This window comes from Pecten maximus, chromosome 12 (assembly GCF_902652985.1).
Source record: "Pecten maximus chromosome 12, xPecMax1.1, whole genome shotgun sequence".
NCBI classification, from domain to species: domain Eukaryota; kingdom Metazoa; phylum Mollusca; class Bivalvia; order Pectinida; family Pectinidae; genus Pecten; species Pecten maximus.
In genome coordinates this window covers 35219261-35352752 of record NC_047026.1, presented here as the reverse complement: position 1 = coordinate 35352752, position 133492 = coordinate 35219261, and the positions used below count along the sequence as shown (strand labels likewise).

At 37.6% G+C, this 133492-nt stretch overlaps 4 protein-coding genes across 4 annotated transcripts; 1 reads left to right on the top strand and 3 right to left on the bottom strand.

Annotated features, from left to right (window-relative positions):
* Window positions 1–17184: 17184 nt before the first annotated feature.
* LOC117339358 (ribonuclease H2 subunit A-like) lies at window positions 17185–28100 on the bottom strand. Its single transcript, XM_033900900.1, has 8 exons — window positions 27906–28100; window positions 26882–26953; window positions 24194–24323; window positions 22628–22715; window positions 21071–21208; window positions 20529–20619; window positions 19980–20103; window positions 17185–17356 (listed from the first exon to the last, which is right to left on the bottom strand). Exons 1-8 carry the CDS (start codon window positions 28030–28032, stop codon window positions 17212–17214), a joined length of 915 nt encoding a protein of 304 aa, XP_033756791.1. The 5' UTR covers window positions 28033–28100; the 3' UTR covers window positions 17185–17211.
* A 248-nt stretch (window positions 28101–28348) lies between these two features.
* LOC117339018 lies at window positions 28349–58521 on the top strand. The gene is made up of 10 exons (XM_033900383.1): window positions 28349–28487; window positions 31338–31531; window positions 32372–32461; window positions 39412–39454; window positions 43442–43464; window positions 44812–45268; window positions 50402–51109; window positions 52129–53219; window positions 53388–53605; window positions 54309–58521. Exons 3-10 carry the CDS (start codon window positions 32420–32422, stop codon window positions 54379–54381), a joined length of 2655 nt encoding a protein of 884 aa, XP_033756274.1. The 5' UTR covers window positions 28349–28487; window positions 31338–31531; window positions 32372–32419; the 3' UTR covers window positions 54382–58521.
* A 6598-nt stretch (window positions 58522–65119) lies between these two features.
* Window positions 65120–83483, bottom strand: LOC117339313 (nuclear receptor ROR-alpha-like). The gene is made up of 7 exons (XM_033900840.1): window positions 83279–83483; window positions 82442–82555; window positions 71640–71784; window positions 69382–69551; window positions 68861–69076; window positions 66986–67184; window positions 65120–65578 (listed from the first exon to the last, which is right to left on the bottom strand). Exons 1-7 carry the CDS (start codon window positions 83408–83410, stop codon window positions 65331–65333), a joined length of 1224 nt encoding a protein of 407 aa, XP_033756731.1. The 5' UTR covers window positions 83411–83483; the 3' UTR covers window positions 65120–65330.
* Window positions 83484–114340: 30857 nt separating this feature from the next.
* LOC117339017 lies at window positions 114341–114799 on the bottom strand. Its single transcript, XM_033900382.1, has one exon. It carries the CDS (start codon window positions 114797–114799, stop codon window positions 114341–114343), a length of 459 nt encoding a protein of 152 aa, XP_033756273.1.
* Window positions 114800–133492: the final 18693 nt, after the last annotated feature.

Below are 133492 nucleotides of genomic sequence, written 5' to 3'. Positions count from 1 at the left end.
AAACGTCACACTGGTACCAGTGGTGGAGGTGTTAGATATAGACACGTCACACTGGTACCAGTGGTGGAGGTGTTAGATATACAAACGTCACACTGGTACCAGTGGTGGAGGTGTTAGATATACAAACGTCACACTGGTACCAGTGGTGGAATTGTTAGATATACAAACGTAACACTGGTACCAGTGGTGGAGGTGTTAGATATAGAAACGTCACACTGGTACCAGTGGTGGAATTGTTAGATATACAAACGTAACACTGGTACCAGTGGTGGAGGTGTTAGATATACAAACGTAACACTGGTACCAGTGGTGGAATTGTTAGATATACAAACGTAACACTGGTACCAGTGGTGGAGGTGTTAGATATACAAACGTCGCACTGGTACCAGTGGTGGAGGTGTTAGATATACAAACGTCACACTGGTACCAGTGGTGGAGGTGTTAGATATACAAACGTAACACTGGTACCAGTGGTGGAATTGTTAGATATAGAAACGTCACACTGGTACCAGTGGTGGAGGTGTTAGATATACAAACGTAACACTGGTACCAGTGGTGGAGGTGTTAGATATACAAACGTAACACTGGTACCAGTGGTGGAGGTGTTAGATATACAAACGTAACACTGGTACCAGTGGTGGAGGTGTTAGATATACAAACGTCACACTGGTACCAGTGGTGGAATTGCTAGATATACAAACGTAACACTGGTACCAGTGGTGGAGGTGTTAGATATACAAACATAACACTGGTACCAGTGGTGGAATTGTTAGATATAGAAACGTCACACTGGTACCAGTGGTGGAATTGTTAGATATAGAAACTGTGAGATATAGAAACGTCACACTGGTACCAGTGGTGGAATTGCTAGATATACAAACGTAACACTGGTACCAGTGGTGGAGGTGTTAGATATACAAACGTAACACTGGTACCAGTGGTGGAATTGTTAGATATACAAACGTAACACTGGTACCAGTGGTGGAATTGTTAGATATACAAACGTCACACTGGTACCAGTGGTGGAGGTGTTAGATATACAAACGTCACACTGGTACCAGTGGTGGAGGTGTTAGATATACAAACGTCACACTGGTACCAGTGGTGGAATTGTTAGATATAGAAACGTCACACTGGTACCAGTGGTGGAGGTGTTAGATATACAAACTGTGAGATATAGAAACGTCACACTGGTACCAGTGGTGGAGGTGTTAGATATAGAAACGTCACACTGGTACCAGTGGTGGAATTGTTAGATATACAAACGTAACACTGGTACCAGTGGTGGAGGTGTTAGATATACAAACGTAACACTGGTACCAGTGGTGGAATTGTTAGATATACAAACGTAACACTGGTACCAGTGGTGGAGGTGTTAGATATACAAACGTCGCACTGGTACCAGTGGTGGAGGTGTTAGATATACAAACGTCACACTGGTACCAGTGGTGGAGGTGTTAGATATACAAACGTAACACTGGTACCAGTGGTGGAATTGTTAGATATAGAAACGTCACACTGGTACCAGTGGTGGAGGTGTTAGATATACAAACGTCGCACTGGTACCAGTGGTGGAGGTGTTAGATATACAAACGTAACACTGGTACCAGTGGTGGAGGTGTTAGATATACAAACGTAACACTGGTACCAGTGGTGGAGGTGTTAGATATACAAACGTCACACTGGTACCAGTGGTGGAATTGCTAGATATACAAACGTAACACTGGTACCAGTGGTGGAGGTGTTAGATATACAAACATAACACTGGTACCAGTGGTGGAATTGTTAGATATAGAAACGTCACACTGGTACCAGTGGTGGAATTGTTAGATATAGAAACTGTGAGATATAGAAACGTCACACTGGTACCAGTGGTGGAATTGCTAGATATACAAACGTAACACTGGTACCAGTGGTGGAGGTGTTAGATATACAAACGTAACACTGGTACCAGTGGTGGAATTGTTAGATATACAAACGTCACACTGGTACCAGTGGTGGAGGTGTTAGATATACAAACGTCACACTGGTACCAGTGGTGGAGGTGTTAGATATACAAACGTCACACTGGTACCAGTGGTGGAATTGTTAGATATAGAAACGTCACACTGGTACCAGTGGTGGAGGTGTTAGATATACAAACTGTGAGATATAGAAACGTCACACTGGTACCAGTGGTGGAATTGTTAGATATAGAAACGTCACACTGGTACCAGTGGTGGAGGTGTTAGATATACAAACGTCACACTGGTACCAGTGGTGGAATTGTTAGATATACAAACTGTGAGATATAGAAACGTAACACTGGTACCAGTGGTTGGATTTAGATTTTACAAAAAATGTAACATGCGTTTTACATGATTAGAGAGAAGACCAGTTTCAGTCGAATGCTCTTTTACTGTTCGTAATACTGACAAATTAAAGGAGGCGAATTCAAAACAGATTTGAAAATGGTCTGTAGAGACACCAGTAGATCTGTAAACATGGTCTGTGGAGACACCAGTAGATCTGTGGAGACACCAGTAGATCTGTAAACATGGTCTGTGGAGACACCAGTAGATCTGTAAACATGGTCTGTAGAGACACCAGTAGATCTGTGGAGACACCAGTAGATCTGTAAACATGGTCTGTAGAGACACCAGTAGATCTGTAAACATGGTCTGTAGAGACACCAGTAGATCTGTAAACATGGTCTGTGGAGACACCAGTAGATCTGTGGATACACCAGTAGATCTGTAAACATGGTCTGTAGAGACACCAGTAGATCTGTAAACATGGTCTGTAGAGACACCAGTAGATCTGTAAACATGGTCTGTGGAGACACCAGTAGATCTGTAAACATGGTCTGTAGAGACACCAGTAGATCTGTGGAGACACCAGTAGATCTGTAAACATGGTCTGTAGAGACACCAGTAGATCTGTAAACATGGTCTGTAGAGACACCAGTAGATCTGTAAACATGGTCTGTAGAGACACCAGTAGATCTGTAAACATGGTCTGTAGAGACACCAGTAGATCTGTAAACATGGTCTGTGGAGACACCAGTACATCTGTAAACATGGTCTGTGGAGACACCAGTAGATCTGTAAACATGGTCTGTAGAGACACCAGTAGATCTGTAAACATGGTCTGTGGAGACACCAGTACATCTGTGGAGACACCAGTAGATCTGTAAACATGGTCTGTAGAGACACCAGTACATCTGTAAACATGGTCTGTGGAGACACCAGTACATCTGTAAACATGGTCTGTAGAGACACCAGTAGATCTGTAAACATGGTCTGTGGAGACACCAGTAGATCTGTAAACATGGTCTGTAGAGACACCAGTAGATCTGTAAACATGGTCTGTGGAGACACCAGTACATCTGTGGAGACACCAGTAGATCTGTAAACATGGTCTGTAGAGACACCAGTAGATCTGTAAACATGGTCTGTAGAGACACCAGTAGATCTGTAAACATGGTCTGTGGAGACACCAGTAGATCTGTAAACATGGTCTGTAGAGACGCCAGTAGATCTGTAAACATGGTCTGTAGAGACACCAGTAGATCTGTAAACATGGTCTGTGGAGACACCAGTAGATCTGTAAACATGGTCTGTGGAGACACCAGTAGATCTGTGGAGACACCAGTGGATATATAAGCATGGTCTGTAGAGACACCAGTAGATCTGTAAACATGGTCTGTAGAGACACCAGTAGATCTGTAAACATGGTCTGTGGATACAACAGTACATCTGTAAACATGGTCTGTAGAGACACCAGTAGATCTGTAAACATGGTCTGTGGAGACACCAGTAGATCTGTGGAGACACCAGTAGATCTGTGGAGACACCAGTAGATCTGTGGAGACACCAATACATCTGTAAACATGGTCTGTGGAGACACCAGTAGATCTGTGGAGACACCAATACATCTGTAAACATGGTCTGTGGAGACACCAGTAGATCTGTGGAGACACCAGTAGATCTGTGGAGACACCAGTAGATCTGTAGAGACACCAGTACATCTGTAAACATGGTCTGTGGAGACACCAGTAGATCTGTAAACATGGTCTGTGGAGACACCAGTAGATCTGTAAACATGGTCTGTAGAGACACCAGTACATCTGTAAACATGGTCTGTAGAGACACCAGTAGATCTGTAAACATGGTCTGTGGAGACACCAGTAGATCTGTAAACATGGTCTGTGGAGACACCAGTAGATCTGTAAACATGGTCTGTAGAGACACCAGTAGATCTGTAAACATGGTCTGTGGAGACACCAGTAGATCTGTAAACATGGTCTGTGGAGACACCAGTAGATCTGTAAACATGGTCTGTGGAGACACCAGTAGATCTGTGGAGACACCAGTAGATCTGTGGAGACACCAGTAGATCTGTAAACATGGTCTGTAGAAACACCAGTAGATCTGTAAACATGGTCTGTAGAGACACCAGTAGATCTGTAAACATGGTCTGTAGAGACACCAGTAGATCTGTGGAGACACCAGTAGATCTGTAAACATGGTCTGTGGAGACACCAGTAGATCTGTAAACATGGTCTGTGGAGACACCAGTAGATCTGTAAACATGGTCTGTGGATACACCAGTAGATCTGTAAACATGGTCTGTGGAGACACCAGTAGATCTGTAAACATGGTCTGTGGAGACACCAATACATCTGTAAACATGGTCTGTAGAGACACCAGTACATCTGTAAACATGGTCTGTGGAGACACCAGTAGATCTGTAAACATGGTCTGTGGAGACACCAGTAGATCTGTGGAGACACCAGTAGATCTGTAAACATGGTCTGTAGAGACACCAGTAGATCTGTAAACATGGTCTGTGGAGACACCAATACATCTGTAAACATGGTCTGTGGAGACACCAGTAGATCTGTAAACATGGTCTGTGGAGACGCCAGTAGATCTGTAAACATGGTCTGTAGAGACACCAGTAGATCTGTGGAGACACCAGTAGATCTGTAAACATGGTCTGTGGAGACACCAGTAGATCTGTGGAGACACCAGTAGATCTGTAAACATGGTCTGTGGAGACACCAATACATCTGTAAACATGGTCTGTGGAGACACCAATACATCTGTAAACATGGTCTGTGGAGACGCCAGTAGATCTGTAAACATGGTCTGTAGAGACACCAGTAGATCTGTAAACATGGTCTGTGGAGACACCAATACATCTGTAAACATGGTCTGTGGAGACAACAGTAGATCTGTAAACATGGTCTGTGGAGACAACAGTAGATCTGTGGAGACACCAATACATCTGTAAACATGGTCTGTGGAGACAACAGTAGATCTGTAAATATGGTCTGTAGAGACACCAGTACATCTGTAAACATGGTCTGTAGAGACACCAGTAGATCTGTAAACATGGTCTGTGGAGACAACAGTAGATCTGTGGAGACACCAGTAGATCTGTAAACATGGTCTGTAGAGACACCAGTACATCTGTAAACATGGTCTGTGGAGACACCAGTAGATCTGTAAACATGGTCTGTGGAGACACCAGTAGATCTGTAAACATGGTCTGTGGAGACACCAGTAGATCTGTAAACAAGGTCTGTAGAGACACCAGTAGATCTGTAAACATGATCTGTAGAGACACCAGTAGATCTGTAAACATGGTCTGTGGAGACACCAGTAGATCTGTAGAGACACCAGTAGATCTGTAAACATGGTCTGTGGAGACACCAGATCTGTGGAGACACCAGTAGATCTGTAAACATGGTCTGTGGAGACACCAGTAGATCTGTAAACATGGTCTGTGGAGACACCAATACATCTGTAAACATGGTCTGTGGAGACAACAGTAGATCTGTAAACATGGTCTGTGGAGACAACAGTAGATCTGTGGAGACACCAATACATCTGTAAACATGGTCTGTGGAGACAACAGTAGATCTGTAAACATGGTCTGTGGAGACACCAGTAGATCTGTGGAGACACCAGTAGATCTGTAAACATGGTCTGTAGAGACACCAGTACATCTGTAAACATGGTCTGTGGAGACACCAGTAGATCTGTAAACATGGTCTGTAGAGACACCAGTAGATCTGTAAACATGGTCTGTGGAGACACCAGTAGATCTGTGGAGACACCAGTAGATCTGTGGAGACACCAGTAGATCTGTAAACATGGTCTGTGGAGACACCAGTAGATCTGTGGAGACAACAGTAGATCTGTGGAGACACCAGTAGATCTGTAAACATGGTCTGTGGAGACACCAGTAGATCTGTAAACATGGTCTGTAGAGACACCAGTAGATCTGTGGAAACACCAGTAGATCTGTAAACATGGTCTGTGGAGACACCAGTAGATCTGTAAACATGGTCTGTGGAGACACCAGTAGATCTGTGGAGACACCAGTAGATCTGTAAACATGGTCTGTGGAGACACCAGTAGATCTGTAAACATGGTCTGTGGAGACACCAGTAGATCTGTGGAAACACCAGTAGATCTGTAAACATGGTCTGTGGAGACACCAGTAGATCTGTGGAGACACCAGTAGATCTGTAAACATGGTCTGTAGAGACACCAGTAGATCTGTAAACATGGTCTGTGGAGACACCAGTAGATCTGTAAACATGGTCTGTGGAGACACCAGTAGATCTGTAAACATGGTCTGTGGAGACACCAGTAGATCTGTGGAAACACCAGTAGATCTGTAAACATGGTCTGTGGAGACACCAGTAGATCTGTGGAGACACCAGTAGATCTGTAAACATGGTCTGTAGAGACACCAGTAGATCTGTAAACATGGTCTGTAGAGACACCAGTGGATCTGTAAACATGGTCTGTGGAGACACCAGTAGATATGTAAACATGGTCTGTAGAGACACCAGTAGATCTGTAAACATGGTCTGTGGAGACACCAGTGGATCTGTAAACATGGTCTGTAGAGACACCAGTGGATCTGTAAACATGGTCTGTGGAGACACCAGTAGATCTGTAAACATGGTCTGTGGAGACACCAGTAGATCTGTAGAGACACCAGTAGATCTGTGGAGACACCAGTAGATCTGTAAACATGGTCTGTGGAGACACCAGTAGATCTGTGGAGACACCAGTAGATCTGTAATGTCGATGCACATGGATGCCATAATGCCGTCTCTGAGAATCGAAGTTTGCTTTGCATGTGCATGCTGGAGATGAGGAATCCAAGTAGGGAGGCATGGATCAGGAAGGTTGAAACAAATGAACACCTGCACGGCTCACTATAGAACAATGGCCATTTGTCCGTTGTCGTAATTATCCTTTCAGCTTCACCAACTTACAGTATTTATTGTATAAACTCACACAGGGACACCAAATCAATGCCAGATTTTTGTCATGTTGTAATGACTACAGTAAGTTGATTTAATTCATATTAATTTAGTTTACAAATAACGTTTAAACGGCATGATAGTTGAGGAACAAACATTGTTCATTTGAACAGACAATGAGAATCCGGAGCTTTTCGCAAAGAACTAATACGAAATTCTTTAGACTCAAGTTAAATAAAAAGTTAAAAAAAACACCCCAACAAATCAAGTTGTTTAGGAAAATAAATTTCACATGTTTGTAATGTATTTTTTCAGTATGAGATTAACTATCTTTATTTGTGTAAGATGGTTTAAATCCGTACCTCCATTTAACGTTCAAATACTCCTACAAAATATAGAGATTCCATAGCCTATCTACTGACCTCAGTTTTACCTAATCACACCCGGCCCCGGGGTTTAAGACATTAATCAATGCAAGGGCAACCCTGTCAAGGTTATACAAGAAATACACGTCACACAAGTGAAAGGTAGTAATATGTTCACTGAGGTGGCTTTAACATAATTGGTCCATTGAGGACGTCTTTGCGATACGATACGGGTATCCCTTCAGGGAACCATTCATCTCCATTCCTTATTCTTCAATTACCGAATATCTTTACTCTCGGTAAAGATTCTTCAGGTATTCAACCATATCGACAACAACGAAGATACGTCCATACCATAACAGTTGGACACATACATTGATTTTACTGCTAAGACATTTTTTGTTTGGCCGTTACAAATGTTCTTGATTGAACCAACCGACATTGATATTTCAAGGAAATCATGAAATAAACTATATATTTCTGTGTACAATTTTCATCATTTCCAAGCTACCTATTCTTGTGACTTTAGATTATCCTGTTGGGGAGCGAGGCGGTGGGTAGCATTAATATTAATTGGGTGGCGACAAGTACAATAATTATTGTGAATCGTCTTACAGCTGTGTGGTTATAGATATTTGATGTAGAACAGGGTACCGGTGATACCAGTTACCTAAGAGTCAAGTTACATTTATACTGATGTATTCCTTTTTGTACTGGGAGCATTGTAAATCATATACAGTACATGTACAGTATATTTTTTGTACATGTACGTTTTTTTACCTTCACAGGAGATCCAGACAGCCACTGGTACATCTTGTATTTAGCATACGTGCATGTTTACCCATTGAATCCTCAATACCTATTATAATATCAGAAATCACATCTGAGCAGTGTTAATTTGTTTTATCAAATACTGTAACATTTCGATCCAGATGAAGCCATTTTAAGTTACCCAGAAGAACAGGGTGACCACAGGTGTCTGTCTGCATCTGGTTAGTATTCAAAGAACAAATATTAGTCCTTACATCTATATAGGTGGAGTAGGGACTAATATTCTATTTCTATGAACCAGACGCAGACACCTTTATGGCGACCTATCATACACTTGTATATAGCCATGTGTTTATTGGTCGTGAGCCGTACGACTACGTAAATCTTTTTCTCAAGTACCAAAGGATTCAGATGAGTCTTTTCTGAAATGATCCTGAAATTAACGATGGCCACCATCTTGAAAGATTTCCAACGAGTATACATGTACTCAGTACGTAGCAGTAAATAGTGGTACTGATAACAATTGTAATTATACATGTATGTTGGTCATGGTCGCCATCTTGGACTTCTGAGCAACCTGAATAATAAAAACATGATCAAGACCATCTCTGGATCATTTTAGAAGGTTAAGGCTGAATCCCAGTGGTGGAACACTTTGTCGGTTTGATTCCCTTCAATTTCCAACTCGATAACACCAATGGAAAGGAATTTAGTATAAGAGTATAATCTTTTAGCTTGTTTTCCAATACCACATATATAACATTAATGTATTGTATTATGTTGTGTGTAAGTACTTGAATATTAATAAAATATTGTTTAAACTAACACCAGTGAGAAGAAGTTTTAAATGTGTTTTTCAAGATGGTGGCCAACTTTGATATCAAACAGACCTGTATGATAACAACACTTGGTCAGGACCATTGAAATATTATTTCAAGAATATTAAGAGCCGAATCCCACTGGTGGAACTTGTCTCAATAAGTTTGAAATTGATGCTGTCCACGAAACTATCATTGCACAATCATTTTACAAAATGGCTGCGTGGGTGTCATATCAAAATATCATTTCAAGAATATTAGAGCCAAATCCTACCAGTTGTCTCAAGAAGTTTGAAATATATGTTGTTCATAAAATCATGATTCCACAATTATGTTACAAAATGGCTGCCATGTCAAAATTTTATGGCCAACAATTCAGTACCGTTACACGGCTATCAAGTACATTCCTATGTACAATGTATACTACAATAGTACTACAGTCTTTCAAGATTGTCAAGGCCTTTGTCCTCTTCTTGGACCTCACGTTGCGTTGAAGTTGATACAGAGGAGTTGTACAGAGAACAGTGGAGTTACGTATGGAAGGACACAAGCTCATGTAAAGCCTGGCCATAGGTGACACTGGAAAAGTAAGCCGAGCTTAAAAGCTTCATATGTGGCAACTACTACATCAAGGATCTGTATTATAAGCAACTATAGCTGAAAATCACGGTTGAAAAATACCTGAATCAGTGCAAAACAATAACATTACAATACAAACGTTACCTCTCATAAACAGAACTCGGCGAACATTTTCACTAGCACCCACCAGACTCCATTCAGCTGTTTTCGTGAAGCATTGTTTTCAACACCATGAACATATACATGTACAAAACTTAAAAGAACATTGTATATCACTATATATTAAACCCATTTCACTATGTATATGAAGAAATCACCATTAAAATGTGTACGAAATCTACAGTAGTAATGGCTTTAAGAGAACAGAAAATAGGTGTGTATAAATTCTGACCCATTAACTACTAACAATGATATTTAAACCCGGTAATCCAGGGGATCTTAGACTGTTGTTTTGGCAAAAAGAGCATTTTATTGGTAGTATTCATTTGTGAGTCCATAGTATCCACAAAATGCATTTAAGTCACATTTTGTTTAAATATATACACGTAACATGATTAGGGTGTAAGTTCATGTATCACAGTGGCTATATCTGAAACCTATTTCACAATCTATAAAAAGAAATCACCATTCAATGAGTATGAAATCTACAGTTATAGTTGCTTTAATGAGTATGAAATCTACAGTTATAGTTGCTTTAATGAGTATGAAATCTATAGTTATAGTTGCTTTAATGAGTATGAAATCTACAGTTACAGTCACTTTAATGAGTATGAAGTCTACAGTTATAGTCGATTTAATGAGTATGAAGTCTACAGTTATAGCCGCTTTAATGAGTATGAAATCTAGATATAGTCGCTTTAATGAGCATGAAATCTACATTTATAGTCACATTAATGAGTATGAAATCTAGTTATAGTTGCTTTAATGAGTATGAAATCTAGTTATAGTCTCTTTAATGAGTATTAAATCTAGTTATAGTCACATTAATAAGTATGAAATCTACAGTTATCGTCACTTTAATCTACAGATATAGTCGCTTTAATGAGTACGAAATCTAGTTATAGTCGCTTTAATGAGTATGAAATCTACAGATATAGTCGCTTTAATGAGTATGAAATCTAGTTAGAGTCGCATTTATGAGTATGAAATCTACAGTTGTAGTCGCTTTAATGAGTACGAAATCTAGTTTAAGTCGCATTAATGAGTATGAAATCTACAGTTGTAGTCGCTTTAATGAGTATACAATCTACAGTTGAAGTCGCTTTAATGAGTATGAAATCTAGTTTAAGTCGCATTAATGAGTATGAAATCTACAGTTGTAGTCGCTTTAATGAGTATGAAATATAGATATAGTCACTTCAATGAGTATGAAATCTATAGTTATAGTTGCTTTAATGAGTATGAAATCTTAGTGGTGGGCCGATTATCGATTATAATCGAAAATTAATCGAAATTACCAAAATACAGCGATAATCGATTGTTAAATTCAATAATCGATTCGTGAAATTTCCATTGAAAATATCCCCGGTAAAAAATGCGGCGTTTCCGGAATAAGTGCCCTGTGTTGGTTTCTTTGTTAGTCACTGTTCCGGTCACGAAAACGCTTCACGCACTCATATACAGTTATAAAGCGTCTGTTTAACTCATACGCTTGAACAAAATGGAGGCACTCGAGACGGTGACACATGAGGCGGAATTATTCCACCACCCAGGTGCGAGTACCTTTAGTATGGAAATATTTTGGATTTGGAAAAGTAAACAAGAGATCCCAGAGGGATCTTGGCGCCCACCATTGAATGATCTTTATAGGTTCCATGTCAGATTGATCTTTTCTCTACTTTTCCCTTCTTCTAAGTCTTACTAATCTGTGTAAATTCAGAAACAGCCCTCTAGATCTAGTACTTTTCAAACAAGGGGAACCTATATATAAAATTTAAGATTTAGCGATAATGGCTGTCTGTCGGCCATGTTGTTTTCCGATTGGTCCCAAAATGCAATACCAGGGACCAAGGGGAACCTACATATGAAATTTGAGAAAGATCCTTTCAGTACCTTCTGTACAATAGCGATAACAAACTTCAATTTTCAAAATACAAGATGGCTGCCTGTCAGCAAGGTTGTTTTCTGACTGGTCTCAAAATCCAATATGTATAACTAGACACAGAGGGCAACCTACAAATGAAATTCAGAAAGATCCTTTCAGCAATTTCTGATAAATAGCGATAACAATCTTCAATTGTCAAAATCCAAGATGGCTGCCTGTCGGCCATGTTGTTTTTCGATTGGTCTCAAAATGCAATATGCATAACTACGCACTGAGGGGAACCTACATATGAAATTTCAGAAAGATCCCTTCAGTACTTTCTGAGAAATAGCGATAACAAACTTCAATTGTCAAAATCCAAGATGACTGCCTGTCGGCCATGTTGTTTTCCGAATAGTCTCAAAATGCAATATGCATAACTAGGCACAGAGGGGAACCTACATATGAAATTTCAGAAAGATCCCTTCAGTACTTTCTGTGAAATAGCGATAACAAACTTCAATTGTCAAAATCCAAGATGGCTGCCTGTCGGCCATGTTGTTTTCTGATTGGTCTCAAAATGCAATATGCATAACTAGGCACCGAGGGAAACCTACATATGAAATTTGAGAAAGATCCCTTCATAAGTATCTGAGAAATAGCGATAACAAACTTCAATTGTCAAAATCAAAGATGGCTGCCTGTCGGCCATGTTGTTTTCCAATTGGTCTCAAAACGCAATATGCATAACTAGGCACCAAGAGGAACCTTTATATGAAATTTCAGAAAGATCCCTTCATAAGTTTCTGAGAAATAGCGATAACAAACTTCAATTGTCAAAATCCAAGATGGCTGCCTGTCGGCCATGTTGTTTTCCGATTGGTCTCAAAATGCAATATGCATAACTAGGCACCAAGGGGAATCTACATATGAAATTTGAGAAAGATCCCTTCAGTACTTTCTCAGAAATAGTGATAACAAACTTCAATTGTCAAAATCCAAGATGGCTGCCTGTCGGCCATGTTGTTTTCCGATTGGTCTCAAAATGCAATATGCACAACTAGGCACCAAGGGGAACCTACATATGAAATTTGAGAAAGATCCCTTCAGTACTTTCTCAGAAATAGCAATAACAAACTTCAATTATCAAAATCCAAGATGGCTGCCTGTCGGCCATGTTGTTTTCCGAATAGTCTCAAAATGCAATATGCATAACTAGGCACCAAGGGGAGTCTACATATGAAATTTGAGAAAGATCCCTTCAGTACTTTCTCAGAAATAGCGATAACAAACTTCAATTATCACAAGAGATCCCAGAGGGATCTTGGCGCCCACCATTGAATGATCTTCATAGGTTCCATGTCAGATTGATCTTTTCTCTACTTTTCCCTTCATTTTACTAATCTGTGCAAATTGAGACATCCATCCAGTACTTTTCAAACAAGGGAATCCTAGCTATATAAGAAATCTGAGATTGAACGATAATGGCTGTTTGTTTGCCAGGTTGTTTTCAGGACAGACTGGTCCAAAAATGCAATACAAGGGACCAAGGGGAACCTACTTATGAAATTTGAGAAAGATCCATTCAGTACTTTGAGAAATAGAGATAACAAACTTCAATTGTCAAAATTCAAGATGGCGGTCTGTCGGCCATATTGTTTTCCAATTGATCTCAAAATACAATAAGCATAATGAGGCACCAAGGGGAACCTCAAAATGAAATTTGAGAAAGATCCCTTCAGCATTTTCTCAGAAATAGCGATAACAAACTTCAATTGTCAAAATCCAAGATGGCTGCCTGTCGGTCATGTTATTTTCAGATTGGTCTCAAAATGCAATATGCATAACTAGGCACCAAGGGAAACTTACATATGAAGTTTCAGAAAGATCCATTCAGTACTTTCTCAGAAATAGTGATAACAAACTTCAATTGTCAAAATCCAAGATGGCTGCCTGTCGGCCATGTTGTTTTCAGATTGGTCTCAAAACGCAATATGCATAACAAGGCACCAAGGGAAACCTACATATGAAATTTCAGAAAGATCCATTCAGTACTTTCTCAGAAATAGCGATAACAAACTTCAATTGTCAAAATCCAAGATGGCTGCCTGTCGGCCATGTTATTTTCAGATTGGTCTCAAAATGCAATATGCATAACTAGGCACCAAGGGAAACCTACATATGAAATTTCAGAAAGATCCATTCAGTACTTTCTCAGAAATAGTGATAACAAACTTCAATTGTCAAAATCCAACATGGCTGCCTGTCGGCCATGTTGTTTTCAGATTGGTCTCAAAACGCAATATGCATAACTAGGCACCAAGGGAAACCTACATATGAAATTTCAGAAAGATCCATTCAGTACTTTCTCAGAAATAGCGATAACAAACTTCAATTGTCAAAATCCAAGATGGCTGCCTGTCGGCCATGTTGTTTTCAGATTGGTCTCAAAACGCAATATGCATAACTAAGCACCAAGGGGAACCTGCATATGAAATTTGAGAAAGATCCCTTCAGTACTTTCTCAGAAATAGCGATAACAAACTTCAATTGTCACAATCCAAGATGGCTGCCTGTCGGCCATGTTGTTTTCAGATTGGTCTCAAAACGCAATATGCATAACTAGGCACCAAGGGAAACCTACATATGAAATTTCAGAAAGATCAATTCAGTACTTTCTCAGAAATAGCGATAACAAACTTCAATTGTCAAAATCCAAGATGGCTGCCTGTCGGCCATGTTGTTTTCAGATTGGTCTCAAAATGCAATATGCATAACTAGGCACCAAGGGGAACCTGCATATGAAATTTGAGAAAGATCCCTTCAGTACTTTCTCAGAAATAGCGATAACAAACTTCAATTGTCAAAATCCAAGATGGCTGCCTGTCAGCCATGTTGTTTTCAGATTGGTCTCAACATGCAATATGCATAACTATGCACCAAGGGGAACCTGCATATGAAATTTGAGAAAGATCCCTTCAGTACTTTCTCAGAAATAGCGATAACAAACTTCAATTGTCAAAATCCAAGATGGCTGCCTGTCGGCCATGTTGTTTTCAGATTGGTCTCAAAACGCAATATGCATAACTAGGCACCAAGGGGAACCTACATATGAAATTTGAGAAAGATCCCTTCAGTACTTTCTGAGAAATAGCGATAACAAGAATTGTTTACGGACGGAGGGACGGACGGACGGAGGGACGGACGGACGACGGACCACGGACGCAGGGCGATTTGAACAGCCCACCATCTGATGATGGTGGGCTAAAAATCCAAGATGGCTGCCTGTCGGCCATGTTGTTTTCTGATTGGTCTCAAAATGCAATATGCATAACTAGGCACCAAGGGGAGCCTACATATGAAATTTGAGAAAGATCCCTTCAGTACTTTCTCAGAAATAGCGATAACAAACTTCAATTGTCAAAATCCAAGATGGCTGCCTGTCGGCCATGTTGTTTTCTGATTGGTCTCAAAATGCAATATGCATAACTAGGCACCAAGGGGAACCCACATATTAAATTTGAGAAAGATCCCTTCAGTACTTTCTGAGGATTAGCGATAACAAGAATTGTTTACGGACGGACGGACGGACGGACGGACGGAGGGACGGACGACGGACCACGGACGCAGGGCGATTTGAATAGCCCACCATCTGATGATGGTGGGCTAAAAAGGGCCTCCAAATAAAGAAAACCTCGATATGAAGGCGGCAGTTTGTCGCCTTCGCTGATATGTTAATAAAGATAAGTTGACGTATTTTTTCTCTCTCGTATGATGGCTTATCAAGTGACTTGTTTCAGTTTCAATTTGAATTTCAACGTTTGCCGGTGATATTCATGCTAAAGTAAACGAAACCAAAAGTTACATACTGACTGGTCTGTTACGTTACAACTTTGAACAATGGCTTAAGTTTTGGATTACGTTGACGTTTCAAATACTGGATTTCTGTACCAATTAATATGAGTATTATACAGATTGTGGATGGGAAATAATAACAACAACATCTCGTATGACTTCTTCTATTTCTATTAATCTGGTATGTTCATTGGAAACTTGTTAATATTGTTTTAAACTTTTAATCATGAATTCACAATACATTTTTCAAATATTCATAATACATAATAAATAACTCTGATTTACATACTATCCGATTATAATCGATAATCGATCGGAAGGGGCTCTCCGATTATGCCGATTAATCGATTAGGAAATCACATCCGATTCCCAACACTATGAAATCTACAGTTATGGTCACAATAATGAGAATGAAATCTACAATTATAGCTGCTTTAATGAGTATGAAGTCTACAGTTACAGTCGATTTAATGAGTATGAAATCTACAGTTATAGCCGCTTTAATGAGTATGAAATCTACAGTTATAGTCGATTTAATGAGTATGAAATCTAGTTATAGTCACATTAATGAGTATGAAATCTAGTTATAGTTGCTTTAATGAGTATGAAATCTAGTTATAGTCTCTTTAATGAGTATTAAATCTAGTTATAGTCACATTAATAAGTATGAAATCTACAGTTATCGTCACTTTAATCTACAGATATAGTCGCTTTAATGAGTATGAAATCTAGATATAGTCGCTTTAATGAGTATGAAATCTAGTTAGAGTCGCATTTATGAGTATGAAATCTACAGTTGTAGTCGCTTTAATGAGTATGAAATCTAGTTTAAGTCGCATTAATGAGTATGAAATCTAGTTATAGTCGCATTAATGAGTATGAAATCTACAGTTGTAGTTGCTTTAATGAGTATGAAATCTACAGTTAAAGTCGCTTTAATGAGTATGAAATCTAGTTGTAGTTGCCCTAATGAGTATGAAATCTACAGATATCGTTGCTTTAATAAGTATGAAATCTAGTTATAGTTGCTTTAATAAGTATGAAATCTACAGTTATAGTCGCTTTAATGATTATGAAGTCTACAGTTATAGTCGCTTAAATGAGTATGAAATCTAGTTTTAGTCACTTTAATGAGTATGAAATCTAGTTATAATCACATTAATAAGTATGAAATCTACAGTTATAGTTGCTTTAATAAGTATGAAATCTACAGTTATAGTCACTTTAATGAATATGAAATCTACAGATATAGTCGCATTAATGGGTATGAAATCTACAGATATAGTCGCATTAATGAGTATGAAATCTACAGTTGTAGTCACTTTAATGAGTATGAAATCTAGTTATAGATGCTTTAATGAGTATGAAATCTAGTAATAGTTGCTTTAATAAGTATGAAATCTACAGTTGTAGTTGCTTTAATGAGTATCAAATCTACAGTTACGAGTATGAAATCTACAACTATAGTTCTCTTTCATGTATGAATCACAAAAACTATATGCAGATTAAGAAATCAGATAATAATTTATTTCACAGTTCACTAACAGATGACAAACATCTGTCTTTGAAATACTTGTGTCTCTGTGATTTCTTGTCTTCACCTTTCTTGCTGAAGAATGTCGTCAGTGATGGGGTGTTCCTGGAGGCTTCATCCTCATCGTCATCATCATCCTCCCTGTCAAACATAATACCAAGTGTAATACAGGACAATATCAAGAATGTGATGCCCCTTGCTATTGTGAGAAGATTTCTAACAGTAACTAAGAATTCATCAAAACAAAAAGACAACAGTAATATTTATAAACAAAAAACAGGTGCTTCAGGAACATTTTATCCCATCTAACAGTCACTAATTAAAAATGATGAAAGAAATCTTTTTTTTTAATTGTCCGAGACAAATATTCTTCTCAGAAACAAATCGTTTTATTGCGAAATCAATAACCAATAATGTATAATCTACATGTAACCAAACCATGTATAATATGGATTTTTCAGTCACTTTTATATCTTAAATTTCAAATTCTGTCTACACAATTGTATTAAGAAAGATGGTATTTTGCACAAAACAGTTAATGTTTTCATCTCTGGTTTTCAAAAACTGAAACTTGAAACTTGTTTTCAAACTACATTTATTAATCTGATGCCTGACATCACGACTGACTGTGCCACATTTCATTACTTTTACCCCATCTAAAAAAAACAACTACAAAAACGGATAATATAAATACAGTACAACTTTCTAAAACCGAACACCTCTGAATACCGAACGAATTGTCATTGTACGGAATGGGTCATTCTTTATTATAGTACTTCCAAATACCGATCCCTCTGAATTCCGAACACCGGACCGATTTTGAGCCCGGATATATGATTTAATTCTGGTGAATATATATATATATATTATGGAAAGTTAATATTTAATGATACAAAAAGTGTCCACAGTGTTTTGAGAAGTAATTTTGTCTAATCAACATATGATGTCAGTTTAAATGTTGAAATGAAATGTGCAAGCAGACAACCAGCAATTGAAAAGTAATTTGGAACTTTCCTGCACTAAAGGTGGAAGTAAAGAAGTCAAGAATTGGCTGAAAAGTTATCTCCTCCATTGAATGTGAAATGTAGTCAGGGGTTTTTACAAAACTAATAGAGCAAAAGTGTCCCCATCTCCATAGCTGATAGGGGGGAAAGAATGGGCTATATATAGCCAAAAGTTTCCCCACCTCCAAAGCTGATAGGGGGGAAAGAATGGGCTAGCCAAAAGTTTCCCCATCTCCAAAGCTGATAGGGGGGAAAGAATGGGCTAGCCAAAAGTTTCCCAATCTCCAAAGCTGATAGGGGGGAAAGAATGGGCTAGCCAAAAGTTTCCCCATCTCCAAAGCTGATAGGGGGGAAAGAATGGGCCAGCCAAAAGTTTCCCCATCTCCAAAGCTGATAGGGGGGAAAGAATGGGCTAGTCAAAAGTTTTCCCACCTCCAAAGCTGATAGGGGGGAAAGAATGGGCTAGCCAAAAGTTTCCCCATCTCCATAGCTGATAGGGGGGAAAGAATGGGCTAGCTAAAAGTTTCCCCATCTCCAAAGCTGATAGGGGGGAAAGAATGGGCTAGTCAAAAGTTTCCCCATCTCCAAAGCTGATAGGGGGGAAAGAAAGGGCTATCCAAAAGTTTCCCCATCTCCAAAGCTGATAGGGGGGAAAGAATGGGCTAGTCAAAAGTTTCCCCATCTCCAAAGCTGATAGTGGGGAAAGAAAGGGCTAGCCAAAAGTTTTCCCATCTCCAAAGCTGATAGGGGGGAAAGAATGGGCTAGCGAAAAGTTTCCCCATCTCCAAAGCTGATAGGGGGGAAAGAATGGGCTAGCGAAAAGTTTCCCCATCTCCAAAGCTGATAGGGGGGAAAGAATGGGCTAGCCAAAAGTTTCCCCATCGCCAAAGCTGATAGGGGGGAAAGAATGGGCTAGCCAAAAATTTCCCCGATAACATAGCATGAGGTGAGGCCAGTCAACTGTGAAACAACACCTGTGACGGATATTGTGTGAAGCTTAATTGTGTCTCGGGACCTACGTGCACATGTAGGTGACCATTCGTACAGGTATCCAATATATACCCCAATGGGGCATTATGACGGTACCTAGTGTATAATCAACAATACAATTATGAAACAATGCCATACTTCATTGAAGCGCAGCTGTTTGTTTGTCTTTTCAATGCAAGTAGAGCTAGAAGCTTGAGTTTCGCATTTAATTTAATTGAGGCCCAAAGGGGGTTGTTTTTGCATGGTCGTAAATGAAGCCTGTGTCCGATGTTTTTTAAGGCAATACCGATGACGGAAATACGATCAGTATCACCTGATCAATTATATTTAATATTTAAACAAAAAATCTTCACACCCTTTTATAACATTCGATGTGTAAAATATTCCGTATCGGCCTCATCCACATGACGAAGCAACAAAATGTAGGTCGATCGTGAAGTGTAGTTGTACATGTACAAATACTGTTTAAAACTACAGCTATATATATATATATAGTCATTTGCCTTTCTTATATAACTGTCAATATATACATTGATTAACTTTCATAATATTCATGTTATTCAGACAAACCAAATTGTCTACATATGTACGTACGTAATCGGGTACATTCTAACTAAACAACGTCTGACCAATTATATCCGGAATTCAACCGGTCATTTCGATCAACTTCTCCAAACTGAACCCTCTGTAAACCGAACAAATATCCATGTCATATGCATGTTTGGTTTATAGAGGTTCCATTGTACTCAATATGCCCACTGCTTACTTACCAAGCCACAGGGTATCCCTGCTTATCTATGATCTGTGAGGCTGTGGACCAGCTGAATCTGACAAATTGTGGAAATCCAAACACCTTATCCAGCTTTTCATTCATAAACTTCTTGGTGTTGGGATCTGGAGACATATTGTAAGATAATATATACACATATTATATACACATATCAATTCAACAAGTATGATATCACAACATAATTTGTTCAATGTCTACACTCGGGATCAAGTCTGTGTTGGCTTACAAGACTGGCGCACTTCTGAAGAAGCCAGTGTGAAATTCAAAAGTCTACACTTGCAATTAATTGAACATGGAATTTCTTCGACAGAACTAAAAGAAACTATCCAGAACAGAGTTTTCTAGGAATCAACTAGTATTTACCTGTGTGACCATCTTCTGGTCATAAACTTCAATAGCTACTAGTTTCTGTTCAACCTACCAACATATATAGTACATGTATAATGAGTACCTCTCAGTAACTTTAGTCAATGTAACCAATAACAACCTCTCTATGGTGATGCTGACAATACAGAATGACCACACTGACCTCCAGGGTACCCTGATCCGTACGTTGTCCCCTCTTCCATGGTGATCCCTTCACTAAATACCCAGTTCTTCACTGCTTTGTCCCGGGCTACCTGTGTACAACATATACAGCTAATCAGTTGAGATCATCTCTTTCCTATTCAGTTTGTATTGAAAGGTCGTTAAAAACAGAGTTTTTTTTATCTCTTTCCTATTCAGTTTGTATTGAAAGGTCGCTAAAACAGAGTTTTTTTTCTTCTCTTTCCTATTCCGTTTGTATTGAAAGGTCGCTAAAAACAGAGGTTTTTATCTTGTTTTATTCAGTTTGTATTGTAAGGTCGTTTTTTCGGAGACACAATTTTAACTTAGTTCTGAATGTTTGTAGAATTTTGATTTTGAGGATGTACAATGTATTCAGTTTGAATATTCTGTACCATTGAAACTCTAGATCTACCTGTTTATGTATGGGTTGGAAGATATTTAAAATTTAGATACCATCCAATCAAATAATTATCAATTTAACATTTGAATACTTTAAGGTTTTCTTGGTGTCAGAATTTGTACCTTAGCGCATATACTAGCTGCTCCGACAATGGGGTACAGGGCATCAGCCTTCTTGGCAACGGTGATGTCTATCTCTGGGAACAGCTGTTTGAGCTTCGTTTCATACTTAACTGGATCACCTACTGTGTCTACATATACCTGTTAAAATCACATAAAACAGATTTAGATAACAGGACACACTGACAACCTAGTTTCCATACAGTTTGAAGTAGTAGTGCATTTAAAATGTACAAACAGGGGTTTATATAAATGTCTTTAACCAAACATCTTTAATATTTTTTTTTTTTTTTTTTTTACTGCAACATTTCCAGTATTTTTTTTTTGCATTCAATATTTTTGGTGATTTTAAATGCAATTGAATGCAACAACATTATATATGTGTTAGATAAATAAAATAGATCTAACTGCTAAGAATTGTACATTAAAATTTCTATTAAAACAGTAAACATTCACATGCATTCCAAAATATATGCTCAATTTTCTGTAGCATTCCATTTAGAGGAGTCAAAAGGAGACACCTATTATAACACACTGTAATTGATACATTGTATAATTTGTTCCTGAGATTTTATACATCAAATAAAAAATAAGTAAGGGATTTTTTTTTTTTTTTTTTTTAAACAATTTGAGGATAATTGGTCGTTATTCTACAGAGGAATTGACCCTTAATCTTAAAATGATATGTTAAGATATATACATGTTGTCAAATATAACTTTCGACCGAGATTACTCTGTTAACAACAGCTAGGACTTGGCAGATAATTTAAGACTCTGGGAGATCTTTGTTATGTTTCCTTTATCATAAATTACACAGGATTATAAACATTATCAAGGCTTTCTTAAACAAACAAAAAATGAATTCCCTTAAATCTTCCTCTCTGATTATTCCCAAGCATAATCTTTGGTATATGTACACTGTACTGGTCATATATATTAATATTTTTTTATGCATAGAGAGGTATTCTTAAGCTTAGATCCATTATGTTATGTCAGTTTAATTGATTTATTATAAACTACAAAATATACCAAGTACATGGTCTAGATAAAAGAATAATTCTAAACTGCCAACTGAAAATTCTTTAATCTGAAACAAGTATTTATATATAATTACTAAAAGTACTTTTAAATACATTAATTTACAAGAAGATGCAGTTGTAAATACATACGTCCCACACCCATTAAATGTGGATGTGTGTATAAATTAAAAGTGCAGCATTTAGGTTTTAAACCATTTGTTTCCATGGCAACAGGAAAATTGTAAAATCTATAAACCAGATTCATACCAAAAGGTACCATTAAACCTCTAGAGTGATGCATGTTTCAGATTTTCCTGAAGCTAATGTAATCTTAAACGGTTATGAAGTTAAACTTTGGAAACAGTAATATTTAGGTTTTTAAGAATTTATTTCAATGGCAACAGGAAAATTGTGCAAAATGCAAACCGTTCCATACCAAAAGGCAACATAATACCACTTGAGCAATTTAATGTGTGCACTAGGTTCCCTGAAGTTATCTTAAACAGCTCACACTTAGCAGGGATAATTGGTTTTGATTTACCTCTGTGACTTGCACACCTTTGTCAAGTGCATTCTGTATCAGTCGGATTGCACAATCATGTGAGAGAGCATTCAAATTGTACTTTGTCCTGAAAGATAAAATGGCTCCATTTCATAATGAATTGAAAATCTAGTTTTAATATCAAATTATCTGATTTAGTCTACATACGCCACTTGAAAACCAACCAAAACCCAAATAAAGTTTTTATATCCATTTTACGATTATAACAGGTGGCCCTGGGGCCTCTTCGTCACCTGTGATGAGTTCTCACATACTGATTTGGCCAGAGTGACCTTGAAGGCAGTGCATGCGCAGGTCAATGTCATTCAATGGAAGAAACTTTTCAATTTCATGTTACCAAAGCATGCCACTCTCCTAGTATCATTACCCTGGGAGTCTTAGCTATTGAGAATAAGTTGTTTAAAGATTTCAACACTTTTTACCCCTGTGACCTTGAAAGTAGGTCAAGGTCATTCATTTAAACAAACTTTGCAGCCTTCATCCCAGCATGGTATTGGCTCAATATCATGGCTCTGGGTCTTTTGGTTTCTGATTTAAGGTTGATTAAAGATTTAAAGACATTTGACCCTTGTGACCTTGAAAGGAGATCAATTTCATTCATTTGAACACACTTTATAGCCCTTCATTCCAGCATGCTACTAGCTCAATAACATTGCTCTGGGTCTCTTAGTTACTGAGAAGAAAGTTTAAAATGTAATTTTTTAACGACACATGATGTACGATGGAATCTGATCGCCACTGGAAATAGGTCACTTGAGAATTTGTCTTGGGTAACCTAACAGAGGCCCAGAGGGTCTGCATCGCTCACCTGGATATTTCATAATCTAAGTAATATTTCAATTATTTTTTTCCTACTTTTGAACGGCCTCTCCGAACAATGGTTCAAAGTACAGATGGACCAAATCCTGTCATTCTTGAAAAAGGAAAAGGATTTTAAATAATTTTTTTTTTTTTGCCCTATAATGGGCTGCCCCCTTTTTCCCTTCCGAGGAGTGCCACATCCTTTGTTTATACAACATTAGATCTCATTCACCCAATAATGTTCCTGACCAAACTTAATCAAAAATCTATTCAGTTGTTCAGGACTATTATGGATTTAAAACATTTACTGCTATTTCCCCTATTGGGTCCTGTCCCTCTCGCCCTAGGGGAGCCACACCCTTCATGTATACATGTTAAAAACAAGGTCATCTTGGTTAACCTACATCAGATTTAAACCAACATGCTGGGATACTACAATTCACGAACTTCTTTTAGACAGCGCTTTACGAAAATACCAAGGGTCTAAGAACAGAACTGTTAAATTTAAACGATCAAGTACATCATAAGCAATCATCACCAGGTCATTATAAGATTGTTTTCAGCTTGTGCGATGTATAGCTGACCGGACCAAGGTCACTGATAGATCATATCACTCTCACTAAAACGAATACCCCGGCTTCACTACTCTCAAGCAGGGTACACGTCTGAAGTTTCTGATCCTTCTGTCAGAAATCATCCGTACGTCATCCAGAGCTATATATGTTAGCACAGCTTAACTCTTACCTGCTCAGCATACTGTTGGATATGTATGTGGGAGATAAAAGCTCTACTACCCAGCCCAGAAGAGTGTCCGTCTCTTTGTCCATCCGCTCAAATATGTTCTCCCTCTGTTCCTCAGACAATGTCTTTGAATCTGCAGATTAAAAGCATCAAAATGACATATGAACAGGTGTATTACTATGATCCACTACCTAATGTACACCTAGTCTTCTGCGAAAAGTGCCAGAACTTTAAGTAAAGAGTGCAACACTAATTGACACAGTATTTTAATACTGTCAGTAAAGTAGATAATCAGAATAATTTGGACTAGCAGGGTTCATGCTTGGATGGGAAATTCATAAATGAGCAAGAGGCCTATTTTGATAAAATTGATCCCTTCTGTATAATTTGGATTGACTTCCTGAACAAAGCTATGGGATCTGCTTCAAAACACACATTCAAATATAGATTGAACACAAGTATCATTTAATAGTTATCTAAGTTATTTTTTTTTAATTTTCCATATACATTCAATAATCACATTACATATATAACATATATATCTTATATCACGTGCACCATCATCATCATCATTTTATCTAAAGTTTATAAAGATGCTAAATGTCTCATATTGTTACCATTAATTTGAATATTGTTTAGTTCCTTGGCTTGCCCTACGCATTCGCATTGTATCAAAATGCGAATTGAAACTTGTAAATGCGAAAGCAAAATCAAGTTGAAGAGCAATATTTACGAATAAATAAAACTCCCTATTTATCGACTATACCATCCTGGCTTCACTGGTCCACGTCCAGCTTGCACTTGAATCACTTCGCTAATAAGCGTTTGGTAGATAAACCCATCAACTGTGTTTACAACATGCTTAAGCACTTCAGTAATATGGCGACTCCTGACGAGCTATCAAATTGTTTGCTATCGGAAAGCCACAGAAACCATATGGCTGTAATATAATGACCAAAGAAGATGGCAACTGCCTATTCAATTCCACTTCAATCTTGTTACAAGGTAAGCGATGTGTACTTATATTAATTGTTGTAGTTTAATGCTGTAGTTCACGATTGACTCGTGTCGGAATATTAATCATACAGTCGGCACATGACTTGTTCAGTATGACCAGTATTGTGTTCCAACGAGGAGTTAATTGTTAAAGTCATCAATCAGGAGTTAATTATAATTATAAAGGAAAAATACAGAATATTTCATTGATGAAAAGCGTCATTTCAATATTTATTTCACTTTTTCATTCATCATCCAAGAGAAACGAGATTGAAAATATTTATAAACATGTGACGTCATATTAACCTTATGTTTTGAAATCAGAACCCAATATAGTTTTAAAACCCGATACCCTGTATTTTTAGGCTTATTCTTTATATTCAATAATTAATTACCGAATGTATAGATTGATATTTATGAATTCGATTTAGTTTGATAATAATTTGAATTTTCAATTTTGATTTTAAAATATCATACAATAGGCCTAATTGCAAAAAAAAAAATATATATATTAAAGTGTCATTTCGTTAGTTTGAATAAAATGTTGGTAGTCAAAATGAAACTAATTGAAAATAGGTATATTGTCCATATTTTTCCACAAATAGTAAAAGTTATAAATAATAGTTACATTAAAGTTCTTCAAGTATTTAGTCCTGAAAATTAATAATTCAACCAGAAGTATCACTAAATAACTGCAAGCACAGACAACTAGGATTTGATAACTTCATATTTTTCTGCACTTAATTCATTTAATCATGATGTATGAATGAAGGAATTCCCCTATACATAATTGCAATACAAATGTGTAATAACAATAAAACTTAATTAGCAGTATAATGATATATAGGCCAAACCAAGAAAATTATGTATCATTACATATCTTTCCGTTTAAATATGTTATTCAATATAAAAGTAATAAATGTTTAAAATTTTGCAGGTAACGAAAGAAGTGCAGCAAAACTGAGAAAAGAATGTGGATTTGAGCTGACTGCAAAAAAATTCTGTACATATATGCACGAATGTTAATTGTGTTTAGCAAAGTTTGCTAAAGAAAATGTTTTCCATTTTAGCAATTTGTATTGCTAAAGCATTTTTTAAATGGCTAAACGAAATCAAATATCTTTGCATATTTTACTAAGGACATTTTTCTGCTACGGTTAACACAGAGTACCAGTCGCACAATGAAGTTTTTCGTGCAGTATCGTTACTGATTTGAAGGATCCAGTCACATCGTACACTGACAACAGGCGGCCAGTCGTTCCACTCCCAAAATGCTGGGTGTCAAGCAGGAGTAAAACAAGTACCATTTCATAGACTCTGGTATGTAACAGCAAGGGGACTAAACAAAGATCCTCACGGGAGCAACCACTCAACTAAAGGCTTAATGTGAGGAAGATGTTAGGAAGTAAAAGTTTGAGAAAGAAGAGAAATGTTAAGATCCCAAACTAAATTGCCTCTGACATTCATGTAATGGGGGCTGTAGATAGAATTCTTACTCTCTTCCTGCAGTGTAATGGAAGGAACGTCTCTTTTGGAAAAGATACATATATATTGACGAGGAAACTTATTGGTTGAGTAAGACTATCAAGGTTCTGGGTTCGATCCAAAGCAGAGGCGGAGAATTAGATTTAACTAATAATGCACTCTTACACACAATTATATACATGTATGTTTATGAATAATTTATGTACTTACCAGCAAACCCCATTTCTCCAAACTTTTCTTTCATAGAGATTGGACTGTAGCAAATACCATACACCATTGGGCCTGAAAATAAATAATATTCAAACAGGTGTTCAATGATAATGCTGTAGAACTGGTATCCTATAATATTACTGTGTAACAGTTTTCGTTTAGTGGATATGTTTTCTCAGGTCCTACGATTGGGTTCCGTGTGTGCTATACAACTCTATATACACCAGTATGTATCTCCAGCATGACACGGCAAAAGACAATCAACAAGCAGATAGATTAAACTTAGATATTTATTTACACGACAGGAATTTAAACAGAACACTCAGCAATACAAGGCCTATATAGCTACAAATACAAGTAACTCACATACTGCATTCTCTCATACACGGAACAAGAACCCCCCCGACTAGGGCTACAGTTTCCCTACCTACACTAAGACGACAGACAAAGGGACATAACTGGAAATAGATGACGGACACATATTATATACTATAGACGACGGTAATTTAGAATAGACATTTAATGCTGGTATCTGGTGATTCTCGGTCAGTTCCTGTCTAAACTTCAGCCAGGAATCAGCAAATACCACTGATAACCTAACACCGAAACATAAATTTAGCGACTCAGGCCAAAGGCGTCTTAAGTTCCGACAGTAAACTGAGATATAATACCATATAAAAAATAAGAGTATCTACTTTTTTATATCTCAGTTTACTGTCAGAACTTCAGACGCCTGTGGTAAAACACACCACAGTATTGGGGAGTCGGACCATACCACCCGTATAGAGTATACATGCATGTATCGAAAAAAAATTATCAATTATACATTTCAATCCACAAACTCTCCATTATATCACATTGTATCATATCACAGGAGAAACAAAGCAAACGGGCATATTTTTATATCACAGGAGAAGATGCTTCCCTTGTGTGTGAAAGCAAAAAAAAAAACTTCAGTAGGAAAATGTTGGCACAGGCGCCTGCCTCCGGTTAGGTTTTACACAAAATTCGACAAAGAATTTACCAAGGACTGGTCCTCTGCCAGCTTCGTCTATCCCAAGCCAACATGGCTCTGACTTCGCACTGGCTGGTACAGGTGAATCCAGTACACAGTTTTTACAGTTGTCCTCTTCGTATGGTGTCTCATCCATGGTGCGATCAGTAGGCCTAAAATGTTCTTTTCCCGCGGTCGCTTGTATTCGGAACTCCTTCTTCTTTTTTATTGTACGAGGTAATCCGAATGGATACACATGCATGATGTAGGCCTAAACAAATCACATCGCATATATATGTAAACAAAGTAATTTTACAATTAGGTGATTTTTTTTTAATAAACTCACACACAATAAATTGAATAGAATAAACACTAAAGGTATCAAAATGAATTTGACGGTATTGATAATAAAATCCGGAACATATTCGAATTCGATTTCCAATTAGACATACATGTAGGGAATTCCCGAAAGATTGAGTTTCGTTTTTGGATCATCAAAGGCCATTGATCCAGCAATATTAGAAATATGTAAGTCCACGAAATATTGCTTTATTTCAAACACTGCTTCAGTCGACAGATATGTTGAACAGTTAAGTGTGGGAAGGAGATAAGGTAATATAAGTTGATATTGACTACGATAAATGTTGTTTATTTCTACGCTGATGTCTACTTTCACTTTTGAAAAAAATGAAATAATAAATTCCAACAGATTCAGAATGACGTTGGTATTGGACCTAGAATTTTTTTGTGATTCGTGAATTCCAAAATTTCGTTACTTGTCAACTTTATTGTTAAATAGAATTCTGTCTTAAATTGATAATTTCTTTAAAAAATAAATTGGGATGTCATTCTGAATCTTTCAAAAGTGAAAGTACTTTACGTCATACAGCCCGAGTTTTCACTGGCCTTTACAACGTTAACATGCACGGTATTTGTGGACATGATTATGATGGTTTTAATCAAAATGATATGTTATAAACGAGCAAATTATTGTATTACGATCCACATGCTTAATTAAAAAAATAGATATCATACCTTGGCCTTATATAAATACTAAGTATTTTAAGGTATGCTATTTTTTTGTTAAAGCAACGCTGTAAACCCTGGAAACTTGATGAGTTTTTGCCAGGAGGGGGAGTATATATAAGACATTTAGGTCAGAGATCCTAGGTTTGATCTGCGACTGTGAAGTCACAAAATTGAGTAATGTACCACCAAGATGCAACAAAAAATAAAGCTACATGTAAGAAGCTTAGGAGGACATCAACAATTGTGAACTTATTAATATTGTATGTTTACACAGCTGATCAAGTATTGGTTTCTAGTATTAGGTAGTACGTTGTACATGTACAGTACATTACAAATACTTTTGGTCTTCCCATGAACATGTACCAACAGGCATAAAATATACATTGTATGTACACACTTAACGTTATGCCCCAAGTTAACTTTTAATTCTCTAGCATCTTTTTTCTCCATTGTTAATTACTAAGCGTTTGTTAGTGTATATAAAATGTACAGTCGAACCTGTCTATAAAGGACACCTAAGGGACAAGACAAAAGTGTCCTTTATAGAGAGGTGTCCTTTATATAGAGGTTCAACGAGTTATGTCCCTTATAAACGAAGAAACAAACCAAAGTCTGTTTATAATATACTATATGTCTCCTGATTTATTATATTTAAACACTTAAACAAATGAATAAAAGAAAAATAATTAAAGATAAATGCTTAATTAATTAATTTTCAATCATTCATCTGACACAAAAATTGAAGTGGATATTTTTGATAATTTATATTAAGCCTATAGTTTCAAAAAAAATCTTCACAAATCGTACTACACTGAATATCTATTCAGACAAATACTCAACATAGTCAAAAATGTAAAGGTAATTCTTATCATAGTAAAACAATTTTCATTAATCCTCAATATTTTGAAAAATAAATATGTTTGAAATATCTTTTCTATTACAATATTAACTCTTTATAAATGAAAGTGCATTTTCCTCTGATAATTATAATCCCTAAGCATTTATTTTGAGACATATTTTCTGAAATCCATGTAGGGATTTAATTTAATAAATACCGTTTTCTGGTTCAGTCAATTAGTATAGTGTATACAAAGACACTCGGAACTCTTCAGCTGTTCTTAATATGTTATGTAGTCATATTCCGAGGAGTTCCGAGTGTGAGAAAATGGCGGCTGACAACCATGTGCCTGCCCTGTCAGATTTGCATACGGTTGTTTTTGTAAGTAAAACAATTATGACAGACATAACTATTGCTTTGTTCCTCTTTTATTGGTCTTGATAATGATTTAATTACCCCCTGACCATTCTTGTTGTCTTGGCTATGGTTGAATGGCTAAGCTTAGCTGTCACCGGTGGGGTTGAGTAAACAAACACCTCTGCCGATGGCGATCGGTCACTATCTTGTAATTACTGCCCATTGTTACAGCAACTTACAGGTAACAGGACAATTAGTGACTGATGAAGTGGCTTCCCAAGTTAGCATTGCTGCCAGGGGAGTTGAGTAATTAAGGCTCTGCTTGTTATTTAGAAACGTTTTACACACAAATATCAACACAGCTATGGTTTCACGTGTCCGTTATAGGGAATTTTTAACAACTTTACGGACAAAAATAAGTGTCCGCTGTCCGCATTAGGAAGGTGTCCGCTATATACATGATATTTATATAGTGATTTTCATTGGGGATTCCTGAAAGTGTCCGTTATGGACAGGTGTCCGTTATATAAGGGTGTCCGCTATTACAAGTTTGACTGTACATTGAATTTGGACATGGTATATATATTAAAAACTGCGTTTGTATGGTTTTTACATTTGAAAGAAGGTCAATGTTATTTTAACAGGAAGTTTAAAGACATTTAAACTGTCATCCAATTGATATTAAAACCAAGCAATTTAAATTACTGTAATTTGCTGTGTATTGCCCACAAGTTATACAATTTAAAACATTAAAAAATTACTTCGGCAGGCTATTTGATGAAGCTATACAATGGTGAGCTATACAATACTTGTCAAATCCAATTTAACTTTTTGTGTTTCCCTGGTGTACTATTATCAGATACCAGCTATTTAGTGTTGAGACAATACAGGTCCACTATATATATAGAGCTTATGATAATAAACTATGATAAAATGATAATAATACTGGATGCAGGCAAATGCCTATACATATGTATATCCATATCAAATGTTCTGCATCAATGTATAAGTTCATTATTGAACTCAACGTTGTATTGAACTCTACTGCTGAAGATTTAAACTATGACAAGTTTTTTGTTCATTCTCCATTTGTTTGATTTCTCTACATTGAGTGCCAGTTTCTGGTGCTGTCCAGAGTCTCTCAGGGTACATGTCACTATTTCCTGTCCATGTTTAGGTAAGATACCAATTCCAATCATATGTTATACATTTTCAATTATCATTTTGTTCTGTTTTAGGTTTTGGAACCAGTTATATTTGAGGTGTTAAAGCTGAGACCTGGCTGGTGACTTGAACAGGTCAATGAAACCATTTTTGTCTATGTACATGACAGCAATCCTGGATATAAGTCCTAGATTTATAAGCTTTTGAAACTCCAGTGGATATATGATTGACAAATTTCAGGACATTGTCTACAGATCTGTATGGAGAGGTACAATATATTTGCTTAAAATATATTTGCATGCATGATAGCATTTACACATAAACTGGTTACCCACATGTATAAAAAAAAATATCATTTTATCTGAACTATGAGGCAAAACATTTTGTTTTTATTTATTAGTTTAATGTTTAAAGATTTAGTGTAAGTTACAATTGACCGGTTTGAAATTGATGCCAGAATTTGCCAAACTGTAAAAATTTATCAACAAGATAAAAAATGATGTAAATGTTTCTTGGTATCAAGTTTTTTTGATGATAGAAATATTGAATTAATGATCAAGCCATAATCTAAAACAAATGTATAAGCATAAAATCTCAACTTGAAGAGGAAGATGATGCAAAATATTGTACTAGAGCCTTAGACTCTTATGATACTCTTACATGTATGATACCCTTATGATACTCATACACTTTTATGATACTCTTGTGATACTTATATGATACTATTATGATACTCTTATGATAGTCATTTGATACTCTTATGATACTCTTATGATAGTCGTTTGATACTATTATGATACTCTTATGATACTCTTATTATACTCTTGTGATACTCATATGATACTCTTATGATACTTTTATGATACTCTTATGATACTCTTATGATACTATTATGATAGTCATTTGATACTCTTATGATACTCTTATGATACTCTTATGATACTCTTATGATACCCTTGTGATACTCTTATGATACTTTTATGATACTCTTGTGATACTTTTATGATACTTTTATGATCCTTTTATTATACTCTTATGATACTTTTATGATACTCATGTGATACTCTTATGATACTCTTATGATACTCTTACGATACACATGTTTCAGGTGCATACAGATACACATGTATGTCAAAACAACAGATTCAACATGTGAATGAAATCAAGAATAACCAATACTGAAAACTTAGTATCAAAGGTTTGTGTTAAGATATATATGTACATGTATCACGTTTTCTTGTGTGAATTATGCCTTTACGCCCAGAAACTTATAAATGTACTATGTATGTAGAGCTATTACAAACCATATATTTGATTAATTCATCACACAGTTCTAGTTTTTTTTTCCAATTCAACTTTAAAAAGTTAGTCATGCATTGATATGTTATTTCACTCTTTTAAGGCTATCATTTTCTTCACGTTTTATTTCACTCCTTGTATGCTATCATTTCTTCACCTTTTATTAGCCCACCATCATCAGATGGTGGGCTATTCAAATCGCCGTGGTCCGTCGTCCGTCCGTCCCTCCGTCCGTCCGTCCGTCCGTCCCTCCATCCGTCCGTCCGTCCGTCCGTCCCTCCATCCGCCCGTCCGTCCGTCCGTCCGTCCGTCCGTAAACAATTCTTGTTATCGCTATTTCTCAGAAAGTGCTGAAGGGATCTTTCTCAAATTTCATATGTAGGTTCCCCTTGGTACCTAGTTATGCATATCGCATTTTGAGACCTATCGGAAAACAACATGGCCGACAGGCAGCCATCTTGGATTTTGACAATTGAAGTTTGTTATCGCTATTTCTCAGAAAGTACTGAAGGGATCTTTCTCAAATTTCATATATAGGTTCCCCTTGGTGCCTAGTTATGCATATCGCATTTTGAGACCAATCAAAAAACAACATGGCCGACAGGCAGCCATCTTGGATTTTGACAACTGAAGTTTGTTATCGCTATTTCTCAGAATGCACTGACGAGATCTTTCTCACATTTCATATGTAGCATCCCCTTGGTGCCTAGTTATGCATATTGCATTTTGGGACCAATCGGAAAACAACATGGCCGACAGGCAGCCATCTTGTATTTTGACAATTGAAGTTTGTTATCGCTATTTTACAGAAGGTACTGAAGGGATCTTTCTCAAATTTCATATGTAGGTTCCCCTTGGTCCCTGGTGTTGCATTTTGGGACCAATCCGAAAACAACATGGCCGACAGACAGCCATTATCGCTAAATCTTAAATTTTATATATAGGTTTCCCTTGTTTGAAAAGTACTAGAGGGCTGTTTCTGAATTTACACAGATTAGTAAGACTTAGAGGAAGGGAAAAGTAGGGAAAAGATCAATCTGACATGGAACCTATAAAGATCATTCAATGGTGGGCGCCAAGATCCCTCTGGGATCTCTTGTTAGGTCACCTGAGACGAAGTCTCAGTTGACCTATTGCAATCGCCTTTTGTCCGGCGTCGTGCGTCGTGCATCGTAAACAATTTACATTTTCAACTTCTTTTTAAAAACTGCTGAACTAAACTCAATGAAATTTTACAGGAAGCTTCCATGGCTGAGGGTGAACCAAAATTGTGAATTATATGGTCCCCACCCCCCAGGGGCCTGAGGGGCGGGGCCAAAAAGGGTCAAATTGACTAAAACTTCAAAAATCTTCTTCTCTACTCTCAGATAAGGTGGAATCAAACACTCTTCATAGATGAAAGGGTCTTAAGGTGCTCTACCAAAATTGTGAATTTCATGACCCTGGGGTCTCATGTTTGCCCCTGGGGAGGGGGTAAACTTTACTATAGTTTATATAGGGAAATCACATTTTTGACTATTATTTGTTGGATTTGTATTGGAATTCATTCTAACTTGTATCAAATTATCAGCATGGGATGACAGTTTGATGGTATGTACATGTTGGCCCTAGTTGACCCCCAGGGGCTGGTGGGCGGGGCCAAAAAGGGTAAAATTGACAAAAAATTCAAAAATCTTCTTCTCTACTCTCAGATATGGTAGAATCAAATACTCTTCATAGATGGAAGGGTCTTAAGGTGCTTTACCAAAATTGTGAATTTCATGACCCTGGGGTCTCACGTTTGCCCCTGGGGAGGGAGTAAACTTTACTATAGTTTATATAGGGAAATCACATTTTTGACTATTATTTGTTGGATTTGTATTGGAATTCATTCTAACTTGTATCAAATTATCAGCATGGGATGACACTTTGATGGTATGTACATGTTGGCCCTAGTTGACCCCCAGGGGCTGATGGGCGGGGCCAAAAAGGGTCAAATAGACTAAAATTTAAAAAATCTTCTTCTCTACTCTCAGATATGGTAGAATCAAATACTCTACATAGATGGAAGGATCTTAAGGTGCTTTACCAAAATTGTGAATTTCATGACCCTAGGGTCTCATGTTTGCCCCTGGCAACATCCCTCCTTTATATAGGGAAATCACATTTTTGACTATTATTTGTTGAATTTTTATTGGAATTCATTCTAACTTCGTTAACATTATCAGCTTGGGATGACAGTTTGATGGTATGTACATGTTGGCCCTGACTGACCCCCAGGGGCTGATGGGCGGGGCCAAAAAGGGTCAAATTAACAGAAATTTTAAAAATCTTCTTCTTACAGCCCAAATAAGGTAGAATTAAATACTCTTCACAGATCGAAGGGTCTTAAGGTGCTTTACCATAATTGTGAATTTCCTAGCCCTGGGGTCTTGCGTTTGCCCCATGGGAGGGGATAAACTTTACTATAGTTATAGGGAAATCACATTTTTGACTATCATTTGTTTTATTTGTTTCTTTCATTCAAATTTACTGAAATATTTCAAAAATCAGGTGACCGTTAAGGCCCATGGGCCTCTTGTTTCACTAATTGTAAGGAATCCTTTCATTCACCTTTTATTTCTACCCTTGTAGGGAATCCATTCATTCACCTTTTATTTCACTCCTTGTAGGGAATCCATTCATTAACTTATTATTTCACTCCTTGTAAGGAATTCATTCATTCACCTTTTATTTCTACCCTGATAGGGAATCCATTCATTCACCTTTTATTTCACTCCTTGTAGGGAATCCATTCATTCACCTTTTATTTCACTCCTTGTAAGGAATCCATTCATTCACCTTTTATTTCACTCCTTGTAGGGAATCCATTCATTCACCTTTTATTTCACTCCTTGTAGGGAATCCATTCATTCACCTTTTATTTCTACCCTTGTAGGGAATCCATTCATTCACCTTTTATTTCCCTCCTTGTAGGGAATCCATTCATTCACCTTTTATTTCACTCCTTGTAGGGAATCCATTCATTCACCTTTTATTTCACTCCTTGTAGGGAATCCATTCATTCACCTTTTATTTCACTCCTTGTAGGGAATCCATTCATTCACCTTTTATTTCACTCCTTGTAGGGAATCCATTCATTAACCTTTTATTTCACTCCTTGTAGGGAATCCATTCATTCGCCTTTTATTTCACTCCTTGTAGGGAATCCATTCATTCACCTTTTGTTTCTACCCTTGTAGGGAATCCATTCATTCACCTTTTATTTCACTCCTTGTAGGGAATCCATTCATTCACCTTTTATTTCACTCCTTGTAGGGAATCCATTCATTCACCTTTTATTTCTACCCTTGTAGGGAATCCATTCATTCACCTTTTATTTCACTCCTTGTAGGGAATCCATTCATTCACCTTTTATTTCACTCCTTGTAAGGATTCCATTCATTCACCTTTTATTTCACTCCTTGTAGGGAATCCATTCATTCACCTTTTATTTCTACCCCTGTAGGGATTCCATTCATTCACCTTTTATTTCAACCCCTGTAGGGAATCCATTCATTCACCTTTTATTTCACTCCTTGTAAGGAATCCATTCATTCACCTTTTATTTCACTCCTTGTAGGGAATCCATTCATTCACCTTTTATTTCTACCCTTGTAGGGAATCCATTCATTCACCTTTTATTTCACTCCTTGTAGGGAATCCTTTCCTTCACCTTTTATTTCAACCCTTGTAAGGAATCCATTTATTCACCTTTTATTTCCCTCCTGGTAGGGAATCCATTCATTCACCTTTTATTTCAACCCCTGTAGGGAATCCATTCATTACCTTTTATTTCACTCCTTGTAAGGAATCCTTTCATTCACCTTTTATTTAGCCCCTTGTAGGGAATCCTTTCTTTCACCTTTTATTTCAACCCTTGTAGGGAATCCTTTCCTTAACCTATTTCACTCCTTTTAGGGTATAATCCTTCCTTCGTTCACCTTTCCAATAATTTGATTTCAGTCTGTTTTGAAAAACGTTTTATTGGCTCACCTGCCCGAAGGCAAGTGAGCTTATGCCGTGGTGCTGCGTCCGCCATCCTCCGTCCGTCTGTCAATTCATTCGTCCAGCGTCAACTTTTTCCTTTTAGCAACTTCTTCTCAATTAGCAATTAAGAGGCCCAGGGACTTGAAAGTAGGCCTGTAGAATGCTGGGGTGAAGTGCTAATGTTTTTGTTCAAATGAATGACTTTGACCTACATTCAAGGTCACAGAGGTTGAATAGTTTAAAATCTTCAAACAACTTCTTCTCAATAACCAAAAGGCTCAGGGAATTGATGTTTAACTGTAGCATGCTAAGATTATTCAAATGAATTACCCTGACCTTTACTCAAGATCAAGTGGGTCAAATAGGCTAATATCTTTAAAACCACTTCTTCTCAATAACAAAGAGGCCCAGGGACTTGATATTAGGCTTGTATCATGGGATGGTGAAGCGCTTCCAAGTTTGTTTAAATAAATGACCTTGACCTTCATTTAAGGTCAGATGGGTCAAATTGGCTAAAAACTTCAAACAACTTCTTAATAACCAAGATGCCCAGGTATTTGATGTTGGGCCAGTAGCATGATGGGGAAAATGGCTACCAAGTTTGTTCAAATGAATGACGTTGACCTTTATTCAAGGTCTTCTGGATCAAAAGGCTAAAATCTTTAAAATGACTTCTTTTCAATAACTAAGAGGCCCAGTGACATGACATTGGGCCTGTAACATACTGGGGTGAAGGGCTTCCAAATTTGTCAAAACGAAAGACTTTTACCTACATACAAGGTCAAATGGGTCAGATAGGCTAAAATCTACAAATGACTTCTTCTCCATAACCAAGGCGAATAGTATGCTGGAATAAAGGATTAGACAATTTATTGACATAAATATACCTAGCTTTCTCTGATATTTGAATAAAGTGGTAATCGGTATAGTATCTGCACAAATGACCGAGATTATCTTCAAAGTTGCTACAGAGCCAGGTGAGCAATACAGGCCCATTGGGCATCTTGTCTTTCTTTCTTAAATTTGCATGTTCCAATAAACTCACCAGCTTCTGACCTTATTAAGGCATACAGTGTATTTGATTGTACTCTAAGTGTATGTGATCTTTAGCCCTGACCATCATCTTCGTCCATCATTAGACATCCATCGTGCATCTTGTTATTATCTCAGAAAGTTCTTTTTACATGTAGATCTTTCTCAACTTCCACATGTAGGTTCCTTAGTTGTGCATATTACATTTTAAGAATGATATGGAAACAATATTGCCAACAGGTGGCCATTTTGAATTTTCACAATTGAAATTTTTTATTACTATTTCTCAGAAAATTATCAATGGACCTTCCTCAAATTTCATCAGTACAGTACAATGTAGGTTCCCCTTGGACTCTTGTTGCTCCATTTTAAGACTTGATGGAAAATAAGTTGGCTGACTGGCTTCCGTTTTGAATTTTGACCATTGAAGATTTTGTAGGTTTTTCTTGGTCCGTATTGTGCATGTTCCATTTTGAGACTGTTTAGAATACAAGATGGGTGACAGAGGGCTATTTTGAATTTTGACATTTGAAGTTTGTTATCTCTATTTCTCAGAGTTTGTCATGGATTTTTTTTCAAATTTCACATATAGATTTCCCTTGACATGTAGTTCTGTAGATAATATTGCCAAAGGCAGCAATGTTGAAATGTTTATACCCCGCTTTCACTTTAACAGGAGATATTAATTTGGGTCTGTCCGTCCGAACATCTGTCATGCTATAATTCCATGCAATAACTGGAACAAATGTTTACAGATTTTCTTCAAACTTGGTAGCAAGGTCTAAAGCTTTAAGGGCTCGGGGCTCTTAGTGGCAGCCGAGAAGAGAAGTCTTGCAATATAGTGTACATGTAATATGTCAAGAAGCAGGGGATATACATTTTACAAATTTGCTTGTTTTGTTAAAGCCTGTTGTTGCTATTTCTCAGAAGTCCTACATCAATATTTCTTGAAGTTCATTGAATTTCAGCTTGTATTGTAGTTTTTTAACCCTATTTCATAGAGAGATCTGGATGGTTCAGCCTTCTTTCAAATTATTAAGAGGAAGAAGAGAGAAAAGATCAGTCTTACGGAAATCCAATAAAGATCACTCTATGTTGGATGCAAAGGTGTGAATTGAATATGATTGTGTAGTTTGGGTACAAATGTTGGTACGTATATATACATTTGTATATATATATATGTATATGGGAGGCTCTTATATATCTAATTGTATTGAGCTTTTCCATAAGAGTTTGATATCCATAACAGTTCTCTGTGTGTGACTTTGAGGAGTTTCCTGTGTTTATAAGTAATGGGTTGGACTTCTTTCAATGGCAGTCAAAGTTGTGCTGTAATGCTCTGACTGTTTGTGATATTACAACCTCCAATGGCTGGCTGTTCAATATATCCATGGTTCAGTGGAGGAAGGAATTTTTCCGGATATTCAGGTGCATTCTTTGTTTTAGATATATAATTTTAGATTTTGTCCTCTGGTGATGTTGTTCTTATTAGGTGTGATAAAAAGTTGACTCTACGGGATAACATTTCTCTGTCATAATTTTGTATACAATAGGTCTATCATGTCTCTTCCGGCTCTTCAATTCTTCAATATGCCAATGTTGGAAATGTTAATCATTGAAGTCTCTCAGGGTATGATCCATGTATTAGCTTGGTAGATCTTCTAAGTTTATTTTCTATTGATTATGTATTTTGATGAAGTGTGGGTTCCAGACTCCATTGGCATGCTCTAGGTGTAGTCTCACAAGTCCTTGTATAGTGCTGTGAATGTTGTAAGATCCATGTACATCTTTCTATTTCTCTTTAAACAGGTACTGCTGAAAATGGCTTCAGGTCCAGAACCAATGGAAATAGGTATGATCATTGGTCAACTATGCATTTTAGTATGATTGGGTGATCCATATTGCGAAAATGATAAAATGGCTGATCCATATTGCGAAAATGAAAAAAAAAATACAGAATGTGGCATGCTATGGACATCTATATTTGTATGAAATCGAGAATCAGGCTATAATTATTTGCATATTATACTTTAAAAGGTCATCTGGCTTGCAGGGTCAGAATTTCCATCATATTTTGTCAATCATCCCTTAATAAATGACCATGGCTATTGATATTACAAAAAACTGAACCAAACCATCATTGTTCTCTTTTAAACTTTTCACTTAAGCTTCTGAAGTTCCACTAGTGGAATTCAGCTCAAAATGAAATGATGCAAAGATGATCCTGACCAAGACTTGATACTTTCTGGCTGGCCTGAAATCCAAGATGGCTGACATGATCGCCATATTTAGAAACATTTCAAACCTCTTATCCAGCTCCACCAATTGGATTCAGCTCAAACTTGCTACAAACCATCCAAAAATGCCCCTGAACAAGTACTGTCATTTCTCATGTCTGTCCACAATGGCCACTCTGTCGATTTTGAAAAGCACATTTCAAACTTCTCAAGTCCCTTCTGTGGTATCTATGATCCAAGATTATTTTTTAGGTTGTCTGACATCCAAGATGGTCGCCATCTTGAAAAACATCTTTTCGGACATCTTCTCAAGTTGCCTAAAAAAATTTTTTTTTCAAGTCTGTCCAAAATCTGATATGACAGCAATGGCCACATAAAAAAAAATCTTCTTGGTCCACTGGTAGGATTCGTCTTAAACTTGCCTGGAATGATCCTGAAATGGTCCTGACAAAGTATTATTATTTTTTAGGTTGTCTGACATTCATGATGGCGACCATGGCTGCCACCTTGAAATTTTATTTTTTTTAACTTTTCAAATTCTGATCATTGTATTTAGCTCAAACCTTAAATGATTCTGAGATGATCATGACCAGTTTTTAGCTCACAAAGTCCAAAGGAATGATGAGTTTATGTAATGGGGCGGCATCCGTCGTCCATCAACTTAACCTTTAAATCGTGCTACTACCCAAAGGGCAGGAGGGGAGGTGTCAAAGAAGGGAAATAGAGGCAAGTCATTTTAATCGCTACTAGTTATTAAGTACTAAAAAGGTTTGGACCAAATTTATTCAGAAGTATCCTTTGGGAAAGGGGAACAAATTTTGCATAAATGGTGACTCTAATCCCCCTGGGGCCTGAGGGGTGGGGCCCAATAGAAGTAAGTCTTATATCTTCACTACTCATACTAAATCACTATTTGTCACGATAGACATAATGTATGTGGTCCATGTTTGGTCTGAAGCATCCTCTTGTGAAATGGAACCAATTGTGTAGTCTGACCCCCAGGGGCCTGAGCTAGGGGCAAATTATTTTAAGTTTTTTTTCTATATAAGATTGAAAGTATTTGATTTATATTTGGTCTGAAGCATCCTTGGGGAAGGGCCTGGAACCAATTCTGTATGAACTCTATCCTGCCCCCAAAGGGCCCAAAAGGTTATGGCCAAAAAGGGGAAATATAGCAAATTCTTCAAAATCTGAATTCCTCTGTACTGTATGAATTAAAGGATTAAGTCTATATTTGATCAGAAGCATCCTTGGATGAAGGGCTTAAATTAAAGGATTAAGTCTATAATTGATCAGAAGCATCCTTGGATGAAGGGCGTGGAACCAATTTTGTATAAATGGTGGGTTTGCCCCCCACGGCCTGAGGAACAGCACCTCAATAAGAGAAATATAGCAAATCTTTGAAATCCTTCTTTCTCTGTAGAATTTTTTTCCCCGTGATCACTGCAGTATCCAGGCGAGCGATATAGGCCCTCTGGGCCTCTTGTTTAGCCCACCATCTGACTTTCATAATCTGCTGTCCATCAATAAACAAACCTATCGCTAGTTCTTCAGAAGTAATAACAGAAGGCCATCTCCTTTGATCCCTAGTTAGTTGTTCCCATTCAATTTCAGGTCTGATCAGGGCAATAAAATGGCCAACAGGCAGCTATCTCAGATGTTTACATTTGATATTTGCTATCCTTACTAAAAGTGCTTGCTTGGGATTGCTTTTCAGGTTCAAAGGTCAAAGGTCACGGTCACTGTTATTATTAATAGAAAATTGGTTTCCATGCAATAACTCAAGTTCCCTTCAGCCAATCAAACTCAAACTTCACACAGTGCTTCCTTACCAAAAGTGCTTGCTTGGGATTGCTTTTCAGGTTCAAAGGTCAAAGGTCCTTGCTACTATAAATAGAAAATTGGTTTGCTTGCGATAACTTGAGATCCCTTGGGCTAATCAAACTCAAACTTGATGCATTGCTTTCTTATAGGAAGTGCTTGCTCGGAATTGCTTTCATGCTCGATGCTCAAAGGTCAAAGGTCAAGGTCACTTTTACTGTTAATAGAAAATTGGTTTCCATGAGATAACTCAAGTTCCCTTCAGCCAATCAAACTCAAACTTCACACAGTGCTTCCTTACCAAAAGTGCTTGCTTGGGATTGCTTTTCAGGTTCAAAGGTCAAGGTCATTGTAAATGAATAGAAAATCTGTCCAGTTCCCTTTGGGTCAATCAACTGGTTACTGGTTTCTGTATGAAAACCACTTAAATTTTGCATGAAACTTATTTTGGTTTGTGGAGCAGATCAGTTTGATTGCTGCACAGGCGACACATCCACTTCCTTGGAATTCTTGTTGAAAAGAACTGGAGGGATATTTCTCAAACTTCACATTGGGTTTCCTTTGGTCCCTAGCTAGTTGTGCCCAATTAATTTGGATATTTATTTGCAAAACAAAGTGGTCGACAGGCACCCAATCTTGGATGTTGACAGTTAAAGTTAGATTGTTATTTCTTTAAAGGAACTAACATGATATTTCTCAAACTCAACATGTAGGTTTCCCTGGGTTTATAATATGACTGACTGACGATGCAACAATTATCCTTCAACATTGCTCCCTAGTGTTTCCAGTTTGAAGTGTGAGTGAAAGTCGAGGTGGTTTGTTCAAAGAAACATTATCTAAGTTCATGTTCAGTTCCCCCAATGTATAATGCATTAGGAGCAGCTGACCAGGTAAACAAGGATTTGGAGAATGTAGCAACTACAAAAACATTGACTTTATTATACAACCTCAAAGACATAATACACAAATTTACACAGTTTATACTGATGAAGTGTTTACAATATAGACTATAATGCTACTCTAGATGGTATTACTATTGTATGACTCGACTGAGAATGGATAGACCTCCAGGAAAAATGAAATACAGTTTAAAGTTATATGTATTGTCTAAGAAAAGAATTTGTTCATGTTACTGGAAGATGGAATGGCTAATGAAAAGACATCAGTTTGCATGGTTCTAGATAGATCTGTCAATTGGCGAATGTTGTGTTTTTTTCCAGTAAGTTCCATAATTGGGTTTGACAAGTGTTGCATGTGCTGAATGTTAATTCCTGTCAGCACGTTGCTGTGATATCTCGGTAGCACTGGTGGAAGGAAATGAGTAACAGTATAATGCCTGTATATTTTGCTTCCATGCACTTACATATAATGTATTATTGAAGTCCACATATAAAATGTCAGTCTCGGCGAATGGACAGATGGTTTGTTGACGGTGATGGGGATACAGCCATATGATAGGGCCCTTGATAACCTGTCAGTGTTATAGTTTTACAAGAAAACATGATATTACAAAAAAAGTGATATTAACTCATTAAGTTAATAGTATAACTTCCATTAGAAAGAAACCTTACATCTAATAATATACATGATATGGACTGTCTTTTTTCCCATAATTCTTTTCATTGTCAAATGAAAAAGATATTTTTCCATGATGTCATAGCGTATAGGCATGAAATAAATTGCTTAAGCATGAGCTTGAACCATTAATGCTGCTGCATATATATTTTGATACACATCTTGTGAGTCATTTTTATTGATTGACATGATATATTTTTTTTCAGATTATGACCTAAAGCATCAGAAAGTAAGTAGAATTGTGTTATAATAATGTATCATAATACATGTACATGTATATTCTATAGACACAAACATGGGCATAAAGTTTCTTAAATTTCAACGTTGTGGAATTGAATGTACATATGTATATTATTGATTATCGGTCACTTGAACAATCATAGATACTGGAAAATAATGGACTTTTTGGTGAAAGCATGATCTGTAAAGAAGAATATAAATGTGCTACTACAGTGCACTCTGTCCAAACCGGACTCTGTCCAATCCGGATGGGGCCGCGGTGGCCGAGTGGTTAACACTTTATTACTAGCCCTCCACCACTGGGTTGCGAGTTCGAAACCTACGTGGGGCAGTTGCCAGGTACTGACCGTAGGCCGGTGGTTTTTCTCCAGGTACTCCGGCTTTCCTCCACCTCCAAAACCTGGCACGTCCTTAAATGACTCTGGCTGTGTTAATAGGACGTTAAACAAAAACAAACAAACCAATCCGGATATTTGCCAAAACCGGCCAAATAATTTGGTCCCGAAAATTCCCTTCTTTATTTATAGTAAATAAACTCTGCATAATCCGGACTCTGTCTATTCTGTAATCCGGCCATATATTCCGACCCCATTCCTTCTGTATACTAGTAAATCTACTCTGTATAAACCGGCGTTGTTCCCATTGATGTTTCCCTGGTAGTGGTAGCTTCCGGGGCTCCCGACGAGTGTTTATACAGTTGTAATTGCCGCACAGGTATATTATTAATTGGCCGTAATTGGCTAATTCCTCAGATTGGGAATCTGCACTTGTAGAAAGTGTCAGATCGGTTGATTGTTCGGACTCGGTGGAAGGCCTCTTAATGTATATATTAAAACAAACAACAATCAGTGATTGTTTTCAACCGATGTAACGTACACATAATGTCATATTGCCAGTGCTGAATTAAATTGTGTTATTTAATTCAAAGTTTGTATATGCATGAATAATGCACAATGACATCTTCTTTTTAATATATCTTTTATTATTATTATTATTTTATTTTTTGCATTCAACAACGATATCAAGTAGAATCTCTACAATCCGGAACTCTCTACAAACCGGCTTTATTTTGTGGTCCCAAAGGTGTCCGGTTTAGACAGAGTGCGCTGTAGTACATAAAATTCAGATATGGAGCAATCCAAGATCTTAGGCCTTTTATTTTTGTTTGATTAACATTAATAAATAATCATTTGAAAAGTGATAAAAATCTTTCAAAATATTTTCATTAGAATCGCATATTGTGGAAAAAACATGCAATACAAATGTATCATTTTATTCTTTACAAAATGTCAAAATGAAAGAGTATCCAAAACATTCTAATTTCAAACTTGGCCAGTCAAGGATTCAGTCAAGATCACATCAAGTGGCTTCATCACAGCCTGGAGTGGGTAAAATTCCATTGTTTCTAACAAGGGAAGGGATAGAAGTTTACGTTTATAAGCATTCCATAACACATCTTCAGACAGATGCCATAGTGAATGCTGCTAATGACGATTTGAAACATATTGGAGGAGTGGCAAAGGCTATCTCTGTCAGTGCCGGAGCATTTGTGGATTATGAGTGTAGATCAATTATTCTAAAACGTGGCAAACCCATCAGTGTTACAAACAATGTTCATACCAAAGCAGGAAACTTGAAAAACAAGTACATCATCCATGCTGTTGGGCCACAATGGAGGTACTATAGAAACAAGGAAAAATGTTTAGACGACCTCTCCTGGACTGTGGAATTTGCCCTGGATAAAGCTGCAGATCTTGGTTGTGCCCACGTTGGAATGCCGGCAATAAGTGCAGGTATTTGAACTCTGTTACACATACTCTTTTACTGTTTGAGGATAGGTTTGTTTTGAAAGTTTCACAAGGAAAATACTCACTGAAACATTGTTTGATAGTTAACATGTAACAGTATAGTCTATTACAACAACCTCAATATAATTATCTGGAAATGGAAATTAATAATTTGGAAATTGAATTATTCCCACTTTTCAGACAGTTTCTTCTGTTGCTTATTGCATTAAGTAAAAAAAATTGAGATAACCGTATGATGTTGAAGACATAACTTCCATGGTCCGTCGTCTGTCCGTCCCTCTGGCCGGCCGTCCGTCCGTCCATCCGGCCATCCCTCCGTCCATGCCTGTCCGGAAACATTTCTTGTTATCGCTATTTCCCAGAAAGTACTGAAGGGATCTTTTCCAAATTTCATATGTAGGCTCTCCTTAGTCCGTAGTTATGCATATTGCATTTTGGGACCAGTCGGAAAACAACATTATAGGGTCGGATGTCTGATAACTCACAGGTGTTTATAGGGTTGGATGTAAGACAACTCACAGGCTTTTAAAGGGTTGGATGTCTGACAACTCACGGGCTTTTATACATGTACGGTCGGATGTATTGACAACTCACGGATGTTTATAGGGTTGGATGTAAGACAACTCACAGGCTTTTAAAGGGTTGGATGTCTGACAACTCACGGGCTTGTTATCGCTATTTCCCAGAAAGTACTGAAGGGATCTTTTCCAAATTTCATATGCAGGCTCTCCTTGGTCCATAGTTATGCATATTGCATTTTGGGACCAGTCAGAAAACAACATGGCCGACAGGCAGCCATCTTGGATTTTAACAATTTAAGTTTGTTACCGCTATTTCTCAGAAATCTCAGAAAGTACTGAAGTGATCTTTCTGAAATTTTATATGTAATGTATGACACCTCTCGGGCGTTTATTGGGTCAGATGTCTGACAACGCACAGGTGTTTATAGGGTCGGATGTCTGACAACGCACAGGCGTTTATAGGGTTGGATGTCTGACAACGCACAGGCGTTTATAGGGTCTGATGTCTGACAACTCGCAGGCTTTTATAGGGTTGGATGTAAGACAGTTCACAGGCTTTTATAGGGTCGAATGGCTGACAAATCACGGGCTTTTATAGGGTTGGATGGCTGACAACTCACAGGCTTTTATAGGGTCGGATGTCTGACAACTAACGGGCTTTTATACATGTAGGGTCGGATGTATTGACAACTCACGGGTGTTTATAGGGTCGGAGTCTGACAACTCACAGGCGTTTATAGGGTTGGATGTAAGACAACTCACAGGCTTTTATAGGGTTGGATGTCTGACAACTCACGGGCTTTTATACATGTAGGGTCGGATGTCTGATAACTCACGGGTGTTGATAGGGTTGGATGTAAGACAACTCACAGGCTTTTAAAGGGTTGGATGTCTGACAACTCACAGGCTTTTAAAGGGTTGGACATAAGACAACTCACAGGCTTTTATATTGTCGGATGTCTGACAACTCACTGGCTTTTATACATGTAGGGTCGGATGTATTGACAACTTACAGGCTTTTATATGGTCGGATGTCTGACAACTCACGGACGTTTTTAGGGTCGGATGTCTGACAGCTCACGGGCTTTTATAGGGTTGGATGTCTGACAACTCACAGGCATTTAGGTTCAGATATCTGACAACTCAGGGGCTTTTATAGGGTCGGATGTCTGACAACTAACGGGCTTTTATACATGTAGGGTCGGATGTATTGACAACTCACGGGTGTTTATACGGTCGGAGTCTGACAACTCACAGGCGTTTATAGGGTCTGATATCTGACCACTCAGGGGCTTTTAAAGCGTCGGATGCCTGACAACTCAAAGGCTTTTAGGGTCGGATGTCTGACAAATCATGGGCGTTTATATAGGGTCGGATGTCTGACAACTCATGGGCGTTTATATAGGGTCAGATGTCTGACAACTCACAGGGTTTTAAACATGTAGGGTCGGAAGTATTGACAACTCACAGGCTTTTATAGGGTCGGATATCTGATAACCCACAGGCTTTTATATGGTCGGATGTCTGAAAACTCACGGGTGTATATAGGGTTGGATGTAAGACAACTCACAGGCTTTTAAAGGGTTGGATGTCTGACAACTCACAGGCTTTTATATTGTCGGATGTCTGACAACTCACTGGCTTTTATACATGTAGGGTCGGATGTATTGACAACTCACAGGCTTTTATATGGTCGGATGTCTGACAACTCACGGGTGTTTATAGGGTTGGATGTAAGACAACTCACAGGCTTTTAAAGGGTTGGATGTCTGACAACTCACAGGCTTTTATATTGTCGGATGTCTGACAACTCACTGGCTTTTATACATGTAGGGTCGGATGTATTGACAACTCACAGGCTTTTATAGGGTTGGATGTCTGATAACTCACGGGTTTTTATAGGGTCGGATGTCTGACAACTCACGGGCGTTTTTAGGGTCGGATGTCTGACAGCTCACGGGCTTTTTTAGGGTCGAATGTCTGACAATAATCAAGGGCTTTTATAGGGTTGGATGTCTGACAACTTACGGGCTTTTATACGTGTAGGGTCGGATGTATGACAACTCGCAGGCGTTTTTAGGGTCGGATGTCTGACAACTCGCAGGCGTTTTTAGGGTCGGATGTCTGACAAATCATGGGCGTTCATAGGGTCGGATGTCTGACAACTCACGGGCGTTTTTAGGGTCGGATGTCTGACAACTCACGGGCGTTTTTAGGGTCGGATGTCGGACAGCTCACGGGCTTTTTTAGGGTCGAATGTCAGACAAATCACGGGCTTTTAAAGGGTCGGATGTCTGACAGCTCACGGGCTTTTTTAGGGTCGAATGTCTGACAATAACCACGGGCTTTTTTAGGGTCGAATGTCTGACAATAATCAAGGGCTTTTATAGGGTCGAATGTCAGACAAATCACGGGCTTTTATAGGGTTGGATGTCCGACAACTCACAGGCTTTTATAGGGTCGAATGTCTGACAACTCACGGGCTTTTAAAGGGTCGTATGTCAGACAAATCATGGGCTTTTATAGGGTCGGATGTCTGTGTACTCGTTTCCAAGCAGAGCAGAAACTATAATGTCGGCACTATGTAGTAACGATGTTAGGGTAGATATTGGCATCATTGGGAATATCTCATAAATGATTTTGGAAGTATGATTACTTGGGTTTAAAAAAATGAAAATTCTTAACTTATACTGTCAGATTTAAAGTTTCCACATAGTTTTGTTTAAAATGTTTATGTGTACAATTTTACCTATTAACCACATTCTCTCTAATTAGGGTTTCCATTTCGGATGGAAATCCCTTTTGTTTTCGTTATGTTTTTTCTTCTTATTATTATTAGGGATTTCCATTTCGGATGGAAATCCCTATTGTTTTCGTTATGTTTTTTCTTCTTATTATTATTATTCTTTTTCTTATTTCCACAGATTTTGTTAACACTTTCATTCAAAAACGAATAAAGATAAAACGTTCATATTATAGTACATGATAGCGCACATCGAGCTGATCATTACACTAACATTTTGGTGACCATAGGTTTAAAGGTCAAGGTCACAGATCTAAAAACAGATTTTTTAAAAGAGTTTTTTGAACGATCATAACATCATAAGGAATCGTTTTATTTCATTCACGATCAATGTGTCATGTAGATCATGGTCGGGGCTAACTTTTATCTATGCCATGTTATCAGAAAATATGTCAAGGTCACGACCTCGCTATGGGGTAAACAAAATGTCGGAAAAAAATTCTGAAACTAAATATTTTTTTCATCTTGCATGAAAGAGAATGAACCACTGAGACAAAGCGTGCAATTTTTTTGATAATCGGATAAAAAATGACGGAGATATGGCACTTTGAAAATGTCCCCGCCAAAATTCAAAAATCATGCAAAAATCCACTTAAAATGTTTCAGCTTCTTCATATATGCACATACAGACTTGAAATTTTGCATAACAATATCATTTAAGAGTGGCTACAAAAGATGCTATTTTTCGTTGACCTTGATCTTCATTCAAGGTCAAATAATCAAATAAATAAAAAATTGAAAACTATTCTTTCAAGTCAGGTTCTTTATCTGTTCATTTTTTGTCCTTGTATAAGCAATGCATCTTGTAGTTTTTGGTTGGTACTAACTTTTCTCTGTAACATGTTATCAAAAAATATGTCAAGGTCAAGGTCCCAAGACGAGGTCAAATCGAGGTCAAAATTTTAAAATTCAAAATGATTTAATTTTTTAAATGCATTTCAAAGTCCATGATTAATCAAGACGAATTGTGCAAGCTTTATAGTCGTGCGATGAAAAATGACGTAGAAATGGCACTTTGAAAAATTTTCGTTTTCCCGCCAAAATTCAAATTTGTCCCAGAAATGCAATTTATTTCCCTCTTCTCATATATCTTTACATACACATATTTGACATTTGGCACAGTGATAGCATGTACGAATGCCTACAAATTCTTTTACTTTTCATTGGCCTTGACCTTCGTTCAAGGTCATGGAGGTCAAATGATGAAAAATCGAAAATTTCAAATTCTCTTAAATACGGTTTATTTTCATCATATATGAAAGAAAACGTTCTTTAGAAGATGTTTGCAACGTTTCAAGGTCAAATCATCAAATATATCTCAGAAAAAGCCCTTTGGAAAACATGTTGCTGCCAAAATTAAATATTACCCTGCAATTACACTTGAAATGTTTTTCTTTCAATACTCTGACAACTACATACTTGATAATTGGCACATCTATAGCCAGAATGACTGGCTACAAAAATTATGCACATCTTTGACCTTGACCATCGAAGTTCAAGGTCACAGAGACGGTTGAAAGTCAACTGATCGGTTAAAGAAGGGAAGCGAAAAAAACGAAGAAAAAACGAAGAGAAAACGTAGGTAAAACGTACAAAAGCGTTCGTCAGAACGAGAACATGTCTGCAATCATTTTCTAGTTGGAAATCCCGTGTTTTGATCTTGATCAAATCTAGTTATTGTTGTTTTCCTATTGTATTTGGGTACAATGTCAACAAATGATAAATCTTCATTATGAACAGCTTCGGTTAATGTTCAGCTGAATGTTGTTGTTGTTTTTTTTTTTTATATTTCAGGTATATTCGGGGTTCCCAAAGTTCTTTGCGCTGAAATGTACATCAGGGGTATAGTACGTTATAGTAAACAGAGCATAAAGACAAAATCTAAAGTCAAGGAAATACACTTCGTTGATATTGATGATGAAATCATTCGGGAGATGCACTTAGCGCATCAAAAATGGCACAAAAATCCGAAAACAATCGATCCAAAAGAATCTTTCGGTCAGTTTTCGTGTGACTTGTCAGGGAGTTCATTATCAGTACCCGGAACTGGGAATCAAAACGATGCATCGGCAGCAGGAATTGACAACAGAAGCAATGGTGTTGGGAAAAGTACATTTTGGGTACATGATGCCCCATCCAAAATTAGAGGCCTGGATGATTCAGTTGAAAACTTCATCGGTGAAAATGGTTTGTTCACGCTGAAAATATACACTGGCAGTATCGTCAGGGTGAGGGATGTAGATGCCATTTTGTGTAGTGCAGACAGGGATTTATCGGGACTAGGTCCACTGGCAAATGCACTACGAACTGCAGGAGGTAAGCAGTATGAAAAACATTTTGAGGGTATGCGAAAACAGACTAACTCTGGTAAGGAAACCGTATGTAGATGTAAGCCAGGAGATCTATCCGTCGGATGTGTTGTACATGCTGTGATAGATACCGATTTATACCGTCAACCATCACAGTTTGAAGACGTACAAGTATCAAGTGCGCTGTGCATTTAACCAAGTTAACACATGGAACCTGAAAGCGATTGCAATGCCCTTGGTTGGAGCAGGTATGGTTAAAAGCAGTGTTATTTATCTTAGTCATATAGCCGTAAACCCTCAGAATTTAATATTCTGTAGAATTAATCTAAAGGCTACTTTCTCTGCACACGTAACTGCTCATACATACTTACATGTTAAGATAACAGTTTATATAGAATTAAATGTAAATACAACCAATGCGTCAAGACCCGTATCAGTCTATTTTATTTATAGGTTATATAATGTGTTTGTACATGTAATAGTAAAACCATATATCAGATTTACAATAATCAAATTGTGTTGAATAACTCAATAGCTTATGTGGGTTTTTTTGTCAGGCATGGGAATCTTATGGAGATGCGATTGACCTATACTAATTTACTTAGCTATCCGTCCCAGAATTCACTTATTCAATCCAGTTGTTGATTATTGGTTAAATGTAAAAATCAAAGATAAAATTGAAATTTATTGAACATTATACGAAATCACTGTACTATAAATCAATTTTGAGATGGAAACTTTAGATAGTCATTTGGTAACCATTTATTCAGATTATTTGATATTCGAAACTTTCACGGTCACAGATCAAGGGCAAATGGTAGGTTCTAAAACATACGAATGGGAGACAAAATTTTTATTTTGGCTGGTAAAGATCAAATATGTTTTCTTCTGTTTCTGTTTTTCTTTCATACAAATTATTCCACTCCCGTACATTATAATGCCAACTGTATCCGTGAAAAATGTTCATAAAATCTTAAATAGAGATAAGGCGTTCTTTACTTTTCACCGATCTAAATTGATATATAACACTTTGATTCAATATTATGGCATTCAAGAAGACGGAGACATTAATTGATTAAATCCTCCAGAAGTTAAAATTACAATCGCTATCTCAATGGTTTGAACTGGCTTTACTATAAGAATGACAATTGGTTTAGAATATGGTTTCTTAGGTGAATACAAAAACTGCAATCGATTTGTTTAACATTATAGGTTTTGTAGAAAAAAAACAATACGACCTGGAAAAGGTGTGTGAGGCCATGCAAGTAACATTGACTGATTTCTGCAAAGAAGTCACTAGTCGTCGTCTTAGCGAGGTACATTTTGTCAACAAAAATCCAGCTGTGACAAAAACAATATTAAAATATTTTAAGCAGAATTCTGTTCCAGCTGGATCTCGTCATAGCAATTCGAGTAGTGCAAGCAATGATGCTTATGGAAGATTGAAACAAAATGAGAAAGGCGCAAGACCGAAGTCTTCTACACCTCGTTTAGAGTTTCTAGCAATTTCTGAGAAGGAAGAACAACATAGAAAACATAATTCAAAACATCTCAGTCATATCACAAAACGACGAAGCGCTTCTCCTTCAAAAAGGTTCAGTGAAACAGTCCATGCCACTAGCCGGAAATCAGACAGTAGTGATACTGAATGGATTATGGAAGGAGAAAAAGCAAAAACAAAAAGTACCAGATTAAAACAGACCCCTGGCAATGTAAACATTTTGGATGAGACTGATCTTAGTGCATCAAGTCATCAGAACGGTGCTACTAACAGTCAACTGAAACAAACATCTGAGGTTAGTCCTTCAGGTCACAAGAAAGGAGCTGCGAACAATCGATTAAAACAATCTGATGACCAGAAGAGATTTGAGGGGGAGGTTTGCGATCTTTGTGATACGTCTTCTGCAGAAATGACAAGGTTACAATGTGGCCATTCATTTTGCGATACTCCGTGTTTTTTACCAATGGTGAACAACATGATGTGTCCAGTTTGTAGTGATGTAGATAACTCTGTAGTTCAGGAGGCCCAAAAGACAGACGACATGTGTGTGATTTGTATGGATGCAATTACAGACCAAAAGCAGCTTCCGTGTGGCCATGTCTTCTGTAGTGACTGTATTATGCAGTCAATGGCACATAAGCCCGCATGTCCAGTTTGTGGGAAGATCTTTGGAATGTTGGAAGGCGACCAACCAAAAGACGGCACTATGCATGTGAAAACAAACAAGTATTCATCATTGCCAGGCTACGAAAGTGTTGGTACCATAGAGATCAGATACGTATTCCAAAATGGAACTCAAAAGGTAAATCCGTAGATCGAAAATATACTGCATAGAAAAACGTGTTGGATAATGTAAAATTTGATAAAGCCCCCCAAAAAATTGTTCGTTAAAATTACAACAAAAACCGGTGATTTTTTTAATTAATTTTTATTTGATAAATTATGTATACAATACAATGATTAATTTTAGGAAAACCATCCACGACCTGGTAAACCTTATCAGGGCACGGAGAGACGGGGTTTCCTACCCGACAACAAAGAAGGGCAGAAAGTATTAGGCCTACTACAAAAGGCATTCGCCAGTCGTCTGACATTCACTATAGGCTCGTCACGAACGACTGGCAAAGAAGATGTGGTAACATGGAACGACATTCATCATAAAACTAAACGAGAGGGTGGAACCGCCAAGTATGTATACATCTACCGTATAATTTTGTCATTGTTTTTTTTCACCAGACCAAACTGAAACAAATTTGTTAACTCCTCTTTTTTAACATACCCAAAAGGTTCTTTCGATTCTCTAAAGAATAGTTCGATCGGGATGGGGGCTGTTGAATTACTCTGACGTCTGCGTTGCCAGATTAAAGGTTGATTAAAGTTTTTGAATGATTTGCTGTATAATCGTATACATATTTAATATGGTGGTGATTTTGTGAAAAAGCATTGTGTTGTGCGATTCTTGTTATGAATGCGATTTGTAAAAAGAAAATTTTAATCTTGTTAAATTTTGGAATTACTAAGATAGGGATATACTGATATTAACGTTTATAAGCGAAATAGTGTAGGCATTGATTTGTCAGGCGTGTCAGGCAATCCATTTGTGGTACTTCATTGATCTGACGGGTGTGTCAGACATCCAACTGTGGTACTTTGATGATCTGATGGGCGTGTCAGTCATCGATCTGTGTTTTTTCGTTGATTCTTTTATTTCATATTCTGGCATTGTGACGCGTTGATATATTTTTACATAGGAAAGGCATTTATCGAATAACTTGAAACTTTTAAATGAGTACAAACAGAAAATTGGTAAAACAAGTGTATATGTGATAGTATTAAATGTACCGGGGTGTAAAGTCTTTGATCGTAATGTTGTGGGTTACGTTTATTCTAGATTTGGCTACCCGGATCCAACATACCTGACACGGGTCCAGGAGGAATTGGCCGCAAAAGGAGTCAAAGAGTAGAAACGCTGTAGGACGGGTATTACAACAAGCACACGCAACACTGTATGATAATTCCATGACATTTCAGTCTGTAGGGAGTATTAAAGCAAATCATTTGTGTATTTGTATATATTTCAGACACAACAAGATGATTGGTTTTATTTTGATGTATTGGATTTAAGTTATTTCTTTTTCATTCTTCATTAGCGTCAAGTTTTTAAGTTTTATCTCTGTAACACTTATCACGTGACCTATACACCTGTCACTTTGAATGTGATCAATCAGTTAATAGTATGTGAATAGTTTTGTATATATTCATTACAAAAATGTATTTCTATAATTAAATATAGTCCCTGTCATTAAATAGCCGCTTGCAGTATATAAGTCATATTGGGGTTTCAAGATAAATATATGCACGTTAAATGCATAACCCATCAATGCGTTTCATTTTGGATTGATAGCGTGGGTTGCATTATGTTATGTGTACATATAGTAATGAACAAATCATGTGATATTTTATTCGGAATATGATTGATATGTTTTCATTCCATTCATGCAATGCAAATAAATTATACCATGCTTGTTAAATCACAGAAATCATTGACATTCACTTTTCAGTATTCAAAGTAATGGATATGTTTGTTGTTATTTGCCTTTGTGAAATATTAACTTTCCAAAGATGTGGTCCTGTTACATCAAAACAACTATGCAAAATCATTTTAACATTGGTCTATGTTATTTCCACTCTGATGTGTTTCAGAGATGATTTTTTTGTTACATCTTAAAGAATCTTAGAGAGTATTTTGTTTTCTCCTTCAATATATACGAATACAATATGGATAACAAGTAAATGATCATGTTTTTTATTGTTGAAGTTTTCTAGTTCTGAACATAGTAGTTTGGAGAGTTTACAACGTATTCGGTATTTGAACCTCGTGGAAACGTGTGTTGTAAACGGGTTTTCATTTGACGTAACATAACACAATACCTATATATAGCTATCGAATGAGTAAACAGTGATAGGAAAATAGATATAACATTTCACTCATCTACAACAAGTCAAAACGGTCGACACTGTAGATTTGTATGGTATTTTACAGTTAGATGAATATTGCAAAATATTGCACATGACCTTGTAATATAGATGATTCGTTTATTGTGACAGCTTTATAAATAATCCATATTTGTTTTGCACACTGTGTATGTTTGTTGTATTTAAACACAAAACACATTCAGTCCGAAACGTAATTAGGTTAGAATTATAATCATAGGAAACGAATTTTGGTGTCAAAGAAGAAACGTCATGCAAACATAACGATCTGCTTACAGAAATGATTAGGTTTCAGAGATGTGTTTTCGAAGCATGTTCATCTTTGTTAAAACAGCTTTTAATGGAATAGTGTTGACCAATTAAATTGTACGTGTGTATATGTAACTGAAGATTAATATCGATTAATAAGAATATTGATAAAGTTACATTGTCACTAGATATATATATATATTTGTCATATTGGGAAACCATCAATACTGCTGGTAAAGTACATATATGGTATACAAATGTTTAATATATTTCTGATATGATGTATACAGTTTATGAAGGAAGTCATGTTTTTCCCGCACCTAGTCCAAAGCAAGCAGTAAGCGTTGCGATACTCCAACAACATCGTAAGTGGTCACTGAACAACTTCTAGATTAAATCAATGCAAGACCACACGCATTATGTCGAACATCCTGCCTGATGGTAGTTTTAATATGTATTACATGTACAGCTGTATATTGAATCTACAGCCTATCATCCCGCCTGATGGTAGCGTTAATATGTATTATATCGAATCTACAGCCTATCATCCCGCCTGATGGTAGCGTTAATATGTATTATATCGAATCTACAGCCTATCATCCCGCCTGATGGTAGTTATAATATGTATTATATCGAATATACAGCCTATCATCCCGCCTGATGGTAGTTATAATATGTATTATGTCGAATCTACAGCCTGTCATCCCGCCTGATGGTAGCGTTAATATGTATTATATCGAATATACAGTCTATCATCCCGCCTGATGGTAGCGTTAATATGTATTATATCGAATCTACAGCCTATTATCCCGCCTGATGGTAGCGTTAATATGTATTATATCGAATCTACAGCCTATTATCCCGCCTGATGGTAGTTATAATATGTATTATATCGAATCTACAGCCTATCATCCCGCCTGATGGTAGTTATAATATGTATTATATCGAATCTACAGCCTATCGTCCCGCCTGATGGTAGCGTTAATATGTATTATATCGAATCTACAGTTTATCATCCTAATGCTAGCTTTATTATGTAAGTAGATCGTCACCTTTATATAATTCCGTCAAGGTTTTCACGGCATCAGTAAACATTTGTGCTTGATTTGGTGACACCTATAGCCAATTAGGACTAGTGATAAATTGTGTTAAACAATTCTGATGTCGTAAAGTGCCATATCAGTTTCGTTTATAATGACAAGTTTTAATAATTTAGCACATCAGTTTTTTATGGATGTTGAATGCTATGATGATATATTCTATCATCTTACAACATTATCAACCAAAAGGTCATGTTAATATTACGTTTTTCTGTCTTGTTGTCCTGTTTAGGTTAGTTTAATCCTGTACATGTCAGTCATATTGACTCCTTTTGTACGATTTACATATTTGAGAAGGATAAAATGTGTCTGTCAGATTGACTTACTTAGTCTAACACTATTTCAAACATTTGTCAGACTGCCCTGTTTAATCTCACGCTTTATATGGAATCGTAACTCAACATATTGTTTAATTATTGAAAATAATACATTGTCTATATTTCGGTAAATTGATGCATACAAGCGGATATAACGAGGACTAAATATTTGTTATTACTGTTGATGTTTCCTTTCTAAGGACGGATTTTTGTGTCGCCTTTTGTTTTCTAGTCATTTTTCCACTACCACTTGCCACGTCAATTTTTTACTAAGTATGTGACTTTGCCATAATTGATTACTGTTTGAGTGCGGATCCCGTGTCAGTATCTTTTTGTTTAGTTATGGTCGTTTGCGCATAAGAAATTATGAGAACACTATTTTAGCATGTTTGTCGCTACTGCTTTTCAAATCAAGCTTGGTATGTGGCTTATTCATATCCATAATACAATTGTAGATTACTGCCGGATTTCTCATTCATAATTGCTTGTCGGATTTGTTTGTGAACTGTTCGTCATATCAATTTGTAACTTAGCATGTGGCTTTTGTAATACAATATTATATTTCAAGTTCGAGCAATTTGTCAATATTTCACATTTTGCTGGAGTTATTGCCCTTTGTGCATCATAGGAAATTCTTACAATTAATTTGTTTTCCACAGTTTTCTTTACAATCGCTTATCATATCAGTTTGTTTCTTCTTATGTGGCTTCATCATTATTCAGTATAATGAAAGTTTTAACCCCGGATCAGAAATCCATGTTGAGTTATGGCCCTTTGCACTATGCAACATGATCATAATCAACTATTTGTATTATTTATGTTTTTACTTCTAATCAACCCTTTTCGGGATTTGTTTCTGCTACCACTTGCCATATCAATTGGTTTCTAATAGTACATGTATGTGACTTTTTCATAATAAAGTATGAAATTATGGTCCTTTGAGCGGAGTAAATTATCACATGTTAGTCTTTTTGATACTTAGTACAGTGTATGTGGCTTTTTCATAATGGGTTACAGATAAAGGTTTACCTAAAAAAATTGATTTTATTTGAAATTGTTTATTCTAACCGCGTGTATTTGAGTGTTATTATGTTATAGACTGTTAACGTGAGATCGATCAGTATTGGATGAGGACCGGCTTGATTTACATAAGGAGTTATTACGAAGACTGATATACGGAATGTGATGGCCTGGTGTTGTAGTGTGCATTGTGCAGTGGGTTTTTTTCTGGATCCATATAGTGTGTATACTTACCATCGTTATCCACTCAATCAATCCCCGATCTCCCCGCCTCTCCCATTATCGACGCTCGTGTTGTTACTATTGTTCATGATGCCTGAAATACATGATGTCACGTTGTCCACAGGACGGGTGGCCGAGTGGTTAAGGTGTCCCGACACTTTAGCACTAGCCCTCCATCTCTGGGTTTTGAGTTCGAAACCTACGTGGGGCAGTTGCCAGGTACTGACTGTAGGCCGGTGGTTTTTCTCCGGGTACTCCGGCTTTCCTCCACCTCCAAAACCTGGCACGTCCTTAAATGACCCTGGCTGTTAATAGGACGTTAAATAAAACCAAACCAATCCACAGGACGGCTTCCGCGTACTTATGTCGGCAACCTAGGTCCAGCACATATGTTTTTGTTTTGTTTTTGTTTTGAGTATACCTATTAGTTGTTTTTGTTTTGAGTATACCTATTAGTCCCCTACCGGCAAAACCAGGGGGGGGGGGGGGGGGGGGGGGGGGGGGGGGCTATAGTTTTCCTGTCCACGCGTCTTGTACATTTGAACGTGAATGCACATACGTAACATCAAAGTTGCTTGCCCTAGGAATTTTGATTAATCACCAAATAATTGTAAAGATGCTTTTGTGGTTGGTAGGTCAAGGTCAAGGTAATCTTGACTCTTTTCAGAAGATTTTGTCAGCGCTTTAGCGACTTCATTTCATGAGGATTTGTTTTATCACACCTCACACAAACTTAAACGACTATAATATCTTCGCGGACAAATTCGGATTTCAGTGTCGTCTGGTCAATGTGAATGTCATCGTTGATATATTTTAGAAAATCTTTTGTCAGTACTAAATTATAAAGGACCATAACATCTTCAACCAATTTCGTTATAAATCTTCACAATGTAATAGCCGGAGGAGGCCAGTAGGGGACGTATTACTTCAGCAATATTCTGGGTAACTCAGCATATTTGTTTGATAACGGATTAAACAAAGTGCACTCTTTTTTTTTTAATCCTCTATTTGCATTAATTATTAAAGAATGTTAACAGTTATATTCTGTCCTTGACAGTCTGGTGTTGAATTTTATTATTTATGTAAGTAGCGTTAGGAGATGTATGTATTTACCTATATAGTACCGTCTAGTCTTTTACTTCATCTGTAAACAACTGTACTAGATTAATTTGACAAGTGATCGCTATGTCAAAAGGTGTCAGTCTTGTCGTTAAATGTGTCGTATCGTGTCAGGAATGATGTTATTTATTAATATAGTCATGGAGGGCGGGTTACATAACTGAAATATCACCGTACAGACTCTACTACTTCCGAATGAATTTGCTAAAAACCATCGGCAATAGAAATCTTTTTCAGAGTCTACCTTCATGATATGCAAGTGTGAAAATGGTCTGCGCTTGCCTCATGTCGGCAAAATAATGCACATATATAGCAGTGATACCAGGCTGATCCTTAGAATTTCCAAGTTAAATGAACGGTGTCATCGTTGAATCTCTAGGGACCAGCTAGTACGAATAATCTTACCCTGTCTCTTTGTTCGGACCGAAAAGGTACTTACCGATACGACGTACGAATAATCTTACCCTGTCTCTTTGTTCGGACCCACAAGGTACTTACCGATACGACGTACGAATAATCTTATCCTGTCTCTTTGTTCGGACCGACAAGGTACTTCCCGATACAGTGTACGAATAAGCTTACCCTGTCTCTTTGTTCCGACCGACAAGGTACTTCCCGATACAGTGTACGAATAAGCTTACCCTGTCTCTTTGTTCGGACCGACAAGGTACTTACCGATACGACGTACGAATAATCTTATCCTGTCTCTTTGTTCGGACCGACAAGGTACTTATATTTACCGATACAGTGTACGAATAATCTTACCCTGTCTCTTTGTTCCGACCGACGGGGCTCTTACTGATACTGATCATCAGATGGTGGGCTATTCAAATCGCCTTGCGTCCGTGGTCCGTCCGTCCGTCCGTGGTCCGTCCGTCCGTCCGTCCGTCCGTCAGTAAACAATTCTTGTTATCGCTATTTCTACGAAAGTGCTTAAGGGATCTTCTTCAAATTGCATTTTGGGACAAATCAGAAAACAACATGGCCGACAGGCAGCCATCTTGGATTTTGACAATTGAAGTTTGTTATAGCTATTTCTCAGAAAGTACTTAAGTGATCTTTCTATCATATGTAGGTTTCCCTTGGTCTGTAGTCATGCATATTTCATTTTGGAACCGATCGGAAAACAACATGACCGACAGGCAGCCATTTTGGATTTTAACAATTGAAGTTTGTTATCGCTAATTCTCATAAAGTACTGAAGGGATCTTTCTCAAATGCCATATGTAGGTTCCCCTTGGTCTGTAGTTACGCATATTGCATTTTGTGACTGATCGGAAAACAACATGGCTGACAGGCAGCCATCTTGTATTTTGACAATTGAAGTTTGTTATTGCTATTTTACGGGAAGTACTGAAGGGATCTTTCTCAAATTTCATATGAAGGCTGCCCTTGGTCCGTCGTACATGTATTGCATTTTGGAACCAATCGGAAAACAACATGGTCGACAGACGGCCATTATCGCTAAATCTCAAATTTCATATATAAGTTCCCCTTGTTTGAAAAGTACTGTAGGGATGTTTCTAAATTTACACAGATTAGTAAGAGGAAGTGAAAAACAGAGAGAAGATCAATCTGACATGGAACCTATAAAGATCATTCAATGGTGGGCGCCAAGATCCTTCTGGGATCTCTTGTTTTTTTCTAAAATCGGATTTTGCACAATTTACCGGGTAACACGTATTCTGTTGAATTAATATTCATTAGTTGATTGTCATGTCAATGCTGTATTTACTCAACAATCTTAAAATCTACTTAATACCTTCAGTAAATTTTCTGGTCTGATACATTGTTTTGAATATGAAAAATATATTCTTAGTACGGTAGATTTTGAGATAACAATGTATTTTCTGTAGATAATAACCGTCCGTATAATTTATATCGATGATGATTATTTTGTGCTACATTATTGCGTGATTATTGAACGAGCCCTATCTGTGGAGGATGAACGTACAAACAAATTGCCATCAGTATCAATTGTACATTTTCCAATAAAAAATAAACCGCGGTTTCAGGAAGTAAAGCGTTTTCTTCATGCCTTTCTAAGAAACCGACTCGAGAACGTGTGTACAGCTATATGTACAAGGGGTCTCTACGCAGGGAGAAATCCATCCATGGTTACTACATCGTAAGAAGCTTTTTTATGTTAGAAAAACATGTTTTTGTATCTCGAAAAATGTTGGCCCTTGAAAAGACAAATTTCTTGACTATCACATCGCTTTGGCTTCAATTATACGCAATTTCCGAGTTGGTAAACTCTAGCTTATGTAAGGGAATAACGTTGGGACGGGACAGTCTCGGTGGGTTTCCCGTCCACAAGTCCATAAAAGCAAGAGAGCAATTTGACAAATTTTGTTTGGGGACCAGTCCTGGCCGCGAGGTCAACCGCAATCTCTAAACCGAGCTTCAGATAAACGACGATATTGATTCCGATAAAGATAATAAATGTAGCAGCAGCAACAGTCTACTAGTATGTTGTCAACATTTAATTCTAATTCTACCTTTCAAGTGCAGCCATTCCCGTCACTGTATCACGAGTGGGGAGCGGCTTTCTGGTGGCGTGAGTCCATTCAGGGACATACATACATGTCCTTCGTCCATTCAGTGCAATTAACACTCGTCAAAATAGCGACGTGCCTTTCGTCGTCTACAGATAGGATTCAACGATAAAAAATGATAGGATAATAAAATATATTTATCCTTTTGTATTTAGGTATCAATCCCACCTAAGAAACCATTTGGTGTCAGTTCTGTTGTACAGGTATGGCATGTATGTGTAAATGTAGAGAGGATAAGGCCTTACTAGCTCAGACTCACGAGACTTTCCCTTAGCCTAGTGATAGGATATGTTTACCATGAGAGCTAAAGGTCGCTGTTCCTCTTTAGAACCCCGGCACGGGCAGGGTATTTTTCAGTACTCCCTCCTATTATAGATTTGGTGCCTTTGACCACTCCAAGTGAAAGCTACAGTTTAATGAGAGGCTTCCTTGGAGCTAAAAAAAACCTCAGTTATGATTATCTTCGGGGGCGAAAACTTTGTGAAAGAGGGAGCAGTGTAAAAGCAGGGAGTATAAGGTCGCCTTACTAGCGAAGACTAGTGGGAATTTCCCTTTGGCCTACTGGTAGGATGTGTAGAGTATAAGGTCACCTTACTAGCGAAGACTAGTGGGAATTTCCCTTTAGTCTAGTGGTAGTATGTGTAGGGTATAAGGTCACCTTACTAGCGAAGACTAGTGGGAATTTCCCTTTAGTCTAGTGGTAGGATGTGTAGAGTATAAGGTCACCTTACTAGCTCAGACTAGTGGAAATTTCCCTTTGGCCTAGTGGTAGGATGTTTGCCTTGAGAGCGAAAGGTCGCTATTTTTTCTCGAGCATTCCATCAATGTGATCGATGATGTTCATCTCTGACCCTAAATAAGTGAACCTATATCGAGCACATATAGATACGTGTTTTTCTCTGTGTTGATAAAATGTTTTATTCCTGATATATTTTCTATGATTTCTGCAGTTTATGGAGGTCACTGTTCCTACATGTATACTTTATATATGTAACAGGTAAAGAGATGGTAGTTTTATTTAAACTGTAGTCTTGATTATAAGAAATAATAATTCGTATAATTTGTAGCTTGTATGGTTCATGGAGGTTTGATTAATAATGATACATATTTGCTATTACGCAAATATAGTAAGTTTAGAATATTTATGTATTTTGTTTAATTATCAAAGGTTTAAAGTTTGATTCAAAATTCCAATATTGTAGTTTTAGAAATATTAAAAAGTATTAAAACTAATTTGATTGGATACGTGTTCGTTGTTTTCCTTATGAAATTAACCTGATTTAATGAGGATAATTACAGACAAGTTTTCCTGTATACTTTGTATTGGGATTACCGTTTTCGAGTTCCATTTATACATGTATCAATAAGAATAGTATTGGGTATGTACGTAAATTTGTATTTACATATATGTTTAGCAGTGACCATTGGCGTTGGGTAATGCATTCGTCCGCCCGTCCATTCGTCAGTCGGATAATGGGTTTTTTGTCATGCACTCATTTAAAGTGATATGATGTTGATATGTTACAAGAAGAAATAAAGAAGGTTAGCATGCAGAACTTGTGCAAATCGCACCAAAGGCTTTGTGACGTAGGACGGAAGACAATATGATTCATAAAGACGAAACATGTCCGTTCAAACTTAAAAAAAACATGCTCGTTCAGAATTCCACGCCTTTTGTCGCTAAACTTGTTACAAAAAGTTCGTTTAGAAGAACTTTGCCTTCCACATTCGTTGACCAGCTTTGACGGTATATGTACTAATAGTCCTAGGGGAAATGAGTAGACGCTAGGAGACGATTGACTTATTGTGACGGGTTTAGGAGTAGACGCTAAGAGACGAATGACTTATTGTGACGGGTTTATGAGTAGACGCTAGGAGACGAATGACTTATTGTAATTAGTTGATGAGTAGACGCTAAGAGACGAATGACTTATTGTGACGGGTTTATGAGTAGACGCTAGGAGACGAATGACTTATTGTGATGGGTTTATGAGTAGACGCTAGGAGACGAATGACTTATTGTGATGGGTTTATGAGTAGACGCTAGGAGACGAATGACTTATTGTAATTAGTTGATGAGTAGACGCTAAGAGACGAATGACTTATTGTAATCAGTTGAGTAGTCGCTAAGAGACGAATGACTTATTGTGACGGGTTTATGAGTAGACGCTAGGAGACGAATGACTTATTGTAATTAGTTGATGAGTAGACGCTAGGAGACGAATGACTTATTGTGACGGGTTTATGAGTAGACGCTAAGAGACGAATGACTTATTGTAATCAGTTGAGTTGTCGCTAAGAGACAAATGACTTATTGTGACGGGTTTATGAGTAGACGCTAAGAGACAAATGACTTATTGTGACGGGTTTATGAGTAGACGCTAAGAGACGAATGACTTATTGTAATCAGTTGAGTAGACGCTAAGAGACGAATGACTTATTGTAATCAGTTGAGTAGACGCTAAGAGACAAATGACTTATTGTAATTAGTTGATGAGTAGTCGCTAGGAGACGAATGACTTATTGTGACGGGTTTATGAGTAGACGCTAAGAGACGAATGACTTATTGTGACGGGTTTATGAGTAGACGCTAAGAGACGAATGACTTATTGTGACGGGTTTAGGAGTAGACGCTAAGAGACGAATGACTTATTGTGACGGGTTTATGAGTAGACGCTAAGAGACGAATGACTTATTGTAATCAGTTGAGTAGTCGCTAAGAGACGAATGACTTATTGTAATCAGTTGAGTAGACGCTAAGAGACGAATGACTTATTGTAATCAGTTGAGTAGACGCTAAGAGACAAATGACTTATTGTAATTAGTTGATGAGTAGTCGCTAAGAGACAAATGACTTATTGTAATTAGTTGAGTAGACGCTAGGAGACGAATGACTTATTGTAATTAGTTGATGAGTAGACGCTAAGAGACGAATGACTTATTGTAATCAGTTGAGTAGACGCTAGGAGACGAATGACTTATTGTAATTAGTTGAGTAGTCGCTAAGAGACAAATATCGTTCTTTTGTTTTTGTCTGTCGTGCGTTTAGCATGGTGCATTTCGAAATAATAATAAGTATGCGGTACTGATATTAGATCTTTGAGAAATATAATACAAAACTGACCCACTTCCATTGACATTTATTATTTTCCAGAAAGTACATGCATTGGTAGTTCACATTCCATTTTTATTTGATAAATTAAAATTCCGCTTATATTTTTCATAAAGTACATCGCGTTTTGAATACCTTGCGGTTATTGTAATATAATTGGACATTGTACGCATTTGCCTTAAGTGATATTTAGAAGTCATTTGGTCGTCTATGATGAACACATCAAATATCGAATATTTCTTTTAATAGCAAGTGTTCTTCACATTCCTCCTCGGGAAAGCTATAATATCCATTCTTTAAGTTAGTGATGAATTCCATCGACGTTTGCTTCAAATCGTCTTTTAATGCCAACAACGACAGATGTATGTCTCTATCCTCCGACCGAATATGACCGAATTCCATTTGAATAGCTTGAGTGACATCTTCAGCAATTGAACGAATTCTGTCTCGTTCTTCCAGCAGTTTGTTATCTGAGAAATAAACACACGACGTACAGAATTAGTATTATTTCATAATATAACGATAAATTGTGTTTTATTTAAGCAGACAAGCGCCCGTTCATAGTGTACACTGCTTTTGAAGTGATATTTCTATTGAATAACAGAGAATACCGACATTTATATAAAAGAACTTGGACGTTATATACTTATGTACATATTTGACTTAAAACATGGTAAACCATCAACCTCAGGTTTAATATTATTTTCAATGAAATGCAATTGTACGAAAATGAATGGGCGCCGTAATGTAAGACCAGTATTATATATTGATGTTTAGGGTCTACAAACAAGTGATTTAGACCATATAAAGGACCATGTCTGGATCTAAAAACCGGTTATCTAGACCATGATAAGGACCATGTAAGGGTATTCAAGCCGTTGATCTAGGCCATGTTAAGAAACATGTCCAGGTCAAAAAACGGTGATCTACGCCAGGCTAAGGACCATGTGAGGGTCAACAGTTTGGGCCGCGGTGGCAGAGTGGTGAAGGTGTCCCGACACTATATCACTAGCCCTCCACCTCTCCGGTGCGGGTTCAAAACCCACGTGGGGCAGTTGCCTGGTACTGACCGTAGGTCGGTGGTTTTTATCCGGGTACTCCGGATTTCCTCCACCTCCAAAACCAGACACGTCCTTAAATGACAACTGGCTGTTAATAGGACGTTAAACAAAATAAACCAAACCAAATAAACCAAAGGGTCAACAAACCTTCGATCTAGATTTTGTTAAGAACCGTTTAAGGTATTAAAACCGGTGATCTACGCCATGCTAAGGACCATGTTAAGGTCTACAAACCGTCGATCTAAACCATTTTAAGCACCATGTTAGGGTCTAAAATCCGATGATCTAGGCCATTATAAGGACCATGTTAGGATATTCAAACGGTGGTCTGGACCATGTTAAGAAACATGTTAGGGTTACTGGTATTAAAATTGGTTGTCTACGCTATGCTAAGGACCATGATAGATTCAACAAACCGGTGATCACCATGTTAAGGACCATGTAAGAGTCTACATATCGGTGATCTAGACCATGTTAAGGACCATGTAAGAGACTACAAACTGTCGATCTAGACCATGTTAAGGACCATGTAAGAGTCTACATATCGGTGATCTAGACCATGTTAAGGACCATGTGAGAGTCTACATATCGGTGATCTAGACCATGTTAAGAACCATGTAAGAGTCTACAAATCGGTGATCTAGACCATGTTAAGGACCATGTAAGAGTCTACATATCGGTGATCTAGACCATGTTAAGGACCATGTAAGAGTCTACATATCGGTGATCTAGACCATGTTAAGGACCATGTAAGAGTCTACATATCGGTGATCTAGGTCTTGTTAAGAACACACTGTAAATAAACTGCCAACATACCTGATAAAAGAATCATCGATGCAAATAAGGCTAACTCCGTCTTGTGAAGGTTCAATTGATGGATCCTTTCCGATATCTGTATTATTTTGCCAAAAAGTATTTGTGTCTCAGAACATTTACCAATAGCCTCGTGAGTTAGGTACAAGTTTGCTGTTTTACCATTTAATCGAACATGTGGTCCAACAAATGACCCGTACATCTGTAAATGGTGAAAACACAGTAGAGTACCCAGTTTTTGTTTGTTAAACAACTGTTAAAAACTGTTCATAAAGATATCATCCCAGCAATCAAATAGTTAATAAGTAAAACACTATTTCTTGCTGATATTTCAAAACAACAAATGCCGTTAAAGAAGTTTCTACTTCGCGATTTATTAGAGCAATGTTTCAAAGAAATTTGTAAGCTCAGAGGAAACGTATGTCCTACATGTATGTAGTTAATAAGCGAACAGATTTGGGGTAACAGTTACAATATTTTAGCTATTTTCTTAATTTCAGTCCAATCTTAGATATGTCCCTAGCTACATTGACCATATTATGTAGAAATCTGCTTTTAAATTCAATAAATGATTATAAACCTAAATCTGTTTTTTTTCTTCTTTCTTTTTTTTAATATGGAAAAGATAACCTTTATATAGTTTTATCAAAACCATAGTATCAATTAAATCACTCACAAAACAATCATTTATAGGAATATCGTCTGGCCTGTCGGTAGATACGCAGGTTCTACATGAATTAACTGTTTTGATTCATAAATGATTGTTATCAATATTTCTTCAAGGAATATTTATTTCGTTAGAGTTTCCCTTTAGTTGTAATGAAATATATCCAAAAACATATTCAACAGAATTGTCCACTAAGGACGTATCCCAAAGTGACGGGGGTACGCGTGTGACTTGTGAAAAATAACGCATTGGTGGGCTTATGGTTGCTTGTTAAAATCAACTTCATAACATTTAACCTGTGAAATATGAAATATCAAAAATTATTCATTCCATGAAAAAGATATTTTTCGTTTGTGTAAAATATCACTTTTTTTATTTGACCAATAAAAAGACAGATGACAATGGGGCAAAAGCTGACCCGGTATACTTTGCTATAACAAATGTACTAAACATAATATCTAACATTCTACCATGTTTGCTATGTAACGCCAGTTTTGATTGGTTTAAAACCATGTATTATTTTCCAATAACCCACGCTCGTGCCAATAATACACGGTCGTGAGTCACGGCTGTTACAATTTTAATTTTCAAAATCAATGCCATATGATAGATGCTCTTGATCGTAGTACTGTATTGCCTGTATATTTCATCAACAAATAATGCAAAACTCAAGAAATAAATTACAAGGTTTTCCCGGGGTTTCTTTGCTGTTTTTCTATTAGAAAGAGGTCGATCTCAGAACTAAACAGTACATGGTAGAATAGAAATAATAAACTTTGACTCGTGTATTGTTGCAGGATATACAACTCGGACTCGGATATTTTGCAATTTTAATTAATAACGAAGGCCTGCGGCCTTCGTTATTAATTTAATTGCAAAATATCCTCGTCCTCGTTGTATATCCTGCAACAATACACGAATCATCGTTAATTATTTCTTAAGTATCTTCAGTGACACAAAATATATTTCACTCGTGTGGTTAATGTGTTGATAAATTTCACTCGTACTGCGCACTCGAGAAAAATATCAAAATATTAGCCCCACTCGTGAAATATATTTGGTATTACTGAAGACACTGTTAGATACCCTCTATATAAATGTACCAAACCGGTAACCATTAAATCATTTTAAAACAGCGTTCATTATATACATGTTAAGATTTCATTATCATCATTACTGTGTATTCAGGGACAATAATCATGGACACATACCATTAATATGCAAACGCATAAAGCTCCTTCTTTCATTAACACCACTCTGTCACTAAGTCGTAAATCTAAAAATCCCGGTAATTTTTTGGCGAATTTGATCGTATCCTTTATCATAGGTACCAGCATTTCGTGATATATAGTAATGACTCCAAGTTGATGAAAACCAAATGAGTCAAGTTTGCTTATTACAAATCCAGAATAATCCTCATCAACGGCCTAAAAGAAGTAGAAAAAAACATTGTTATGCATACGACCAGACATAACACTGACAATATATCAAATGATTATATCTTAGTCTCTGGTTAATTAATGCTTCAACAAGGACTGAAAGTAATTGTTTTCTATATAGGGATGTTCTGTAATATATTCCAAGGCTGAATAAGTTTTGTAATTCAAATCGGAAAGAAACATTTTGCTGATCAAAGGACATTGCGTATTAATTGATAGATATGCATGGACGTATGAATCATACTGACAAATAATAGTCATAAATCACGCTTGTTAAGGTACATCATACTTACATTGCCTATAGAGAAACTTTCGAATATGGAAGACTTGAAGAAAATTTTAGTGAAATTCGTTGTAATTATGTTCGAAATATCTAGGAGGCGACGTTTATATCCTATCGTATCCGTGCGGTTAGCTCGCAGCTTTTCACGTTCAGTATTTGGCATTCTGCCAACTCTGATCGCTATATGAAATATAAACATTAGGTAAAACAAAAGTATAATACAATATACTGTGGTGTAAGGAGGGCCTTTCTAGAGAACATGACAAACAACAGTATAATACCGTGGTGTAAGGAGGGCCTTTCTAGAGAATATGACAAACAACAGTATAATACCGTGGTGTAAGGAGGGCCTTTCTAGAGAATATGACAAACAACAGTATAATACTGTGGTGTAAGGAGGGCCTTTCTAGAGAACATGACAAACAACAGTATAATACTGTGGTGTAAGGAGAGCCTTTCTAGAGAATATGACAAACAACAGTATAATACCGTGGTGTAAGGAGGGCCTTTCTAGAGAATATGACAAACAACAGTATAATACCGTGGTGTAAGGAGAGCCTTTCTAGAGAATATGACAAACAACAGTATAATACCGTGGTGTAAGGAGGGCCTTTCTAGAGAATATGACAAACAACGGTATAATACTGTGGTGTAAGGAGGGCCTTTCTAGAGAATATGACAAACAACAGTATAATACCGTGGTGTAAGGAGGGCCTTTCTAGAGAACATGACAAACAACAGTATAATACCGGGGGGTGTAAGGAGAGCCTTTCTAGAGAACATGACAAACAACAGTATAATACTGTGGTGTAAGGAGGGCCTTTCTAGAGAACATGACAAACAACAGTATAATACCGTGGTGTAAGGAGGGCCTTTCTTGAGAATATGACAAACAACAGTATAATACCGTGGTGTAAGGAGGGCCTTTCTAGAGAACATGACAAACAACAGTATAATACCGTGGTGTAAGGAGAGCCTTTCTAGAGAACATGACAAACAACGGTATAATACCGTGGTGTAAGGAGGGCCTTTCTAGAGAACATGACAAACAACAGTATAATACCGTGGTGTAAGGAGGGCCTTTCTAGAGAATATGACAAACAACAGTATAATACTGTGGTGTAAGGAGAGCCTTTCTAGAGAATATGACAAACAACAGTATAATACCGTGGTGTAAGGAGGGCCTTTCTAGAGAATATGACAAACAACAGTATAATACCGTGGTGTAAGGAGAGCCTTTCTAGAGAACATGACAAACAACGGTATAATACCGTGGTGTAAGGAGGGCCTTTCTAGAGAACATGACAAACAACAGTATAATACCGTGGTGTAAGGAGGGCCTTTCTAGAGAACATGACAAACAACGGTATAATACTGTGGTGTAAGGAGGGCCTTTCTAGAGAATATGACAAACAACAGTATAATACCGTGGTGTAAGGAGGGCCTTTCTAGAGAACATGACAAACAACAGTATAATACCGTGGTGTAAGGAGGGCCTTTCTAGAGAATATGACAAACAACAGTATAATACCGTGGTGTAAGGAGAGCCTTTCTAGAGAATATGATCTTTCATATCGCACAAGTGAATACGTTCCCCAGTTAGATGAAGATGATGACCACAAAACCTCATGGTTTAAACCAAGGGCAAAATTCGAAGCTGAATACAAAGAGACATAGAAGGGGGTTGCCGTCAAAGCAAATTACAAGTTTCTGCGTAAATTAAACTAAGTGTAAATCAAATATTATCTTTTTCCCTATAAAAAAATGAATATAATTGGTTACTATTTTTTGGTTAAGCCGGACACTTAACTAACCAAGAAAGTCAATTATTGAAGGAATGGACATTTGGAGGCAAAATGTATGTAAGTGTAGAATTTGATATGTTCTCAATACAATATATTTCATTATATGACCAATGTCCACCTTGAAAAGAGACAAAGTCAAGAAAAAGGACATGCAGTGTTAATCGCATAACGAGGTAGGTCTCGTGTAGTATTGAACTCGATGGGAATATCGGCGAATGGCAATATAGACCACATAAAATGACCTTTACCCATACGTAACTTTTGTCTTATGATGAATACAACACGATTTACGTGTTAACTAGATTATCGACAAAATCAAACATTATCATTGATAATGGCAAGTTATTATCAACCAAGTTACGTTTTAAAAGGAAGTGATAAAAATTCTCTTATTTCTGGCAATTTTATTTACAATGTGTTTGTATAATGTTATGTTTCCAATATATTGTATAGATATACTTACCACCAATAGACATCCCGACCTGTACACACTTCTGGTATCTACAAAGCCTACATTTATATTTAGATCCATTATTAGAGCGACAACTCTTTCCTTTCGCGCATTTTTGAAAGATGATGTTCTTTTTTGTACACCTGTGAAAGAATGCCTGAAATGGCAATTTGGAATAAGTATTTTAAATGAAAACTTAAAATGAATGTAATACAGTAATTGATAAAGTGTCGTGACATGGATTCGTTACCAAAAGAATTTGGAATAACTGCTTTAAATGACAAACTGAGTATTAACTCATTATTAACTTGGTATTAACTGGGTATAATCTGGGTACTATTAACCGAGTACTAACTAAGCATTAACTGTTAAACTGTTCGACACTTGTATAACATCATCCATTACTATACATTACTGTACGACACTTGTATAACAACATCCATTACTATACATTACTGTACGACACTAGTATAACATCATCCATTACTTACATTACTGTACGAAACTTGTATACCAGAATCCATTACTATACATTACTGTACGACACTTTTATAACAACATCCATTATTATACATTAGTTTACGACACTTGTATAACAACATCCATTACTATACAGTACTCTACGACACTAGTATAACATCATCCATTACTTACATTACTGTACGAAACTTGTATACCAGAATCCATTACTATACATTACTGTACGACACTTTTATAACAACATCCATTATTATACATTAGTTTACGACACTTGTATAACAACATCCATTACTATACAGTACTCTACGACACTAGTATAACAGCATCCATTACTATACATTACTGTACGACACTTGTATAACAACATCCATTACTATACATTGCTGTACGACACTTGTATAACAACATCCATTACTATACATTACTGTACGACACTAGTATAACAACATCCATTACTATACATTACTGTACGACACTAGTATAACAACATCCATTACTATACATTACTGTACGACACTAGTATAACAACATCCATTATTATACATTACTGTACGACACTTGTATAACAGCATCCATTACTATACATTGCTGTACGACACTTGTATAACAACATCCATTACTATACATTACTGTACGACACTAGTATAACAACATCCATTACTATACATTACTGTACGAAACTAGTATAACGGCATCCATTACTATACATTACTGTACGACACTTGTATAACAACATCCATTACTATACATTGCTGTACGACACTTGTATAACAACATCCATTACTATACATTACTGTACGACACTAGTATAACAACATCCATTTCTATACATTACTGTACGACACTAGTATAACAACATCCATTACTATACATTACTGTACGACACTAGTATAACAACATCCATTACTATACATCATGGTACGACACTAGTATAACAACATCAATTACTATACATTACTGTACGACACTAGTATAACAACATCCATTACTATACATTACTGTACGAAACTAGTATAACGGCATCCATTACTATACATTACTGTACGACACTAGTATAACATCATCCATTACTTACATAACTGTACGACACGTGCATAACAGCATCCATTACTACACATTACTGTACGACACGTGTATAACAGCATCCATTACTATACATTACTGTACGACACTAGTATAACCGAATCCATTACTATACATTACTGTACGACACTTGTATAACAACATCCATTACTACACATTACTGTACGACACGTGTATAACAGCATCCATTACTATACATTACTGTACGACACTAGTATAACAACATCCATTACTATACATTACTGTACGACACTTGTATAACAGCATCCATTACTTACATTACTGTACGACACTTGTATAACAACATCCATTACTATACATTACTGTACGACACTAGTATAACAGCATCCATTACTATACATTACTGTACGACACTTGTATAACAACATCCATTACTATACAGTACTCTACGACACTAGTATAACATCATCCATTACTTACATTACTGTACGAAACTTGTATACCAGAATCCATTACTATACATTACTGTACGACACTTTTATAACAACATCCATTACTATACATTACTGTACGACACTAGTATAACAACATCCATTACTATACATTACTGTACGACACTAGTATAACAACATCAATTACTATACATTACTGTACGACACTAGTATAACAACATCCATTACTATACATTACTGTACGAAACTAGTATAACGGCATCCATTACTATACATTACTGTACGACACTAGTATAACAACATCCATTACTATGCATTACTGTACGACACTAGTATAACAACATCCATTACTATACATTACTGTATGACACCAGTATAACAACATCCATTACTATACATCATGGTACGACACTAGTATAACAACATCCATTACTATACATTACTGTACGACACTTGTATAACAACATCCATTACTATACATTGCTGTACGACACTAGTATAACAGCATCCATTACTATACATTACTGTACGACACTAGTATAACAACATCCATTACTATACATTACTGTACGACACTTGTATAACAACATCCATTACTATACATTACTGTACGACACTTGTATAACAGCATCCATTACTATACATTACTGTACGACACTAGTATAACAGCATCCATTACTATACATTACTGTAGACACTAGTATAACAACATCCATTACTATACATTACTGTACGACACTAGTATAACAACATCCATTACTATACATTACTGTACGACACTAGTATAACAACATCCATTACTATACATTACTGTACGACACTAGTATAACAACATCCATTACTATACATTACTGTACGACACTAGTATAACATCATCCATTACTATACATTACTGTACGACACTAGTATAACAACATCCATTACTATACATTACTGTACGACACTAGTATAACAACATCCATTACTAAACATTACTGTATGACACCAGTATAACAACATCCATTACTATACATTACTGTACGACACTAGTATAACAACATCCATAACTATACATCACTGTACGACACTTGTATAACAACATCCATTACTATACATTACTGTTCGACACTGGTATAACAACATCCATTTCTATACATTACTGTACGACACTTGTATAACAACATCCATTACTATACATTACTGTACGACACTAGTATAACATCCATTACTATACATTACTGTACGACACTAGTATAACATCCATTACTATACATTACTGTACGACACTTTTATAGCATCCATTACTATACATTACTGCCCGACACTTGTATAACAACATCCATTACTATACATTACTGTACGACACTTGTATAACAACATCAATTACTATACATTACTGTACGACACTTGTATAACAACATCCATTACTTACATTACTGTACGACACTTGTATAACGACATCCATTACTATACATTACTGTACGACACTTGTATAACAACATCCATTACTATACATTACTGTACGACACTAGTATAACCGAATCCATTACTATACATTACTGTACGACACTAGTATAACAACATCCATTACTGTACATTACTGTACGACACTAGTATAACAACATCCATTACTATACATAACTGTTCGACACTTGTATAACAACATCCATTACTATACATTACTGTACGACACTTGTATAACAACATCCATTACTATACATTACTGTACGACACTAGTATAACAACATCCATTACTATACATTACTGTATGACACTTGTATAACAACATCCATTACTATACATTACTGTACGACACTTGTATAACAACAACCATTACTATACATTACTGTAGACACTAGTATAACAACATCCATTACTATACATTACTGTATGACACTTGTATAACAACATCCATTACTATACATTACTCTACGACACTTGTATAACAACAACCATTACTATACATTACTGTATGACACTTGTATAACAACATCCATTACTGTACATTACTGTACGACACTTGTATAACAACATCCATTACTATACATTACTGTACGACACTAGTATAACAACATCCATTACTATACATTACTGTACGACACTTGTATAACAACATCCATTACTATACATTACTGTACGACACTTGTATAACAACATCCATTACTATACATTTCTGTACGACACTTGTATAACAACATCCATTACTATACATTACTGTACGACACTAGTATAACAACATCCATTGCTATACATTACTGTACGACACTTGTATAACAGCATCCATTACTATACATTACTGTACGACACTAGTATAACAACATCCATTGCTATACATTACTGTAGACACTTGTATAACAACATCCATTACTATACATTACTGTACGACACTAGTATAACAGCATCCATTACTATACATTACTGTACGACACTAGTATAACAACATCCATTACTATACATTACTGTATGACACTTGTATAACAACAACCATTACTATACATTACTGTACGACACTAGTATAACAGCATCCATTACTATACATTACTGTATGACACTAGTATAACAACATCCATTACTATACATTACTGTATGACACTTGTATAACAACATCCATTACTATACATTACTCTACGACACTTGTATAACAACAACCATTACTATACATTACTGTATGACACTTGTATAACAACATCCATTACTGTACATTACTGTACGACACTTGTATAACAACATCCATTACTATACATTACTGTACGACACTAGTATAACAACATCCATTACTATACATTACTGTACGACACTTGTATAACAACATCCATTACTATACATTACTGTACGACACTTGTATAACAACATCCATTACTATACATTTCTGTACGACACTTGTATAACAACATCCATTACTATACATTACTGTACGACACTAGTATAACAACATCCATTGCTATACATTACTGTACGACACTTGTATAACAGCATCCATTACTATACATTACTGTACGACACTAGTATAACAACATCCATTGCTATACATTACTGTAGACACTTGTATAACAACATCCATTACTATACATTACTGTACGACACTAGTATAACAGCATCCATTACTATACATTACTGTACGACACTAGTATAACAACATCCATTACTATACATTACTGTACGACACTAGTATAACAACATCCATTACTATACATTACTGTACGACACTAGTATAACAACATCCATTACTATACATTACTGTAAAACACTAGTATAACAACATCCATTACTATACATTACTGTCCGACACTTGTATAACAACATCCATTACTATACATTACTGTACGACACTAGTATAACCGAATCCATTACTATACATTACTGTACGACACTAGTATAACAACATCCATTACTACACATTACTGTACGACACGTGTATAACAGCATCCATTACTATACATTACTGTACGACACTAGTATAACCGAATCCATTACTATACATTACTGTACGACACTAGTATAACAACATCCATTACTATACATCATGGTACGACACTAGTATAACTACATCCATTACTATACATTACTGTTCGACACTAGTATAACAACATCCATTACTATACATTACTGTACGACACTTTGATAACAACATCCATTTCTATACATTACTGTACGACACTTGTATAACAACATCCATTACTATACATTACTGTACGACACTAGTATAACATCCATTACTATACATTACTGTACGACACTAGTATAACATCCATTACTATACATTACTGCCCGACACTTGTATAACAACATCCATTACTATACATTACTGTACGACACTAGTATAATAGCATCCATTACTTACATTACTGTACGACACTTGTATAACAACATCCATTACTATACATTACTGTACGACACTTGTATAACAACATCCATTACTTACATCACTGTACGTCACTAGTATAACAACATTCATTACTGTACGACACTTGTATAACAACATCCATTACTATACGACACTTGTATAACAACACCCATTACTATACATTACTGTACGACACTTGTATAACAACATCCATTACTATACATTACTGTACAACACTTGTATAACAACATCCATTACTATACATTACTGTACGACACTTGTATAACAACATCCATTACTATACATTTCTGTACGACACTTGTATAACAACATCCATTACTATACATTACTGTACGACACTAGTATAACAACATCCATTGCTATACATTACTGTACGACACTTGTATAACAGCATCCATTACTATACATTACTGTACGACACTAGTATAACAACATCCATTGCTATACATTACTGTAGACACTTGTATAACAACATCCATTACTATACATTACTGTACGACACTAGTATAACAGCATCCATTACTATACATTACTGTACGACACTAGTATAACAACATCCATTACTATACATTACTGTACGACACTAGTATAACAACATCCATTACTATACATTACTGTACGACACTAGTATAACAACATCCATTACTATACATTACTGTGCGACACTTGTATAACAACATCCATTACTATACATTACTGTACGACACTAGTATAACAACATCCATTACTATACATTACTGTAAAACACTAGTATAACAACATCCATTACTATACATTACTGTACGACACTAGTATAACAACATCCATTACTGTACATTACTGTACGACACTAGTATAACATCATCCATTACTAGACATTACTGTACGACACTAGTATAACAACATCCATTACTATACATTACTGTACGACACTAGTATAACAACATCCATTACTATACATTACTGTACGACACTTGTATAACAACATCCATTACTATACATTACTGTACGACACTTGTATAACAACATCCATTACTATACATTACTGTACGACACTAGTATAACAACATCCATTACTATACATTACTGTACGACACTAGTATAACAACATCTATTACTATACATTACTGTATAACACCTGTATAACAATATCCATGACTATACATTACTGTACAACACTTGTATAACAACATCCATTACTATACATTACTGTACGACACTAGTATAACAACATCCATTACTATACATTACTGTACAACACTTGTATAACAACATCCATTACTATACATTACTGTCCGACACTAGTATAACAACATCAATTACTATACATTACTGTACGACACTAGTATAACAACATCCATTACTATACATTACTGTACGAAACTAGTATAACGGCATCCATTACTATACATTAGTGTACGACACTAGTATAACATCATCAATTACTTACATTACTGTACGACACGTGCATAACAGCATCCATTACTACACATTACTGTACGACACGTGTATAACAGCATCCATTACTATACATTACTGTACGACACTAGTATAACCGAATCCATTACTATACATTACTGTACGACACTTGTATAACAACATCCATTACTACACATTACTGTACGACACGTGTATAACAGCATCCATTACTATACATTACTGTACGACACTAGTATAACCGAATCCATTACTATACATTACTGTACGACACTAGTATAACAACATCCATTACTATACATTACTGTACGACACTAGTATAACTACATCCATTACTATACATTACTGTTCGACACTAGTATAACAACATCCATTACTATACATTACTGTACGACACTTTGATAACAACATCCATTACTATACATTACTGTACGACACTAGTATAACATCCATTACTATACATTACTGTACGACACTAGTATAACATCCATTACTATACATTACTGTACGACACTTTTATAACATCCATTACTATACATTACTGCCCGACACTTGTATAACAACATCCATTACTATACATTACTGTACGACACTAGTATAATAGCATCCATTACTTACATTACTGTACGACACTTGTATAACAACATCCATTACTATACATTACTGTACGACACTAGTATAACCGAATCCATTACTATACATTACTGTACGACACTAGTATAACAACATCCATTACTGTACATTACTGTACGACACTAGTATAACATCATCCATTACTATACATTACTGTACGACACTAGTATAACCGAATCCATTACTATACATTACTGTACGACACTAGTATAACAACATCCATTACTATACATTACTGTACGACACTAGTATAACCGAATCCATTACTATACATTACTGTACGACACTAGTATAACAACATCCATTACTGTACATTACTGTACGACACTAGTATAACAACATCCATTACTATACATTACTGTACGACACTAGTATAACATCCATTACTATACATTACTGTACGACACTTTTATAACATCCATTACTATACATTACTGCCCGACACTTGTATAACAACATCCATTACTATACATTACTGTACGACACTAGTATAATAGCATCCATTACTTACATTACCGTACGACACTTGTATAACAACATCCATTACTATACATTACTGTACGACACTTGTATAACAACATCCATTACTTACATCACTGTACGTCACTAGTATAACATCCATTACTATACGACACTTGTATAACAACATCCATTACTGTACGACACTTGTATAACAACATCCATTACTATACATTACTGTACGACACTTGTATAACAACATCCATTACTTACATCACTGTACGTCACTAGTATAACAACATCCATTACTATACGACACTTGTATAACAACACCCATTACTATACATTACTGTACGACACTTGTATAACAACATCCATTACTATACATTACTGTACAACACTTGTATAACAACATCCATTACTATACATTACTGTACGACACTTGTATAACAACATCCATTACTATACATTTCTGTACGACACTTGTATAACAACATCCATTACTATACATTACTGTACGACACTAGTATAACAACATCCATTGCTATACATTACTGTACGACACTTGTATAACAGCATCCATTACTATACATTACTGTACGACACTAGTATAACAACATCCATTGCTATACATTACTGTAGACACTTGTATAACAACATCCATTACTATACATTACAGTACGACACTAGTATAACAGCATCCATTACTATACATTACTGTACGACACTAGTATAACAACATCCATTACTATACATTACTGTACGACACTAGTATAACAACATCCATTACTATACATTACTGTACGACACTAGTATAACAACATCCATTATTATACATTACTGTACGACACTTGTATAACAACATCCATTACTATACATTACTGTACGACACTAGTATAACAACATCCATTACTATACATTACTGTACGACACTAGTATAACAACATCCATTACTATACATTACTGTAAAACACTAGTATAACAACATCCATTACTATACATTACTGTACGACACTAGTATAACAACATCCATTACTGTACATTACTGTACGACACTAGTATAACATCATCCATTACTATATATTACTGTACGACACTAGTATAACAACATCCATTACTATACATTACTGTACGACACTAGTATAACAACATCCATTACTATACATTACTGTACGACACTTGTATAACAACATCCATTACTATACATTACTGTACGACACTTGTATAACAACATCCATTACTATACATTACTGTACGACACTAGTATAACAACATCCATTACTATACATTACTGTACGACACTAGTATAACAACATCCATTACTATACATTACTGTATAACACCTGTATAACAATATCCATTACTATACATTACTGTACGACACTTGTATAACAACATCCATTACTATACATTACTGTACGACACTTGTATAACAACATCCATTACTATACATTACTGTCCGACACTAGTATAACAACATCAATTACTATACATTACTGTACGACACTAGTATAACAACATCCATTACTATACATTACTGTACGAAACTAGTATAACGGCATCCATTACTATACATTAGTGTACGACACTAGTATAACATCATCAATTACTTACATTACTGTACGACACGTGCATAACAGCATCCATTACTACACATTACTGTACGACACGTGTATAACAGCATCCATTACTATACATTACTGTACGACACTAGTATAACCGAATCCATTACTATACATTACTGTACGACACTTGTATAACAACATCCATTACTACACATTACTGTACGACACGTGTATAACAGCATCCATTACTATACATTACTGTACGACACTAGTATAACCGAATCCATTACTATACATTACTGTCCGACACTAGTATAACAACATCCATTACTATACATTACTGTACGACACTAGTATAACAACATCCATTACTATACATTACTGTTCGACAATAGTATAACAACATCCATTACTATACATTACTGTACGACACTTTGATAACAACATCCATTTCTATACATTACTGTACGACACTTGTATAACAACATCCATTACTATACATTACTGTACGACACTAGTATAACATCCATTACTATACATTACTGTACGACACTTTTATAACATCCATTACTATACATTACTGCCCGACACTTGTATAACAACATCCATTACTATACATTACTGTACGACACTTGTATAACAACATCCATTACTGTACATTACTGTACGACACTTGTATAACAACATCCATTACTGTACATTACTCTACGACACTAGTATAACAACATCCATTACTATACATTACTGTTCGACACTAGTATAACAACATCCGTTACTATACATTAATGTTCGACACTAGTATAACAACATCCATTACTATACATTACTGTACGACACTTGTATACCAGCATCCATTACTATACAACTGGATGTTATACTGTAGATGACATCATATTTTGAATTTACCAAAACTACGTTTACCTTACATCCCTCGCACGTGTACGCGCCATAATGGAACCCAGATGACATACTGCCGCAAATCTGACAAGATACACCTAGCTTTTCCGTGTAAGTGGTCTTCATCTCACTAAATGTCTAAAAAATGATTAAATTAAACATCACGTCATATATGAAAATGCAGTTAAATAAAGGCTTTGTTAGATACAATGAAACCCCTTTACCTCAGCACTAGAGCTGTGTGAAATACAATGAGAAACCTTTACTTCAGCATTATATATAATTTCATAATGTTTTACTTGAAAAAGTCTCATTAAGTACAACATTGTTATTTATTGTAAATATATATAGCAAGAAGTCATTTTACATCGTTGAATCTTAAGTTAATTGTTTTGCAACATTTATGAGACAAGTTGCTCTCAGCTGATATAAATCAACTTTTTTTGGTCCGTATGTAAGTAACATTCAACGAAGAATATAGTGTAATTAGTTTTGAAAGAAAAAAACAAAGGATCCTGTGACGTATATCAAAAAATATACTTTCATATTATGGTACAGTTAACAGCATTCCACATTTATACACATCAATATGTGTTATCTAACCATATTATTAACTATCGCTTGTCACAGAGTTGGATTTTCACGGTTATCATGGCATCTTTCGAAGCCAAATGATTTACGCGAAAAATGCAATATGATTAGTCAGATGACCACAAAACATTTTGTTTGATTAATCAAAATCAGTGACAATTTTTTGGCGAAATGTATAAATACCATCCACTGTTTTGCGCGAGTGCCTGCAATTCTGTACATAAAAGTCGAAGCATCAAATCTTACTTACAAACAGTGAATGATACGTACCTCGTTGTAATTCATGTGTATGTCCTTGCATGTAAGTACATCACCAGTAGGACTTCCTGATGACACCGTGAGTGTAGGAGATTCCACATCGCTTTGTGACTGGTACATGTACAGACATGTACCAGTCTCCATTGTGTCAGTGATACAACAGTTATCGGTGATAGTTTGTATCCACGTGTTTATATGTGTGCTTTAGACCAGGATGTGGGCCGTATTCTAATATCTACGAAATATATTAACTTGAATCGGCAGCGCGCACCTCACACCTGTGGGTTGACGGTTAAAATATGACAACTCTATAATCCAAATTTACTGCGTCACTCAAGGGAATAACTTCAAAGAGAAGGCGTGCCAAATACTGAGAAATTTGAATATTAGAAGATTTATATTCTTAATCGACTGATTGCTGCTACAAACTTTGTTTTGAGTTTTTGAAGTTTCTTATTTATGTACACAACCATGTTATCTTAACTTTTTTTATGTAGTCTACATTTCCTTGGCGTTTTTAATGTACATATACCTGTATGCAATATATAAACTACGGTTTTTTTGTAACATTGTAACTAAACCGTAGTTAGCACAATCGTAAAGTCCTAAGCAGTGTACAGACATCTATAGCTACATGTACATGATGATTACATGTGTGGGGAGTGAAAAGTATTTAATTCGGTTACCGGGAAAACACTCTGTTTAAATAAACGTTGTGATACAAATTTGTTTACTTCAAGAATAGAACATGGATCTAGACGTTTATCTGTGTATGGCCTCGTTCACCAAATAAACACTTTTGATTTGAACGTTGATATAATATATGTTAACGTTTTGATGGGGAAACCGATATCAACTATTTGGATCAGCTGTCTATGACAGCATATCTGACAAAGCCGTGACATCACACACACAGCATAGTAATTCTATGTTTGAATGTATCCAAACACAGAAAGTAAATGTTCTCTTCGGTCGTTTAAGACAGTACCATAGGGACGGTCACTAAGTACCCTTGAGAGAGTAACAGATAACTCAACCCAATGTAAGGTCCACGACAGTGACGAGTCCCTGTATCCGACCCGATTAGCAGCGTTTAGGTCTACCTTAATATCCCTGATTAATCAAACCGCGTTCCTGATATATATTGACTAAAATGTCGCTGATTATTTTGCAAAACTGATAATTTTGTGAATGAGTGGAAATAGAACAATTTACTAAAAATCATAAGCGAAAATAAGCATGTATTATTTCCAAAGCAATAAATTGATAGCAATCAATATCAGAAATGAATTATCACAAAAGTAATTGTGAAATATCTTCTGTGTGTCATCAATTCCGCGACCCTGTGAACCGGCCTTTAAGTGATAGGCCAATCAAAACGCATTCAACCACGTGTTCAAAAAACTGTCCATGTCAAAGTTCATTGTATCAACAAATCAAAACTAATTTAGAGTTTATATCCGTTTGGTAAAACCTTAATGTTATTCAACATTTGTAATGAATATTACGTGCCTTGGGAGTTGAATAACACCCAATTTTTGTGGTAAAACATGAATTTATTGATAAAAAAAATTTATCGAAAATATGCATGTTTTTATAATTATTAGTTTTTATCTTATTTTTGTACTCTGTCAACCGATCTGCACGCAACCCTGGCTATTACAACCAAGCACGTGACTACACGATTCTCCAGTCGCTGAACACCTGTTGGCGATGTGGGTTGGGCATGGATTTTAAACCATAACATATGTTGGCGATGTGGTTAGGCATGGATTTTAAACCATAACATGAAATCGTAAATGAAAACGTTAAAACTGTCTTGTTCATATCATATTCCGCGCTATGTGCTCGCGCGCAATATGATGTGTTTGTCTGCAAATCTCTTGCATTTACTACGATAATATATACTGTACAAAACCAAAACAGGGTATTTCTTTATTATAGGGAGTAACATAATGACGAATCTATTAATTTTCTATTGTAGGTATCAATTTGCTAATAAAGTGTAATTGAATTTAACACACTATGGGACACATCATATTACAATGTAATTTAAATTCAACATGATACCAGCCATTGTGTGCTGAATTCTGTAATCATCTAACTCGAGAAACGTGTTGATAAATGACTATTTGATTTACCTCACTTACAGGACACACAAATATGAAGTCATGATAGAGTACAACAGTTAATATATTGATTCTCTAGAACTATGATATAACGTTATGAGCGATTCATTATTACAATATAGATATATAATACAGTCATGTTTAGCCGAGATACTTTAATGGAGCCCTGCTGTGTTTAGCAAAGGTCGCTTGGCCGAGTTAAAACTGTTCAACAGCCAAGGTCATATTTGCATATGTCACGTAACCAGTTCAGTTGTTCATGCCCTAGTTAAAAGAGTGCCTATTATTTATCTCAGTATCATATGTTTAAGACATTTCTCACAAAGAAATCGAATCGACTTCTAATAATGGGGTTTTGTTCTTTATGAATTATTAATTTATTCATTATCACTATTTCTAAATTAATAACTTAAGTATGAGCAAGTATGTTTAGTTCACAATAATTTTAAACACCGATTGCATTTTGACCATCCTCTACCACAGATTACAGTTTGACCATCCTCTACCACATATTACAGTTTGACCATCCTCTACCACAGATTACAGTTTGACCATCCTCTACCACAGATTACAGTTTGACCATCCTCTACCACAGATTACAGTTTGACCATCCTCTACCACAGATTACAGATTGACCATCCTCTACCACAGATTACAGTTTGACCATCCTCTACCACAGATTACAGTTTGACCATCCTCTACCACAGATTAGTTTGACCATCCTCTACCACAGTTAACAGATTGACCATCCTCTACCACAGATTACAGTTTGACCATCCTCTACCACAGATTACAGTTTGACCATCCTCTACCACAGATTACAGTTTGACCATCCTCTACCACAGATTACAGTTTGACAATCCTCTACCACATATTATAGTTTGACCATCCTTTACCACAGATTACTACACTCCTGGAAAGTTATTTCATTGTGACTTTGGGTTACTAATTACCAAGATAAGTTGTCTACAATATTCATCATGTATGTAATATATTACAGTATCATTAATACTTTAATTAATCAGATTGTTTAGGATATGTATATTGTAATTTTGATTTAGTATCTTTCCTGAATGCACCAAAATTCATATGCATACATTTGCATGTTATGAATATTAAACGATGCTTATTGTATAAGATCGCAACAGCTGTGATTTAAAAGAGACTATCCCAATAAATAGAATCTAATGACAGCTTTATGTCGATTATTGTGTGTATCTGTTTTATCTGTCATGGATTATCTTTGTTTTCATAATATCGAAATGTATTTTCCTTATGCTAGTCATCGAGTATCACATACATTGTCATTTTATTTTTATTTTAACAAATATGATTCTTTTAACAACAGTAATTGAAATAGTTTTTGCATCCATGCGTGTGGGTCAGACTAAAACAAGATAAAACAAGTGAAAATCTACAAAGAGACCTACGGGAAACTTGTATTGAAAATAAAATAATGTGTTATGGGGGGATAAGCGTCTTCTGCTACATCGATGAATCACGCAATTTGACTGTAGTTTAATTGTTATTAATACGTTCTTGATATGAAAACAGTGGTAGAGACAATGGAACAAACGTGTTAACTAACGAGAGTCAAACACGTCAATACTTCAATGTCACAAACGTGTTAACTAACGAGTGTCGAACTCGTCAATACTCCAATGTACCAAACGTGTTAACTAACGAGAGTCAAACGCGTCAATACTCTAATGTAACAAACGTGTTAACTAACGAGAGTCCAACGTGTTAACTAACGAGTGTCCAACACGTCAATACTCCAATGTACCAAACGTGTTAACTAACGAGAGTCCAACTCGTCAATACTCTAATGTTACAATCGTGTTAACTAACGAGAGTCAAACGCGTCAATACTCTAATGTAACAAACGTGTTAACTAACGAGTGTCGAACTCGTCAATACTCCAATGGAACAAACGTGTTAACTAACGAGAGTCAAACTCGTCAATACTCCAATGGAACAAACGTGTTAACTAACGAGTGTCCAACTCGTCAATACTCCAATGTACCAAACGTGTTAACTAACGAGAGTCAAACACGTCAATACTCCAATGTACCAAACGTGTTAACTAACGAGAGTCAAACACGTCAATACTCCAATGTACCAAACGTGTTAACTAACGAGAGTCAAACACGTCAATACTCCAATGTTACAAACGTGTTAACTAACGAGTGTCCAACTCGTCAATACTCCAATGTACCAAACGTGTTAACTAACGAGAGTCAAACACGTCAATACTCCAATGTACCAAACGTGTTAACTAACGAGTGTCCAACTCGTCAATACTCTAATGTACCAAACGTGTTAAATAACGAGAGTCCAACTCGTCAATACTCTAATGTAACAAACGTGTTAACTAACGAGAGTCAAACTCGTCAATACTCCAATGTACCAAACGTGTTAACTAACGAGTGTCGAACACGTCAATACTCCAATGTACCAAACGTGTTAACTAACGAGTGTCGAACTCGTCAATACTCTAATGTACCAAACGTGTTAACTAACGAGTGTCCAACTCGTCAATACTCTAATGTACCAAACGTGTTAAATAACGAGAGTCCAACTCGTCAATACTCTAATGTAACAAACGTGTTAAATAACGAGAGTCCAACTCGTCAATACTCCAATGTAACAAACGTGTTAACTAACGAGTGTCGAACACGTCAATACTCCAATGTACCAAACGTGTTAACTAACGAGTGTCCAACTCGTCAATACTCTAATGTACCAAACGTGTTAAATAACGAGAGTCCAACTCGTCAATACTCCAATGTAACAAACGTGTTAACTAACGAGTGTCGAACACGTCAATACTCCAATGTACCAAACGTGTTAACTAACGAGTGTCCAACTCGTCAATACTCTAATGTACCAAACGTGTTAAATAACGAGAGTCCAACTCGTCAATACTCTAATGTACCAAACGTGTTAAATAACGAGAGTCCAACTCGTCAATACTCCAATGTTACAAACGTATTAACTAACGAGAGTCAAACTCGTCAATACTCCAATGTAACAAACGTGTTAACTAACGAGAGTCCAACTCGTCAATACTCCAATGTAACAAACGTGTTAACTAACGAGAGTCCAACGCGTCAATACTCAAACGGAACAAACGTGTTAACTAACGAGAGTCCAACGCGTCAATACTCCAATGTACCAAACGTGTTAACTAACGAGAGTCGAACGCGTCAATACTCCAATGTAACAAACGTGTTAACTAACGAGAGTCCAACGCGTCAATACTCCAATGTAACAAACGTGTTAACTAACGAGAGTCGAACGCGTCAATACTCAAACGGAACAAACGTGTTAACTAACGAGAGTCCAACGCGTCAATACTCCAATGTACCAAACGTGTTAACTAACGAGAGTCGAACGCGTCAATACTCCAATGTAACAAACGTGTTAACTAACGAGAGTCCAACGCGTCAATACTCCAATGTAACAAACGTGTTAACTAACGAGAGTCAAACTCGTCAATACTCTAATGTAACAAACGTGTTAACTAACGAGAGTCCAACGCGTCAATACTCCAATGTTACAAACGTGTTAACTAACGAGAGTCCAACGCGTCAATACTCCAATGTTACAAACGTGTTAACTAACGAGAGTCAAACGCGTCAATACTCCGACGGAAGCTATGATAGTGTCCACAAAATTTTCAGGTGGTCTTCATCAACCTACATTTCGCGAAGCCACACATGATAAATGATAACTGATGATACAGACTGATATAAGGTCCAAGTTTTCTATCTCAAATTCCACACATGGTGATATATATTCCATACATGGGGATAGATATTCGGATCAAATTCTAGACATGGGGATAGATATTCGGATCAAATTCTAGACATGGGGATAGATATTCGAATCAAATTCCATACATGGTGATAGATATTCGGATCAAATTCTAGACATGGTGATAGATATTCGGATCAAATTCCACACATGGTGATAGATATTCGGATGAAATTCCACACATGGTGATAGATATTCGGATCAAATTCCACACATGGTGATAGATATTCCATACATGGTGATAGATATTCGGATCAAATTCTAGACATGGTGATAGATATTCGGATCAAATTCCACACATGGTGATAGATATTCGGATCAAATTCCATGCATGGGGATAGATATTCGGATCAAATTCCACACCTGGTGATAGATATTCGGATCAAATTCCACACATGGTGATAGATATTCGGATCAAATTCCACACATGGTGATACACTATAGATATTCGGATCAAATTCCACACCTGGTGATAGATATTCGGATCAAATTTCATAAAACATGAAAGATACGGTGACTTAAAAAAATAACAGATATTTTGACTTAATGCAACTTTCACTTAAATTTGAATTGAACATATTTTGTGAAATTTAGATATTCATTTAATTTTAACGAATAAGATATAACAAGCAGACATGGTGATAAAAATATGAAATTGCTCGACTGTCAAAAGAAATATAGCACTATCCCGTTACTCAATATAACATACATTAATACATTTTGATTGACGTGTTGGATTTGGGACGGCTATTGTACCTGTCAATAAAACATTCAAAATAGTTAATTTTGATATATATTCGTGTTGATTATTTGAATAAATGCATGTATGTTAATTGTATATATATTTAATTGGGGAATCATTTTAAAGAAATAATACATGCATCTTTAGCTCGTTAAAGAGGCTTGCCCGCAGAGAGATCAGAAAAATTGGCTAATAGAAAATTTTTTTTTACACATGACAGATTGTTAGAATTGTTGAGTTTTTCATTTTATTTTCCTTATAAAACACTGAAAAGTGATATTAAATCTTCATTTTTTAAATATTATTTATTTAATCGCAACCCGCAATAAGTCCCCGCTATAAAGTGGAGTCTAATTTGATTGACACATCAAAGAAACAAGCACGTGCACAGTGCCGCACAGTGATAACTTCAAAGGCAGCGGCGATTTACAAAGAAGATTTGCCGTTATATTCCATACATTTCCCTCTCAGGTTGAGTTTTAAAACGTCTTTTAAATACATATTCTGTAATTGTTTTCAAGAAATAAAGTCGGAAAGCTTCTAATTTTGTCACATAGAAACGTGTACTGAAGTTTATTTAGTGATCGGAGATGTGCCGTTTACCGGTCCGTCTGCGGGTAATCCTCATTAAAAACCCATCGTAATGAGGTCCACAAAGGGTTGGTAATAATGTACGAAGACAAAAAATCGGAATCCAAAAGGGCGTTCAAAATTCCAAAATCAATTCTAAAAAAGGTTAACCTAGCCAATCTGTTAACGTTCAGTATGGACCGATTTAAAGAGCATCCTACTTTTATTACTGTAAGCCAGTGTCATGTTTTTATAAGAATTGAAACATTGTATTCAGAATAGCGGCAACATTCAGAGACTGAAAACAGAAAACAATTTAGTAATCTCAAAGGTTTGTATAAAAGTCATACATACGGATAGAATCTTTGAATACTTTTCTAAGGCAATTATTATTATGAATTTTTGAGACAATTATTTGTATCTTGTTTCTAAGACATCTGGGTTTTTTTATTGTTTTGAGACAATTATATGTATCTTGTTTCTAAGACATCTTTTTTGTTTATTGTTTTGAAGACAATTATTTGTATCTTGTTTTTAAGACATCTGTTTTTGTTTATTGTTTTGAGACAATTATTTGTATCTTGTTTTAAAGACATCTGTTTTTGTTTATTGTTTTGAGACAATTATTTGTATCTTGTTTTTTAGACATGTGTTTTGTTTATTGTTTTGAGACAATTATTTGTATCTTGTTTTTAAGACATCAGTTTTGTTTATTGTTTTGAGACAATTATTTGTATCTTGTTTTTAAGACATGTGTTTTGTTTATTGTTTTTAAGACAATTATTTGTGGTACGCTAGTTCATCATTACAGTAATAAGGTTGAATTTAGTAATGCGCAAAAATTGTATGTGCTAAAAAAACCCGTTTACAGTACTTAACTAAGCTCTATAAATTGTACCAAATGTAAATGTATAAATGAGAGCATTGATTAATTATATATCTATTTCAGCTTATGTAGTACAGTTACATAAGTAGATTCGCATGCGTTTTTATTAAACTCTGTGATATAAAATGATAAGCGTTGCCTTTAATTACATTGCATCCATTCCATGTAGCTATTGCAGCTAGCCTTTCACAATAAAGGATATACATATGTTAAAAAAGAATATTTAAACATGACCCCAATAGCAGAATCAAAAAAATATGCAAATATACTTTTTAAATATTACTTAAAAGAAATGAGAGATAACGCTTGTGAACTGTGGCGTTATGATACATCTAGTTATAGATTCATATTGTAATAAAGACACGTGTTCACGTGCTCGGGTCTTTAACTGTCTATTTATTATAAGTTATTGAATGATACGAGGGATTTATTTAATAACACGTGCTAACATTATTTCATATTGACTAATTTTATACTGCATGATTTTATAAAGGCAATCAGGCGAATATAGTCTTTAATTACTATCCGGACAATAAAAGGATCCACCACACAGATGTGGATATCATCTTTAAATCATAATTTAATAACTACTTGATTTATAAGATACACATTTGAATATCATCTTTAAAAGCATGCGATCTAAGATGTATCATCACAAAACATCGTCCGTTTTAATTGATACATATTTTCATAATGTATAATGAAAAATAACGTATGAAAATGTATTTTCCTCCTTAATTTTACGTGAGAAATGCGATTATCTTATGTTGATCATTAGTATTGGTACGTCAATCGTCAATATCTCTTTGATTACGATTATAAGACTGAAAACAAAACAAAGTAAGGTATTTTTAATTCATTCATTTAACTTAAGAGTCATTTCCCTGAAAACTGTAGATACATTTTCACACGAATATAACTTTAAATGTCCATTATTATAATTATTCTATAAAAGTGATGCGTGTGAAAAGCATCTTTAAAAATCTTAGTAATTGTACACGATACACGGTATACACATTATTAAATGTATGCTTCTGTATACAGTGTATACAAATATTCAACACGAGGAACTAATATAAGCCGATAGCTTGTTTTCCCGTCATTGAGACATGTAATTATATTGTGATGCAGTTTGCAAATGTATTTGAATAAAAAAAAATGTTTTTAACTAGATAAGTATTTCACTTTTCTTATTTCCTTTTTTTCTCTGATCTACCTGAAAGATACTACAAATCCATCGTTATCGTTTACAAGCAGCAAGAGAATATTCATGAAATTATTAAAAATAAGTTGCATCTATAAGTCGTTTAATTATTATTTTTTATTATTATTTTTTTCTGGCTTGGTATGCTAAAAAAATGGGCTTATATTATCACCGAATGAAGTGTTAATTAAGAATAAGCTAAAACCTTACATTAAACAATAGTTATACATCGAGATTATATGCTTGCATAAAAAATAAAGATAATCTTATAACTATTTTGAATATTTGCTACAAAGTAAAAGTCACAAACATGAAAGGAGTTCTGTTATACGGTATGAATATAAATGTACTTTATGTCATGAAATGCTATGAAATACGAATAAAAACTCTTATGTATTCATTCATATTTACATATGATTAATATACATGTAGAAGGCGGCACGTATTGGTGAGAGTGGCAATACATGACACGTAATATACATGTATAGAGGATATCTAACAGTGTCTTCAGTAATACCAAATATATTTCACGAGTGGGGCTAATATTTTGAAAATTTTCACTCGTGCTGCCCACCACTCGTGATAAATATCAAAATATTAGTCACAAGAGTGAGATATATTTGGTATTACTGAGGGCATTGTTAGATATTCTGTTTATTACATTTTTATAGCAAAATATATCGGGTCAGATTTTAATTTGCCTCATTGTCGTTTTTAAGCGGTGTTTTGATTGGTCAAATAAGAAAAAAGTGATATTTTTGGCTCGTGAAAACATATGAAAATGTGATAATTTTCACCAGTGAAACATATTGCTTTTATAGAATGAATAATTCTTTAAATTTTATAAAAGTTTCTTAATTTAACTGAAATTGGACATTACTGATGGTAGCCACACATTGTAATAACCCCTGTACACATCGAGGCAGTCCTCTAATAGTATGAGGATATGGATACTCTACATTCTTTTTATTATCATGTATCGGGGCTATGTTTTTTCTGTGTTTGTGTCTTGAAACTTGACACGGTTAGGATTCATCTAAACGTTTACAGCCAGTCTTGTACTACTTGATCGCTGTTATAGTGTGACGTCATACACCTTAGAAAACTGAGACTCTTGACCCGTTTTTCTGAGACGAACAACATGAAAAGACCGTTAGTTAAGTAAAGCACTATACCAACGAAATATATCTTCCGTTTAACAGTAACGCATTGCAAAATGTGCGGTGCGCGGGCTTGATTTTCTCGTCACGAGCATTCACTTCTTACAGTAACATCCAGGTTTACACAGGACAATTTTCATATTTTTTCAAGGATATGAGTACTTTTCATAGTTACCATTTCTTTATTGTGGGTAACGTTATCTGTATTTGTATTGTACATGTATAAATACACATGTTTAGTTAAATATTTTTTATAACGATATCCTACCGTACCGAAACCTCGTGGCTTACTGTACTTAGTTTTTGTCAATAAATAAAGAATATTAGATGGTTTTCTATTGAATATAAAATATCTATATTCATAAAGAAACTTTTTTTACCATTTTTACAGACAAAAGAGGAATCTAGGTGTCGAAAAAGCGAAGGAATCGGTAGCATAACTCGTGACGTCGTATACTTCTAGCGTTACGCTTGACAACATGACAACGTCATTTGAAATTGGCTACTCATACATGGTAAGATTTACTACATTAGTGTTGTCAGATGAGTATTTCATCAAAACCTGCAACGTATACTGCATGAATGCAGTAAAATTACCAAATATGTTCGCTTCATTTGCAATTGAACTGAGAATCACTGTAGTGATAATATAATATATATAACAATGAAGTGTTGATCAAGTTGATAAAATTTCACGGGTCAAATGTAGTAAACAATGTTTTAATAAAAAAAATTACAAAATAACGTGTTGTTGATGCGCGAAGAATTCGGCGTGATGTTTGACATGGAAACTTTATTGTAAGTTATCAATATGTTTTATAATTCCTTTAAATGTTTTATAATTCCTTTAAATGTTTTATAATTCCTTTAAATGGTTGTAACTGTTTAACAGGGTCATCATGACCGTGTTATGGATGACAGCTTAGCTATTTCTAATCCAATTACTGATTCACGTGATTGCCAATTAAACAATACATCGGTAGCCTGTCCTTCATTTTAAAACATCTGCAAACGTGTTTAGATTAATATACCTGTAATTAGAGGCAAACAGGACACTATATTATTCTACCTTAACAAGAGTGTGAAAAAACAGGGACATTGGGTGAAACCGTGACCTAAATATATAAATTTGAAGAAAACAATTTTACTTTAGAGATAATATTTAATATTTTCTTTCATCAACTCATTGTAATGTTATGTGATATAACCTGATCTGTTTCGAGTTAAGTCGCGTGCTATAACCACGTTAGCCGCTTAGCGTCACCGATGAGTTGTAGAAGGACGACATTCACTGTAGCTGTAGGACACATTTTAATTCGTTTTGGTTATCTACATGTGTCTCTCAAGTTGTTTTGAAAGGTGCTTACATCTTACACGTACGAGTCTTTTGTACAGTCATTTCAATTAAATGCTGTAATATATTAGCTGATTTAAAACAATGAGCAAGTAATATTCAGAAAATGAGCATTATGTACATATATCTAAATAGCGTGAATATTTCAACAGTCTGACATCAAAAATTACCCAAACTGAAACATTTAAAAACTGGATATTTATGTCTCATGAGCTGTTTTGAGGAAAGAGAGGTACAAAATGTGAATAAAACATGTAAAAGAAAAACAAGTTCAAATCAATATCCATAAAACGTGGACAAAATATGAACGAACCGTAAAAGGAAACTAGGACGAGAATAAATACTCTGTTTCGGAAGGATAAGCGTCTTCCGCCATGTTAATTTATATCAGTTCCGGGTAAAACCGTATGGAACAACCTATCTAACCAAACAGCATTGGATCACTTAATCTTCCTATATACAATGTACATGTATGTGACATGTATATGGGATCGTGATGTCACCCATAACTATTTCCCATAAGCACCTTCATCTTGAACCACTATTCTACTTGTTCGCCAGCAGCCGACATCATTTGTCATGGAAATCGTGATAGTGGAAACAAATCGTCGAAATGTGACAGGTAAAACAACGCAAGATGGAGAAGAATGAATGTCATTATCTATAAATGGAACATTGACTACATAAAGAAAAAATCACGCTAGTGCCCAGTAATCTGGCTATCTACCAGTTATCACTTTAACGCTTATCCGGCTACCTACACTCGATATCCCTTCAGCACCTCAACACTTATCCGGTTACCTACAATCGATATCACTTCATCACCTCAACACTTATCCGGCTACCTACAATCGATATCCTATCATCACCTCAACACTTCTCCGACTACCTACAATCGATATCCCTCCATCACCTCAACACTTCTCCGGCTACCTACAATCGATATCCCTTCATCACCTCAACACTTATCCGGCTACCTACAACCGATATCCCATCATCACCTCAACACTTATCCGGCTACCTACACTCGATATCCCTTCATCACCTCAACACTTATCCGGCTACCTACAATCGATATCCCTTCATCACCTCAACACTTATCCGGCTACCTACAATCGATATCCGATCATCACCTCAACACTTATCCGGCTACCTACAATCGATATCCCATCATCACCTTCACACTTATCCGGCTACCTACAATCGATATCCTACCATCACCTCAACACTTATCCGGCTACCTACAATCGATATCCTTTCATCACCTCAACACGTATCCGGCTACCTACAATCGATATCCCATCATCACCATCACACTTATCCGGCTACCTACAATCGATATCCCTTCATCACCTCAACACTTATCCGGCTACCTACAATCGATATCCCTTCATCACCTCAACACGTATCCGGCTACCTACAATCGATATCCCATCATCACCTTCACACTTATTCGGCTACCTACAAACGATATCCTATCATCACCTCAACACTTATCCGGCTACCTACAATCGATATCCTATCATCACCTCAACACTTCTCCGACTACCTACAATCGATATCCCTCCATCACCTCAACACTTCTCCGGCTACCTACAATCGATATCCCTTCATCACCTCAACACTTATCCGGCTACCTACAACCGATATCCCATCATCACCTCAACACTTATCCGGCTACCTACACTCGATATCCCTTCATCACCTCAACACTTATCCGGCTACCTACAATCGATATCCCTTCATCACCTCAACACTTATCCGGCTACCTACAATCGATATCCGATCATCACCTCAACACTTATCCGGCTACCTACAATCGATATCCCATCATCACCTTCACACTTATCCGGCTACCTACAATCGATATCCTACCATCACCTCAACACTTATCCGGCTACCTACAATCGATATCCTTTCATCACCTCAACACGTATCCGGCTACCTACAATCGATATCCCATCATCACCATCACACTTATCCGGCTACCTACAATCGATATCCCTTCATCACCTCAACACTTATCCGGCTACCTACAATCGATATCCCTTCATCACCTCAACACGTATCCGGCTACCTACAATCGATATCCCATCATCACCTTCACACTTATTCGGCTACCTACAAACGATATCCTATCATCACCTCAACACTTATCCGGCTACCTACAAACGATATCCTATCATCACTTAAACACTTATCCGGTTACCTACAATCGATATCCCTTCATCACCTCAACACTTATCCGGCTACCTACAATCGATATCCCATCATCACCTCAACACTTATCCGGCTACCTACAATCGATATCCCTTCATCACCTCAACACGTATCCGACTACCTACAATCGATATCCCATCATCACCTCAACACTTATCCGGCTACCTACAATCGATATCCCTTCATCACCTCAACACGTATCCGACTACCTACAATCGATATCCCATCATCACCTCAACACTTATCCGGCTACCTACAATCGATATCCCTTCATCACCTCAACACTTATCCGACTACCTACAATCGATGTCCCATCATCACCTCAACACTTCTCCGGCTACCTACAATCGATATCCTTTCATCACCTCAACACTTATCCGGCTACCTACAACCGATATCCCATCATCACCTCAACACTTATCCGGCTACCTACACTCGATATCCCTTCATCACCTCAACACTTATCCGGCTACCTACAATCGATATCCCTTCATCACCTCAACACGTATCCGACTACCTACAATCGATATCCCATCATCACCTCAACACTTCTCCGGCTACCTACAATCGATATCCCATCATCACCTCAACACGTATCCGACTACCTACAATCGATATCCCTTCATCACATCAACACGTATCCGACTACCTACAATCGATATCCCATCATCACCTATACACTTATCCGGCTATCTACAATTGATATCCCTTCATCACCTCAACACTTATCCGACTACCTACAATCGATATCCCATCATCACCTCAACACTTATCCGGCTACCTACAATCGATATCCCTTCATCACCTCAACACGTATCCAACTACCTACAATCGATATCCCTTCATAACCTCAACACTTATCCGGCTACCTACAATCGATATCCCATCATCACCTCAACACTTATCCGGCTACCTACAATCGATATCCTATCATCACTTAAACACTTATCCGGCTACCTACAATCGATATCCCATCATCACCTCAACACTTATCCGGCTACCTACAATCGATATCCCTTCATCACCTATACACTTATCCGGCTACCTACAATCGATATCCCTTCATCACCTCAACACTTATCCGGCTACCTACAATCGATATCCCTTCATCACCTCAACACTTATCCGGCTACCTACAATCGATATCCCATCATCACCTATACACTTATCCGGCTACCTACAATCGATATCCCTTCATCACTTCAACATTTATCCGGTTACCTACAATCGATATCCTATCATCACCTCAACACTTATCCGGCTACCTACAATCGATATCCCTTCATCACCTCAACACTTATCCGGCTACCTACAATCGATATCCTATCATCACCTCAACACTTATCCGGCTACCTACAATCGATATCCTATCATCACTTAAACACTTATCCGACTACCTACAATCGATATCCCATCATCACCTTAACACTTCTCCGGCTACCTACAATCGATATCCCTTCATCACCTCAACACTTATCCGGCTACCTACAATCGATATCCCTTCATCACCTCAACACTTATCCGGCTACCTACAATCGATATCCTATCATCACCTCAACACTTATCCGGCTACCTACAATCGATATCCTATCATCACCTCAACACTTATCCGGCTACCTACAATCGATATCCTATCATCACTTAAACAGTTATCCGGCTACCTACAATCGATATCCTATCATCACCTCAACACTTATTCGGCTACCTACAATCGATATCCCTTCATCACCTCAACACTTATTCGGCTACCTACAATCGATATTCCTTGATCACCTCAACACTTATCCGGCTACCTACAATCGATATCCCTTCATCACCTCAACACTTATTCGGCTACCTACAATCGATATTCCTTCATCACCTCAACACTTATCTGGCTACCTACAATCGATATCCCTTCATCACCTCAACACTTATCCGGCTACCTACAATCGATATCCCTTCATCACCTCAACACTTACTCGGCTACCTACAATCGATATCCCTTCATCACCTCAACACTTATCCGGCTACCTACAATCCATATCCCTTCATCACCTCAATACTTATCCGGCTACCTACAATCGATATCCCATCATGACCTCAACACTTATCCGGCTACCCACAATCGATATCCCATCATCACCTCAACACCAATCAGGCTACCTACAATCGATATCCCTTCATCACCTCAACACTTATCCGGCTACCTACAATCGATATCCCTTCATCACCTCAACACTTATCCGGCTACCTACACTCGATATCCCTTCATCACTTTAACTCTTATCCGGCTACCTACAATCGATATCCCTTCATCACCTCAACACCTATCCGGCTACCTACAATCGATATCCCTTCATCACCTCAACACTTATCCGGCTACCTACAATCGATATCCCTTCATCACCTATACACTTATCCGGCTACCTACAATCGATATCCTATCATCACTTAAACACTTATCCGGCTACCTACAATCGATATCCCTTCATCACCTCAACACTTATCCGGCTACCTACAATCGATATCCCTTCATCACCTCAACACTTATCCGGCTACCTACAATCGATATCCCTTCATCACCTCAACACTTATCCGGCTACCTACAATCGATATCCCTTCATCACCTCAACACTTATCCGGCTACCTACCATCGATATCCCTTCATCACCTCAACACTTATCCGGCTACCTACCATCGATATCCCTTCATCACCTCAACACTTATCCGGCTACCTACCATCGATATCCTATCATCACCTCAACACTTATCCGGCTACCTACAATCGATATCCCTTCATCACCTCAACACTTATCCGGCTACCTACAATCCATATCCCTTCATCACCTCAATACTTATCCGGCTACCTACAATCGATATCCTATCATCACCTCAACACTTATCCGGCTACCTACAATCGATATCCCTTCATCACCTCAACACTTATCCGGCTACCTACAATCGATATCCTATCATCACCTCAACACTTATCCGGCTACCTACAATCGATATCCTATCATCACTTAAACACTTATCCGACTACCTACAATCGATATCCCATCATCACCTTAACACTTCTCCGGCTACCTACAATCGATATCCCTTCATCACCTCAACACTTATCCGGCTACCTACAATCGATATCCCTTCATCACCTCAACACTTATCCGGCTACCTACAATCGACATCCTATCATCACCTCAACACTTATCCGGCTACCTACAATCGATATCCTATCATCACCTCAACACTTATCCGGCTACCTACAATCGATATCCTATCATCACTTAAACAGTTATCCGGCTACCTACAATCGATATCCTATCATCACCTCAACACTTATTCGGCTACCTACAATCGATATCCCTTCATCACCTCAACACTTATTCGGCTACCTACAATCGATATTCCTTGATCACCTCAACACTTATCCAACTACCTACAATCGATATCCCTTCATCACCTCAACACTTATTCGGCTACCTACAATCGATATTCCTTCATCACCTCAACACTTATCCGGCTACCTACAATCGATATCCCTTCATCACCTCAACACTTATCCGGCTACCTACAATCGATATCCCTTCATCACCTCAACACTTACTCGGCTACCTACAATCGATATCCCTTCATCACCTCAACACTTATCCGGCTACCTACAATCCATATCCCTTCATCACCTCAATACTTATCCGGCTACCTACAATCGATATCCCATCATGACCTCAACACTTATCCGGCTACCTACAATCGATATCCCATCATCACCTCAACACCAATCAGGCTACCTACAATCGATATCCCTTCATCACCTCAACACTTATCCGGCTACCTACAATCGATATCCCTTCATCACCTCAACACTTATCCGGCTACCTACACTCGATATCCCTTCATCACTTTAACTCTTATCCGGCTACCTACAATCGATATCCCTTCATCACCTCAACACCTATCCGGCTACCTACAATCGATATCCCTTCATCACCTCAACACTTATCCGGCTACCTACAATCGATATCCCTTCATCACCTATACACTTATCCGGCTACCTACAATCGATATCCTATCATCACTTAAACACTTATCCGGCTACCTACAATCGATATCCCTTCATCACCTCAACACTTATCCGGCTACCTACAATCGATATCCCTTCATCACCTCAACACTTATCCGGCTACCTACAATCGATATCCCTTCATCACCTCAACACTTATCCGGCTACCTACAATCGATATCCCTTCATCACCTCAACACTTATCCGGCTACCTACCATCGATATCCCTTCATCACCTCAACACTTATCCGGCTACCTACCATCGATATCCCTTCATCACCTCAACACTTATCCGGCTACCTACCATCGATATCCTATCATCACCTCAACACTTATCCGGCTACCTACAATCGATATCCCTTCATCACCTCAACACTTATCCGGCTACCTACAATCCATATCCCTTCATCACCTCAATACTTATCCGGCTACCTACAATCGATATCCCATCATCACCTCAGCACTTATCCGGCTACCTACACTCGATATCCCTTCATCACCTCAACACTTATCCGGCTACCTACCATCGATATCCCTTCATCACCTCAACACTTATCCTGCTACCTACCATCGATATCCTATCATCACTTAAACACTTATCCGGCTACCTACAATCGATATCCCTTCATCACCTCAACACTTATCCGGCTACCTACAATCGATATCCTATCATCACCTCAACACTTATCCGGCTACCTACAATCGATATCCTATCATCACCTCAACACTTATCCGGCTACCTACAATCGATATCCCTTCATCACCTCAACACTTATCCGGCTACCTACAATTGATATCCCTTCATCACCTCAACACTTATCCGGCTACCTACCATCGATATCCCTTCATCACCTCAACACTTATCCGGCTACCTACCATCGATATCCCTTCATCACCTCAACACTTATCCGGCTACCTACCATCGATATCCTATCATCACCTCAACACTTATCCGGCTACCTACAATCGATATCCCTTCATCACCTCAACACTTATCCGGCTACCTACAATCCATATCCCTTCATCACCTCAATACTTATCCGGCTACCTACAATCGATATCCCATCATCACCTCAGCACTTATCCGGCTACCTACACTCGATATCCCTTCATCACCTCAACACTTATCCGGCTACCTACCATCGATATCCCTTCATCACCTCAACACTTATCCGGCTACCTACCATCGATATCCCTTCATCACCTCAACACTTATCCGGCTACCTACCATCGATATCCCTTCATCACCTCAACACTTATCCGGCTACCTACCATCGATATCCTATCATCACCTCAACACTTATCCGGCTACCTACAATCGATATCCCTTCATCACCTCAACACTTATCCGGCTACCTACAATCCATATCCCTTCATCACCTCAATACTTATCCGGCTACCTACAATCGATATCCCATCATCACCTCAGCACGTATCCGGCTACCTACACTCGATATCCCTTCATCACCTCAACACTTATCCGGCTACCTACCATCGATATCCCTTCATCACCTCAACACTTATCCGGCTACCTACCATCGATATCCCTTCATCACCTCAACACTTATCCGGCTACCTACCATCGATATCCTATCATCACTTAAACACTTATCCGGCTACCTACAATCGATATCCCTTCATCACCTCAACACTTATCCGGCTACCTACAATCGATATCCCTTCATCACCTCAACACTTATCCGGCTACCTACAATCGATATCCCTTCATCACCTCAACACTTATCCGGCTACCTACAATTGATATCCCTTCATCACCTCAACACTTATCCGGCTACCTGCCATCGATATCCCTTCATCACCTCAACACTTATCCGGCTACCTACCATCGATATCCCTTCATCACCTCAACACTTATCCGGCTACCTACCATCGATATCCTATCATCACCTCAACACTTATCCGGCTACCTACAATCGATATCCCTTCATCACCTCAACACTTATCCGGCTACCTACAATCCATATCCCTTCATCACCTCAATACTTATCCGGCTACCTACAATCGATATCCCATCATGACCTCAGCACTTATCCGGCTACCTACAATCGATATCCCATCATCACCTCAGCACTTATCCGGCTACCTACACTCGATATCCCTTCATCACTTTAACTCTTATCCGGCTACCTACAATCGATATCCCTTCATCACCTCAACACTCAATCGATGTCCTTTCATCACCTCAACACTTATCCGGCTACCTACAATCGATATCCCTTCATTACCTCAACACTTATTCGGCTACCTACAATCGATATCCCATCATCACCTCAATACTTATCCGGCTACCTACAATCGATATCCCATCATCACTAACCCAATTACACTCTGTCCTGTCAAAATAATCCGACTGTAATCTACATTATTGTATCTTATCACCACTTATCCAGCTTTTAATTATGGTGGCTGATTTCGGCCATGTCGAGCGTTCCCAAAAAGCGAAGAGCGAAAATACGACAGCGCGTTATGCGAAGAGCGACTGTATGCCATGCCACAAATTGAACGCACCATGAGACAAAAGTACGCGACAGTTCGTCAATGTTTTTTTATGGCTTAGACGAACCATAAAGAATACTACGAAAGCCGGTTGGGACCATTTTCGTAGAAGAAAATAATCTTTTTTTTCGCGTTATATCGCGAAACTTTCGCGTTATTACGCGAATCTAACGCGTTATTACGCGAAACTAACGCGTTATATCACGAATATATAAATATAGATAAAAGAAGTATCTGCTACTTTAGAAGAGTATCGACATGAGGTACGACAGTTTAGTGAGATTTTATTTTGAGCTTGGCCTATCCCAAGCTAAAATTTTGAGTTTTTTTTAGCAATAATAGGTAGAGTTGTTCTAAGCAATTCAACGCTTAAACGGTATTTGAAACGATAGTGTTTAACAATAAGGAAATAAGTTCTCTGATATATACGATGTTGCATTATTCATTCTCAATGAATTACAAAATTCTGGACAGAAAAAAAACAACTTCGTTCTCGCCCACCATCTTTACAGTCAGTATCTGATACTCTGAAACCATTTCATCGTCTTATATAACCTGCTTCGAATAATAATGCAAAATCTTCGTGATATTTTACAATTATCGACCTTTTTCAGGTGAATATGATGATTTATAAACTCGAGAAAATGATATTTCCCGAGGCCGAAGGTCATCGTATTCACCTGAAAACAGGTCGATAACTGCTTTATTATACATAATGTATGACAAAACTGCAACATTTTCATATTACAGAATGATTATCATTACCTTTTGTTTTTGTTTAAACATATTTTATTGTCAAAATACAATATAATATTTATTGGCCTAGACAATATTAATGAAATATAACACATTATATACATGTATATATATGTACGAATGTATATCTTAAAAATGTATATCATTACCTGTCATAGGATTGAATAAATTATAGTGATCGACTGGAGAAAAGTTCAAAATGACAGTTAGTAAGTCAAAGTCAGCAATGAATTTAGACTTCATTATTTATTATTTCTTACATTTTTGACGACACGGATAGTTGGAAATCCCATTGTTACTATATTTGGGTGCGTAATCGAGTTGTTGGATTGTTATGTCCGCCCTGGATTTGACGTCACGGATTGTAGGGAAGTCCCTTGTTATTATACTCGGGTACGGACTCGAGTTATTGGGTGGTTATATCACTCTGTAGCGCGGATTCGGGGTTGATAATAATATTTGAACAAAGTGAGAATGTTTAGAATTGGCTAATCAGGAAAGGGGGAAAATCACAGCCATATAATAATACGCGAAAGTTTTGCGATATAACGCGTTAGTTTCGCGATATTACGCGTTAGTTTCGCGTAATAACGCGAAAAAAATATTATTTTCTTCTATGAAAATGATCCCAACCGGCTTTCGTAGAATACTGTTCAAATGAAATACCAAACATTCTGTCAGACATTCTCGTTATCCACCTTTTTTTAATAATCTGTTATGATATGGCATTAGTTTAGTTGTAGTATATAACGGATTTGTTGATATGTCTATAAGTCTAAGTATAATACTACCTCAGCGTGTATGATAGTTATGTAATTAGGGTTGCCTATATTGTAGCTTTTCGCCCTTGGGGCCGTCAACGCCATAATGTGATGGAAAGCCAAATACAGTTGGTTGGTCATGTACGCTTGTCCTATCACCCGTGCCTGTACCCATGTGCTGATATCCATCGTGACCTAGTCTGTGCGACCTGTATCCAACTGGTCTGGGTGACTGGTGATAGACTGGTCTGTGTGACTGGTGATAAACTGGTATGTGTGACCGGTAATAGACTGGTCTGTGTGACTGGTGATAGACTGGTCTGTGTGACTGGTGATAGACTGGTCTGTGTGTCTGGTGATAGACTGGTCTGTGTGACTGGTGATAGACTGGTCTGTGTGACCGGTGATAGACTGGTCTGTGTGTCTGGTGATAGACTGGTCTGTGTGACTGGTGATAGACTGGTCTGTGTGACTGGTGATAGACTGGTCTGTGTGTCTGGTGATGGACTGGTCTGTGTGACTGGTGATGGACTGGTCTGTGTGTCTGGTGATAGACTGGTCTGTGTGTCTGGGGATAGACTGGTCTGTGTGTCTGGTGATAGACTGGTCTGTGTGTCTGGTGATAGACTGGTCTGTGTGACTGGTGATAGACTGGTCTGTGTGACTGGTGATGGACTGGTCTGTGTGTCTGGTGATGGACTGGTCTGTGTGTCTGGTGATAGACTGGTCTGTGTGTCTGGTGATAGACTGGTCTGTGTGTCTGGTGATAGACTGGTCTGTGTGTCTGGTGATAGACTGGTCTGTGTGACTGGTGATAGACTGGTCTGTGTGACCGGTTATAGACTGGCCTGTGTGACTGGTGATAGACTGGTCTGTGTGACGCGTGATAGACTGGTCTGTGTGTCTGGTGATAGACTGGTCTGTGTGTCTGGTGATAGACTGGTCTGTGTGTCTGGTGATAGACTGGTCTGTGTGACTGGTGATAGACTGGTCTGTGTGACTGGTGATAGACTGGCCTGTGTGACTGGTGATAGACTGGTCTGTGTGTCTGGTGATAGACTGGTCTGTGTGACTGGTGATAGACTGGTCTGTGTGACTGGTGATAGACTGGTCTGTGTGACTGGTGATAGACTGGTCTGTGTGACTGGGGATAGACTGGTCTGTGTGACTGGGGATAGACTGGTCTGTGTGACTGGTGATAGACTGGTCTGTGTGACTTGGGATAGACTGGTTTGTGTGACTGGTGATAGACTGGTCTGTGTGACTGGTGATAGACTGGTCTGTGTGACTGGTGATAGACTGGTCTGTGTGACCGGTTATAGACTGGCCTGTGTGACTGGTGATAGACTGGTCTGTGTGACGCGTGATAGACTGGTCTGTGTGTCTGGTGATAGACTGGTCTGTGTGTCTGGTGATAGACTGGTCTGTGTGTCTGGTGTTAGACTGGTCTGTGTGACTGGTGATAGACTGGTCTGTGTGACTGGTGATAGACTGGCCTGTGTGACTGGTGATAGACTGGTCTGTGTGTCTGGTGATAGACTGGTCTGTGTGACTGGTGATAGACTGGTCTGTGTGACCGGTGATAGACTGGTCTGTGTGTCTGGTGATAGACTGGTCTGTGTGACTGGTGATAGACTGGTCTGTGTGACTGGTGATAGACTGGTCTGTGTGTCTGGTGATGGACTGGTCTGTGTGACTGGTGATGGACTGGTCTGTGTGTCTGGTGATAGACTGGTCTGTGTGTCTGGGGATAGACTGGTCTGTGTGTCTGGTGATAGACTGGTCTGTGTGTCTGGTGATAGACTGGTCTGTGTGACTGGTGATAGACTGGTCTGTGTGACTGGTGATGGACTGGTCTGTGTGTCTGGTGATAGACTGGTCTGTGTGTCTGGTGATAGACTGGTCTGTGTGTCTGGTGATAGACTGGTCTGTGTGTCTGGTGATAGACTGGTCTGTGTGTCTGGTGATAGACTGGTCTGTGTGACTGGTGATAGACTGGTCTGTGTGACCGGTTATAGACTGGCCTGTGTGACTGGTGATAGACTGGTCTGTGTGACTCGTGATAGACTGGTCTGTGTGTCTGGTGATAGACTGGTCTGTGTGTCTGGTGATAGACTGGTCTGTGTGTCTGGTGATAGACTGGTCTGTGTGACTGGTGATAGACTGGTCTGTGTGACTGGTGATAGACTGGTCTGTGTGACTGGTGATAGACTGGTCTGTGTGTCTGGTGATAGACTGGTCTGTGTGACTGGTGATAGACTGGTCTGTGTGACTGGTGATAGACTGGTCTGTGTGACTGGTGATAGACTGGTCTGTGTGACTGGGGATAGACTGGTCTGTGTGACTGGGGATAGACTGGTCTGTGTGACTGGTGATAGACTGGTCTGTGTGACTTGGGATAGACTGGTTTGTGTGACTGGTGATAGACTGGTCTGTGTGACTGGTGATAGACTGGTCTGTGTGACTGGTGATAGACTGGTCTGTGTGACCGGTTATAGACTGGCCTGTGTGACTGGTGATAGACTGGTCTGTGTGACGCGTGATAGACTGGTCTGTGTGTCTGGTGATAGACTGGTCTGTGTGTCTGGTGATAGACTGGTCTGTGTGTCTGGTGTTAGACTGGTCTGTGTGACTGGTGATAGACTGGTCTGTGTGACTGGTGATAGACTGGCCTGTGTGACTGGTGATAGACTGGTCTGTGTGTCTGGTGATAGACTGGTCTGTGTGACTGGTGATAGACTGGTCTGTGTGACTGGTGATAGACTGGTCTGTGTGACTGGTGATAGACTGGTCTGTGTGACTGGGGATAGACTGGTCTGTGTGACTGGGGATAGACTGGTCTGTGTGACTGGTGATAGACTGGTCTGTGTGACTGGGGATAGACTGTTCTGTGTGACTGGTGATAGACTGGTCTGTGTGACTGGTGATAGACTGGTCTGTGTGACTGGTGATAGACTGGTCTGTGTGACTGGTGATAGACTGGTCTGTGTGTCTGGTTATAGACTGGTCTGTGTGACTGGTGATAGACTGGTCTGTGTGTCTGGTGATAGACTGGTCTGTGTGTCTGGTGATAGACTGGTCTGTGTGACTGGTGATAGACTGGTCTGTGTGACTGGTGATAGACTGGTCTGTGTGACTGGTGATAGACTGGTCTGTGTGTCTGGTTATAGACTGGTCTGTGTAACTGGTGATAGACTGGTCTGTGTGTCTGGTGATAGACCGGTCTGTGTGACTGGTGATAGACTGGTCTGTGTGACTGGTGATAGACTGGTCTGTGTGACTGGGGATAGACTGGTCTGTGTGACTGGTGATAGACTGGCCTGAGTGACTGGTGATAGACTGGTCTGTGTGACTGGTGATAGACTGGTCTGTAATGTCTGGTGATAGACTGGTCTGTGTGACTGGTGATAGACTGGTCTGAGTGACCGGTGATAGACTGGTCTGTGTGACTGGTGATAGACTGGTCTGAGTGATAGACTGGTCTGTGTGACTGGTGAGAGACTGGTCTGTGTGACTGGTGATAGACTGGTCTGTGTGACAGACTGGTCTGAGTGACATTCATTCCATTAGGCTGCGAGGTCGATGATGACAGGATATATGTGACCTGGACTACATTGGTCTGTGTGACTGATGAGGGACTGGTCAGTGTGAGATGAGAGACTGGTCAGTGTGAGATGAGAGACTGGTCAGTGTGACATACAATACACTAGTCTGTGTGACTGATGAGAGACTGGTCAGTGTGAGATGAGAGACTGGTCAGTGTGAGATGAGAGACTGGTCAGTGTGACATACAATACACTAGTCTGTGTGATTGATGAGAGACTGGTCAGTGTGAGATGAGAGACTGGTCAGTGTGAGATGAGAGACTGGTCAGTGTGAGATGAGAAACTGGTCAGTGTGAGATGAGAGACTGGTCAGTGTGAGATGAGAGACTGGTCAGTGTGAGATGAGAGACTGGTCAGTGTGAGATGAGAGACCGGTCAGTGTGAGATAAGAGACTGGTCAGTGTGACATACAATACACTAGTCTGTGTGATTGATGAAAGACTGGTCTGTGTGATTGATGAGAGACTGGTCAGTGTGAGATGAGAGACTGGTCAGTGTGAGATGAGAGACTGGTCAGTGTGAGATGAGAGACTGGTCAGTGTGAGATAAGAGACTGATCAGTGTGAGATGAGAGACTGGTCAGTGTGAGATGAGAGACCGGTCAGTGTGAGATAAGAGACTGGTCAGTGTGACATACAATACACTAGTCTGTGTGACTGATGAGAGACTGGTCAGTGTGAGATGAGAGACTGGTCAGCGTGAGATAAGAGACTGGTCAGTGTGACATACAATACACTAGTCTGTGTGACTGATGAGAGACTGGTCAGTGTGAGATGAGAGACTGGTCAGTGTGACATACAATACACTAGTCTGTGTGACTGATGAGAGACTGGTCAGTGTGAGATGAGAGACTGGTCAGTGTGACATACAATACACTAGTCTGTGTGACTGATGAGAGACTGGTCAGTGTGAGATGAGAGACTGGTCAGTGTGACATACAATACACTAGTCTGTGTGACTGATGAGAGACTGGTCAGTGTGAGATGAGAGACTGGTCAGTGTGACATACAATACACTAGTCTGTGTGATTGATGAGAGACTGGTCAGTGTGAGATGAGAGACTGGTCAGTGTGAGATGAGAGACTGGTCAGTGTGAGATGAGAGACTGGTCAGTGTGACATACAATACACTAGTCTGTGTGATTGATGAGAGACTGGTCAGTGTGAGATGAGAGACTAGTCTGTGTGACATACAATACACTAGTCTGTGTGATTGATGAGAGACTGGTCAGTGTGAGATGAGAGACTGGTCAGTGTGAGATGAGAGACTGGTCAGTGTGAGATGAGAGACTAGTCTGTGTGACATACAATACACTAGTCTGTGTGATTGATGAGAGACTGGTCAGTGTGAGATGAGAGACTAGTCTGTGTGACCTGTTTTACCCTTGTCAGTGTGACCAATGATGTAATGTTCGGTGTGACCTGCTATAGAATGGATAGGCGAGAAATAACTTTCATGACGTATCAGTGAGCCCCGAGGAGAACTGCATTACCCACAAAAGCTACCGATACTTGTGGGGGTCATCAATACTAATTATTCTTTAATAAGAATCATTTATATACAATATAGCACTTATTTCTTTCTGTTTTTCCTTTGGTTTTTTTTAAGATATCAGATATTTTAAATATCTGTAAAATAAACTGCAATTAACACACCAGTAAACGATGAAAATCATATATTTACATTTTAACCTGTGTTTTTATTAATGTTATAAAAACATTAAATTGGCATTCTTTTTTCAGCCCTGTATACGAATAGCCGTAACAGTCGTAACCAGCTGTTTCCGATTGGCGGGAATGGTTGTCAACTACTTGTATAACAAACTATGGTTCCACAGTTACATCGTTTTTTTTTGTTGTTTTTTATGGGTTTTTTTCGATTCCTGTAAGATATTTCAAACATTTTATTTTTTTGTCGTTATATTTTAGTTAATTTTACCATATTCCATTCCCATTTTATTGGAAAGAAAGTAAAAACATTATCCGACTCACCACTATCCGACTCATCACTATCCCACTTACCGCTATCCTACTAACCACTATCCCACTCACCACTATCCCACTCACCACAATCCCACTCACCACTATCCGACTCAACACTATCGGACTCAACACTATCCGACTCAGCACTATCCCACTCAACACTATATGACTCAACACTATCCGACTCAACACTATCTCACTCAACACTATCCCACTCACCACTATCTTGTCATCGATTTTACCGATTGTCCATTTTCAGTCAGTGAGATTACATATAAATAAACATTAATTTAGTTCCTCTATACTGATAATTTAGACATCTTTGCCATTTTTACCATGAAAATGCCTTTAAAGATAATTTGATATATGAACTGTATGGTGAAGTTCTATGAATCAGCTACTATGTCTTGAATCAACACGTCATGTTTTCCTTGATTATGCATATGACAGTAGTTGACAGCATTGGCCATCTTACTGCTTGTTCTCTGACAGATAGGATGATTTTTATTCCAAAAGGTTTTTCCTATTTTGACTTATGTAGTTAATGGGAAAAGTTCTGAACGAGATTAAGAATACACACTAAGGAAGAATTTTCATACTTCATACAAATAAACCTAGTCTACTATTCATTTTCATTCTCATATATAAGTGCAAAGTTGTTTTTATCCTAACTATCAGATAACATTTACATTTGGCCCTATGCTAATCTTGGCTAAAATGCCGTCACGATCACATTACGTGACTGTTCCCTAATTTTGATCCATGTCATGGAAACGCTTCACTATTTGATACGAATAAATCAAACGCGGCAAATGTAATGACCGCGAACGATTGCGTTACTATATATATATATATACAATGTATATATGATGTCACTTTTGCGCTATTTTGATCATCGTCAGAGCAAGGTTTTGTACTGTGTGTCATATTGGTTACAAATCAAGCACAGAAAGGAATTTGATTTAAAGGACCAACACAACTAAAACTTTGATGTCAAATCGTGGTTATGGCATTCTTTGATTATTTTTATTTCTTTATTTCCTCCAAATTGAAGAGATACAACAATGTACATATATGTACGTTGTAGTCATATTAAATACAAATCAAATGTTAGTAACTGATACCTTAATACAGATAAATACATCAGTACAAAGATGAAGAGAGAAGATAATACATCTTGAGGTAGTTTAGTAAATACAAAAAGAAAGGTTTAGTTAAAAGCAAATCACGATAAATTATTTGAATGCCTATAAAATACATGCTGATGGCAAAATATAACGAAATAAGTTACCAGGAAAATCAAACCGGTAATTCAAAACAATATTTTTTTTAATACACATTTGAAAATGATCGCTGCAACCTACTTATTCACTGTTTTGAGATTACTTAATATTTACATCTAAAAAGTGAAGTTTATGCAAAAACTGATTTTTTCCCCCTCAAATTTACTGAAACCATAAAATTACTCACCTGTTTGCGTCAATAAATCAGTCGAATTTTCGTTTTAAAGTGCATCTTTCGGCTGGACTTCTTTTTGCATGTAATTATCCTGTATTTCATTCGAAATCCTGTTCGCTATGTATGCTTGTTCATTACTTATATGACATTTAATTAACATAATATGTTAAATGCTTGCATCATGTATACATATTTCCGTCAATTGTCGGGCTTCGCTTTGAATGATGTTGATGTAAAGCGTTAACTCCCAGATTTATTCTGTATCATTCACGACTGTACAAAGTGAAACTACAATGTTAATAGGCGTAGTTTCGTATTTTAAACTATTCGTTACTGTCTCAAAATTCTTATTTATACGGAAACGAAATTTATTATTATTAACTATTGAATAATATTGCACTATATATTATGCTGATATACATGTTTTTTCTGCGGTATAATTGATGACACTTGAGGTGCTTCAGTAGACATGTGCCAAGATGCCAAGAAAGATTAAGAAATAACCAAACGGTTTGTAATCAATGATAAACCCCTCCACAAATGTTTTGATGTGGAATATTTATTATGGGATAGTCACAGAAACATTAAAAGCAGATATTTCAATATCAAATTATTTCGATTAGATAAAATGACCTTGTTCATGATTGGTATATAATCAGAAACTATAGAATTCAGAGAGCTTATCGACAGTATTTTTTGTAAAACAGTTACAATAATATCAATGAATTAATGTTCATCTATGTCTCGCCAAGCTCGTTTTTTTTTCAATAAATTAGTATTGTATTGATAATTTTTATGGTAAAAACGGCAAATTTATATCAATGTAAATCTATATAAACTGTCTAATTTAAGCTTTTTCACGTTGTTTAAAACAAACAAACAAAAAACAAAAAACAAAACAAACATACAAGGGTCTTATTATAACTATTTCACACACAATAAAAACCCATTTAGGATAAGCTCTCTGAATTCTTTAGTTTTACATTACACTCAAAAAAGGCGTGTATAAGTTAACCAGACATAGGTAAGCGTGTGGCTAACGTATGCAGACTTATTCCAGGCGTGTCTTGACACAGACGGCCCGGTTACTTGTGCACGTGCGTTGCCATTCAGACCAAACGTTCAACTTTTCTGAAAAAAAAATTCATACAAAAGTTTTTTTGCCAATTACTGATCAACACAAGCCATTTATTGATAACAACTAGTTGGCATAAAAATGATAAGTACATGTGTATACTCTTTTATGTTTCCGTTACTATATTTGTTGATATTAGATATTTAAGCTGGAGCAATATGGGGAGTACAGGTGTCACTTTCCACCTTAAAAGATGTTCGTCCTTTCCTGACGACGGCACTGTGCAGAGTGAAATGAGAGTGTACGAGTACTTATGTTTAGTACGACAGTCAGAATGGCATGAGCCCCGAGATATTTGTACAGTGCATGCTGTGAAGTAAACACACGAAGACTCGTTGCATCTAGTACACCCTATCCGATACTTTTTCTTGAGTGGCACCTGGCATTCTCAAAGTATGGACCAGTCTATGATATTATAAAACACATATAGCATAGCTCTGGTTATACATCGTAAGCTTTTACGTTCAGTATAAATTATTGTTGTGCCAGGATGGTGCATTAAGTGTTATTAAATAACAACACAAGTCGCAGAGCTTGGCTCACGTTTAATCACGGCAAACTCTACAACAACAACGGAAGTAACATATCACACGGCAAATACAAGACACGGAGAGCCGGGTCAAAATATCCGGAATGTCACTAATATTAGACCCGGGTAGAAAATATCCGGAAACGTCTGTACAACACAATCCCCCACCAGGCTCCTTTGAGTCCCATCAAAGATCAAGCCGTTATAAGTCCAGTTTGGCAGGCTTCTGACGAACTCGTCCGACATTAAGTGGTGAGCCGTTGTCACCGGAATTGGATCGCAGTGATCCGTCCGGAGAACATGGCTCACTTGGTGCTTCTTCTATTGCGTTGCCCTCCTGAACAGTGACAGCCGGCGCTACTACATTTTCCTCCTCGTGGATGACATCAAGTGAAACATTCTCAATTGAGGTGATGTCATGTTTCACCTTCTGCACCCAGGCCGGTACAACTTCAGATTTGTAAGGCTTCAGGCGGTCATGATGGATGACAAAGCAGCGCCTTCGCCCAGTGATCTCATAAACCACAGGACCTAGTACATTAGTTACCACATATGGTCCATCCCATACTGGTTGTAACTTCGGGGATACGCCAGTCTTGCGGCTTTCGTTCTTCACATAGACCAAGTCATCTTTAAGGTATTGGTGTTCCAAACTGCGCATGTCATACAACCTTTCCTGCCTTACGCCCCTGATCGCAGCAATTTCCTAGCCAATGATTCCATTAAGGCTTGCCCATGTTGCAGCCTTTCCAAATATGTAGGTGTTGCAAACTCCTCCCGCAAAGCTTCTGGTTCTTTGAAGAACAGGTCGTGTGGCGCATGGACTTCGCGTCCCAGCATCAGCAAATTGGGAGTAAAACCGGTTGCTGGGTGTGGTGTGCTCCGGTATGCTGCCATTAATAATGGAATATTCTCATCCCAGTGTTTCTGTCCTTCCTGTATGTAACATCTAATCATTTGAAGCATAGTCCTGTTGAAACGCCCAACCTGACCGTTAGAGGAGGGGTGATAAGGTGTTGTTCGAGTTTGAGCAACACCTAGAAGACGGCATACCTCACGGAACAATCCACTCTGGAAATTTCGGCCTTGATCTGTGTGTATCTCAAGCGGGGCACCAAACCGAGAAATAAACTCCATAACTAGTTTCTTTGCAGTTATCCTGGTTTGGTATGGCGTAGGCCTCCACCCATTTAGTAAATTGGTCAATGATAACCAATATGTACTTATTTCCAGATTCACTGATGGGAAAAGGTCCGCATACATCAAGCTGAACACGATCCATCGGAGCTCCGCTGATAAATGTTTGAAGTGGTGCCCACTTAGCCTTAGTGTCCTTTTTGGCTGATCCACATTGCCGGCAAGCTGCAACAAAGATAGATACGTCTGTTGACATGTTATGCCAAAAATAGCCTTGTTTGACACGTTCCAAGGTCCTGTTCTCTCCCTGGATGCCCAGAATAGACCGCTTCATGACACGACTTCAACACTTTTTGCCTGCAGATGTCGCGGAACCAGCAGTCGCAGTGACTTCTGGCCCCCATCCTCAATCCATTCATAGTAAATGATCCGGTCGACAATTCGCATCAGAGGTAGCAGCAACAAGTATTGTCTAAGAGCAGGGCTCTGGGAATGGGCTTCTTCCTTAGATATAATCCACTCACCTGAAATGACCTGGTGTAGTAACTTTATGTCCTCGTCATCTCTCTGTGCTTCATGCATTTCCTGGGCTGGTGTCAATCGTCTGATTGCGTAGGAAATAACCACCTCCTTCCCTTCCCGAACCTGCGGCAGTACAGCACCAATACACTGGTAAGATGCGTCTGTGTCTAGAATAAAGAAACTCTTTTGGACGTGAAAGGAGTGGAGCACTGGTGACAGCGTGCTTCAAGTTTTGGAAGGCATCGGCTGGTCTTTTACCCCATTCGAATCCAGCACCCTTTTTCATTAGGTCATATAGCGGGACCGCAATCTCGGCGTAACCAAGAACAAAACGCCGGTAGTAGTTGGTCAATCCTAAGAAGGATTGTAGTTCCCGTTCAGTCGTTGGGGTTGGCCAATCTACTACATCTGATACAAGCTTTGGATTGGTAGAAATTCCCTCCACGTGTATACCACTCGAATGAGAAACAGTATTTAGTATCCCTGTCATGATTTGGGGCAGGTGTCGCCAATCGCCCAATTATAAACTGCTCGCATTCGCCAGGGACACATACATCCTCATACACCCTGATGACACTACAGGCAGTGTCTATGCTACAACAGAGATTTTTTCCAAGTATAAGCTCGCCATGTATCTCAATGTTCCTCTCTCCTGTGTGAATTATTGCCTCAAAAGCTTGTAGGAGGTCAATCCCTAGAAGTAGATTGTCCCTGATAGGCGCTATATAAACTGACCAACTTCTTACTTCTTGCCCAATTTGAAGTGTCGCAGTGACATCTCCCAGGGCTCTCATCTCTGCACCATCTTCTGCATTCATCAGACGAACTTGTCTTGGTTTCTGAGGAATTATGCCAAGTGTTGCTGCTAGCTCTTCACAGATTACAGTCGCATCAGCACCTGTATCAATAACTCCATCAACTAAAGTTCCATTCACCCTTACTGGAACAACAATGCTTTTCTCCTTATTGTTAATTCGTGCAATTTTTGGTTGGTTCCAAATAGGAGAGGGACTGCGATTTCGCGATGTTGGACTTGGGGACCTTGACCTACTACCAGATCTACAGTCTTTCCTGAAATGTCCTTTCTCTCCACACTGGAAACAAGCTTTATCTAAAGATGGCAATCTGTTTCGCTCGACTTGTTGGACACTAGACCGGCATTCCAGTGAGCTATTTTTTACGACGGATTCAAGTTCCTTAAGTCTGGCTTCTAATGCTTGCACGCTGGATGAATTAGACAACTCTATCCGTTGAGTACAAAACACTTCGCTGTCCTCTTTGCTGATATCTTCATCGGCCCAAGATACCCTTTGTGACCGTCCTCCCCGCCATTCCTCTTTGTCTCTCCCTTCAATAACTCGGAGTTCCTCTACAAAATTGTGTGATGGTTGTGGTCGTTGAATGTCAGCATTCATTTTACTTTCAACCATCATCTTCTCCCAAGCCTCACTCTGAGCTCTGAGGTGTTCTTGAATCTGAGCCTTTATTTCTCACATTGTTTCATGAAATATGTCCATTTGTAATTTTCTTTGCGTATCAAATGACTTAATAATGATTTCCATCATGGTTTCTGCTGCTGTATCACCATCAATATTTGGGTCTTCCTGAGGATCAACACAAATGTCAACACTGTCACTTTCCTTATAGCACTCCTTCACAATATCTAACTCTAATTTATGGAGCCATTTTCTCGCCAAAAGTTCATCTGGGTGTAAGCCGTCTGATAATTGTTTGAAGTGATGCTGCACATTGTTTTTCTTTCGACAGTCTCGACGGTCAGCATTGAACTTAAGGGTATTACAACCAAGCTATCTTTTCAACCCTTCAATTTTCCTGTTGAGAAAGTTTACTTGGTTGATTACCTCCTCATCAGCTGAGAGAAAATCAGTCGGGCATGGATGTCCTTTAACATCATTATAGGTGCTTACGGAATAAAGAGGTACACCGATAAACTTTATCTTAGGTCCACTGTCTTTGTCCGAACCTCACAGCCCTTCAATAGGTCCACTGTCTTCGTCTGAACCTCACAACCCTTCAATAGTTCCACAGTCTATAAGTTCAATCACCTCAACCCTACACAGTCTGCGTCTAAACATAACCACCTTTCGACATGTTCTTAATCGTCTTCTGGAGACCACCACAAGTTCATAAATTGAAAGCTGTGTATTCTATTAATAACTGTCAGAATATCACGGTCAACCAAACAAGTTTTCTAAATATTGCAACGAAATTGCTTTGGAATTTGCAAAAGAAAATCATCTGAAAACACCATAGATAAATAAAAATGCTGGATAGGTAATAGAAAACATCTTTTATGTTGTCGAAGCAGAAAATCTCTGGCTGAAATATATCGCTTAATAACTTTTTGGGATGTTTTCACACAGGAATCCTGCACTTCAATGAACTTTCCAGCTCGTTTGGTTATATCACACGTTGCTGCCCAAAAATAAACAAGTAATAGCTTACCAAATCTCGATTTCAAAATCGGGACTTGCTTGTGTAGTGAATTGACAAGCTCTGATGATGTGGCTCCTCCTTTGCAAATGAACTGGAGGGGTGATAACTCTGTCTGACAATCAGAAATTGATTGTAACCTATTACCCTTACTATCTGAGACCAAAACTGGAGTAAGACATGGTTCGAATGATGGACATTCGAGCTGATGATCGTGGACGAAGTAAATCAGGTCTCTCTCGTACCTTTACCAAATTCAAATGTGGTGTTCTCAGTGAATGAAAAAGTTGAATTATAACTACTAGCAAATATTGAAAACAAAAAGAGACACATACAAGTTTCTTCATGTACCAACTCACAATACCTGGGGAAGACTACGGTCCACATGCAGGTATGACGAGCACGACATGAAAATATATCTGCGATGATCAAATCGACCTCTTCGTGAGATAAAATGACCAATCTTCGTCAGTTCGATGAAGATCCCACTTCTGACGCCAGTTTTTGTGCCAGGATGGTGCGTTAAGTGTTATTAGAAAACAACACAAGTCGCAGAGCTTGGCTCACGTTTAATCGCGGCAAACTCTACAACAACAACGGAAGTAACATATCACATGGCAAATACAAGACACGGAGAGCCGGGTCAAAATATCCGGAATGTCACTAATATTAGACCCGGGTAGAAAATATCCGGAAACGTCTGTACAGCATTATGTAATACTATTTACATGACCGTATGACAACATTGCCCTAGTAACCATGGAGTTAAGGTGTAACTACATTTACTGTTACCTACATTCCTATAACGAAGGCACCTTAATCAATCTTAAGATTTTTACTTGTCACTCCTACAATGGTAAGGGGCCTCTGCAAGGCGTTTCTGTCTGTTAACTGACATAATTAAAATACAAACAATATATCAATAAAAAAAGCTGTAAAGATGACTAACTTTACATGTTATGGTACACTACATCTAGTGAGGTTGGGGAGCCCTACATTTAGATTGCAAATACTTGGTCTTTTGCAACGGAACATTCTTACTGACTATATCGATCCGGCTGATTCGGAATCCTGTTGGACTGTCTTTCTTCAGGTTTTCAAAGTGGAGGTTGTGCCTTATAAGAGCTTCCACCAGTGTCACCTTGACCTTGTTCTATCGATTTCCTGCTATCACTCGCAGTCCTTACCTCAAACTACATGGGCTCCACATCAGGTACCTCATATGATTTGGATACGTCTTGGCTTACTGTAGCTTAACAGGTTCTGCTTCAGTATCACAGTCTGGAAAGCTCTCTGATTCAGAGGTGTTGTCAAGATAGGCGTAATTGAATTTGCTTTGCAACACGTCTCCTAGAGTGGAACATTTATTGGAACAGCATTGAAATACATCAGCATATTCTGGTGTAAGGTCCGTTTACGACCCTTTCCGGTATCAGCTGCACTTCATATACAGGAATATCACTACTTTTTATCACCAGCCTTTCTTACAAGGACAAGGTCTCCAACTTCCAGTTTGGTCTCACGAAGTGGCCTGTCATATCGAGATTTGTTGCGTGTAGTTACCTTGGCAGCCTCAGTACCAGTAACCTTATAAGCTTACCTCGTCATATCTCTAAAGTTTGCTGACGTACGAGTTAGTATTTATCACACTCTGTTCGCAGGGTTCTGTTCCAAGGAAAGTATCCACTGACAGGCGGGGATGCCAACAAACCATTCGGAAATGTGGGCAAAAACTTATGGCATCGCTCTTTGTGGCATTGTAGGCTTGAACAATAATGGAGCAACATAAGACACCCAGTCTACTTATGTTCCCTGGGGGTAGCGAGCATACCCAGGAAGGTGCGGTTAAAACATTCCACCGACCCATTTCCCATGGGATGGTAGGGCGTGGTTCCGGTTTTCTGGACTCCAGCGATCTTACAGAGCTCCGTAATAACTTGAAGTTGAAACTATAATTGGCTATAGAATGTTCATAAAAAGCCTTAGCAGTTGTGACGTCTGATTCCGACTTGGCACGGTCTGGGGGTACCTAGTAAAGTGGTCAGTGATAACCATAATGTCCCCTACCCCTTTGTGGGAAATTCAAAACATATTAACCCCATGTGTATGCTAATGTTAAGCTGTAATTAGCTGGAGTAGCAACCCACCTATGACTGGAGGAATCTAACTTAGCTTTACTTACAGTCACTTGTAAGTAAGGACATTGTTATCTGTGACGACGTCAAATGCCATACAGGTAATCGTGGAGTTCATCAGTCCATTTTAGTGCTCAAATTAATGAGCTGGATAGTTGCGCTCTCTAGTTCTCGGTCCTCGACTTATATACATTGTAAGCTATAACCTGCTCCTTATCCTCATGTTTCTGGGAGTAGCACTGCATCGAGTCCAGTACCACACGCATCTGTATGTACAATAAAGGGCTTGGCATAGTCAGCATAAGCAAGTATCAGAGGGTTTAAATAGTGTCAAACGCTGTCTGTTGAATCTCACCCCATGTCCAACCATTCTCTTGTGCGTTTTTGTTTCTTTTAGACCTAAGTTGAATGGTTTTACAATTTTGTTCAAAGTATTGCATTACTTGATCTCTATCTGAGAACTTAGTTTTTCCTCAAGTTCATTCCTGTCAGATTGTTTTATGAAGTTTTCATTTTGTTTTGTTAAGGTCTTGCTGTACTGGTAGTAGGGATATGTAACTCCTTCTCTACTTTACGAATTTCCCCTAAGGACTCACCAAAGCTGGTAATAGTTTGTCAGAACTCAAGAAAGTCAAAACCGTTTTCAACAGCTGTTTGCGGAAATGATTCGAGTCTACAGCGGAATGCTGTGGTGGATTCATTTGGTTACTGCACAGAGTGGAAAAACATGCGTAGGAACATCCCAAAATTATGAATTTAGTCTACCAAGACTTTCCACCGTTGGAACCTTCCCCTAAGGGAATTAACATCCTCTCTCGATGTGTAACGAAGTGACCTTCGAATGGCCATAAATCTGTGCATCTCTGCTAAGACACCGGATCTCGAATCTCCATTCAGCATGCACACAACACATGTTCTGGATCAGCAGCCCTTATTATATTATTTATCTCCCTTTGTATGTAACTGTGAAAGTGTGATGCGTACGTAACATTTTGGTGGTTTGTATCCTAGAGTTATCTCCACTTTTTGTAACTCTTCACACCCAGATGATTCACCGAACACGTTTTTTCTACGGAGATAAACTCTATGGAAATGTGCAAGTTTTGCGTAATCAAGATACATATACATGCATGTTTTATCCTTGAACATTGCATAAATATCCCAAATTGTACTAATCAACGTTCGAGATGTAGTTTTGTATGGCGCGGGAAGGATGTCATAATTAAACATTTTTGCTTAGGCAGAAATAATTTTGCCAAGGCAAATATAAAATATTGCCTGGGCAAAATTATTTCTACCTAAGCAAAAATCGAATATTGCCTAGGCAAAAATATTTCAGCCTAGCAATATTCGATTTTTGCCTAGGCAAAATTCAATATTCTATTTTTGTCTAGGCAATATTCGAATTCTGATCAATCTATTAGCCAATCAGAAATAAGCTTACATCTTTGTAAACACTTATCATTTTTAGCCATCGTATGATGTATACAGGGTCCATGCCTATTATCAGAACGAACATATTAACATGTAATTACCGTGACGCAAAATTACAAAGAATATTGTGGGCATTTTCACGGCGTTTTTTTCAGTGATTGATGTTCATGGTAAGTATTACTCGCATAAAAACAAAAGCTTTTCAATATCCCGCAACATTTTACGTCACGGTAATGTGTTCGTCACGATAATAGGCATGGATCCTGTACATACGTGTAATACTATTATTAGTGACTGTTCTTGTAACTTGTGCCCAATCCTGCTTTTAATGGCAATAAAATACGTTTAAACTAAACTGTTTACGTTTATTCTCGCGGTGTTCAACTGAGGTCCGACAAGCTGACGGAGGTAATGCCCGACAACCGAACTCGCATTCTGATTGGCTAGATTTTTTTAGTAAACCGCGTTGCTAGCAAGGATGTGGTTGAATCGTGCTCTGCTAGGTAACTGTTAGAAACAGTACTAGTTACACTGTGCTGAAATATTAAAGATGAAGTTGTGACATGGATAAGTCAATGCTTAGTCGAATTTGTGATTTTTAAATATAATTTGATTTTAATCTAAATACATTTAAAACTGAATTTATTTAGGGTAACAAATCTTACCTTTTGATATCAACGATAATCTGGTCACACTGACGAAGACACACTGACAGGCTGTCATTTCTTCAAGAACATGATTCACTACGCTTTGAAATATAGATTTCCTGATCGGCTGAATAAACTAGTTTCCTATTTGCAAAAGTTGTTTTCATTGGTTGAAGCATTATTAATCATGTCTAGGCAAAAATAATTTTGTTTCGATTATTGCCTTGGCAATGATAACTTTGCCCAGGCAAAAATATTTGATTATGACATCGTTCCCGCGCCATAGTTTTGCGAGTCATTTCATTTTGATTTGTAAAACTGTTGTTCAAATTTTGTAACGTTAACATAGTCATTTCGCCCCAACTTCCTGTCACGCGGTAGTTGTGTGCCGCTATCAGAATGTAGTTTTTAGTTGATAATAGTTAGAAACATAAATGTACAGTTAATACGAGGTCTTTTTAGGTTGCTTTATAAGTGTTTTAGTATAAATATAATGTGCCCTTTATAGTCAATCGGTTTAAATGTCCAAACAAATATCTATATAATCAAGGTTGTCAGTATATGTAACCCATATAGTACGCCGGCCCATCTCCTATGTGCGTACTTTTGTTGTAGGTGTCTATTTTTGCAGCATGCAGTCATACACCAATGCTATCTAACCATGTTTTTATTGCTCGATTTTAGAGAGTTGTACACACATCTATGTGCTATGCCTAGCAACCCTGTTACTGGTATGGTCGGTCTGATAGCGTCTCGTCCAAAGGAATTATCCTGTATTTACCTAGATTTCCTAAAGCTTTCAGTAACCCATCCTCTGACATAGAAGATTCAACGTCATTTCCTGGAATGGTGCTCCTCCTTTTGCCATTTTGATAAAAAAATTTGCAGGTGCATTTTGAAAATAAACACCGTTAAATCAGGTATAGCGACTATCAAAGTGCGCATGCGTACAATACAACAATAGGAACGGCAGTAGGTGTATAGCAAGTTCACTGTGGCTGGGAAGCCACTACCTACCAGGTGATAAGGACAGAAATATCATCATCATCATCATACTTTATTTCCTCCGGTTGGAGATTTTAAATACAAGGAAATCGACATAAAAAAAGTAAATGAACAGAGGAATTAGAAGAAAACGCGAAAAAAAATATGTATATACATCGAGATGCAAGCGCGGCATTGAAAGGGATTTTCATGTCCGCGCGAAACAGTTACGTTGGGTTAAGTCAAGACATTACAACAGACATCGCGTAACACGAGCGACAAATCGAACAGATTTCATGAGGAATTGTTCATAGTCTGTATCGTCAATGAAGGGAATTCCTGTATTGGCTCCTAATATGGTGCGGGTGAAGGCAGTAGCATCCATTCTCTCAATGAAATGGAATACAGTTGGACCGAAGGTAATGAGAATGTCTTCCATAAAGCTTTGTTTTAGAGCAATATTGACTATACAATCAGCACACAGATGAATTACTGCGACGTCATGAGACATTGTGCAGAGTGGGCATTGTTCATCGGCACGGCCACTAGGCAGAGCCAACACAGAACATATATAATAAATGTTTTGCATATCGGACGGAGATTCCGCAGCATGCCACAAACTATATAGGTCATATGAGCAATGAATCTTTTGGAAAAAGGAGAAGTCATTATCATTTGCCATACGTTCCTTGAGAGCCGAGTTTTCGTAGGACCTAATAGTGGATTTCACTATGCGTTTCCATTGGGACTTGGTTGGAAATATGTAAGACCGTAGATATGTCTCCAAATAATAAAGAAGATTGTATTTCCGGAGTACTTTAACTATATCAGGGAAATATCCTTTATGGTTAGCTGGTGTGTTGGGTAACACTGAAATATATAAATGTAGGCGTATGGTAAAAATTTGCTTCGGCAGATAGGATTGGTCCATCGCTATCATTTTTTGTAGAAACAGTAGTTTCCTCCGGTCGACTTCTGCTGAGATTATGAAAAGACCAAGTATAGATTCGGCTATATCTGACCTTGTACGACGTGGTAAACCCAGTATGAGTTTTACAGCGTAGTGCTGAAAACAAGCAATCTGGGAGATTTCTGTTACAGTGAGATTAGTCCAATGTTCACACCCATACAGAATCGACGGTAAAACGACTTTCTTGTAGAGACTGGTTTTAACGACAGGACTTATTGCAGATAAGGAGGGAGCTACACCAACAATAGAATGTAAGGTTCTTCTACCTTTATCACAAGCGTTGGTGATACGTTCGGTGTTAGACAGTTTGGACGAAAACACTGTACCCAGGTGAGTTTGGGAGTGTGAGATATCAAGGGTGTGATGGCCTAGTGTCCATGTTTCATTCGGATTCCTTGGAATGTAGTTTCCGATTACTAAAATTTTGCACTTTGTATCACTGAACTCGAACTTCCACTTCATGCTATATTCCTGACAAATGTTCAACAGGTGTTGTAGCGAACGCGGAGATGTGCTGATGAGGGTGATGTCATCTGCCAGAGTTGGATTCCCAGAAGGGACCCTATCGATAACAGCGCCATGTTTGCTTTTACTTAGATAGTCAAGTAGGTTATCAATAAACGTTTGATGAAGAAAAGTAGATAAAACACCACCTTGTCGGACTCCAGATTCAACGGGAAACCAATGTGACGTCATACCCTGCCACGTCACGGCGCTCGACATACCCTTGTACGCCTCGCGAATGGTGTTAAGCAGATGGCCTGTGATGCCGACATTAGTGAGTTTACGAAAAAGGCCTGTGTGCCAGACGGTATCGAAAGCCTTTTTTATATCCAGGAATGCAACAAACACTTTGCTTCCTAACTCTGTGTTATGAAAAATTGTTTCTTGGAGAGAAAATGTGGCAGTTGTACAACTGAGAGACTTGCGGAAACCGTTCTGTTGGTCGTTTGGGAATGATAAAAGTGAAGTCTTTAGACTGTCATGAATTCTGTTGTTGATCACCGATTCAAAAAGTTTGTATGTACAGCATAAAAGAGTAATTGGCCTGTAGCTTGCGGGATCACCGCGAGATTTGTTACCGCCTTTGAATATGGGAAGAATTATACCTCGTTTCCATACATTGGGCACGTGCTCATGCTCCAGACATTTGGCGAAGAGTTTTTGAAGACACAATATCAGAGTCCGTCCTCCATATCGTAAATATTCGTTTTGAATAAGATCTACTCCGGGTGCTTTGTTGAATTTCAAACCTCGGATAGCGCACTCAACTTCGTCGAAGTTTATATTTCTGTTTAGATCATCGTGATCGAAAATGTCCTTAGGGTCATAAAGTTCGGCGTCGAACATTTCTGCCGGCCTAGAATTAACCTTATAAACAGACTGGAAGTAATTACCAAAAGCTTGCGCAATATCGACGGGAGAGCGTAAGGTTTCGTTACCGACCTTAAATGGTGAAACTTTGAGACGTGAAGGACGTTTTAGAAGCTTCAGTTTCGATTATTGCCTTGGCAATGATAACTTTGCCCAGGCAAAAATATTTAATTATGACATCGTTCCCGCGCCATAGTTTTGCGAGTCATTTCATTTAGATTTGTAAAACTGTTGTTCAAATTTTGTAACGTTAACATAGTCATTTCGCCCCAACTTCCTGTCACGCGGTAGTTGTGTGCCGTTATCAGAATGTAGTTTTTAGTTGATAATAGTTAGAAACATAAATGTACAGTTAATACGAGGTCTTTTTAGGTTGCTTTATAAGTGTTTTAGTATAAATATAATGTGCCCTTTATAGTCAATCGGTTTAAATGTCCAAACAAATATCTATATAATCAAGGTTGTCAGTATATGTAACCCATATAGTACGCCGGCCCATCTCCTATGTGCGTACTTTTGTTGTAGGTGTCTATTTTTGCAGCATGCAGTCATACACCAATGCTATCTAACCATGTTTTTATTTCTCGATTTTAGAGAGTTGTACACACATCTATGTGCTATGCCTAGCAACCCTGTTACTGGTATGGTCGGTCTGATAGCGTCTCGTCCAAAGGAATTATCCTGTATTTACCTAGATTTCCTAAAGCTTTCAGTAACCCATTCTCTGACATAGAAGATTCAACGTCATTTCCTGGAATGGTGCTCCTCCTTTTGCCATTTTGATAAAAAAATTTGCAGGTGCATTTTGAAAATAAACACCGTTAAATCAGGTATAGCGACTATCAAAGTGCGCATGCGTACAATACAACAATAGGAACGGCAGTAGGTGTATAGCAAGTTCACTGTGGCTGGGAAGCCACTACCTACCAGGTGATAAGGACAGAAATAACAACTAGTACACAACATTATATAGAGTCATTAAATACCTAGGTAACGAGTCCCTTCCTTCATGCCCTAGTTAATAGATGCGTTAGTATACCTTCCTTATAAAGGGAATAATTGATAGTAGGTTTTCGACCTGCTTTCTTGTATGCAAGCATATATTACATATAAATCTCAGTGAATGTAAACTAGACCTGGAATTAGTTTCCTTAATATACTGATTGAGGATTTTAATCCCGTTTTCTAGTACTAAATCCTGTTGGAAATAAGACTCGGCCTTTTAAAATTATTTCAAATAAAAATGATTGAATATGGAAGTATTTCCAAAAAGATAACTTTAACATTGTTTGTGGAAAACTTGGAACAAACTTATAAATACTGTTTTTTTACATAGACATAGAATTCATCATCGGTGTTATGGCTTTAGGAAATAAAAGGACCTGATTTGGTAGTAATGTCACAAGTACCTAACCAACTATATAACACTATGGAACCATTCCTTTCAGCTACCCCTGGTAGATGTTTGACAAGCCTCAAATAACTGTGATCAAGACGCGCTGCTGCTTTAAAATGAAATTGCAGGCGATAGCCAAAATTCTCCATTTTATTACATTTTTACCAGTGAAATATCAAACATTATTCATTCTATAAAAGTGATATTTTTCACTAGTAGAAAATATCACTTTTGCTGATTTGACCAATCAAATTAATGATTAGAAAATACCAAAATAATTGACCAATCAGAAAGCCCGACATATATGTCAGCACCTGGACAGGGGAAACTACTTTTTTTGTTTACAAATTATCGCTGTAGGCCTGTGCTGCGCACTCGTGAAACATATCAAAATATTAGCCCCACTCGTGAAATATATTTGGTATTACTGAAGACACTGTTAGATATCCTCTATATATCTATATCATGTCTCAAGGATAAACATTTACTGCTTGTTAACAAGATTGGTGTATACAAAATTGTCAGTAGGCAGTCTCTTTATACTGAAACGGGTTGGGAACCTTTATCCCAGCGTCGTTCTCGTAGAAAACTACTACTGTTTTACAAAATACATAATCACTTTACTCCTAGCTACCTTAACACTCTACTCCCTAGTCTTGTTTCTGATAACTCCACACACAATCTCCGAAATTCCGAAAACTATGTTTTGCCAAACAACAGACTAGAATCTTCCAATCAATCCTTCTTTCCTTCTACAATCAGACAATGGAACCCCCCCCCCCCCCCCCCCCCCCCTTAACATAAGACATACTGTGCCTTTAAACATGCCATTCGCAACACAGATATACAAATGTACATAAATTACAGAACTATTTTTTCTATGGCGAAAGGAAACAGAACATTTTACACACTCGTTTAAGGAACCGTGCCAGTACATTAAGAAATCACTTATTTAGGGCCAATTTAGTTGTAGACCAACACTGTCACTGTGGATTTCCTATTGAATACACCTATCATTTCTTTTTTTCTTGTAATTTCTATATTGAACAAAGAATAATACTATTTCGTAATCTCAATACATATATTCCCCTTACCGTAAATCTATTGCTCTTTGGAGATTCTAACTTGTCTGATCGAGAAAACGAACTCATTTCCATGCACACTCAGCAATTCATTCAGGATTCAAATAGATTCTAACCCCACCCCTCCCCCCTCCTTTTGATCTTCCTTATATCCCTTTTAAATTACGACTTTTATACAAATTACTTATTTCAAGTGTATGATTATATCCTTTCCAATACCGACGGCATAGGAGAAACGTATTTCAAAGAAAGAAAGGAATGACCAGGAGAACGCTCACCATGGATTGGATTATATGGACATTAGTATAAGCAGTGAGTTTTGAACAGTGGAAAGCTTCAACTTTTGCCGTCGGTATTGGTAAGGATCGTGGCAAGCACGCATAGAATAAATAAATACTTATGTTAAATCCAAATCTCTCTCTCTCTCTCTCTCTCTCTCTCTCTCTCTCTCTCTCTCTCTCTCTCTCTAAATATACATATGTAAGCCTATATATCGATTTCCTTCTTTCCAAATGCTCTGTACATGTAATTGTGTGATTGCGATATTTTATGCCATCTTGTTATTTGTGTAATTGATGATTGTAATATTTAAGGGAGAGGGCTTTAGATAAGTTGTATAACTTGTGCCCAATCCACAGAAGGCAATAACATATGTTTAAACTAAAAAAAAAATGTATTTCAAAATATCAGGTGCAACTAAAGGCCTTTTAATAAACGTATTCATCCGAAATATTGGACTAAGATTATGAATATGAATACACAATTAATAAAAAGTGGAATAAAATTATCAATAATACATTCCAGAACAGGTGTATCATTAAATCAGTGACATAAAACAAGGACAGTCACAAACATATGTATAGTACCTGTCATTTTGTGACAGAAAAAAATAAAAGGTATACGGGGATATGATAGTGATGATGATAAACAATCCGCCTCACAGGTGTCACTTACAGGGCCCTGGTAGCCTCAACTACACAAGCAACGTCTTGAAGAATCCATAAAGGATAACCAAGATAATAAGATGTCCGTTGTGGGGGAGAGCTTCTCATTAGCTCGATGCAATGAGTGAACATGTTTACTTGTATGTGATGTCCATCGTTCCTGTTTCACATGTACAATGTACATGTAAAGTAGAGCGAAAGTGAATGCATATTTCGGTGCTCAAACCACCTTGGGTGTCGTATTAAACATGCGCATCCGTACCCTCTCATTTAACTCTGCACTCTACTCGTCACCTATAAATAACTCAGAAAGCTTCCTTTGGTTATGATAACCACGTTTTAACGCCATTTAATGGTTATCCTATTGTTTAGATGTCAGTAAATGAGGAATCCAGCGGACACAAAGTTTTCTCTTTAATATTAACCACTTGGTTATATATAGTAAATGTGTTGTCATCTAACATACAAACCATACGATCTATTACGAAATAAGTATAACAACCATATTTGTCACGATTACGTCAAGAGTATATACCATTCATCAATACCTAACTTGCTTTTACAAATCTCGTCGAGGTTTTCTAAAATATTACATGTAGATTGCTCTTTTAATGTATGTCTCTGTTGTTTTGTTTCTTTGTTTGTTTGTTTTCCTTTTCCATTGTTGCTGTTGTTTTTTTGTGTTTTTAATTTTATTTTTTGTTCTATTTTTTATTTTTTTTTTATTTTGTGTCAAGGCTTTGTGCTGACTTATTACCAATCTTGCATATTTAATGTCTACAAAAATGATACATACATGTATGTACATAAACTAATGTATGTTGAAAAAACCACGTTCATCCAGTTACCACTATCCGGTTGTCAACAATCAGTCCAGTCAGTGTCATCAGGACGAATTTTGCTGGGTTCTTTTTTTAATTATTATTATTATTATTTCTTTACTTTCGTTTTTTGTCTATGTTGCTTTTTTGCCGAAACACTTAATGGATACTTTAAATTCGCAGTTGTAATACAATATGTAAAATATACTTCTAACCATTTCCTAAGCAAAACTGTCACCATTGACGATAACTTGAATCTTTGCGGCGACGGGGTTGTACGCAGGTAAGTGACGGGCTGGTAAGTAGGTTAGTCATCAACAATAGTTACGGTGACGGAATGGTAAGTAGCTAGGTTAATCATTAACAACAGTTACGGTGACGGGATGGTATGTAGGCTAGTCATCAACAATAGTTACGGTGACGGGATGGTAAGTAGGTAAGTCATCAACAATAGTTACGGTGACGGGATGGTAAGTAGGTAAGTCATCAACAGTAGTTACGGTGACGGGATGGTAAGTAGGTAAGTCGTCAACAATAGTTACGGTGACGGGATGGTAAGTAGGTTAGTCATCAACAATAGTTACGGTGACGGAATAGTAACTAGGTAAGTCATCAACAATAGTTACGGTGACGGGATGGTAAGTAGGTAAGTCATCAACAATAGTTACGGTGACGGGATGGTAAGTAGGTAAATCATCAACAATAGTTACGGTGTCGGGATGGTAAGTAGGTAAGTCATCAACAATAGTTACGGTGACGGGATGGTAAGTAGGTAAGTCATCAACAATAGTTACGGTGACGGGATGGTAAGTAGGTAAGTCATCAACAATAGTTACGGTGACGGGATGGTAAGTACATGTAGGTTAATCATCAACAATAGTTACGGTGACGGGATGGTAAGTAGGTAAGTCATCAACAATAGTTACGGTGACGGGATGGTAAGTAGGTAAGTCATCAACAATAGTTACGGTGACGGGATGGTAAGTAGGTAAGTCATCAACAATAGTTACGGTGACGGGATGGTAAGTAGGTAAGTCATGAACAGTAGTTACGGTGACGGGATGGTAAGTAGGTAAGTCATCAACAATAGTTACGGTGACGGGATGGTAAGTAGGTAAGTCATCAACAATAGTTACGGTGACGGGATGGTAAGTACATGTAGGTAAGTCATCAACAATAGTTACGGTGACGGGATGGTAAGTAGGTAAGTCATCAACAATAGTTACGGTGACGGGATGGTAAGTACATGTAGGTAAGTCATCAACAATAGTTACGGTGACGGGATGATAAGTAGGTAAGTCATCAACAGTAGTTACGGTGACGGGATGGTAAGTACATGTAGGTAAGTCATCAACAATAGTTACGGTGACGGGATGGTAAGTAGGTAAGTCATCAACAATAGTTACGGTGACGGGATGGTAAGTAGGTAAGTCATCAACAATAGTTACGGTGACGGGATGGTAAGTACATGTAGGTAAGTCATCAACAATAGTTACGGTGACGGGATGATAAGTAGGTAAGTCATCAACAGTAGTTACGGTGACGGGATGGTAAGTACATGTAGGTAAGTCATCAACAATAGTTACGGTGACGGGATGGTAAGTAGGTAAGTCATCAACAATAGTTACGGTGACGGGATGATAAGTAGGTAAGTCATCAACAATAGTTATGGTGACGGGATGGTAAGTAGGTAAGTCATCAACAATAGTTACGGTGACGGGATGGTAAGTAGGTAAGTCATCAACAATAGTTACGGTGACGGGATGGTAAGTAGGTAAGTCATCAACAATAGTTACGGTGACGGGATGGTAAGTAGGTAAGTCATCAACAATAGTTACGGTGACGGGATGGTAAGTAGGTAAGTCATCAACAATAGTTACGGTGACGGGATGGTAAGTAGGTTAATCATCAACAATAGTTACGGTGACGGGATGGTAAGTAGGTAAGTCATCAACAATAGTTATGGTGACGGGATGGTAAGTAGGTTAATCATCAACAATAGTTACGGTGACGGGATGGTAAGTAGGTACATGTAGGTAAGTCATTAACAATAGTTACGGTGACGGGATGGTAAGTACATGTAGGTTAGTCATCAACAATAGTTACGGTGACGGGATGGTAAGTAGGTTAATCATCAACAGTAGTTACGGTGACGGGATGGTAAGTAGGTTAATCATTAACAATAGTTATGGTGACGGGATGGTAAGTAGGTAAGTCATCAACAATAGTTACGGTGACGGGATGGTAAGTAGGTAAGTCATCAACAATAGTTACGGTGACGGGATGGTAAGTAGGTAAGTCATCAACAATAGTTACGGTGACGGGATGGTGAGTAGGTTAGTCATCAACAATAGTTATGGTGACGGGATGGTAAGTAGGTAAGTCATCAACAATAGTTACGGTGACGGGATGGTAAGTAGGTAAGTCATCAACAATAGTTACGGTGACGGGATGGTAGGTAGGTCAGTCATCAACAATAGTTATGGTGACGGGATGGTAAGTAGGTTAATCATCAACAATAGTTATGGTGACGGGATGGTAAGTAGGTAATCATCAACAATAGTTATGGTGACGGGATGGTAAGTAGGTAAGTCATCAACAATAGTTACGGTGACGGGATGGTAAGTAGGTAAGTTATCAACAGTAGTTACGGTGACGGGATGGTAAGTAGGTAAGTCATCAACAATAGTTACGGTGACGGGATGGTAGGTAGGTAAGTCATCAACAATAGTTATGGTGACGGGATGGTAAGTAGGTTAATCATCAACAATAGTTACGGTGACGGGATACTAAGTAGGTAAGTCATCAACAATAGTTACGGTGACGGGATGGTAAGTAGGTAAGTCATCAACAATAGTTACGGTGACGGGATGGTAGGTAGGTTAGTCATTAACAATAGTTACGGTGACGGGATGGTAAGTAGGTAAGTCATCAACAATAGTTACGGTGACGGGATGGTAAGTAGGTAAGTCATCAACAATAGTTACGGTGACGGGATGGTAAGTAGGTTAGTCATCAACAATAGTTACGGTGACGGGATGGTAAGTAGGTTAATCATCAACAATAGTTACGGTGACGGGATGGTAAGTAGGTAAGTCATCAACAATAGTTACGGTGACGGGATGGTAAGTAGGTTAGTCATCAACAATAGTTACGGTGACGGGATGGTAAGTAGGTTAATCATCAACAATAGTTACGGTGACGGGATGGTAAGTAGGTAAGTCATCAACAATAGTTACGGTGACGGGATGGTAAGTAGGTAAGTCATCAACAATAGTTACGGTGACGGGATGGTAAGTAGGTTAATCATCAACAATAGTTACGGTGACGGGATGGTAAGTAGGTTAATCATCAACAATAGTTACGGTGACGGGATGGTAAGTAGGTAAGTCATCAACAATAGTTACGGTGACGGGATGGTAAGTACATGTAGGTTAATCATCAACAATAGTTA

Excerpts from the sequence above, each read along its gene's own strand:
- LOC117339358 (XM_033900900.1), bottom strand. The coding sequence starts at position 28,032 with ATGGATGAGACACCATACGAAGAGGACAACTGTAAAAACTGTGTACTG. Across the intron at positions 22,716-24,193 it reads TCCAACAGTATGCTGAGCAG|GACAAAGTACAATTTGAATG; the intron begins GTAAGAGTTAAG and ends TTTATCTTTCAG. Across the intron at positions 20,104-20,528 it reads CGGATCAGGGTACCCTGGAG|ATCCCAACACCAAGAAGTTT; the intron begins GTCAGTGTGGTC and ends ATATGTCTCCAG.
- LOC117339018 (XM_033900383.1), top strand. The coding sequence starts at position 32,420 with ATGAAATCAAGAATAACCAATACTGAAAACTTAGTATCAAAG. Across the intron at positions 32,462-39,411 it reads CTGAAAACTTAGTATCAAAG|GTACTGCTGAAAATGGCTTC; the intron begins GTTTGTGTTAAG and ends CTCTTTAAACAG. Across the intron at positions 53,220-53,387 it reads TCCAAAATGGAACTCAAAAG|GAAAACCATCCACGACCTGG; the intron begins GTAAATCCGTAG and ends GATTAATTTTAG.
- LOC117339313 (XM_033900840.1), bottom strand. The coding sequence starts at position 83,410 with ATGGAGACTGGTACATGTCTGTACATGTACCAGTCACAAAGCGATGTG. Across the intron at positions 69,552-71,639 it reads GGTCGGGATGTCTATTGGTG|CGATCAGAGTTGGCAGAATG; the intron begins GTAAGTATATCT and ends TATTTCATATAG. Across the intron at positions 67,185-68,860 it reads TATGCGTTTGCATATTAATG|ATGTACGGGTCATTTGTTGG; the intron begins GTATGTGTCCAT and ends CACCATTTACAG.
- LOC117339017 (XM_033900382.1), bottom strand. The coding sequence starts at position 114,799 with ATGCGCAGTTTGGAACACCAATACCTTAAAGATGACTTGGTCTATGTG.